The sequence below is a fragment of the Helobdella robusta genome (genome assembly GCF_000326865.2).
Source record: "Helobdella robusta unplaced genomic scaffold HELROscaffold_5, whole genome shotgun sequence".
In the NCBI taxonomy this organism is placed as follows: domain Eukaryota; kingdom Metazoa; phylum Annelida; class Clitellata; order Rhynchobdellida; family Glossiphoniidae; genus Helobdella; species Helobdella robusta.
This window is the reverse complement of record NW_008705254.1, coordinates 3222147-3366325: the sequence shown is the minus strand read 5'-3', so window position 1 is coordinate 3366325 and position 144179 is coordinate 3222147. Positions and strand designations below refer to the sequence as shown.

Here is a 144179-nt window from a genome sequence, read left to right as displayed (position 1 = left end):
TATTATTATCATTATTGTTGTTTTATTATTATCAGTATTTAATTCATTAATTGCCATGATGTTTTGTTGGCTGCTGTGTCAATTATAATTCTCCATCTCTCTTTTTCTTTCCTACTCTCACTTTTCCTTCCTCTCTCTCTCTCTCCTATTCTCTCTCTCTCTCTCACCTGCTCCAGTCCCACGCTTTTCATGCACGTCAACCGCTGAAAAATTGCTCTTGCAATTGAGATGGAGATTTTTTTTTACAAATTATAAATATATTGCTTTTCATTGGTTTGTTCGATACCGAAATAACAACACAAACGTCGCCATTACTTACGTCGCTTTAGCTGTTTTTGCTGCTGCTGCTACTACTTCTACTACTACTACTACAACTACTACTACTACTACTACTACTACTACTACTACTTATACTACTACTACTATTAATGCTACTACTTCAATTACTTTTTCAATTACATTTACAATTACTTTAAAACAACTATAACTGTAATATGTACTTCAACCACTGCACAGCTGCTACTTCAGCCACTACCACAGTTGCTACCAATACTAAAACTACAACTACAATTTTTATAACTACTACTTCAGTAGTTACTTAAAAGAAATACTACAGCTGCGAGTAGTATTACTACTACTTTCGATAGTATTGTACAGACATGACAACTGTAACATCAACAACAAAACATTTTTTCATGGTTTTTATGATATAAAAACGTTAATGAAGATGATGATGAGTTAGGAAATAAAAAATAAATTAATAAAAATAAAAAATCAATTATGAATTGGTTGCAAATAGGGGTAGATAGGGTAAAAAAGATAAGTTTATCTTTGTGAAAATTGCTCGCTTGCATCACGGTAACCACCATAGACAGGGATCACTTCCATTCACGTTATTTGAAAACCAGATGGCGCTCACTTTCTAGTTGAAAAAAACTTTTTCAATTAAACACGTTCAGTTCAGTGTTTTTTTTTTATTTCTATACATTCTATACACACGTCACATGCGAACGGAAATGAAAAAATATGCCAAAATATATAAGACCCTGCTACAAACATTGCAGACATGTTCATTTAAAACCAAATACTAACGATTTTTTTCCTTTGTTGAATTTTCGTATGTTTCGACGCTGTTATAAAAAAAATCAATCGGCTGTTTAATTACGAAAAATTGTAAAAATTGTTTTATTGAATCTAAACCCAAAGTTATTTTATTTGGTTCACCACAATCCAAACAGAAAAAAATATTTAAGACTTATTTATTTTGGTAAAATTCTAAAAAATATTTGTCGACAAAATTTGCTCTCAACTTATTTTTTTCTGCAGTTTCTTTCCTAGTGAATATTATTTGAAATAAAGCAAATTAATGAAATATTAAAATGCAAACCAAAGAAGTTGAACTTGTTTGTGAAAATATTTGAATTGCTAATTGATGTTATGGCACTGAACAATGAACCAATCAGACAATCAATTTAATGACCAATTAATAAACTAATCATTCATTCAAGCACCACTTAGCCAATCAGCCAACTGACCATCAATCAACCAATCAATCAACTAGCCATCAACCAACTGACCATCAATCAATCAACCAACTAACCATCAGCCAACTGACCATCAATCAACCAATCAACCAACTAGCCATCAATCAACTGACCATCAATCAACCAACAAGCCATCAATCAACTGACGATCAATCAATTAACAAAACAGTTCCACAAAGATACAAACTGTCCAAAGTATCAGGAAACGTTTACATTCAAAGTGCCAGGGTGTGAGTACCAGCTACAAACAGTTAAAATTGAGGTGACCGCACTTTTTTTATAAAATTTCTATTAATATTCGTTTTTTTTACATTTTAAAATAAGTTTTCCAATAAAATATAACTTATTCTTTGTTTATTTTGCAGCACCATCATGAAATATGTTGATAGATGAATTTTTTGATGACAGCTTTATTTTTAGCAACATTTTTCCATCGCGTTTTTCACCATTATTTTATAACATTAATTTTTTTGACATTTTCATCATTTTTACGTTGTTTCAATTTTTGCCGCCACCTGCTTTTTTTAATATTCACATACGCTCGTTCCATTTTTCAAAGTTCTGTCATCGCAATCTGCAACATACTTAACAACTTTTGAAATTTTCCTATTGTCAAATCTCATTCTTTAAGACGTAAATTTTTGGATTGAATTATTGCCTTGGGCACAATAATTTAGCTCGTTGCACTAATTCAAGATCGTGTTAAAAACACAACCTTTTCAAATGCGTTTTTTTCTACAGACGTTTATTTTCTGATTATTTACAAATGTTTTTCTACTTATTATATTACTGTGAATTGAAGAACTCATATTTTTTTTTAAGTTGAGTGTTAGCTTTTTTATAACCAACATTGAAGGTCCTGTCTGCAAACATGGCAACAACTTCAGCAGCAGCAGTAGCAGCAGCCACAACGAACGACTCACTCAATGCAACCACAAAAACATTACAGCAAACTCCGTCGACAAAAACACTCGGTGAAGCAGAACTTCGGCTGGGTGACCTCCTCTCTCTCACTCAGCCATTCAAAATCTGGTTGAACTTGCACGAATCCAACTACAAACTGCCAGAGTGTGGCGATATTTTGTTCTCCATGAGTTACCTACCGACAGCTGAGCGACTGACTGTCATCATCATTAAAGCCAGAGATCTTATGTGGCCAGCGGAGATTGTTGTTACTGGTTAGTTGTTTGTTTTTGGCTACTGTTTGCTATTTTTTTTTATGTAACTGTTCCTTTTCAATCTGTGTTTGTTCTTACTGATTAGTTGTCTGTTGCGTTAACTACCGGTATAAAGAATCAAGTTTCCAATAATTTAATAGGAAAATGCAAGTAATATGCGTTGTTGATAATATTTTAAATGGTCTAATCTATACCAACTCCAGAATGTTTCGTGAAAGTTCACCTGATGCAAAACAACAAGAGAGTTCAAAAGAAGAAAACCTCGTGCAAGCGAGACGAACGGCATCCGATCTTCAACGAGTCCATGACCTTCATGGTTCCAGCTACCTCCTTGCAAGTTAGATAATACCGCGTCTGTTTATTGTAATCCGAGATGATCATTTAATTAGTAATTATTACAATTAATGATATAATTACTCATCCCAAGTTAGTTCATACCACATCTATTTAGTATCTTAATATGACAGAGAGGATCATGATCATTTCAATTTAAAATATTTCAATGATTCAATGATAGATAGAATTGAGTTGCAAATATACAAACGCCAAAATTTTAATCAGTCAAAAGTGTGTCAACAAATGTTAATTGTCGGGTGGTTGTAGCAGTACACAGTTGTATTTACGTTGATACTGTGTAAATTCAATAAATTTGAATTTTGTATGTTTGTGTACGTATTGTTGTATGTGTATGTATTGGTGTATGTCTAGTATGTACATGTACATGAAAAAAAACTGCATGTTTCTATGTACCAATTTTTTTATGTACGCATTTTTGTACATGATTGTTCACAAAACAATTTCCATCATCAACAGTTTAAAGGATGTTAAACTTTTTGTCTGTATACATAATAATTTTTATATAGAAATACTATTGCATTGTCTTTAGAACATACTACTTTTTCATTTACTTATATAAAATATATATAAGTATGTAATGATATATACCTACATAGATACATAGGTATCTATTTCTGATCATATTACGTTATGGTTTTTGTTTTTTTTTTTTATTTTTTTTTTTGGAGGTGGCCATACAAGCATTGCTTCAGGTCTCCATTAATAAAATTGTGTTAAATTAAAAAAAAAATTAAATTAAATAAATTAAAACTATATATGTATATGTATGTATGTATGTGTGTATGTATATGTATGCATATATATATATATATATATATATATATATATATATATATATATATATACATGCTTGTCAACAAACATTTTATACATTTCATTTGTATACTTCTTGCTGAGACATTGTGTATGATTAATGTTGCATGCGGGTTGATCGCTTGATGGTCTTTCAATGGTAACGCAAACAAAAAATGTGAATTGATACTGCGCTTGCTTGCCTGTGACCGGAATGTGTACGTGGATGTGTGTGTATGTGTGGATGTGTGTACGTGAATGTGTGTACGTGGATGTGTACGTACCTAGTGTGTATGTGAATATGCGTGCAGTGTTAATTTTTTTGACGTGTAATAATAACAAACTTATGTAGCATGAATCATATGGAAGACATTTTTAAAAAATTTACATATTATTTTAAATATAAGCGAGTGAAATAAAAAAAACCTCAACTAAACGTTAAAATATATACCAGCGCAACATAAACTTCAAAGAAACACTTCGTTGAAGGCTCATTAATAATACAAGCAGACTTTTCTGTTCAACAGTTATTTTTGCTATTAAAATAAAAATGCCTGAAATTTATTTTGAAAAGTAAATCATCTTGTGACAAATTTTTCCTCCTTTGAAAAAGTTTTGAAGGACCAATTGACCAGGATTTACTGTTGCGTTCATGTTGCTTTCTGTGGATGTTGAGGAGGTCAGAGGTCAGTTTTTGATAGAGACAAGGATTGACACAATTTGTTTGTGCGTGGCACGTTTCAGACATTGCAAATACTTCGGGTTTATCAGATTTTCCTTCTTATCATTTATTTGTTATTTTCTAAGTTTTTTGGTGACAAATAAGTTAGTATTTCGAAAATTTTGTTTTATTTTTTCAATTTAAATCTTTTTACACTTCGATGAATACAAACATTTTTATAGGGGGAAATGAAAAAATTTTTTGTTAGCAGTGATACCCGTAAAATATAATGGAAGAAATGAGTAAGTATCTTACGTTAAATCATGTTGCTTCGCCTCCAACGATTGTTCCTAAGTAGCATTTCGCAATGCTTTTTTAGGTAGGCTACGTAAAGCATTAATGCTTGATAACAAATTCAACATGAATTAAAAATTTAAAGTATTTTGGTAATTAGGCTTTGAAAAATAGAAAACAATTACAAGTTTGTTATAATGTTTTTGAGGACAACATTTACTAAAATTTTTATAATTTTTCAAACAAAACGTTCTGATTTGTTTATCAGATTTTTTCTCATATCAGATTTGTATAAATTAAAACAACAATATTGGTTATTCAATTTTTGTTTTCACTAAGCTCAACCCATTCCATTAAAGGTAGATAGAAACACATACTCTATATTTTAAATTTTCATTTCAATTTGCGAACTAGATCTCAAATCAACTTAACGTATCTGTAATGAGTGCATCTTGAAAAGTCGTCTGAGACACGTACGCAAGCAGACAGACAGGCAGGCAGGCAGGCAGACCTAGTACAGCAATGCAGTGTGACAGTGATTAAAAAAATTTATTGTTATTGCTTCTTTGCGAGTGATTTTTATTCTCTTCAAGTGTTTGTTCGTCAAATTGCTTTTTATGCTTCTACATCTTTCAAACAATTCAGTTTTTTTGTCTTCTGAGTATCTGCTCGAAGTTTTGTAATTGTTTGCTCGGCTGGTTATTTTGAACGAATTCTCCTCGTCGTATTGTCAGTGTTAGAAAAGAAATTTGTATTTCAAGTTCTGAATATAAATTAAAACGTCATTTTTATAAATAGAAGTGAACATTTTTTATAAAATTATTCAATACTTTCAAACTAATTGAGGTCCAGACATAAACCAGAAAAAAATAAAATGTTTGTAAAATTTTCAACCAATGTTGTAGCCAGTGATATTTCAAGATGCTTAGGGTTTAACTAAATAAAAAAATTATTTCAGCTATTCATTTGAATTTAAATGCACGTATTGTTAGCGGTTAAAAAACTTTATTTAATCTCGATAAGTTCTAACGCATAACCCAAATGTGGCACGGATGGAACACGTGGGCACTGGAGTAACTATTCCAATTATTTTCATGCATGACCGAATGTTTTGTGGATGTTATTTGTTGCAGCCAGTAAATAATGTGTTTTGTAATATCTACGATGTAATTTGCTCGACAATTGAGATTATTTTCAAGTTCGTTGAAATTATATATGTAATTATATTGTTGTGAAAGAATTTATTTACAGATACCTCATTTAAAATATGGCCAGTATTGAAAAGTAGCTGAATTATTAATTTATAAATATTTGATTGAATTACTGTCTCCATAAAAAAAACCAGTACAAATTTAAAAATTAAAACAAAATAGATTTCAATACAGAGTTTCCAACTAATTCTGAAATAAAAACATGGAAGGGAGAGTTCAGGATTGCTTCCTAGCTTGCGACACTTCTGGAGTTACGAGTTTATTTTTATGGATATACTCGTGAGCACTGTGTTAATTGAGAACCAAATTAAATGGCAGCCTAAAAATGCCAAACGTTATATGTGCGTGAGTGATATAAAAAAAACTTTTTGAGAACTTATAATTTCAAAAATTGTTCTGCTAATATGTATTTGAAAGAAGAGCAAATTATTATTACTATAATTAAAACTTCTTGAAATTTTAATTCTAGTCGCAAGAACCTGAAATCCATAATTTAACATAGCAAACACCGTGTTGGAATAATGATTGTAGCTTGAAATTTTAACATTTCTAGTTGTAAATAAACGTAACATGAATACATTTTACAATTGTGGGTGTTGACTTTATTCAGAACGTAGGTAGACATTTACGCAGTTCTCAATCTAGCTACTTATATTGATGAAAACATCAATACTTGCGAACCTTTACTAGTAACTAAAATGGCAATTCATCAAAACAACGGCGCACATTTTAAAATTATTTTCATAGTCATGACTGTGATGAGGTTTAATTTCTTTTTTTTTATTAGAGTTAGGGCATAAGGCGATAGACGGGTTTGGATGACCGCTTCGTCCCCACCGATCGGCGGAGGCTGCCAAACCGATCTGAATAACCGGTTGATTCAATTCCTATCGATGCAGAGCGAGCAGTTCAAATATTTCGAATTAAGTTAGATTTAGTTCGAAATGTGGTTTGACTATAGTTCGATTACAACCAATTTAGTATTAGGCCATAGTCAACGGCAAATCAACAGTAATTTTATATACATTAAAATAACTTCTGAATTAATTGAATTAAGCTGAATATTGGAATATAATTTCAGCTAATTAGTGATTAAATAGTCCTAAATATTAATTAAATAAAAAATTTAGTGGCCATATATGTGTATATATTTAATTTATTTTTGTCATTTTTGTTGTTTTTTCATTCCCATGAAATTATTTTCTACATCCATTACTTGGTATATGATTTATATGGAGCAAATTTACATTTCTTCATAGATGTAGTTTGTGTCAGCTGCTCTGGTATCAACTCAAATTAATATAAACGGTTTCATAAAAGTCCGCACATTTAACATGAAATGAATGGCCCTAGCACATATATTTTCATAAGCTGTCACAACGTACTAACCACACAAACAGGCAAACAGTCTTAATTAGAAATTATTATACATTTGTGACAACATTCTTTTTTATGAATAATTGTTTTTTCCGGCTATATCAATTTTTGGAAAAATGACAAAAAATATAATGAATGTGACTGTAATCTGACAATAAATGTTCTGCTCTCTTTAATTTTTTTCTAAAATCTCAAATTTCTGATGTTTACCTAAATTGACTGGCAAAATATTGAAGATAATAAAAAATAAAAAAATCATGTAATGTGCTAAAGTTAATTTTTTATTTAACACAAGTTCAAGAATTGCTTAAGTTGAATAGCCATAAATTTTCTTTTAAACACTCCAAGATACAAAAATAATTTATTTATTGAGTTATGCTTATCAGCCTTTGGGAGTTATTAAAAGTAAAAGTCTATAAGTATCTTCTTGAGACATCAAACGTAACCAACTTTTTTCACGAATAATGTAAATGTTTACGATACTTTCAAGCTAGGCCTCCGCTCATTTACCAATAATAAGAATTTCTTTTAAAACTCAACATTTTTTTGTTAGCATTTTATTTCCTTTTTGTTTTTTAAAATTTTTTGATAAACTTGACATTTAGTTTTACAAAATTTTTGGTTTTGTTATAATCATTATTATCATCTAACCTAGCAAATAATTTGTGTTGAAAAGTCTGAACATCCAACCAGCCAAACAATATTTGAAGCTTATGTTTAGCTTCAGAGTTTTGCACACATACAACATTTAACAACGGTTAATGGTGCTATTGATTTTAGGTAAAAAGGCTCTCAGCGAGTGAATTAATTTTCCAAACAAGTTAATAACTGTCTGCCGTCACCGTCAGAAAATTTTAACATAGCATTGTATTTTTAATTGTGATTAAATACCGACATAAACATAGTACACTTTATTAGACACACGCCATCGTATACAAGTTTTATTTTTGTGCCTTTTTAGAGGCGCCCCTTGTCTTTTCTTTTGCTGAAAAATTGTTTTAAACGTTGTTAGAAAAATTTATGGTCAATAGCGGTGACAACTTTAAACAAACTTAAAGTGGGTTTTAAATTTTAGCCAAAAAAAAAACTGCCTACCCCAAGATGAAAAGTGTTGAATGATGAGCCCATAATATTTCTACAACTCTCATTTTATACTTCCTATTGAAATGAAAGTGTTTAGAATGGGTTCTCGAAATTCATAATTTGTTTTATTTTTTCTACACTTAGCAAGAAGAATTTTCATCATTTGCGACTTCTTTACCGATTGAAGACATGAAAGATGAAAACTTAAGAATAAAACGCAGCTGATGCTGTGATATTTGTATTTCTTCATGAAAACTAACGTTATTCAGTTAAAAATATCTTTGAATTATCAAAATTAGATTAAATGATAAAATAATTTCACATTTTAAAAATTAATTGTGAGTATGATGCTTTAAAACTTTGTGATGATGTGGCCAGATATTGGTTCTCTCTAAAAGACTTGGATATAACGCAACCTTATTTTGGCTCATTTCAACTTTTACAGTCGTCTTTATAATGATCTAGGTAAAAAATGACATTAAACTTTTTAAATTTTTGTTGCGAAAGTTTATTTTCACACGAATTATAACTCAAAGGCTTAAGAACATTCATTACAAAATGATATTCACATCTGCAGTAAAATGTCATTATATCATTTTTTCCCCTTCACAAACATACATGCATACATGCTTCACTATTTCAAAACAGAGCAAATAATTTTAATTTATATTCCAACTACGGTGGTCGCTATTTGCACATGCAAGCCCTAACGATACAATAAATAAATATTAGTTTGTATTTTGTTTGTAGGGTTGCACGACTATGAATGCATGTAATAATTATATGTAAATATTAAATATGTATTTGTCTGGCTTCTGTCGACCGCTGCACTAGAATTAATATGCATGATGAGTTTTATGGCATGAATGTGTTTGTTTGCTCGTTCGCATCATACAAATTTGTATCGAATGCGTCTACAACGTAGGAGCTTGTGTTGCATACGTTTGCATTGTATAATCTTGTGTTGTATGAGTTTTAATAATAGAAATTCTTGGAAAATTAAATTTGTTTTCACGAGAAGTTTCTTTCAAAAATTGATTATGGAGTGTTTTTTGCAATGGTATGTGCTGACTAAACACTTTAAGTTTCGAAAACTTCAACAATTCTAACTTTAGTAAAAATTTTCATAAAGAAACTATATCATGATTTGATATAAATAAACCATAATTGCATTTTTTTATACAGAACTATCCAAAAGTATGTAAATAAAAAATTTAGCAAAATGCGAACACAACAATAAAAATTAATGTAAACCAGTTTTTTTTCTCAACAATTTTTAGACAAGATGGAAAATAGTCTATCAAATATTTATTTATTTTACAGTCTGATACTAACCATGCTGATGCTTATTGGTCACACAAAATTTAAAATCAATATTTAAAACAAAAAAAATTAACGTGTTAACGTGTGGCTGCTAAATTTTACAAACTTTTTCTGAACCAAAAAACGGGCGCATTAAATTATTTTTGTATATTTTACAGCTTTTTTAAGTTTCAAGGTAAATGACATTTTTTTCCAATTTACTATTTTGCATGTTTTGATATGTTGTACTGTCCAACAGCATCATGTCAAAGACCCATAGAAATACGTACATCTGGTTTGTTTGCATAATGCATGCAGTTTTTATTGCATTTTTTGACATTTTGCTAGTTATATTTTTGTTTTTAAAAAGAATAAAACATAGATAAATAAACTAGATAAATAAACTTTATGCTATAAATTTGTTTTAATTTTTAATATTTTTAGTTTTATAGTTCATCTGGGGAACGGAAGATCAAACGTCAAATCTACTTAACTTTATTCTATCTTAAGTAAAGATCAGAAGAGTTTTTTTTTAATTTTTCATCTAATCTTGAAACCGTAAGCCACTTGAAATTTTCATGTATTTTAGTTATAAATTAGTATTATAATTTAGTATATAATAATAAACTACTTTAGTTATGAATTAATATCATAAAGTTAGATAATGAAAGCAAGTGGTGCATTAAAATAACTTTTATTGTGGTTATAGCTCATCAGAAAAAATAACAAAATATGTCTAGGTTATTATATAATGGTGGGTTTTTATGTCCTATCCATTTTTAACGAAGCAAATTTACTTTTTTTTATGGCAGGCTAGTTGATTTAATGCAATGTATGTACATTAAAGTACAAAGACATACATTGTCTAAAGTTTGCATACCAGCATTCTACATAAATAACACCATTTTGTGTAGAAGAATCAACAAACAGTGGCGGATCTAAACAAGTTTGACGGGGGCCTAGATTTTAAAAAATGTTTGACAACCGGAAGGGGGAATTTTCAGAAAAAGTTGACACGACTGACCCAAAAAAGTCGATGCATTTTCAGAAAAATTTTGTCGACCGGGAGAGAAGAATTTTCAGAAAATTTTCAAAATAAAATTAACAAAAATTTTCAAAATAAAGTGGCAATTTCAATTTAATCGAAACTTGCTCACCCGGTGGGAGCATTTTCCGCAAATTTATTTCAAAAATTATTCTGTGCTCACGGGGTAAGACAACGTTTTGCTGGTGGTCTTATAATGTCCATTTTCCCTTCAAAACACTATTTTTCACGTTAAAACAACAACTTTTACCATCTTCCAACACAAGTAATGCTCGTAACGGGTGGCCCATCTATATCCACCCCAGCAGACAAGCATAGCATCATTTGAAGTATGCGTACCTATATGTACATGTACAATGACATTTCACGTATGTGTACCTACATATACAATTTTTACATACATAAAGATAGAAGAACAAGCGGCACGTGAGACATGCAGGCTGTCTTTGGTTGATTGTTTGTTGCCGCTCAGACGTGAAGATAATTTCTGCTAGGTGCCATCTCAATAAAACTCATCAGGGTTGAGATTAATTATGAAATATTTCTCACTTCTATTTTTTTTTCAGAAAAGTAGAAGTAGGTGCTTTTGTACTTTTCGGTTTATAAAATTAATTTTTTTATAAATTTATAGTTGTATAATTACATTACACGTGTATGTGAATATTTAAATATAAAAAGAGTTATTTTTTTTTTAAACTTTTGTTCATCTTTAAAGCATGAGGTTTGCTTGACGATGTACGTCAAGGGAAATTATACTTTTGTTTCATGAAAAGTTGCACTTGAAAGATATCTCCTCTGTTTGTTCGAATGGTTTTTGAGGTTTTCTTGTCGTCGAAATTTTCAAAATAAACACAGAATTAATATCTGCAAACAGACGAGCACCTTTCTACGTGTACAAATAAATGCAAAACTATACCAACTCGTGCCTTTGTCGACCAGTGAGAGCTTTAAAATTCAGTGGCAAATCTAATAAAACAATTCGAACAGCGGTGTTAGCTGCATATCTTTAATTTTTTAAATTAACTTTTTGCCACTTTGCATTTGTGTGCTTTGCTTCTAATAAAATACGTAATCTTTTTAGAACTAATTTTAGCGCTGTTTGCAGGCCAACGCAAAATATATTTTTGCTTTATACTTTCTGGCGAAACTTCTTAGTTTATAACAGATTTCAAGATATATGTTTTGACAAAATATTTTTCAAATTATAATTAAGTGAAAAATGCATTATAGTCAAAAAATTAAACATTAAGAAATTAAGAAACGAAAAACATTAAGAAATAAGATTATGTACCAACGGATTCATTCTCATTAAAAACATTTAAAAGCCTCTTACATTGAAATGTTAATTGTTTGTAATGTTGATTAAAGTTTTGAGGTTCATTTCTATGTCATGGAATAACAAACTAAAATAACAATGCTCCCAACTGCTTAGCCAAAAAAGCAAACTTGTATTCAGAACGTTGTGAGGCGACTTAGTTTGACGAATTATCTATGAAAAAAATTTGACATTTTTTACGTTATTAATTTATCTGTATGGCTTTGTGCTTTGTGATTCATAGTGATCGCATTTTTATATACAAATTAAATATCATTACAATATTTGATTATGTTTATAAGTTGTTGAGTCTGTATGAAAATTGAACATTTTTTAAACTTTGATAATGAGTACATTAGTCCATATATTTTTATGTGGTGTTCAAATAATTTTGTTAGCTAAATTATTTTTTAAGCAATAACAACTAGCGCATTCAATTATTGCTTTGAAACATGGAATTATATCTTTATAAAATAATTACAGGGTGTGAAGCTCACCTTTTAATTGGACCACCTTCTTTAGCAAGTCCAGATGTGGTTTTATTAACCGGCTCTTTCATAACATCAGACCTTTTAATATTCGTAATAGCATGTTTCTATCAGAGAAATATTTCTCAAATTTTCATAATATTGAATAAAAATTTTATTCTTTCTATCGCAAGGCACTCCATCATCTTCACAAAATCAATGGGGAAAAATTAATACAGAAACTTCACCGCATTCGTTAACACTGTCATCATTATTTCCCCATCATCTTCGTCGTCGGCGTGTTCATAACCTAACGCTAACTTCAATGAATATCAATCATACCTTTATTATTTTCACCATCCTCATTATTTTTACCATGTCTTCAACATCAATGGCCGCAATCACCACCATCATCATTGTAGTCATTATCATAAGAAACATTTATCATTCTTATCATTCTTATTTTTATCACAATTTCACTGCAGTAACTTTCAAAATAATCTTTTTCTACTGCCTTGTTAGCGCCATTGTTATCTACATCGTCACTCTTATCATACTTACTACTTTCATCATCAGCAGATCCTCATCGTCGTCGTCATCTTTATTCATGTCTTCATAACTTTCATTATCACCGCTGCCCTTTGTTACCATCATTTTCGTCGCCGCCATCGTCTTCGTCATCATCCCCTTTATCATTGTCATCTTTTTCGTCATCATCTTTACCATCAACTCTACTACCATCATCATCTTCGTCGTCATCAACTTCGTTTTTATCGTCATCATCTTTGTCATCATCATCTTCCTTGGCATCATCATCTGTTGTTATGCTTTTCATCATGTTCCATGCATACTGCATAGTGGCTCCATTCCATCATTTGTTCACGATGATGGCAGTCATATCATCATCACCTACATTTTTTGCATCATCAGCATCATCATTTTCTCATAATTTTCATCATTATATCATCATTTTATGTATCATCTTTCTTATTATCTTTGTTAACATTGATTACCACTTAACCATTCATAGATGCCGTATTATCAACGACATTTTCAATAGCACTTATAACTGATGTTAACACAAATAATATTAACTATTATTATCGTAAAGTTTTCAACAATGATATCTTTTATTATTTTGAAAATCTACATCTTCTCATCTTAACCACATTTATCAATGTTACAGCATTGGAACTTATATTTTATTCTCTTGACAAATCTGGTTTTTTCAAAGAACAAATTTCAGTCAGATGACATTTCATTCTGTTCAATGAGGTAAGCGTAGTATGACAGGATTAGCGAGTTGTGTGTGTGTCAAATTTGCTATAAGAACATTCTGGCTTACATGAGATTGCTTCTCTGAGGCATTTCTTGTTGATTTTGTGGTTAAAATTTTCAATTTTATAGTTTTTGATTAATAATTTGAATATTATTCGGTTATTATAGTTCTACTTTGAAAACTTTAAAAAGGAAAATGAAACTATTTAATGTGTAACTAACAAATGGTTAAATTAAAGAAAGAATTATAGAGAAGCGGCTGCCATAAAGTCGCAAAAAGCTAACGTCTGCAAACATGTGGTCGGTAATGAACTACAGCGGTCGATACTACAACTTGTTTTGATGTTTTGGCAAGACAAATTTTTATTTCACGGTTGTTAATTTATGTCTGGGTTACAATCATTTTGGCGTTAACAAAATTTGAAATTTTCAATTTAAAACAATTTAGACGTACCGTGTTTAATGTAAAAAAAAATTAATTGTGAAATTTGCTGCTACTCGTTAAATATAACTTTGCTGAAACGAAGTAATTCATGGGTAAAAAAGCCTGTCAGCACACATTTCAAGACTTATCAGTAAAAGCAGGCGGCAATCTCTTGCATGCATGGGGAAAAAGAATGCAGGGTAGACACATTAGCAAACATGGAAACGTTCGAAAATTCAAGTCGGGAAAACGCTAAGCACCAATCCTCTATCACGCAATATCACGCAACATATGTTATAACTATTGCCGTCTTGCATGTTCAGTTTTTTTTATTATTTTTTAAAAGTTTTAGTTGTTTTTGTATTCATTACAATATGTCAATTTCCTCAAACATGCCTGATATCACGGTATAAATGATATCATGATATCATCTTGATACCAAAAACAAGATTTTGTTGAATACATCTGTATGTTGCACTTCCCACGCTAGGACTCATCCAGTCAGAAGTTCACTCTTTTAATATCACCAACCTAATGAACATTATTTTTAAAATGATGGCTATTTGGAGTAAGTAGAATTTCAAATTTCTCATCCTTATTGTTGTTTATAACAATTGCTCTTTTTTTTTATTTCTAAATAGTTATTTAGGATTGGTGAAAAGGCTTAAATGTCACAGTGTATTGTTATTTGGTTGGTGGGTGACCGGGTTTTTGTTGCTTATAATGTGGAGATAAACTTCTTAGTTCGTGTTTGGATATGCTCTATCAAATTTTTTTTTAATTTTCTTTTTATCATTATTATTATTATCTGTCAGATATTTTTTCAGATATTCCTCAGATATCTCTAAGGTAATTCTTCAAATTTGCCAAATGTTCATTCATCAGAAATACAATATATGAAGTTAATAAGAAAAAAAAATGAATTTGCGAACTGGATAACATTTTTACAAAGTTCTAAAAGTACAATTTTTATTTATACTGATACTGTTAATACAATTTACATTTCATTTTGTCATTTTATTTGTTATTATTATTATTTGTTGTTGTTGTTATTATTATTATTAGTAGTAGTAGTAGTTGTTGTTGTTGTTGTTGTAGTAGTAGTAGTTTTAGTTGTAGTAGTAGTAGTTGTAGTAGTAGTAGTAGTAGTAGAAGTAGTAGTAGAAGTAGTAGTAGTAGTAGTAGAAATAGTAGTAGTAGTAGTAGTAGAAATAGTAGTAGTAGTAGAATATTATTAAAAATAGTCACATTATTATAATGGTTAGCGTGCATTTTTTGTTGCAGTAGTGTTTTTTCAATTATGTTTTTGCTGTTGTTGTTATTGCTGTTGTTGTCGTTGATGATGATGTTGTTGTCGTTGATGATGATGTTGTTGTTGTTGAGATTGTTTTTGCTGCTGTTGTTGTTGTTGATGATGATGTTATTGTCGTTGATGTTGTTTTTGCTGTTGTGGTTGTTGTTGATGATGTTTTTTTGATGTTGATGTTGTTTTTGCTGTTGTTGTTGTTATCGTGTCATTTGTGTGGCCTTGCCTTTGCATTATCTTCTGTTTGTGGACGCATTTTCAGCTGACATTTTATGAGCCAAATATCAAACGTGCACGTTAAAAATCCGAAGCTCGGTGTTGTTTTTTCTGTGTGTGTGTGTGTGAAGTGTGTGCGTACGTGCGTGCGTGTGTGTGTGTGTGTGGTGTGTGTATGTGTGGATATGTGTATGAACATTAAAGCATAATATGAAAATATGTTTTTCATATACTGTGAACATGAGATTATACATAGAGAAGTATACATAAGAGTGTATACATGAAAATGTATTTACAAAAATTTTTTATGAACAAATATGTATTTATGAACATGCCTTTATGAACAAGAGAGAGAGAGATTTTTAAAAGTAGTCTATGTGAACATGTACGAACAAATGCTTTTAGTAATTTTAAAACCATTCCAAAATTTTTAAATGATGAAAAAGCAGGTTTTATTTATTTGAATCATAGAAATTTATTTCCTTCCAATTATTTGTTTCAATTTAAAATCTTTTTTCAACTTTATTCCTATTATTTTTTTTGGAAATATAATTTTTTTTAATTTTCCTCAAAAAATAGAAACTTGCATATTTTTTGCGCACCTACATCTTCATCAGTCTCCTTTATGATAGGATAACGTTTCTTCTCTAACTACCGACTTAACGCATGTTACTTGTTAAACAATGTGAATGTTTCAACACCGACAAATTATTAATTGTAAATATTTGATTAAAAAGAATGAATATAAACTATTGGTAAAGTGAATAGAGATAAGCATGAGAGCAAATGCCAACAAATATGTGACTGATTAATACTATGTAGTGGCTCGCAAAGGCTGCAAGGTATAACGTGAAGCGAATGAGTCGACTTGAGCCAGCGAGTAAACATGTGAATATGATTGCTCGCAGAAAAAAAATGAAAATAAAGGAAAGACTTGATTTCGATCTAGTTCATGGGCTTGCTGTCAAACTTCTGAATGTGAAGCAATCGCATTGAACATGGCTGTGTTAAGTAAAATTTTGATAAAAACATCTAAAAGTTATATACTAGAAGGAAAATAAGCTGATTTGGTCCTTTATCTGAACTGATGAAAAATTTTATACCTACATATTTTTGTCGGCTCATAAGCATAAGAATGTTTATTTGAGGCTAAATTCATTCAAAGGAAGGAGTGTGGTCATGTTATAACTAAATATGAAAAACTGTAGAAATAGACATAATAAAAAATTATGCTGACATGACAAACGACCAGATGTGGATCGTGACGATGTATGGCGCAAAATATAATGAAGTGTGAATGAACGAAAGGAAAGAATTTATTATGACAGTGCAAAGCATGAGTTATAATTTAGGATTAAAACCCATCTGTGTAAATGTAACGTAAACGCAAATGTATGTGCGTTAGCGCCACGTACTGCGACATGCCTAGAGTGCATGTGAATTTCTTGACATCAAACAAACACGTCCCAGCCAGCATCGAAGTGCACAGACGTTACAAGAAGATGGAGGAAATCAGATGCTGCAAATTTAATGACGAGGCTTGCGTAGTACAATTTATTTTCTTTGTTTATGTCTCGGTTGGTATCTTCATTTCTGTTGCAGAAACAGAGATGCAGCAACAGTGTTCCTTACTTCATTTTTGTTTGCGGTTTTTTGAAGTTTATATATGTATATATTAATGTATTTTTAGTGGTTTGTTTGGCTGTTGAATGTCTGTACGTTCCCCAATAAATTCGTCTATATAATCTTTGTTATTTGTTGTTATTGTTCAACACTTTATTTCAGGTTAGTTGTTGATGTTCCGATGGTGGCTTGCTTCTAGGAGGTTATTTAGCTCCTTTGTTTTGTGGTCGAGTTGTCTTGTTGCAAATTTCGTTAACGACAATTTTGTTGGCTCTTCATTTTCGAGATTAAATTTATTTCTGAGAGGCTTGCACGAAATGACTTTGAATAAACTTTTTTTAGCTCGTTCCAATTCTTGTGAAAGAAAATTTTTCGTCTTCTTAGAATTTTTTGTTCAGTCTCAAAAACATTTTCCCATTAAAAACACGTTAAATTTTTTATTTTAAAAAATTTTCTTCAGTTTTTTCGTACACAATTCTGTTTCCCTATTACTTTTCAGATACATCCATCACTGCAGCCTCTCCAATATTTTTAATTTACATTTTTATTTAAAAACTCTTTCCAGACAGTTTGCAGTAACTGAAAATCCATTAATAACTTTATAACATTTAAAGTTTCATTGACACGAAGAACAAAACAAATTTTTTCAATAAAATTTTTTATAATAATATTAAAAAAAATGAAAATATTATTATTGTTATTGTTGTCAGTAGTAGTAGTAATAACATAGCAGTAGCAAAAGTAATAGTATTAATAGTAATATTAGAAGTAGTAGTAGTAGCAGTAGTAGTAATAGTAGTAGTAGTAGTAGTATTAGTAGTAGTAGTAGTAGTAGTAGCAGCAGCAGCAGCAGTAGTAGTAGTAGTAGTAGTAGTAGTAGTAGTAGTAGTAGTAGTAGTAGTAGTAGTAGTAGTATAGAGCATTTTGTAACGAGACAGTTGCATGCTTGCTTCAGTTGAGTCTGATAGAGCATCTATTGATACAAACAAGTTTGTTTTGAGCTTCATTTTGATACAGTCGATGATGGGCCGTTTCTAGGTTCAGTTGGCAGATCATTCCAGTTCCAAAACCGTAGATCTGCTATCTGCTTAACCGTAACCTTGCCTCACGAATCATAATTTTGCAAAATGAATGTTGATAAAAATAATTGATAATAAACGTTTTAATTTTTAAGCATTTGCCGCGTTAGAATTTCAACCTATGAAGAATCCACAACATAAAAGAAAAAGCCCCCAAAAGATTAACAGTATTCTCAAAATTGATCCCAAGCTTACATTTATTTTGTCGCTTTTAAGCCCTATCTGTTTGAATTCCGCAGCCAACCTTATTCGTATAAGTATTTCTTTGCAACTGCAATTCATCAACGACATTAGTTCGTATTATAAATAAATAAATAATCTCTAATAAACATGTAATGGAAATATAACTTTCAAAGCCATTTTTTTTTACAAAACTATTCAAACCGTCTGTCCGTGGTAGAATGATAAATCGTTCTCTAGGGATTGTTTAATGGTTTTTGAAACTGCACCGATATTCACCAGAGGCGATCTTCAAATTTGTTTGCCATCCTGTCTCCAACTTTGGAAGTCTTTTCATGAAAGGCTTTTGAACGCTGTGTTTGTTTATCTTTCGTTCATTTGGTTTTAACTAGCCAATGATAAAAACGTTTTAAAGTTTAATTTTTTTAGCGTTTATTTTAAAAATCGCCGCAACATAGCACATACATTGTTAATTGCTGTGAATTGGAATGATGTTGTAATCATTATATAAGTAATGTTGATCAGACTTAATCATCACAATGGTTTCTTATTTGTTAATTGTTTTCAAGGTTTAACTGAACATCAGCATGGTTTGCCAAAAAAAAATTTAACATTCTTCATGGTTTAGTAACAACTTGCTAAATCTGTTACAATCAAGTGTATCATTCGATTTCACATACAACGAATAATATCCTTTAATCAATTACTCATTTAGTCGTTTTTTGGGCTTTCAATCATTCATCTCTTCATTCATTCATTCATTCATTCATTCATTCATTCATTCATTCATTCATTCATTTATTCATTCATTCATTCATTCATTCATTCATTCATTCATTCATTCATTCATTCATTCATTCATTCATTCATTCATTCATTCATTCATTCATTCATTCATTCATTCATTCATTCATTCATTCATTCATTCATTCATTCATTCATTCATTCATTCATTCATTCATTCATTCATTCATTCATTCATTCATTCATTCATTCATTCATTCATTCATTCATTCATTCATTCATTCATTTATTCATTCATTCATTCATTTAGTCCCTCCAGTTGAGGGTGTCTGTGATAGCCAACTTGTCTCCGGGGGCATCTGTGGGACCCACACACCCCGGTTCGACGTACCAGGTTGGTCACGTGACCGTCGGTTCAAAGGCCAGTGGGACGGAACTCGTGCACTGGAATCAAACGCTCAACTCGCTGCGGAAGCAAACCTCGATGTGGCACCGTCTCAAGAAATGAGAAACTGATGAAGATGATCAGGATTGTAAAATGATGATGGGTAAATGATGATGGAAGTGGAATGATGATGATGAAATTCGAGTTCATTGATGAAAGTTTGATCTTGGAAGTATAGACGAGTCAAGAGAACAAAGTGATGACGGTGAATGATATTCAATGCATTATATAACGAAGAAGTCGTTATGATAATAATTATGACGTGCGTAAGAAAGACCGTTGTTATGAAATTGTGATGATGATATTTTCGATTCGATTTTTCTTTCTTTCATTCAATTTTATATATTCCTGTGTTTGATTAGATGCAACTTCATGATAAATTGTTTCAACGAAAGCTAGTGAATACTCTTTAGAAGATTTCTGAAGATTTAACGTATAACATTAAGCCTTTAAAGATATTATATAATCGGTGAGTCTAAATGACAAGTTCAATATTTATGAGTGAACCCAATTCTAACAACACAGGAATGTTATTGTTCAACCAAATCTAAAAACTTGAAATAAAGTATTAAAACATTGAATTAAAATCATACCGTGACATGGCTAGGTAGAATTTCCTGTTAAAAATTTCATAATTAAGATGGATTTCAAAATGGCATTAGTCGGTTTGTTATTAATTTTAAATGTTTTGCACTTTAAGATCACAGAAATATTCATCGGAACTTAATTTAAAGATCTGGCTCGATGTCTTTTAATCCTATATTTTGTATTTATTTTCTGAACGTATATTTCAATTCTAGACATTTTTCAATTCCTTCATTTGTTCTCATTGCTGAGCTTTAAATTTTTCCACAATTCGATATTTATATAATTTTCAAATATTTAATAAAATATCGACATGGCATACGGAGAATATTTTTTTATGATTTTTTCTAAACGTTATTCATTTTCCTTGCGGTTGTCACTGCTCTTGAATGTAAACGGTCAAATTACATCCATGGAAAAATGTGCACGTGCGTATTGAATGGGAAGCATTTTATGGACAACTTTCAGGAGCACCAAGATTTGGCAAACACCATGCAACTATTACACATTTTATTTTCATATTTTATGCATAATATTATAATAATTATTATTATTATTTATGTCCAATTATTTAATCTCCCTAAATTTATTTCGAATTATTTCAATCGTCTCGTTTATCTTCTGTCTTGTTCTTGTTCTTCCGACTGTCCTTCTTACCCCTGTTCCCCACTATGTAATATTGATTGTGTTAAACTGCTGCTAATCAGATTAAAAAATAATGTCAAATACACATAAACCTTGGGTCGGTTTCATCTTTATTGTATGTTTTCAGATTTAAAAGTGAACAAGCAATATTAAACATAAGTTGACGTCGAATGTTGATAATAAGTCGATTGAATTGAATCTCACTAATTTACGTTTCTGATTCTCGACTTCTGTCTTGTTCTTGTTCTTCCGGCTGTCAACTGGTTACTAACTATACCAAACAATTAATCTTAAACTACATCATTGTTCCTTTCTTTCGTGTGTGTGTGTGTGTGTGTGTGTGTGTGTGTGTGTGTGTGTGTGTGTGTGTGTGTGTGTGTGTGTGTGTGTGTGCATTCATTCCATAACCATGGTCAAGCGTCTATCTACGGTCACGGTTTGTAATCGACCACCGGTAGCAATTATGAAATTTCAAGACAGTTGATATTTTTGATGGTCAAAAATATTACCAAAACACTTTATAACGTATAATTGTCATATTTTTTGAGTTTTGTATAACAATGTTAAATAAATGAAGAGTTAAAAAAAAATTTTTATTATTTTTTTTTAAATAATTAAAATTACATATTAGATTATGTATATGTGTATACAAGCATACAGACATACATTATAATATATATATATATATATATATATATATATATATATATATATATATATATATATATATATATATATATATATATATATATATATATACAACGCATATAAAACATATATAGATAACATGAACATTTATATACATAGAGACACGAAATAAAAGGCATTTTACATACAGTATGAGGTAGTATTGGAACAGTTTGCAAGCTAAAATTAAATCGAACTTAATGATATTAAAATTTTATTATCAAACTGATGGAGAGATATTTAAAATGATAATAATCAAGAATTATTTTTTAATTTAATAAGGGGAATAACGTGACAAGAAAATATAAACTATTAACATAAATGTGTACGTAGAAACATATGTATTTATTAACATACGCACGTAATATATATGCGTGTGTGTGTGCGTTTGTGGTGTGTGTGTTTGTGGTGTGTGTGTTTGTGGTGTGTGTGTTTGTAGTGTGTGTGTGTATAAAAAAATAACCTCTGAGAATATAATGTACAGTATAAATCGTACAAACGATGTACACAAGTATCAAAAACACGACGTACACGGAGGTGATAGAGGTAGATGATGAGGTAGATCATTCATTCATCCATTCATTCATTCATTCGTTCATTTATTCATTCATTCATTCATTCGTTCATTCACCAATTCATTCTTATATGCTTAACTTATATGTTCAACCATTTGTTTCATCTTTCTTCTATAATTCTTTTGCCATATTTTACCTCAAATCTCATTTGTTCATCGACAAAATATTTTCTCCACAATTTATTAGTTCATCCATTCATTCAATTACTCATTCATTCGTTCGTTTGTTCGTTCAATCATTCATTCATCTTTTTAATTATTCATTCAACCATATATAAACATGGATGTAATTACTATTAGTTCAAAAAATGCTGTTTCACGTGATATTGTCCTAAATTGAAAAGCTGTCATCATCTTCGTTTTAAAAAACTTGTTATCCATATTTTAAATTTCAAAAAAGTATAAAAAAATACATAATATTATTATAATCAATGATACAATGTTACCAATGTACGTACATAACGGGCTGTAAAAATAACACAAATGTAAATACATACTATGTTGATTTAAATTAGAAAAAATTCATCTTGATAATTATTGAAAATAAGCGCAATTTCCTAATAACGCATGTAAGAACACACGAGAGCTCTTTAGGACACTTGTTGTTGCAGTTTTGTATATGGAAACATTTACTACATTTTACTGACAATGATTTTGTATGTCTAAATGTGTGTGTATGTGTTTGTGTGAGTGTGATGTGCTTTAGGAGTTATATAAATAATTGATAATTATTTATTTTTATAACTGTGCTAGAAACTGTGCTAGTAGTTAATGTGTGAACTTTATTTATTAGTTTTTTCATTTGGTTAAAATAGTTAAAAAATAATTGGCACACATACACGTGTTGTGCTTCCATGTTGCCATGCATACTATTTTAAAATCAGATTTAGGGAAAATTAAAGCTAGAGGCACGAAGAACAATAAAGAGAAAGGCAAAAAATGAAGGAGATGTAGAAAGAGGATGAGAAAAGAGAGAGAGAGAGAAAGAAAGAGAGAAAGAGAGGAAAGAGAGAGAGAGAGTTGGAGAAAGAAAGAGAAAAGAAAAAGAAGAAATCATATGTAAGATGACAGGGATTGTTATGCGTAAATTCTTTCAGTACGTCAAGATACCTTTAAAAAGAGTGATTAATAAATTGAGAAATTCATTGTTAATGTTGGTTGGTCAGAAGTTGCAATGAGTACAGACGGACAGAAGTATGAGTGACACGGATTTGTGACGTCATTGTGACATCATTTTGACATACGTCAACGAAAGTGATGTCGTTGCAAGAGTAAACATGTCTGAATGATAAAATAAATACACTATTATACACAGGATTACCAACATTTACATTAAAATTACATGAATTAATAATATGAATGATAAGAACGTTTTATTGCAAAATGGTACGATTGATGTGTTACATTTTAAACGTTATTCATCATATGAAGCCTGAAAACTCAACGAATTGTCAAAAAAATTGATGTCGTATCCAGTTAAATTGAATAAATTAGAATTAAATTAAGGAAGTGCATTTACTTTCAAAATATATTACAACAGCAACAATAACAATAATAATGATAACAAATGTATGTAATATTACAATAATATTTGACCTCGTGTTGTACGCACTGATAACTGATTTTGTTAATTAAGGGAAATGTTTATGTTAAAAAAAATTCTTGACACTGAACAAGAAGCAGCACAAACACACATGTGGACATGTTTAAGCGAAACATTACAAATAATGAATGACTCGCTATGAAAAGACTCACGGATTAAATTTATGTAAAAGATGCAAAAACCAGAAAAATTATACATGACTGAGAACACTTAGAAATTCGTCCATCAATCATTCTTCAATTTGTTTGCACCAGCACAAAATCTTGTACACACACAACTGTCATTATTAAAATTAGTTAGTGTCATTTTTTTATGTTCATTTTTATGGCGCTAAACCGGATTAACTCAAACAGATAAGGTTCAGTATAAAGTATAAAGATATCTAATAGTAACTTACAGACACGGCCAGCCTGTTGAAAACGTGATTAATTTTGTAACGATATTGTAATGTTGCTATTCTATGATATTGCAGTGATGATATGTTTATGCGACCATTCAAAATATTTCAACATTTTTGGGCTTATTCTACCATTTTTTTCGTATTCAGTGTTTCAATTTTGTTAAGCCGGTTTACAATTACACACTAATTACGTCACATAATGACGAATTTATCTGTGTTTGAGCAAATTAGTTGATCCACAAACACAATCGCAAAATTTGTAGTAACACATTCAAATCCAAATATTTTGTGCTGGCCAAAAAAAAGTGACAACTTGCCTGTGCTAACAAACAAATTAATACAGCTCTTACAAAAATGTAATAAAAACAATTAAATTTAATATCATTAAAATGACCACCACTCCCAGAGATATTATAAATGGTTGTAAATAAACTAAAACAAAAAAAATAAACATAACAGTTTTACAAAATGAACTCTTGGAAATATGCTTCTTAGTGCATAAATATTTAAAACGTATAAAAAAATGAACGTACGTTCAATACTACAGTTTTGTATGTAATTTTTAGGCACATGAATCATAATAACAGAGAACTCAAATGATCAATGACGTATTAATCCTTCCACCAATGACTTTTCAATTACACTCAATTCTGCATCAATGAGTTGGTGGTGAGAGAAAGTATGATAACATTAACAATAACACGACAGTCAGAGCAAATTTTCCATTCTTTTCAAACTAAACACTTTCTCCTATCACCAAAAAATTTTCGCTGTTTTTTAGTAGAATATTTTATGATCAACATTGTCGTTTAACTAAATTTACAAAACCTCGCAGTCCTATCAGTGTTCTGTTCGCCCACCACCTCCACTACTACTTCCATTAGATTCTTCGGCTTGATGTGAATGGGGTTTGTCCGGGCTGGCCACCGTTACTAAGCAGCCCTCTGTGCCCTTTCGGTTGGGGCAGTCGGCAACTAAATGGTTGTCCGACTTGCAGAGGTGACATCGTTTCGGCATTGGACCTTTGGGACATTTGGCTGCTACGTGGTTAGAAAAGTCGCCGCAGTTGTAACATCTGCATGGGGGGAGGATATTATTTTAGTGCCAGTTGTATAAGTAAGAAACAGTTTGGCAACTCAAAATTAAAAAAAAACCTTAATTTTTTATATTTTTTTTTGGAGACCGGTCTTCTTTCACTTCCTTTGCAGTCGGTTCCTTCGGGTCCACATACAAAAGTTGCTTCCAGTCCTTTATCCGTTTCCTTGCACTCAAATTCAACCTCTTCATCATCTGCAAGACTTCGAAAGCCTGGCATCTGTATGACTGTCTGCGTTTCGTATTGGTCGTGTGTGTGGGTGTGTGTATGTGTTAGTGGTGTGTGTGTGTGGTTTGTGTGTGTGTGTGTGTGTGTGTGGTGGGTGTGGTTTTTGCCACGAAACAAGGGCGTGTGCGTTTTGTGATTTGAAATGAAAAACAATTAAACTGAACAACTTTAAATAACAACTGCAAATGCAAAACCCATGAAAAATTTACAGATTTCTTTTTCTGGATTGCAAAAACTATGAAATCTAAAATTTCAATTTGTAAAATAGTAGCAAAATAGATAATGACACTGAGTGAGTGAGACTTGTGATGTAATTGCTTTATTCTTTAGTACATTTTTCTTCAAAAATTTAAGATATCTATCAACAGATTAAAATTCAAAAATTTTGTAAGCAATCTGTCGGTTTATTTAAACTCAATTGCTCAAAACGTATCAACTGCAAAATCCTCTCTCAATAACTCGCAAGTTTCAATATTATAGTTAAGGCAAAAAAAATTAGTGAAAATTTTTGAGATTAAAATCCTTATAAAAATTAATAACATCTTTCGACTCTTAGTTATGTAATTACTTACTATGACCTGACCATACATTAAAAGTAATAAGAAAAAATGATGTTGAATTTTCAAATAATCTCTAATAAAATTAGAATTATTTGAAACAGCAAGAGAGCTAGCTACCTGGTGGAGAAAAACATCTGGAGTGCCATCATCTGGGGTGATGAAGCCGTATCCCTTGACGACGTTGAACCACTTGCATCGACCACTTTTCCTTTCTGGTTTGGCTGGAGGTTGTTAAATAAAATAATGCTGAAAACATAGCCTTCTTAGTTGATCACAAGGTAATTTTTATTTTTATTTCCTATAAACAGTTCTTTCAATAAAAAATTATTTTCAAAACTTTGTTAGAACATGACGTTGTTAATTGACAAACAAAAAATTAAAAAAAATTAAGATTTCTGCAAATAACAGAAGAAACAAATGATTATCGACAAGAACATTAAAAAAGTTCTGTGCCCTGACACGTGAACTAGAAATAAACAAAATTTTAAACTGAATCAGCTTAACTTATATTGAACTACAAATACATTGTTTATCTATATTTCCGTTCACAATTTCAAAATAAGATAGACGAGCAGGTTTGATTATATTATATTATCTTACAGCAATAGCAAGGCAGAGATTTTTTACTATCATAATTTCAGTCAGGGAGTTCAAGTAAAATTTCAATTACGTTAACATACAATGCCAGCAACAAAAACGCGGCCACAAACTCAGAGCAGGGAAAGTGAATGATTCATTGCAAGATTGCTTGTCAGTTGTAACTTAAAGAGTCAATGTTTTGACAGCGTCACATTCATGTTTACAAATTTTTCAAAGTGAAGAAAAAACAAAGGTGCATGTTTTTAAAGATGTTCACTGAACATCTGAACATCATTGTTCAGGGAATAAATATTTATTTCTACTACATCGAAAACAACAACAACCATTTGAAACCTTGCTATTTTCAAGTTTGTGCTTTTTTAAAAAAAAATTTATGGAAATATGAATAAGTTTTCTGCATTATATAATCACAACTTAATTTTTCAGGTTTCGTTTTTGAAAATAAATAATTCAAAATTATAAAAAAAAATGTAAGTATATCCCACGCAACAAGTAGACAATGGAAAGACTGAAACATTTGAAATTAATTTTTAACTAATAACATCAATTTATTTGGGAACAAATCACAATCGTCATTCAATTAAATTGAAATCACAAACAAATGTTGGCCCGAAAAGTACGCAACTGCCTGCAGTAGGGCACGGACCTTTGGCGTTCGTTGACGTTTCTAACGTCATATATAACGCAATTAATTTGCAATTTTGAAATATTTTGTTGAAATTAGCTGCGACTTTATGTTTAAATAAAAAGAAAAATTTAAATTTGATTTTAAATTTGTTTAAAACTAAAAAAAAATAAAATAGAAAAGCTACGAACAAACATGAATAATAAATAACATAACACACATACAAATAACAAGTGAACGTCTCAAGCTCACACGCTCACACATACACTTAAAACACAGAATATATTGTATAAATATATTGTATACACACACATACACGCACACACACACGCATATATATATATATATATATATATATATATATATATCGAATAAATTATATTATTTAATTGCAGAAATAGCACGCACAGCACACATAGACACAGTATAGACAGACACCGGCACAACAAACACATGCTTACAACTCCAGCATATAGGGAGCAGCTACAGTGTGTATGGTCAGCTGGATAGCAGCACACCACACAAGCGGAATAAACCTGCTTTGTTAGTCCTAGCAAACACGCGCACACACACGCAGGCACACACACAGACACACACACACAAGCACACACAGGCATCATCACCACCAACGATAACGGCAACAGTGCAACTATTTTAATGCAATGTCCAAACGCAGATTCATCTATTTAAATGCGGATATATGCATACGTGAATAGCGTAGCACTCGAATGCATTCATTTGAATGTGCATAGAAAAATTTTAAGGTGCCATAAGATGTTGGAATATTTTTGGACAATATTATAAATGGAAGCAATGGTAAATTTGTTTCCACCACTGAAATGGGTGGTGCTAATATCATTCCAACAGTTATAAAGTGAATTATTGTAAAATGAACAATAACCCTTGCTACGTTGACCGCTGAAAAATTCACACATTTATTCATTTATTTGAAATCTTTGTATACGCGGATGAGATCAGTAAAAATTTTAAATTTAAAAACTTTGTGCTTCAAAATCTACAATTCAAAATAATTTCATAAAGTTAAAACATTTATGGGATTACTAATTTCCTATTATAAAAATCAATTGCCTTTTCGATATATATTTGAACATGGTATTCCTAAAGCGTTACGTTACATCGCAATAACACCTAATCGCACGGATCTGAATACTAACAACATTGCATGCAAATGTCACGTTTGTGTGAAGCATGAACTCAACACTATTTAATGTATGTTTAAAAAAGCATTTGAAACAGTTTAGGTTTGTTAAACTAATCCAGATAATATAAACACAAACGAATTCATTGCCCAGCAGAGCCACTCGATGACGGTTTACCCGAGACTTGCAACTAAAGTTTTCAATTATTTATTACAATTCATTTTTAATCCTCTTTTTGGTATATCCCAGAAGAATTGATAACAAACACGCCTTGTGTTATAAATACACTGGAATCAACGCATTCACACACACACACACACACACACACACACACACTGCACGTGCAATAGACAGAGACCACGTTTTGCGTTAGTCGTAAATTCCTAGCAACTAGTTAGCTGGTCGTATTGGATAGTGGGGACATCTTATAAGTCCCAATTTTTAACATTTTCCAACAAGTTCATTTATCTATCATCTCAACTTACAATCTTACAATAATGAAAATATTAAAAGTGTGTGTTGAAGTTATATTCAGAAAAAAATTGGACAAAAAAGTTGAAACAAATGGTCTTAGTGTGTAAAGAGGCTTCCAAAAATTGGTAGTGAAATTTTGTGACATTTACAAGACACCAGAATTTATAAAAAAAAATCCTAAATAAATTCAAATAAAAGAAATATTTTGTAACATTGCAAAAAAATCGCTTTAACTCGTTTGACAGCAGTTTTGTTCCATTATAAAGAAAAACATTCCGGGCGGGAAAATATTTTTAAACAAAAAGTTCAACACAGCCAATCAAAAAAGTCTAGATGTAAAAATCTTTGAGGTTTGATATATCATAATAAAACATACTAAATGATAAATAATTGCAATGTTGATTGAAAAAAGTATTGATAAGAAGAGATTAAGAAAAACACCAAACATAGATACTTTCACAACCCAGTGTGATGTAAATCTAAATATTTGTACCTGAATATTTTTTTCGATTTTAAACAGTTTCAATTTCCCTTAATTTCGAGAAACTGATTATAACAGTTTCTTCAAAAAAAAACAATAAGTTTTCTTACTAACTGAATATCTTGGCAGCACATTTGATCACCTGTGAATGATTTTTTGGAACTAAAGCACGTATCTCCCCATCCATCTCTGGTGACTTTTCAAGAGTTTTGTATTTTTGAAAAATCTGTCGTTTTTTATTTTATTTCAGGAAGTTAAATGTTTGCTCTAAAGATAAAATTTGATGCTTTCATTTTTGTTAAAGTTCTTTTACATTCATTATTTTTGTTTTAAAGTCTTATATAAATTTGATTTTATGTAGAATTATACCTTGATGACTTTTACTTAAATTTTCTGAACAGTGTTTTATTTTTTGAAATTATATTTTCCTGTTTGTCAAACATTGGCAAAGGCGTTAGATATTCAAAATAAAATTGTTGAATTACATATAACCAGAGGGAAGAAAAACAATAGCTCCAGCAGGGTAGGTAGGTGCCGTGATCAATCATCATCGAAACGATCAAACTTCAGTCCTCATTTCAAATCACAACGTTCAGTGCGGGAAAACATTTTTCATGAACTGATACTTACTATAAACGAATCATATTTTCAAATCTAAATCTGTTCTAGTGGCGTTTCAGTCGATTTCTTCAACAAAATAACTTCCACTTGAAATTCCATGTTTCTTGCTCTAAACTTTATTTAGTCAATAAAACCCGCTGTTTTAGTATGAACGCAATCTGCTAAACACGGTTAGAAGCCCGTCGTTTTATTGTTCGTCAATTTTCTTCGTTTATTTTCAAGGACTTTGTTTGGTGAGAACAAATACTTTCACACTTTTTGTAGACTTTTTTATCTCTATCAATCTTCATTCTTTAAATCCTTTTGAAACTTTTCAGCGTTTTATATCTTTTTGTTTTATATTTAAACAATTTTTCCCATTTAGAAATACGCTGCCCCGCAAAACACATTCACGCACCGTTGGTACCATTTACTCATTTCTATCTTATTCGATTTCTCAAGTCATAATTTGATAATAATTACCGAGAGCTTAAAATTTACAAGTTTTCAGTAATGTTGTAAATGTTTTTCAAAATAAGCAAATGATTTGTATAAAAAAATTTTTGGCATTCTTCAAGTCAATTTTCACAGATACTTTCATACCAATATCCACCTAACCATAAGAAAAAATGAGTAACTCAAGTACTATAAATCTTGACCTGAAAAAGCTAACAGGCATAAACTAAGCACAAGCACAAATTAAACACATGCACACTCACACACACAAACGCACAAGCTAGCGCGCGCACACACATACACACAAACATACGCTAGCATGTTACTTAGCAAGAAATGCCCACATAACAAATGAACGTTTGCCCGTGTGCATGTTTATCTGAAGAATAGTGGACCTTGGTGCAGAACAGTCAGGTTTCTATAACTCGCTCGCAATACATGCTGCATACATAATACACACACGCATACACTCCGCATACATAATACACATATACACTCTGAATAAATTCACACATACATACATTCCGTATACACTTGTTTACATATAAAACACACTCATCATACATAGTACACACACTGCATGGATTCGCACACACGCACACGTGTTTTTTTACATTTAAATAATTCAAATAAAGGCTTGCGTTTACAAATGCGCGTGTGCGTGCAACTTCTCACAAATGTAGGTTCCAATAATTTGGAATGAAAAAAGGGCAAATTACTAAAAAAACATGTAAAAAGTGAAATGGTAAATTCTAAACCAAAAGTATTATGTTAGAGGATTGTATAGATATGAACGATCCCTTCAAGAATATTATCATTTAGGCAATGCTATAACGATCATAATGAACCACATAACGCAAAGCAAACTTCAGCAAATTCACTTGGCTCTAATTAACGAGCCTCATTCATTCATAGCAATTAGCATGCACATGTGCCTGCAGTGACTAACACTAACCACTTGTTACATTTTCATATATTTTTGGTAATGTCGTTTGGATTTTCTATATGCGCATAGTTAATAAAATATGGTTTATTCATCAATATTCGAACTCGTTTGTAAAATTAGCATTAGACGATTATAATGCATGAATATGAATGTTTGTTACCATTATGCCAATATTATGATGAGAATATCGCATCCATGCGTTTAGATTCACATTAGTAATTAGTTTTGTTTTTAGTCAATTTGTTTTTATTTATATAGCTTGTGTGACCAAAAACTAAAAAAAACAAGAGGATGTTAAAAAATTTTATTAGGAAACTAATTCGACAAAAATTAAAAACAAAACATTTTGTCGGCAATTTTAAAATTTTAAATAATAAAAGATTCATTACCTTTACGTTTTAAGTATGAATTGAAAATGAACCAGATGTCATAAAAGATAAAAACTAACAAAAAGCTCTGTTTTAATTGGAAAAAAAATTAAGTGATAACAAAGTTCGCTTACCCCCAGCCATATTAATAGATTTATTGATTCTGCTTTTTGATTTCGGACCGTTATTTTATGTCACATAACTTGAATGAAAAGTAGTTGAAAAAATCTTAGATGTCGAAATTACAACACCATTACAATTTCGATCAAATATTCTAATCAATCCTAAATGTATTATTATCTACCCTTTTCTATAAATTTTAAATTTATGAGTTTTCTTACTTAATATTTTGATTTGTTTACTAAACTGATTAATAATCTGTTCTAACCAAATGCGTTCGTAAAATTCAAAATTTTGATTTAAAATTCAACAAAATACTGAAAATCGATTAGAACAACGTCAATTGCCAAATATCATCAACATTTAACGCCAGAATGAATTTTTTTAAAAGTTGGTAATTCCATTTCCGAACCCTTAACCTCTCACATATATAGATTAATAAACAAACAAAACGTAAACAAATACAACATATAAACGCTTTATATTAATGCGGATATGTGTGGTGATCATAGCAAGTATTTAAAGATTTATACATGTTTGTACGTATGGCATTCATACACACATATATGACAAACGAACACACATTATAATATGATGGGTTACATACAATATGTGTGCAATAGATGTGTTTGTAGTTGAGTTGCCGTTGCATATTCATTAGATGTACAAGTGTGTTTTGTTCAATTAGTTATTGGTTTGCTTGTACACCTTGTTTCGCAACTTTTTATTTGCATCAATAACTTCGCACAAAAATGCAAAACGCCATTGCACCCCTTTTGTTTAAGGTGCTGCAAGTTTTACTCCGTCAAATTGAAATTGCTCTGAATGAGTTTATTTATTTAAAATAGACAAAAAACAAGTGCTGGCACGTTCACCGTCGGTATGCATACAAGAGTGCAAATTTGTTTGTGAATGTGCATACAAATTGTATGAAAACTGTGGAGCATGGCGATGACGAGAGAGTATACATGTTTCCTAAAGCTTTCGAGAAGGTACAACACTTGCTAATGCGTTCAAGCTTTTTCATAAAAATAGCTTGTCATGAAACTTCAATATATATTATTATAATATATTTTCAAAGGTTTGGTAAAAATAGATGGTCGCGATAACCTCTCTTTTAAGAAAACCAAATTTCAGTCATCTGAGTTTAATTCTCGTTTCGCCAATTGATGTCCGTCCATGCTGTGCCATCCAGCGGTACTGATGCTTTTCGATGGAGGAGGAGTTTTGAACGGTATGTACTCCTGTGAAATATTTATAACGTTCTAACTATCAACCTTAGTTTTGAAGTGATCCATAATTGACATGTTTCTTGGAAAATATGCAAATAGAATAAAATCTATGTTTAACATTCTCCACGCTCTACCTAAATGATCATTCCATGCGCTTTCCATTTAATTTGGTCATTGTTCGTTCATTCGCCGGGTTTAAATTTTATTTATAATGATTTCATGATAATATGATAACATGATAATTTTGCACCAAATAAAAATGAACTGGAAAAAGACAAACTCTGGATGTAAAACAGTGGAGTCGAAACGGACTTAATTCGCATTGTTTTGCTCGAAATACAGAATTTGTTTTAATTAATTAATTAATTAAATATTTTTACATTTTTGTTGTAACTTGCTGATTGTTGCAAATAACCAACAAATTGTTTTTTATAACTTCACCATTTAAACAAATTTAATTACTTAATAATTTGGCTCCTCGTATTGTTTCTCATGATTGAAGTTGCTGGCTAACTCAAAAAGATATTGATATTTATAATATTTTCATAATATTCCTCTTGTAATATTTACAAGGAGTATTTTGTGTAATTCCTACTGTAATAAATATTGAATTACTTTGTTACCAAGTTTGAAATTTGCTAAGTTACTTACTCTTGGTTATGTAATTTAGTCTTCAATATTTCAAATTAGGATCAATTAGATTTGGAACAATTTTTCACAATCTAGTAACAAAATTTCTAAATGTAGGTTTTCGAAAGTTAATCGGAAATTGTTTTTATAACTTCTTTTCTCAATTGAAGTGCATTACGAGCGGTCACTGAATACAAGCAATTTTCAGAGAATAATTGATTCAATAAATTGCATTACTCAAGCTATCTACGCATTTCTAGATTACCTACCAAAAACATTTTAGCTAGCGATCTAGGCAATGTTTGTTTACATTGATAATATACTGCGTTCTATTTAACGTTGTACTGTGCATGTGCAATGCGAGCGCCGTTCGAAGCTGGTTTTCAATTTCATGAACTTTTATTTTTGTTTTGATACTGCTTGATTTATAGACCGGGTTAATAATAAAGAATCGAAACAACTCGCATTATAAGTTACGGTTATGCATGGAAACATGCATCATGAAACATGAGATCCCATGCTCGCAAAGATTACTGACCTTACAGTATCTGATTTATAACACAAAACTTATCAGCCGGATTTAATTTTCATTTTTATAGCAGCTAAAATTTTTGAAAAGTTTGTTTCGGATTTATTTGTTTATTTACACGCTCTGATTTATTTACGCCGTTAAAATATTTTAAAATCACTTTTGAACATTAAGAAGGGGAAGAGAGTTTTTTTTTACGAGTTCGTATGATTGAGTAGCTGGTTTCAGAGTTTGGCAAGGCGTGTGAGATACTGCGTGATAACTACGCCGTAAGCTCAAAATCAATGTAAGTTTAATCTCTTTCCACCAAATTATTTTATTTCAATCAGTTTAAATTTTGTTAATTACAATTAAATTTGATTACAACTAGATTTTGATGGATTTTGCTTCATATAATTGGTGGTACATAGGAAATACAGTATAAACTTCAACAAATTTGTGGTTTATTTTTATTTACATTGAATTATTTATCGAATGATTTGAACACTTCATGAGTGATTTTTAGAAAAAATTAATCGGTTAACGATTGTACATCCATATTTTTCATATAAATTCTAAATAATCATTTTTTGTGTGATACCAGATTAACAATTAAGTAGTTTTGAAGTGAAACCACAAAGACATTTCTATTTGTTTAAACAGCACGTAACAATATATAAAAAATGTTCCAGTAAAACGTCACTAAGTGTCGCATTGAGACATCAGAATGTTGACAATGTTCATTGAACGTACGATTCGACGAATTCTTTTAATTGAATGCCTCGCTGTAATAATTAATGCTTATGATTTAGATATAAAGCTGAAAATAATAATCAAACATAAAGTTGTAAAAGTGATGGTAGCAGTAAGAATAATAATAACAACATAACAAAGACTAGAAATTATAGATAAATAGGTATGAAATAATATTCACGTACATAATCACACGCTCGTATCTAGTATATATGTATACTACATGTTTGCATGTGTGTGTGTGTGTGTGTGGTGTGTGTGCGCGCGTGTGTTTGAATAACGAAATATATATTATAAACAATGTTATTATGATATATGTTATTGTAGTATAACAGATGATACGCGCTCAGACGGTAGTATGAAGCACTACGTACGTGCATTTGAATAGCAGACGACTTAATTATAAAAGGTGCATGAATAGTGGTGGTTAACACGCAATCGATCAAAGACGATGGGTCCGTAATGATTTCTCAGTTCCCAATGCATAATTAACATGTGGACAAAGACGTCAGGCAGATATTATTTTTATTATCTATCTACTTTGTTCTTTTCTATTCTAGCTTATCGCGGCCGGCTCTCAAAATATTTTTAAGAGTTTGAATAAATTAGCGGAAGCGTGTCATGTGACTATGTAATGGTTTCTTCAGTAACTTGTAGAAATATGTATAAAATTTATTGAATTTTTCCTTTCGATTTGTGAATTCAACAATTCTCCACGAAACAAGAAAATAATTCACTACACAATAATCGCGTCCATTAAGTAAGAATCAGTTGGAGAAATAAAAAGCTCGAGTATTTGTGACAAAAAGCAGCTAAGATAAATCAATTAAGTTGCACAACGCAGAATAAAAATCTTTTTTACATTTAATAATATATGCATGCACTGCACAACACACACACATTTAAATAAAGAAAGGAAAAAAGAGAGAGAGAGAGAGAGAGAGAGAGAGAGACAGAAACATTGGCGCCATTTATAAGTGTGAGAGGGAAGAAGATAAAAATTCTGTTCGTCAACATTTTAAAAAAACTCCGCCGTGATTTCAAAGAAAAAAAATTAGATGACCCTTTTGTAGAAAATGGAAAAGTTCAAAATTTATGCGAGAAATAAAAATTTAAGAATCCCTTTTGTTCATCTATACATTCAATAAAAAATGAATAAAAAATTGCTATTTAAGTCCATATGCGGCCCTCCAAAGATAAAATATTTTTCAATGCGGCCCTCACAGCAAAAGGTTTGCCCACTCATGATGAAATATATAAATTTAAATGCCCTGTTGTCGACTGTGCGCGTCAATAACATTCGTATATTGGTGTTACGACCACTTCACTATCAAGACGTCTCACAATGCGTAGCGTACACAAAGAGGAGCCGTCAAATCTCACGAATAACTCCAATAATCCGCCAAATTTTTGACAACAACACAAAAATATTTTTTCAAAACACCAACACAATACATCTAAAAATTGCTGAAGGTGTTCTATTAGATATCAATAAATCCCAAATAAACATACAACAAAGAATGTTAACAGCATTACAAACTCGACGCCTTAATACTAACTCCAATAACAATGACGAACAAATGAATGAAGACAACAAAGATGAAGAATACGACACCAACTAACTAATAAATTTTGGTAAAAAATTTTGCTTTGTTTAAAGAAACTATATGAACCAAACCTGCACTGAAGATGATTTATGAAAAATGGAAATAAGGCTTTATCTGCATTATGAATTCGGATAACAAGAGTTTCATTAAATTTTTATGATGAACTTGAATAATTCTATTTTTAAACAAATGGAACAATTTCTAGAAATTTCTAGTAAGAAAAATTGAAAAGACAAATATTAAATTGATTAATGCCAACAATTCGGCAGAATTCATACAAAACTGTATAAAATATGGTCTCCTTCCAACTTATATTTATATATTATATATTTTTACAATATTATGGTCTAATTTACAGAATTATGGTCTATTACCAACTTATATTATATATATATATATATATATTTTACTCAAGTATATACTTATTTTGATATAGCATACCATAACTATATAAAAGATATAATTTCAGATATAAATATGTATGAATGAGGTAGTATTCTTCAATTGTAAATATTTTATGAATGAATGTGTATGCGAAGATAAAAAGTATAAATGAATGGTGGCTATGAAGTGACGATGACTATGAGGATGACGTGACGGTGACTATGATGATGACAGTGAAACAATTGACGTTGATGACAGTTCTCATGTTGAGTGAGATTATGATGTTACAATTATGATGATGACAATGACGATGCTGACGATGCTGACGATGATGATCATTATGCACATGACTTAGTGATTGATGTCAACGCAATGATAGTTCAACAGAATTTTTGTAATATCAATAGGGGCATTTGATGTGATAAGAAGAAAAATTAATTTTAAATGATGATGCTAATGATAATGAAAATAAAATGATCAAGAATAAATAGCAGATAATAAAAACGTCGATATCGCAATTAAAAGTATCATTATCTGCTCTAAATAAATATTTCTCCAATTATGACTGGTCTTCTATTTGGTTAATTTTTAGAATAGTCACCATATATTATCACCATTTCAATAGGGTTGAAACTAACTAACCAACTAACCTTGCTGTTCAGAACATGGTTCACCACATTGGTTTGAATATGGAGTCTAGGAGATATGTAGTTGGAGTTTTCATTGACTATAAAAAAGCTTTCACCCCAATAAATCATTAGATCTGGTTGAATAAGCCGGACTCATGACATTGTTGAGTCTTTTCATGTTACATTAATACTTTATTATGCTTTGATTTTCCTATACTTAATTTACTGTCTACATCTCTGGGGCTATAGCCCTCTAAGTCACTTAAATCCTTTAATTAAATGTCAAAATTGTTACATTGGAGTACTTTATAATTTAAGAAAATTTGATCATATAAGTTATTATTTCAGTTTATCTAAAATTATTTCAGTTGCTAAGCTTTATAATTTTTATTTATCTCGCTTTTTTCTTTCATAAATTATGTATTCAAAATGTGTTTCCAAATGCTTCGTCTATCTCAGATACTTATAGATATAATGAGAAGTTCAATTTTAGACATCGTTGCGAATTTGATTTTCCATTAACGAAAGCCAGTGTTTGTCGCAATAGTATCTTGCTTGCAGGCATGCTTCGTATATGGAATCCACTGCTTTTGCGAGCAAGACCTTGCACCATTTATAAACGTTTTGCGTCTTTGATTATTTCATTGAACAGTTAAATACATTAATGTCACTATTCTATGTCATTAATAATTCTACATCGTTAATCTAATACATTAATGTTACTATTCTGTTTACAGAATCATTTATTTGATGTTCAATTTTGTTTTTCTAATTGTTTTTGTATAATTCTTCGTATGTCTGTGGTGGTGGCCATACAAGCTTATGTTAAGCTTCTGGTCCCCTGGCTCTACCTGAATAAATTGAATAAATAAATAAAATTAAAGTGATATAACGAGCACAGATGATTATAAAAATAATGCGCTAATTAGCGTTTATTGCGTGACATGATGAGGTGATGATGACGATGGTGACGATGATGTTAATGAAGATGGCGATGATGATACTATGATAGTGGTAGTTCTGTAAAGATGATGGTAATGATGATATTATGATGATGATGTTATGATGATGATGTTGATCATGACACTGTAAAATCTGAAGGATGGCTTGTACTATGTGCAGTTGACTTCGACTGTTTTGGATTGAGTGAGTTATATTTACATTAGAACAAACATTATGTCATTTACAATATCATTACATTACAAATGTTGATGTTACTCACATTGTCATTACATCACATTGTAATAATTACATTAAAATAATCATTTACTCACTTATCATTACATCAAATTGTCACTGCTACTGTACTCACATTGCCAAACAATTCGGTGATGACGAATTTTTTGACTGTAACAATGGGCAAGCAGCTTGTTTAACGCTGGTTTGCGTACAACGTAATTTTTAACATTAACGTTGAATATGTACACAATGAAGCAATAAAATCCCAATAACAAAATAGATCATAAAACTAATATAATAATAGTTGGATAATAATTAAAAAATAATAATTAGATAATGTATTAATATAAGATAATAAAAATGATATGATACGATACGATATGATATGATATAATATGATACAATACGATTCGATACGATACAATTCGATTCGATACGATACGTTATGATATGACATGACATGATATGATATGGTACGATACGATACGATACGATACGATACGATATGACGATGAAAGAAATAACACATATGATGATCTGATTGTGTTAATAGAAGTGTAGCAGAGATGATAAAATGACATTAGTGTAAGAGATAATACAAGCTGATGATAAAAATGATATCAATAATGATGATACAGATGATAGTATGATATATCGCTATCGCTGACACCAAGAAAACTGTGATAAACATGGTATGTTGAAAGATACAGATGATGATGATATCGTGGATGAAAAGAATGAAACGGATGATATATGACCATGATAAAATGGCAGTAATGATGATATGACAATGAATGATGGTGATACGGATGATAAAAATTATGACGACAATGATGAGAAGAATGATGTTGACGCCAGTTGTGATATATTTGCTCGTTAGAGTCGTATTCATAAAACATGCTCCTACTCTCTCTCTCTCTTTCTCCCTCTCTCTTTCTCTCTCTCTCTCTCTCTCTCTCTCTTTCTCTAATATGCTACTAACTTTGCAGATTCAGATTTGTGAATGAACGTGTGTTGAGTTTACAAGGTCTTACAAAGAAACAACAACATTGCTATCTTGTGAGTAATGAATGAATGAATCAATAATGAATGAATGAATGAATGAATGAATGAATGAATGAATGAATGAATGAATGAATGAATGAATGAATGAATGAATGAATGAATGAATGAATGAATGAATGAATGAATGAATGAATGAATGAATGAATGAATGAATGAATGAATGAATGAATGAATGAATGAATGAATGATTGAATGAATGAATGAATGGATCTATCGATCGATCAATCAATCAATCAATCAATCAATCAATCAATCAATCAATCGATCGAAATATCGATCGACCGATTGATCGATCGATCGATCAATCAATCAATCAATCAATCAATCAATCAATCGACCGATCGATCGATCGATCGATCAATCAATCAATCAATCAATCAACCAACCAACCAATCAAGCAAAAAATCAAGCAATCAATGAATAAATGAATGAGCAAATGATTAATTGTACAAACGAAAAAATGAATGAATGAATGAATGTATAAACGATTGATTGGATAAAAATATTAAACAAATTAACTAATATATCAATTAATAATGAATAAATGAACATACAAACGATCGAATAATCATGTGATTGACTTTAGCACGACATTAATTGGAATTTATGTCGACCAATGCTTCAAATGAGTGCTTGGTAGATTAAATAAATGAACCATTGCAATTTCTATCAAAATTATATAAAAAAAATAGACACATTCATCTCACTAGAGAACTCAAGTCATAAAAACGGATGTTATGGGATTTCATCAGAAGAGTTGAACTCTAGCACTTGAATTTTAAGTTGATGGAGGAACATTTGCGTCACTTTAAAAGCAATCACTCGTAACCTACTCATTCATCTTGTAACGTACCGTTTTTGGTTTCACTGGATCTGGAGGTTTCGACTTCAGAGACGCAACTTTAGCTGTGTGCATAGATACTTCTTTTCAAGACATTTTTTAATTACTGCAAGTTGTGAGATGCCCAAATTTGTTTAACAACTAAACAACTAACCTGTGACCCGTTTTAAATTTTTATAACTGTAATGGAAATGTTATTCCTAAAACGAAAAGAATTTAACGTTAGAAGCTCCAGGTCACAGTGATTGCTTGTAATGTAACAGGGACTGTATGATCGGACAATTAGAGCAGACTAGAATTTTACTGTGGTTAGTTAAAATTGCTGTTAGTTAAAGCTGTTGTTTCAATAAATTTCACAAAAATACTTTTACAAAGACATCCAACAGCCAGCAACCATTTAAAAAAGCGAGTGCTTCTACTTTAAAGATATTAAAAGAGAAAAACAATAAACAAATGGAAAGAAACAAATTGAAAAAATACTGAAAATATAAACAAACAATATAAAGAAAACAAAACGAAACAAAAAGACTATTGTTGCAAAAAATAAAAACATCGACCAAAGTATGATTAGGCCGACATAATGAATGTTTGTAAGCTAGAAAGCTAGGTGGATGAATGTGTGATTCAAAAAGTAGGTTAGCATGAGGAATGAATTATGTGAAACCGTCTTCTTCATTAACGCACATAGGCTGAAATTTTATGAAATGATTTTTTTTGGTTGTGGAATGATTTTATAACGCATGTGGTTTATAACTTATCATTTTGTGGTTCGTGGCTCGCTACGACGACCAAATTTTTGATACACTGTAAACATGAAAGGCTCTAAATTTTCAATGTCGCTATTGATCAGTTATACTTAACCACAACCCTCCAAGATTACTTGTTATCAAATTTTTCAATTATTATCATCAACATGTTTATTAATGTTTGGTAGAAATATATTATCACGGTGAAGCGAGATACTCAAGTTAAAAATATAATGATAATGCTATAAAATTACAAAACATTTGGGGGCAAGAGATTGATTAAACAAATAATACAGCAGATGAAATTTGTGTTCTGCTGATATGTGAGTGTTTGTGTGTAAATGTGTGCGTGCGTGCGTGTGTGTGTGTGTGCGCGCGCGCTAGCATGTGTTTGTGTTTAGGTGTACGTGCTTCTGTGTTTGGCTGAGATAAGTTGAGATAGTGCAATGTTAGTGATGCGTTTAAAGGGTAGGTACGTGCGTAATGCATTCAAAGAATGTTTTATTGCATGTGTATATTTAATGATGTCTACTTTAATTCGGCGCAGCTACATAAATATGAAATCCTAATGAAACAAAAATCCCATTCTAATTTTATCATCGACAACAACATCATCATCATCATCACCATCAACAACAACAACATCATCATAGTCATCGTCGTCATCATCACCATCGCTTGAATTAACAAAAACTATTGGGTGTGTGTTTCTGTATTGTGTCCTTGATTTTTCTCACCTTGTTTTTCCATCATCGTATTCCTCATCTTCCTCTTCCTCCTCATTTACATCATCGTCGTCGTCGTCATCATCGTCGTCGTCAGCGTCAGCACTATCAATACTACCAACATCATCCTTATCATCATCTTCATCATCATCATTAACATTATCTCAACTTATCTCAAGCATACAAGATACAACTCAATACGAAATGTACATATCAATTAAACTCGTACTTCATCCATTCATAATTTTCGCAGATTTTATGAATAAGCTTCTCTATTGCGGCTGCCTATTGTTTTGTTTTGTTCGTCAAGCCGCTAGATACACATGAACATACGGAATTCATGCCTGTGCTTCTTCACAATGTATGTTATATGTTGTATTTTAATATCTTTATATTCAATTTGGATTGTTTTATTGTGTTAATGTATGCGCGTGCGTGGGTTGCATTGTGTTACTTGAGATAGATTTACATTAATATGTAAGTACTTGAGAGAAAAAAAAATAAGTACAATTTATAACTCATGTTGGTGGAAAAAAAATTTGAAAGTGTAACAGCGGAAAGACAATTTTTAGTGAAATAATTTTCTCTAAACAACTAAATTTATTGAGAATCATTTGGTAATTACACAAACGCGTCTGTTTGTATGACACCACCACGTGTGTTTTTCTAGTCGATATGTGTTTGTTTACACGTGTGATCAATTTTTAAATTCTGTAAAACTTTATTTTTTGTCACCAAACTTCAAAAGTAGCTCCTGCTAATTCAATGATTTGTTCAAACAGTTTGGGCGGGGTTTTGGTCTGACGGTGACAGATGAATGTTTCAACCCATATTTATCTATAGAGTATATATTCTCTATATATTTATGTTTCAACCTGCTCTAAAATTGAAAACAACCTGTCACTAATAAATCACGCTAAAAGTCGTCGTCGTCGTCATGTAATTTTAACGAAACGTCGCTAAATTTAAAAAAAACTTTTAGTTCGTATTGAAAAAATATCCAGAATTTTCCTGTCTGAATGATTTTCACGTTTATTTCACATTTATCCATATCCAGAAAACTAGTTGGAAGAAAAAGTCATCAGTTTGGTGGTTTGATTAATAGCGAATGATCAAGCTGAACAGTTAAAATTAGGGCAATCGATTTATTTATATTTGACGTGCATCTAACTCCGATGTTAAACTTCCCAATTTTTATTAAGCGATCGGCGTTTTTGCCGTTATTAGCATATTATTATAATTGAATATTCTTATAAGAACCATTTGATTAAACTTCGGACCAAAAATTTTAGTATGCGCAATTTTGAACGGTTATCTGCTAAGCCAGAAAATTGTAACCGATTTTTGACCTTTTTTTTACGTCATTAGGGAAGAATTCATGCATACATCAAGTTTTATGAACTAAATTACTTTTTGAATGTCATTTATATGTGGTGTCTTTAAAATTAAATTGTTAAAGTATTTCCTAAAAAAATGTTAAAACAAATACACAAATACAGTGTGTGATAATTATTATTCATACGCACGCATACACGCACGCACACATATATACGCGCGCAATTCATTCATAATATTCGTGCTTTGAAAAGTTTGACGTTAAGAAATGAAAGGAAAGGAGTTTGGGTGGTAAGAGCGCGCAAACAGGATCTATTTATAAACATATTACGATGAAGATCGTATGAGAGTACGTTAAAAACAAGAGCTATTTTTAGATTGCTCTACATTCGGAAATCTTTACGCAAACGTGTGTAAGCACGAGCTTGTACGCATACACGTACACACACACGCACACACACACGCATTCGCACACAAATATATAACGTACAAGTTACCCACACAAACATAAGTAACATAGTCTTGTAGATTGTAGACTCATGTACGTGTATATATATATATATATATATATTTATAAATATATATATATACATATATGCATATGTATATGTGTATATGCATATATATATGCATATGCATATATATATGTGCTTGTATAGTTAGTAACAATGTTGTTTTGATTGACAGATCTAGGTCAAGTTGTTATCATTTCGCTTGTTTGTTGTTGTTGTTGTTGTTTGATGTAAATTTTTTTCAATGTTGATGTTTTATGAAAATTTTTATGATAACAATTAGCAGAAACTTTACAATAATAAAATTAATAAAAATTCACTAATAATATCTAATTAACACCAAATAGTTTTGATTTGTTAACTTTCGTTTCTTTGATTGTTACATTTGGATGATTATCTCTACAAATTGGTGTCTTAAAAGTTGGCTGCTGAGCGTTTAGTCGGCAGGCACAAAGGACAATTTGGGTATGCAACCATGCAACCACGGATTGGTGCGATAATAATTCACTGTTAGTAATGTCACACTGGTACGTTGTCAGAGGCGTCATTTGGGGGGAGGCAGGGGGGAAATTGCCCCCCCCCCAAGAAAAATTATAAAATATTAAAATTATAAATTATAAAAGTGTTAATTTTAAATTCTTTGTAAAAAGGATATATATAGGATATTTTATCATTGTATCAATACTTACAAATTGTACACTGAACGACAAGTATGAAATATTTAACAAAAAACCGTTGACGACTAAACTGAAATTTGTTTCTCAAAATTTTTAGAGGGATCGAAATTTTCAAATTTATTTGTCTACTCACGCAATTAACAACTTTTGTTATCGGCTTTGCACTCTAGGCTTTTTGGCTTTATAAATTGTTTGCAGTGCCTTCCTTCATCAAGTAAAGTTAGAATGGCTCGTTGAAACTAGTTGAAGCACTTAACAAAGAGTGGCTTATCGTTTATTTCATTGAACATTCAGAAAAAGGACTTAGGCCATAAATTTAAATAATATGCAGTTTCAAACAAATCAATAAAAAACAAAAGAAAAAAATTTTCTGATTCAACTCTCGAATGAACGTGGGGCTGCCACAAATAATCCGGACACTCGCTTGAACAGAATCGCGTTCAACAACAACAAAACATTCAAAAAAACATATTGAATAATATTTAACTGCAGTTTTGAGATTTGAATAAAAACTTTCTCTTTTTTTCCAGTGGTTTTGAAAAATTTCAACGAAAGATTTTTTTCAAGACCCAATCAGGTTTTGCTTTTTTTTGTCAAAGGCTGAAAGTGGTTACCGCTATCACAGGACTCCAACTTTACACGGAGATGGAAAAATTTTTTCCAAAATTTTCCGTTCAGTTGGATGATTTGGTCATAAATAAACGTGGGTTAGGGTTAGGGTTAGACATTATCAAATGTCTTTTTGAAAATAATGACCGTGGTGGTACGCAACAGACATAGTACAATATTTTATTGTTAGTAAAAAAAAACAAGAATAACAACGAACTTCATAAAAATAACATCAACGATTACTATAACAATTACAAAAAAAAGGAGTAACGCTTTAATATTCAATCGATGATTAACAGAAAATAACATTGTAAAATTTGCACATGCAGTCTTATGATATAACTTCAACATTAAGAATGCAACAGAAAACGAACAATCACCTTGCTAAAATATAAATTATCTCAGTACCTCTGCCTGCCTAGATACCACGTTTCACGATTGTAAAGTCAGATATTTAGGTATAAAGCTTGGGAAGATTTCGTCCGATCATTCGTATATTTCTAAAATGTTTGCTCTTTAACATTCGAATGATAATAATGTCAACTGTCTTGAATAAATAAATGTTTATGTATTTATGCGTGATTAGCATTTCGTATTTTATATACATACACTAATATGCTATTTGTAATATGGCTAAAAAATTCGCAATCAAAATGTATCAAATTTTTTTTATGATACATATAGATTTAAAATAATTCAAAACATTCTTTCGCATTTGTATTTTTTGATGTTGTATGGCAATTGGTTAGATCGGTGGAACGATAGCTGCGAGATTTGTAAATGCATCACAATTTATGTCTACGATGTTTCAAGCTGTTTACTTGTTAAATCAAACGAATGATGTCGAATCCAGATGTCCACTATGAAGCAATGTTCGTTTTCGAGAAGAAATTTATCATGGTGATGCGAGATTGCAACTAATTTTAAATCAATCAACGAGAAATAATAAAATGTAAACTTCACTAAATTCGCAAGACCAGAGACGAAAATGAGGTTGGAGTCAATACATGTTTAATTACAATGACTTTATTCTACAAATCGAATTAGTAAAAAAGTTAACGGTTCTTAACAGAAAGCAATTATCTTCTATATAATGACAGGATTTTTATACTGTTTTTAATCATTAAATATTAAAAAAAATTGTTAACTACGATTTAAATAATTTAAAAATGAACTTACTAAACTTTTTAAATGAATTTTCAAGTAATGTTGAATTAAAAACATGTCTCAATGATACACATTGTTAAAACCTCTTAATGATACCTTGTATCTATATATCAATAAAAAACAACATTAGATCGACAAGCAAACCCCCCCACCCACAAACACACACACACACATACATACACATACCACACGCAGGCACACACAACACATGCATATGTATTTTATTTATATGTGAAAAAGTGATACTAATCAATGACATTCTAGTTAGATGAATGTTATAGATTGCTATTTTAGGGAATGCCATGTTACCAGTTTGAATGAGGTTATCATAAGATATATTGATATCATGATATACGTATCATGATAAACGTATTATTGTATATGAACATTATAGGTATGTGGATATTTTAGATACATATGTACATGCGCATATATCTAGATTTGTAGAATAAGGCTTTGTAATGTTTCGAAATTTAAATTTTATTTAAAACATCTAGTTATAACTTTTACCGTGATTAAATTAATAAAGAAAATTAATAATAAAATATAAATAAAAATGGATAATTTGTGTAAAGGTATTATTTATTTACACTATAACAACCAGATGTTTATGTGTTTTTGTTCTTTTGTTCATTTACTTGGAATGTTAAAATAATCCAAATTTGTTAAATTAAACTTTAGGTCAGGAATAACTCCGGTTAAACTATTTTTTAAAAGGTTTAAAACTCGTCTAATACATAATAAGGTGAAACTATAGTTTAATTCTTCAAGATCATGCGTAGGGATCAACAATGGACCGAGCCAGTCAAATTTTAAGTTAGGGTCAAATGATTCCACAACGATTCGTCAAAAAAATTAAATGATTTTCTTTTCTTTCAAAGTCTGGTATTTTAGACGGTTTATTTTATGTTATTATTGTCATGACGATTTTTCATTAATAATACGCTCTCGAGAAATTAAAAATAATGTGAATAATTAAATAATTATATATACTCATATAAATATATATAATCATATAATTCATATTTATGACCTAATAGTTATATATTCGCATACACCCGTTGACAAACACATGTGTGCTAACACACTCATCTGTCGGATAATAATTTCTCAAGAAATCGTCATAACACATCAAAAATATTCTCTATATTCAGCAAAAAAAACCAAATGGTCTTTTGTGTTAATAACTCTTTTATTGGAAAAATATATCGATTCAAAAATAGTGGATGAAAAAACTGCTAGAGATGGCGTAGAACAAGAGTAAACTGCCAGTTTGTTTCCCGCCAAACGCCAGGTTCGCGTGCTTCTTAGCTGACTTTCCGTCTGAAATTTGAAATTTTTGTGTTTATTTTAATGTAATCTTAATTTTTATAAACACTTTAATTTATTTATTCGTAATTTTTAATAATTTCAACAAACAAATGTAAGAAAATGTCAGAAAGTTGACAAAATAGAAAATACTACAATACCAACGCCGAGTACATTTTAAATCATAACAAGGCACAAAAAAACAACACATTTTTGATTTATGAATGTTTCTGTCAAACAAGTTTGATCAAACAATTTTGGATAGATATGTATATAAATACATTTTAAAAAATAAATGGTCTTCGAACTAAAGAATTTATTTTATTAAGTTTATTTTTTGATAAAATCCAGCATTAAAAAAAACGAGAAAAAAGCCACAAAATTTCATTTGTTATGGAAATGCAGACATCAAAGGAACGGCACGAACGCAACCGCCCGACCTCCCATCATGCAGCACACGCGTTCAACTGAGTCGTGATTGACTCGCAGATGAATGACGTCATCAAGGATATCACGTGATCAGTGCATGACGCATGAAACGTCAATAACAAACACGTAACCAGAAGCAATTTCATTTGCCGTATCAGCTGAAACACTAACAACAGCAATCGGTGACAGCATCAACAACAACAACAACATTAACAACAACAAAAACAGCATACCGTGTTTGCAACAATAGGTAACAACAACATCAACAACAACAACAGTAGCAAAAACGACGAAAATATTACCAAACGCTTCTCCAATAGGTACCTCAACGATCACAAACAGCCTGTTCAAGGTACGGCACGGCCCGGCATATTTCAGCACTGGCAGTACGCAGCATATGGAATAACAAACAGAAAATTTTCAATTACCTTAGTGCAGACGTGCCAGGCAAGCATATTGATTTGACCAGGAGCGAAACAAAATGAAAACACAAAATGACCACCGAAAGACTACTTTGCTGCAGCCAATAGCAAACATCTGCACGCGTAAAAGAAGACCACTATCAAAAGTGAATAACAAACATGCATTGGTCACAGAACACAACAAGAATATATTTCAAACAGAACAAATTCATACAAGAAATCTACGAACGCATTGGTAGAAGAAATACTCATTTCCCAAACTGAGTTGTTCAGATAAATTAGACCGCCTATCAAGTAATTGAATATGCAAATTAGCATGCATGCAGTAAAATGACCAATGAAAAAAATACCGAGAGACCAAAAATCTGAAAATAAAATGCAGAGATATGAAGAGACGCACGCGCAAATAAACTGAAACATAATAAATGCGTTATCTACAAGGCGTACTAGATGAAAAATCATCCATCCGATCCGACCATTAGATTGCTGACCACAAAACTTGGGACATGATTTTTCGCGAATAGCGGACAAAAGTATATCAACACTCGAGCGTTACGGATGCAGAAATGGCATGACAAGAAAAAAGCTCATCAAACATTTCTACGACGTTAACATGACGTTATCAATGATAATTATAATGAAGTTAACAATATGCAATAACTTTTTTATTATTTACAAATTGACAAAAATGTGAATGAATAGACAAAAAATAATATGATCAGATATGAAAATTGGTTAGTAGAACGAAAAAAAAATTTTGCTCTGGGTGCTCTGGGCTTTATATAGGTCATGATAATGACATTTAGATGTTTGAATCGTTAAATTAATTTTTCTGACGAAATATAACGTGACAACATTCTCAAAATGTAAATTGTAAGAAACCAATACTAAATAAATGCCATAGCTTGATTTTAAAGTTGTTGATTGAAACCGCTGAAACAATTTCATTGCTCAGCTCCTTCCAGGCGTTACAACCCTGCTACTGTTAGGTTAATTTGCCATCATTTTAATTCGAAGAAGTTAACAACATCAATTTTTCTCAATTTCAAAACAGCTTTAGAAATAAATCATAAAAAGTATTTTACGTTATTTTTTGTAGTGAAAAAATCAAGAAAAAATATGGCTGATGAGGAAAACTTCAGAAAATTTCTCATCCAAAACCAATTAAAACGATTTTCTTCGAACTTTATGAGATTTTTTTGATGGCAATTAAAAATTTATTCGTCTAAAAAGAATCCTTTAAAAGACGCATATAAAAATTTTTAATTCTGAAATTCCACATCAAATAGCTGACATTCAAGACGGCAAATTAAAACTCGGTTTTTTTAAATCTGAAGAAAATTTTATTTGAAGTTATGATCAAATAAAAATTATTTCAAAATTTAAGTGTATTTTCCACGATAAGTTGAATAATTGTTTTTTTTAAAGCAGTATTTGCGTAACAGTTTTGTGAAAATTAGTGTTGCCTATGTTGCAGAAACTGCCATCATGCTCGCTATCCCTTCTTGAAGATCTTGAAAAAAAGTTTTAAAAACTGTTTTAAACTCAAGCTGCCGACTATTTTGCTGTTATATTCACAATTTATATTTTTTTTTGTAATTACAAAATGTGTGTAACAATTCAATTTTTTCAAATTAACTTTTGAGGTAAATTTTCTAGCAATAAAAATTTTGTACTAAAGAATGTTTTGTGTTCTCATCAAACATGACAGATTTCAAATAACTGTATAGATCTATTCTTTTCAATTAAGCAAAACATATCAGAGGAAGTTACATCATTAAAATCCTCTCATGTTTCGCGGAAACATTTAAAATCTTCTCATGTTTCTCATCACCCGTTTAAAGATTCAATATCATCATAATTGATAATATTTTCATCGTTACCTTTATTGTTGTGATCGTTTTAATCATCACCGACAATTACATGTTTCATCCTCACCATCATCTTCATCATTTTTATCATCATCATCATCATCACCATCATCATCATCATTATCATCATCACAATCATCATCTTCTTCTTCACTTTCATCATCACATTCACAATCGTCACCATCACACCAACGCCATCATCATCGCGGTCGTCATCTCTTTCATCTCCACCTCCACCACCAGCTGGAAATGAAGTTGTAATTGAATATGTCAGGAGTCGGCGGAGCACAACGCCTGGCGACGAAATATTAAGAGCGCAACAAAAAATACGGCAACAACAACAACAACAAAGACATCAACAACATTATCAACAACACCACCATCACCACAACAACAAAAACAACGGCAAAAACAACAACATTAGCATACATCATCAAAACACAGCAACAACACGACATGCATCATAAAAACACTACAACGACAACAACAGCAACAACACGATGCCGCATCACGTCATATCTTATCATAAATCATCAAAACTGAATTTTTGACCGTGTTCAAACTTGATATGGATTTTTTTTATTTTATTCACATATAATTCAATGCAAATTTCACTGCTACATGTTTAATAGAGTTGTTAAGATGTCAGTACTTTAAATATTAATCTTGAAATAAATATTTGCAAGCGCATGGACGGAAGCTGTCTGTCAAGAGTTGAAAGTTAATTAAAAGATACTTTTTTTTGAATTTTTAGAAAAAAAAATCTTACAACATTAAAAAAAATTTAAATAACTGATATTTAAGTGTTTAAGTGTTTTGATGAAATAATTTAAATATATTTGAAACTTGTTTGATAAGTTTTAATAAGACAGAAAAGCAGGCACAATAAAATGAGGTTATGTATCCATAGCACACGCACCGTCTCAAGGTACCGTAAAGTGCAAGTTTTATTTTAAATTAAAACGACAAATTAGATTCTGAAAACTACAAAAAATAACGACCATTTTATAACAAACAGACGCATTAACAGTCAGTAAGGAACAACTCAACTTCTCACACCCTGACAACACAACATGGCAATAAAGAATTCATGAAAACATCGCAAAATTCTACTTGACAGCATTTAAAACCTATAAAAAAATATAAAGCAATATATAAAAATATAGAGCAATGTATAAAAATATAGAGCAATACATAAAATTATTAAGTCGGCATTCATAAAAATGTCATCAACTTAATGAGATTGGCCATGCCAGTCATAAACATTAAACATCCAACACCACTGACACTATTGTTGAAATTTCAATTTTATTACTGCAACGTAACTGGATGCGCCCAATATATAAAAACATCTCAAAAACAAATTTTCATGAAACTATCTTTCTATTTAATTTTGTGCTTTAAAATTTAAATTTTCCTCGGCTCTGTTATTCCCATCAGTAAAAATTTGAGTAAAAAGACGATATGAGGATTTTTGATATTTTTTGATGGTATACTAAGACCACTCGTTAAGGTAATTTTTTTGTTGAATAATAGATGAAATGGATTCTTCTCTTGACAAATGTGTTATATAATGTTGTTATATATACGGTAGTTATATGTGATAAAATGTTCAATTTGCAATTTTTTACTGCATCAAATTTTGAAAATATTTATTTACACTTTCTATTTATTTATATTTTATCTGAACAAAACACGGACGACTGTTCCTTGCCGAAATAACTTTAGTTATAAATTATAGTTGAAATGTTGTTTTAAATGGCGATGTAAAAAGAAACTTTAGAAAAACCGAAAAACAATGACCAAATATTTTCTCAAATACATACACATTTACAAACGCATACAAAACTGTGCACAACACAAGTGACGCACACCACAGCTAACAAAAATATTATATCATTATTGAATAAAGCCCCAGGGACCAGTAGGAAGTATAGTTGGAAACAGATCTGTAATGATGAAAGTGATAAAACAACGCGTACATATTCGCTACTGCTGAAATTGAAAAAAGCAAAAGAATTACCGTCTGAATAATTGTTTTGATGAGGTGAAAATATCGTAAAATTTTTTACAACAATTATAAAAATTATTTGAACTGTTTTTGTTAAACAAGCCGTGAAAATAGCTAATCATTTTATAACTGATTCATAAAGTTGGATGAAAAATTAAAATTCACCGGTTAAAATTTGAAAATTTTCAACGTGGCTCTTAATTACAGAGTACGAAATAAAAACAAATGGAAGCAAATCGTGTGTAAAAAAAATCATTAAACGACAAAGTATCAACGAAGCCTAAACGATGAACCTTTGTGAAGCTGCAGCGAACATTACCAGAATATAAATTTTGATCAACCCATTCAAAACATTTTACTGAAACGATTTTGCAAAAAGTACCGCGCAACTGAACGGATTAATTAATCAACCTAATTTTTTAAGAAAAATCACAACAAAAACAACTGCTATACAACTTAATTTTAATAAACTAGAACACGGAAAACCCAGCAGGACCAAACACTAAAAATAACTACTGACATTGCAAACCATAAAAAAAATGTGAAAAAAAAACTCCACATAAATCATTCAACAATGAATCTATCACACAAAACAAAACTCCCGTGCAAGAAAAAAAATTCTTAAAAGAGAAAAAACTGTAGAAGACAGCAACTGGACTAACCACCTTCAATTTTTTTGAACTCGTACGTGGCGAGGAAACCTGTTGAGTCGAATCTATCGTTTGATTTGAATGTCACACGGAAGAAGTTGTTGTCAGAGATGATCACGCGCCGATTCTCTGGCAATTTGTGGCACAATCTTCAGTGAAGACAAAATTATAAATTATAAAAACTTCATTGATTTACTGAATTTTTTTACAATTTTATTTTATTTTGCATTTTTTAAACAATCTTAGTAATAAGCTAGTAAGCTTTGGTTGATTAAAACCTGTGCTCATATCTTTTATCTTAAGTAATGTTATAAATGCATGATTGAATGGAATGCTATCTAAAAATATGGTTTTATGTTTGTAGATAGGAGCACCTGAGAAAAATTTTTTATGTCATCCAATCAAATCTTTAAGGACTGTTTAAAACACATCGAGACGGATCAAAATTTATATTCCACTCGACAAATGTCATATTAGACAAAAACTCAAAAAATTTAATCACTTGTGGATTTAAATAAAAAATTTTCCTGTTAAATAAAATCTGTCGTTATGTAATTTTTCACGTTCGTCATCAACCACGTTATCACATCATAAATGACGTCACACCACCATCATCGAGACAATATCATCATTATCAATATCAACACTATCGTTAGCATTATCACCGTCTTCTTCTCCTTCTTTTTCTTTTTCTTCATCTTCTTCTTTTTCTTTTACTCTTGAGTAAAAAACTAACTATTTGTAGGAGTAATTTTTTTTCTTTCATTCGGTGAAGTTTTTTTTAGAATTTTATATGCTTTATTCATGAAATCATGACGATAATATCAACAGCCGTACAACGCTGAAAGTTTGAGTTTAACTTCAGAATATTTTATACTTCAGCCTCGTGACAATCGTCAACTTTTTAAGCAATTCTTACTTATTATTATTTAACTTTATGCGTTTAAAATATGAGTTATATAGCAATGTTTTTTTAATAATTTCTTTTTAATAAAATATATATGACAAGTGACAACATTCAAATGTTTGACAAGCTCTCAATCTTTCTACATGTAACTGGGAACTGAAAATATTCTGCTGTCTGAAGTTACTGCTAACGTTGAAATGTTCACTTTTTAACCTCTTTATAAAAAAAATTTAAAATCTGAGAAACCATTTTCAAAGTAGAAAAACAATTTTCAAATATTAAAAATAGTTTCTACATGAATATAAAAAAATCTAAAACATTTGATAACATTTTATAAAATTTTGAAAAATTGAAAATTTTGTATTTTTTGTGTTTTCCAATGCAAATTGCCTTGAGAATAACAATTCAATGTTGTTACTTCGGCCTAATGCTCATGCGAATGTGAACCTCTACGATGTTTTCAGGCTGTTTCTTTTTGCAATTTTTTACAATTTTCAAAAAGTAGAAAAAAATTATATAAATTTTTTCCCAAAACAGCTAGGTAGATTTTTACACATTTTTTAAAAATATTATCAACAAATTAATAAATGAATAAATATAATTTTTTTCAAATTTATTTATTTATTTTATATGAAAATAAAAAAAATTTAAATAATATTATCCAATGGAGTAGCTAATCAGCATTCAACTGTTAAAAAATTATTCATGCAGTATCCATCAATCATCTCGTGTGTTTCAACCTTTCACTCATGGATCATTCATTCCAGAACCAAACTAGCAGCAAGTCATACGAACTGTTTTGCAGTCCACCAGCCATCCAACCAACCAGCCAGCCATCTAGCCAGCCAACCAGCCAGCCAGCCAACCAACCATCCATCGATTCAACCAGCCAACAAACCAGCCAACCAACCAGCCAACCAACCAGCCAACCAACCAGCCAGCCAACCAACCAACCAACCAACCAACCAACCAATCAATCAATCAATCAATCAATCAATTGGTCGGTCGGTCGGTCAGTCATTCAATCAATCAATATCTCAACAAATCAATCAAATAAGCCGGACCCACCTACTCATCTTCCTATCCATCAGTTGAACGTTGAAGTTTGAAAGTTCAACATAATCACTCTGGGTTTTTTCGTTGCAACTGTCACAAAATAAGAAATTATTTCATTTGAAATCAATTCCTAAATTATCATATATTATTACAATTATTTTCAGTAATATTACAAAAAGTTTAACTTTTCGGTTAAATATTTGACTATTCTTTAAGACCTTTTTTTCTGAATGATTCGTTTAAGTCTTATGACTGAGTGACCCCACACGCACTTCATTCAATTTTTTTATATTGAAGTATTTTTAAACTTGAGCTCAGCATAATGCGAATTATATCTTATTTGATATATATACTTCATTGAACATGTAATCTCGATCAGACGTTATTTTTATTGTACAATCTCCGCATTTTCAATCTCAACTTATTTACTATTAAACTAACAACTTATTTATCTTATTAACTAAAAGCTTACCGTACGAAAATTCGAATATGTGAACTCAAATGATAGGCCATCAAGATAGTGTACAAACGTTTGAGTAAAATGAACTGACTTCTGGTCTATCTATGTGTTGAATGTTGATGGTATGTGTTCAAGTTCAATGAGATGAAACAATTGTATAAATTTAGTAAAAGTTCATTCATTGCATCTGTTAGGTTATGTCAACGTGATTATTCCTTTGTCGCTAATTATTGAAGAAACTTGAGAAGTATTAAACAAAAGTTAAATTTGGATGTTAAAAACACAAAAAATCAATCAGTAAAGCAATGCACAGTATGATAAATCAAAGTGAAACTTAAATATAAATATTAATATAACCTTTAAATTGCTATTCTCAATAGCTCAATTGTTATTCAGTCATTATTTAATTATGCCATGCCGTGCTGATGCTTTGGTGTTATACTTCAATTGATGATAACATTTATAAAAACAACTATTGAGCGTGAAACTAACAACAAAAATATGAAATAGAAAGGTGGAAGAAAGAGTAGAAGATGTAATTGACACGTAGACCATACGTCATTAGTGCCTTGGTAATGCTGGAAGCAGGCGTGTGATTGATGTACGCACGTGAATGATTCTCATCGATTGATTGCAAATTATTTTTTAGGCCTTTTGCTCATCATGTCTTTTGACTCTCAAAGAATTTATTTATTTTTTTTTAGCATCGGTAACATAAAGAAATGTGAAACGAAATATTATACAATTATCTCTTCATAAATATTCATGAGCACATAGCTAAAACTTTTGAAAAGGCTTCAGATAACAACTGATTGAAAATTATATAAACGGCTGAAAATAAATAAATCATTATATAAATAAATGATTTAATAGCTCATAAAATGATTTGAAGCTTTTTTTGAATAAAATTAATAATTTTTTTCACATTAATCGTTGCACTATTATATAATTGCTTGAATTTATTAAAAAATAACCAGCAATTCACCGCGAATTATATTTCCTTCCAAAAACTGGAAACCACGTAACAACAACTACAACAACAACACAACAACAACAACAACAACAAACAATCAGAGTGCATACATGAACTGACAACATGTTGCCAACCTACAAACGCGCTAATAAAATATTTCAACATGATGACAACGTCGCGGGCAGCAACATCATTGAAATTGAACTATACATGCTATATTTGCTACTTTGGTGAAAGGTCTGTAAAAAGTCTTTCTTGCTTACTGTCACTAATTTTTATAATTATTGATAGGTAAATAAATTTTAATGTAACTTTATATGAAGGAAATGTTTAGCAGTTGTTATTAACTTATAGGCCAGAGGTGACATGAATGTAGTTATTGTAATTGTAATTGTAATACTTATTATTAAATCAATGTCTAAGAAATGTTTCAAAAAACTTTTTTTCTCCATGAGTATTTTAAAAAGTATATATGTTTTTACTTATAAAAAAAGTCGTTCCTTTCTTAATAAAGCTCTCCAACCGGAATGAAAGATAAAGATGAAGCTGACGTTTGTCTGTTGACATAAGGAATAAAAATACTGAAGTTATTTATTCCAGATAACTTTTTAATTTTTTTTTGTATAGCAACTAGTTTTTATTTGCATCGATAAAAATAATGTTCCCAAAAAAAAGCTATAAAATCGAATTTCTACATTTGTCTGCTAATATGCTAAAATATAAACGTAAAAAAATTGTGTTTAAGATATTCAGTACATTTTCAGAAAATAAAAAAATAAACAAAACTAAGAAATAAAACTAAACAAGTTTTTTTTCATAAGTATATTTCAAATTATGTGCGGATTTGGAGGAAGTTCAGAAAAACGCATCTATCAGTGCAAAGACGGACAGCAGACGCATGTTGGTTATTAGTGCGCGGGATATCAATTTCTGTAATTCCCTAAGTTATTAGCAATATGACGTGGATAACACCGTCACCATGGTGAGCGCGATGACGACGATAACTAAGATAAATATAGTAATACTGATGGCCCTGATGTAAAATTATGCTAGAGTTATATTGCTCTGGTGAAAAATTTATTGTGTCGATTACAAGTTTTATTTGTTTTACGTGGTGTATGATAAGTTGATGGCTGAAGGAATTCAAATGTTATAAATGGTCAAGTGCATACATTTATTTATTTAGCATGCCGCGTTAATAACTGAAGTTTGCCAAAGGAGCAATTATTATTTTAGGTTATTCATTATTGCGAATTAAGTATCATTCACTTCATTATTTCTTGCAAATGCTTCCTTTTAAGAGTGCATTTGAAACTGGGTAGGGCAGTACCAAATTTGAGCAACTAAAAAAGTCTGGTCGGTTCATAATTGTTTTAGCCTATGCTAATTACGAAAAAATAAAAATTACCTACTACGGCAATGACATTATATAAATGGGTTAATAAGTAAGAAAGGTTGATTTTATTGCAAAGGCAAAAATTTGTATTAATCAATCTGAGAAAATTTCCTAAAAAAATTTAGGACTTTCTTCCGAAAAGTAAAATCCAGAATAATTGTTATTAATGGAGGAAATGAACATTGCGTACCCAACTAATATTCATTGCGTTCAGTTTTTTTTATGATTCCAGATTTCAATCTCAAGTAATTGAAAATAATTTGAAACGTTTGTTTCTATTAAAAAATGTTGCTTAATCATTTAAACAAATTCTATCAATAAATCATTATTATAATTCATTAATCTTATTTGATGTTCAGTTGTTCACACAACTAATGCAAAATAAAAATCAGTCAGTTTTTTAGGAAAAATCAAAGATAGAACAAACGAATCAGAGGAAATAATTGCATGTTTATATTAAGCAATGCCCATCTGCCAAACGCGCCTGGATGAATGATGGCTCTGAGGACATTTGCAAGGAAGAAGGAAGGAAGGAAGAAAGGAAGGAAGGAAAGAAGGAAAGAAGGAACGCATGGCATGCTGTCTCTGCTGTAGCGAATCACATACATCATGCATTGCCTTCTCTATTCATGTAATCCCGTTGCCAACATGCAGATTCATAATTTCGGCTTGCAGAACAAATAAATAAAAATATTATTAAATCTGTCCATTCATCTCAAAATGAATGCATACGTTTGAAGAGCATGTTTGCGGTTATAATGAATCAGCGAGGTCTAGGCATTTTCGTATTTATTGCATTTTTGGAATGCTTCAAGAAGATTTCGAAGGATTAGAAAAGATTAGATATTATAACGTTTAAAGATTTGTTAAAATGTAGGAACGAAAGAATGTAGAAACTAAGGAATGATGAAAAAATGATGGAATGAAAAAACAAAAAACAAAAAGCATGGTTTTGTTTGCGACAGATTGCATGCATTGTTTGAAACGTTGAACATTTTCTACAGAGCATTTTGTTCAGCTTAGCATTAATCCACTATATATCCTTCAAATGGAGTTTGATTTTTTTTGAGAGAAAATTTTTAAAAAATTTGAAATTTTTTCTCCTCTGAAAAATATTTGCTAAAACTTTCAGTTGTACTTTTTATATTGATGACACAGTGTGTAAACATTGGTAGCAATGATTTGCAAACAAGGTATCATTGAAATAGGCAGGCCGATTTTTGTTTGGAATCAGTTGCTCCCGACTGAACATGACAGACTCTTATTAAACTTAAGAGTAGCAAGGGAGCGTAACAAATGTTAACGTGTCCATCAATTGAAAATTTCTGCTATTTAAATTTTTGTTCCACCCATTAACCCAGTTGACTAAATTTTTTGGATGAGCGTGTTGAATTGAATTATGTGAAAACCGGCAAACATTACTGCAAAGAAATGTTTTTATAATTCATAAAGTAAAAACTTAAATTTTAAAATTTTGAATTTCATTAAAATAATAATCTACAGCGCTTTTTTTTTATAAATACAGCATTATAGTTTTTTAATTAAACTCATTGTTGATAGTTTTGACTTATTATAATAATCTTTTTAGTGAAAATAAATCAGAAAATAAAAATTTCAAACAACTGAAACTTCTGAAGATTCATGTTAAAGTACGTTATTTCGCTATGGCTATGTTGTAAAGTCTTCTTGAACCCTAGCTTATTTTATAAGAAACATTTTAACTCAGTTTAGTTACAAACAATACCAGCCTACAGAAAAACTAACAAAAAATGTCCTTGGGTAAATAAGGACGTTCAAAAAGCCAGGAGAACAAAAAGTAGAACATGGAAAAGATTGCAGAATATACGCAAAAATGATCAAATCTTATTGGGAACAAAGTGTGGGAGTCAGCTTGAGAAAGCAAGATAAAAATTTGTGAAAAAGAGGAACTTGGCAAAGAAAATAAACAAGAAGACGATAAAGGGTTACGAGGTAAAGCTGAATAAAAACATAAAAAAGACAGTAAAAGCTTTTACTGTTAACATGTCCATCAATTGAATAACAAAAAAGAAACACAAAGGTTGGACCACTAAAGGACAACCAAAGCAATACTGAAAAAGTAGACAGTGTGAACTCCGTAGATATAATCTATTTGGATTTGAAAAGCTATCATTGTATCATAATTTGTAGTGGAAAGAGTTAGACTCTGCTTACAAACGTTTCATATAGAACAGAAAAAATTAACTAGATGCTATTCTCAATAAACAAAAAAATTTACTTTCTTTAAAAATTCCAAACAAATTTTAAATATTTTTATTTTATTCATAATCATTATATATAACTAGCGAACGCTTACTAAACATTCATTAAAACACTACGTACCAAATGTCTTTCCTAGAACTCAGAAATTGTTCTTTAAAAGGACAACAGCTGAAACACAAGTGTGGTTTGTATGATAGTGATTTTTTTGTAATATATATTAAACTTACTCATGTTTGCCGTTAAACTTGAGTCAACCAACAACATTCATGTGTTAAGCATTGTATCACAAAAACAGCCAAGGATTAAAATAAGAATTTTGTAATAGTTGCAATAACCTCTACTAAGCCATACTGAACAAATTCATTCATATTTCAAGACATCCATCTATGAAAATTGTGCGAAATAATTGATAAGAGGCATTGAAATTTTATATCAGCAAAATTACAGAAAAAATGCTTAAGTGTTTCATTAAATTCATTTCTTCAACTTCAGCATTTCTATAAAAATCCTTCATTCAATTTGGTGACGTTAAAATAATTCAACTCAAACTGCTTTTCAAAATTAATCACTTATTTTCAAATTAACTAAACGAATTCTGGTAAGTTTTGATAGGTTTCCTTGAATGGATACAAAAAATGTAATTACTAAAATTGAAAAAACTATTTGCTAAAAAATATTCGGCATTTGCGAGTTTCCGTAAATAGAAAAAAACGCGAAATGTTATTAAAATTTCGACAATGAAAATGTCCTAGGTCTTATGATTGATGACGGCCGTAAAATTATCTCGGTGGTGGCCAGCAAAAAAAAATTGGAAAAAACAGTTTTGACGAAACAAATTCAATGAGGCAGGCACCTATGCCGCATACACGACATTTCCATCTACGTCATTAATATCAACAACGCCATCTACAATCTGCAAGTTTTACATCAATGACGCCATCAATCATTGATACCAAAGACATTAAACAACACTGTCATCGTCATCTATCATAACAAGGTGCGTCAAGAACAGGAAAAAGTTTACCATTCAAAACACTCCTTAATTTTATTTCAACGTCTACCTCGTGCAACACCATTGAGCAATAACATGAAAAACCAATTTATAACTATTTGAAAATAAATTTTATTCTTTGAAAAGAAATTTCAGATTAGCTAAATAAATTTATTAGAACATTAAACTGAAAAATAGAATCCAATAAAGTATGTACGACAAAAAATCATAGATTTTGTTTTATTTTCTAATAATTCTGCAAGATGTACAGACAAATAAATGTTGATTACATTTTGATAAAAATTTATTTACTTGAGATATAACTTTTAACGCGCAAAATGCATTAACATGATTCATTTTCTTTACAGCTTCTAGTTAAATATTTATAACAAAAACATTTTTCAACTACCCCATTAAAGCTGGTCGTTTAACTTCATCATTCAACGAAATTAATGAAATTGTTTATTTTTGTTGAGAAAGTTCATATTTATTTTCTATAAAACATTTTAATATTTATATTTGAGTTTTCTACTGTTCTAAATTTTGCACTGATGTTTTAAAATGTAAACTCACAAACAAATCAAAAATCAAAAAATAAATTAAAAAAAAATGTTGTTTCCTCAAAAAAATAACACAAAATGCATGTCAAGATTAAAATAAAATCACCGAACAGAAAGAGAAAACATTAAAGAACTTACTCATTTTGGACGCCTTCTACGTCAAAAGTTTCGAAGGTGATCTGGATGACTTCGTGCTGTCTGCCATAGAAAAGGAAGTGGCATTCGGTTATGTGCGGATAGAGGCCTGGGTAGTTCGGAGAGGTGAAGTTGCCCGTGGCGCTGATGTCGCTGTGGTAGGAAAAGGAGCAACCTGCGTGTGGCAGTGGTGGTAGGGCAAGGTTGCAGTGATGGTGGCGATTGCTGTTATGATATTTCGATGTAAAGTAAAATATATAATTGATGAAAATAAAATCAGTTGTTATATTTTATGGCTATCCTAACTCTTTATCTAATTTATTATCATCGCATCATTATTCATTATCGTTACCAACATTATCGTCGTTGTCATCCTCATCACCACTAGGCTGCTACCACCAATCATTAATAACAGTAGCAAAAACAGATTAAAAGTACAAAATTTGCATCGTCGCTTCACAAGCGACATTAATAACATTAGTTTTATTAATGTCATTTGTCATTCATCACCAATCATCATTCACTGTCGTCCTAAACGAACGCAAACATGAACTAACTTAGGTCTCTCTCTTGTATTCCGTAGTGAATACCGTAATCTGAAATTTGTCAATTTAATTTTTTTTAATTATTTACTAACAACATTTAAAATTTGTCAATTTAATTTTTTTTTAATTATTTACTAACAACATTTAAAATTTAAATGACATTAAAATAATTATCTGAATAAATTAATAAATTTGAAATAATTTTCCCGTGAATCTAGTGTATAGTGAATAATGTATGTCAACGGTTATTTCTGTTGTTCTCTAGAATGCGCTGAATCCCTAAAGAGCAGTACAGAAAATATTTACAGAGTTGAATATCCACTTATGCCTCAGATGATACTGTTTTTTGCATGTGTGTTTGTATATGTAAATATATATATATATATATATATATATTTATATGCATGTGTGTGTATGTGTGTGTGTCTAACATAATAAAGGACGGCGCGATGGTCTAGTGGTTTAGGTTGCATAATCTTGTTATGCAGTGACCAAGTTCGAATACAACAAAACGATCTTTGCGTATCACATGCAGTGTGATGAATGAACATTGGAAGAGCGTAATTAACCTTTGACCTTTAACTAAATAAGAATATAAATTTAATCCCAACCATATGATACACTTTTCACGTTTAGACAATGCAACCTGAAAGACCCTTACAACCTGCATACAATCATTTAAATTTTATGGTTGAACATACATGCATGGTTCACGATGCTGTTCTCTAGTGCAATAAATTTTGAACGAAGTCGGCGGACACACACGCATGCAAATGAAAGTTGCTGGGGCTGATAGGTGACATTTATATCGCATTCAACTGCGAACAGTTGCATGAATGAATTCTGCCAATACATTCAAACACTTCAATGTATAACTTATAAATATCTACTTAACGGTGCCGATTGTATAAACCGCAAAAAGTGAAAATTATGATGTAATGGTTAGAGGCGTCAGGTTTTAATTTGAGGTGAGATAGTTAGAGATACACAAAAAATTCTCGCTTGTCACATCCGCTGAATCACGGCAGTTCAAATACGCTATCTGTGTTGTTTCTATGCATTTCAATGTAGAATAAGCATTTCAAAATTTAATGGAATGATTTCGTATAACAGTTAGTTAATAATGTAAATTTTTTTATACTGGCTACAAAAAAATAACAAGAGCCGTGCAATCAGATGGTATCATAATCATAAACTATGGAATTGTTTGTTGCTATAACAAATGTAAGAAGGCGGTCTTTAACAGCCATAAAGTTATAACAAAATGGACTCACAAATGCATATATTACTCTTAACCAATTGTGTTCAATAAAAAGTCGAATAATAATAAAAAATGTATATTGATCTGAAACAGCTTGGCGTGAGGGACTAAAGCCGAAAATAAATTTGAAAATTTTTTCACAATTATGAATCGCAAACAGAATTATTCATTAATTATAAATTTATTAATAAAAAGTTTGATATTGTTTTAAGAAGTTAATTTTAGATTTCAAAAATGGTTAGCATTTGAATCGATTAAGAATTCGAAATTATTGATCATAAACTTATTATCATTAACACTGTAACAAGCAAATTATAGACGCACATTTTCTTCAACATTCCTCTGCTTCAGGATTCATAACGTAAATATAATAAACTTGTACGCAAACGAATTGATTTACAGCCGACTGCTCTGTTTGCTGACCGTTCTAGAACACATATGATGTTTCAACATTCTAAAATGAATGTTAACTACAAACTACAAATTAACTACTCATTAGCTACAAATTTTTAAACTACATATGTGAATATTAAAAGAGGTTCCCCGTTGATGTTCATCTGATATTTCCACTTATACTGAGTATAATAGATACATCTTTCGCGGTGTATGTGTTTACTATTAAGCTTAATTAAAAATTGTTACAAAAACTGCACAGCACATATAGAGTATTTATTCCTTCTTTTTCGTTTCTTGTGTTATGTCTATGCGTATTTCACGGAGGACTGCCAGATGATTCTCAGAACAAATGTAAATTGGACGTGTATCTTGGTTGCATTTCTTTAGCATACGCTCTGTTTTCATTTTGCAGTATTGCTTGGTAATGTCGTCTCCATTGTTTGAATTGATTACTCCAGTGACGACCGTAAAAGTTTGTAGCATGTCAGTCAAGTGTCCTCTTCGTTTTAGTAACAATTTCCTTCCTATCGCATTCACGTGCAACTTTAGTATTTTTCAAATATAAATTTTTAGAACAGAAACCTATCAAAAGTTTTGTTGTTTTAACAGTACAAAACGGAAAGTATTGAAAATGGACAATTATCATTCCCAACTTTTAACTCATGTATCTATCAAACTTAGTATACATTGTGCGGGATACCATTGTAACTTTCAACATTCCTTAAAGATTCAAACATCGTTATTCAGTTGATAGGGAAAGGTTGAAGCAGTCAGCACATTGTTTTCCAATGAACCAAAACTACATGAAATGATTACAAAAACAAAATTTTAATTCTACTGAAACATCTATGAGAGCAAAATGATGCAAAATAATAAACCAAGAACAAACGTTTTTATAAATTTTGTTTTTTAAGCCATTAGACACAGAGGCATTTGCTTGAAAACGTTACACAAGTTAACAGCTGTCCAACACTGAATCTCCAAAAGAAAAAAATCTAAATGTTAATTAAATTGAAAGTTATAAAAAATGTTTCATAAAACCTTCCATAAATCTCGGAAAAAATTGAATTTCAAAACAATCTAGCCATGAATAATGTGAATGATTGGAAAAATAACTCGATAAGCGATCATCAAGGAAATAAGTAATTTTATAAATGAGTTATGAAAATTTTTCCATATTTTTAATATTTATAATTACAGATTATTATAAATTAAAAGTTATTGAAATTTTTTACAGCTCATTTCAATTCCTTCTAGAAATGATATAAACTGTTCTCAAAACATCTGCAATGAACAATATACATTATAATTCGCTAAATTTTTTGTTTATGTGATGTTCAAACAATCAATTTTCCACACAAATAATTTCATTGTTACTTTTAAAGAGTCAACTTAATATATTTTTTTCAAATCCAATGATTTATTTTTTATTGGTTAACTACGAGATAAAATAATGCATGTAATTGTGTCTCTATGTGTGTGTGTGTGTTTGTGTGTGTGTTTTTGTGTGTGTATTTTGTTTTTTGCGTGTAATAGAGTGTGTTGCCTTCTTTTGTGAATTTTCCAATTGACAATCCGTACCGAAAAATTAAATTTTCGTTCCGGTTGTCAATTGTTCAGAGACCGTACAAACACGTAGAAATACACACGTTCGTGTTTGTATTTTGTAACGTCAACAGTTTTCTGGAGTATTTTTCCCAGAAAAAAATTTTGCAAAATGGCAAGTTGAGTTTAAAATTTGAATTAGGAATATTCTTATCCTCCCTTTCAAAATGACAAAATAATTTAGAAGTAACATCAGTAGGCTTCATGCACCTAATATGAAATGGCTAGTCTAACTACCATTACACACAAAGACACACACATACATACACTCACACACACGCACATAGACACACACACAACTCACACACACATGTATGTATAACTATTAAAAAGCGAATTAAGATCAAACCGTATGGCTGTCTGTGATGTGGATAGGTATGGAATGAATAGCTTATAAAACCAAACTTATATTTTCCGATGCTAATTCCTGCATTTTTTTATGTTGTTTGCCGTCTGTTTTGAAATATTGTTTTTTTTACAAAAAATGCGTTGGAGCGTTTTTTTGGATGAAAAATTGCAAAAATTAAGTTAAGCATCATGTTGAAATGGAAAAATTAAACTACGAGAGAGAACAAATAAATAAAATGATGTTTTCACATATAAAACTCTACAATAAACTTTTAAATTTTTATTTTTCACACTTACAAAATGAAAAAAATTAAAAAATTTAATCTCATTAACATAATTTACTCAGTATAAATAAAAATTGCTACGAACACAAGCAAAATCAAAACATGTGAAATCTCGTGCGGGAATGAAATAAAAATAATAGCAGACAGACTTCAAAAGTTGGATAAAAATGTACTTAAAAACAAATGCCAAAAATTTTTTTCTATATGTCATCTAGTGCTTCTGCGGGTAATTTTTACGTGATAAAATGCTTTCTAAAAAAATTGTATTACACATTAGCTAGATAATAATTAGTAATACTTAGTTTTTTTTACAAACAGTGAGGGTGACGGTGATGTGGTTAATGTTGTAGATAATGAGACGTATTATAATCTTACATTCGCCGTCTACATTGCATGTAAGAGGAGCGACATCAGGTACATAATAAATTAACACAAAAATTTTTACTATGAGTAGAAAAATCATGAATACTTTTATTGAAAATGCAGCAGTTACCACATTTTTCAAATAAAACCCATCAAGTTGAAAAAAAAACAATTAATTGCATAAACTGCTGACTTGTAACAAAAGCGTAGGTAGCTTTGAACCCTCTGGAGTTGATAAGTTCGTTCGATTCTCTAGGCCTCGTTGTGAATACGACCTCCAGCCTGTTGTTGCTGCTCATGAAGGCCTTCGTCGAGTTTTTCCTACCGCAGTAAGTCTTCATAACTTCACTGCTGTGGTCGATGAAAGAATGGATAGTTACGATGTCTGTCTCCTCGCATCTGTTGTCAAAGTTAACGTTTATTTGTTTGTTTGTGTGTCTGTGTGTGTGTGTTAGCATGTGTGTGTCTGTATGTTTTTGTGTGTCTGTGTGTGTGTCTGTATGCGTCTGCGTGTATGAGTCTGTGTGTTTGTGTATGTGCCTGTATGTTTGTGTGTCTCCAAGGCCGCTCACTTCTTTTTGGTCAGAGTCAATATATTTTTATTTTAACTCTTACAACGACGATTCAAAACCTCATAGAAAGTTCTGCAAACATTTCATTTTATTATATTAATAAATCAATCGTGTACAATGTCTGGCGAGTATGAAAGCATCTCACATTAATTAACTTTCATTAATTGCCTTATTTCAATGCTTGCAAGTAACAAGAGGTTTTTTTTATTCTTGCGCATTAAACAAAGGCAGCACGCACATTATTTCATACATTTTCAGTGGCATCTGCATACAAATTGATGATTACAACGTCATAAGCATCAACAGTAGCAGCACAGACAAATGAGCCAACAGAAACACGGATATACGCAATTTAAGATTTATTTATCATGTATGAAATAAAAATCTTTTAAAATAAAAATTCTTAAAAATGTTTAAATTTACACAGGGGGAGCAAAATCTTCACGAAGGGGGGGGGGCAAAATTTTCACGGGATGGTTCAAAATGTTCACGTGTGGGGCCAAAATTTTTAAGGGGGGGGGGCAATATTTGTAGTAGTGTGGCTTAGGTCGGTGTGGTTTACGAACCTTTTTTGCTCATCACATTCAATTATTAGTCGATCGATTTTTAAACATCAAACGGTCCTCTTGCAGACTTTTATTAAAAAACTGCTCAAAACGGAGAGGGGAGGGAAAGATTCGCTACTGAACGCACGCCTTTGAATCAGAAAATAAATACAAACACTGATGCAAAACCTTTTATATAGCAACTCAATTCAATATTCTAGCACGTTAAGAATTTATTATCATTCTAAAAGATATTCATTCATAAACAATTCAAATAGGTCAGACAACATATGCAATAGGCCGGTTAAATCGGAGATCCGTCCTGGGTCTTAGATATATATGCTCTATCTAACCAACCTAACTCAAATTTGTTGTATCATAGTTGAGGGTCGTGTTTTAAATGACCGGTCAGAACAAATTTGGTTGTTATCGTTATATTTTTTAAAAAATTGCTACAACCGATAATTGTCTGCAAATAAAAAAAGACCCAAACATAATACTGTGGACATTATGTTGATGTGATTTGTTTACACTTTATTGGTTAATGTGATTCAGCCTGAAGGAAACAGAGAAATCGTACAATATCTCACCAACGTTCACATGTTCTTTTTTGCTTGGGATGTTATTCTAAAAATTGTTAAATAGCTTCATGTTCTTTTTTGTTTGTTGCTCTTTGATACTTTGATAGTTTGTCTGTGTGAGTGTTTCTTCTCGACTGTCTTGTTTTACCATACTTATTTTCTAACAAAATTACTTTTTGAATTGGCAGTAAATAACAAAGCACAATAAAGTTTGAGTTTCAGGAAACTTTCAAGTTACATGTTGTATTAAACTTGTTCGAGATAATTTTTTATACTTGTTGTTCTCATTGTCCGGTTTGTTTATATCGCTCTAACAAAATTATAAATAACAAGTTATATTTTTCATTTCTGTTGAAATTTTTACTAACAAACTCACAACAGACAAAGATACAATTACAAAAACTGAACGAAAATATGCAGAAAAAAATCTAATCGGCTGAGCTGAGACAGCAAGCAGCAACAGTATTCATGACATTAATTTATTAGCGTGGTGATAACGGTAACGATTGTTATTAAAACATTCCTTTATATTTTTTTCGCTCTTGCCAATTGCATGTAGCTTGTTTATTGTTAGAGGCATTAACGTGATGTCACACCTAATGATGCTCTACAATGCCACGGGCTTCTGTAGTTTTTCCACTCTCACGTTATTATTTCTTTATACTTTTGTGTCTGGGATATTTTTTTTCTACTGTTTTTGTCAGTTGTTTATTTTTTCAAATTTTTAACTTTTACGCATTTACTCATTCACTTACTCAAATTTTTTAAATTTAATTTTGACAAAAATTTTTTTTTTTCATTTGAAAATCTTTTTTGCCAAAAAGTTGTTTATCGTATTGAGAACTACATGCAAAAGCCACGATTTCTTCATGGTCATAATCGTGAGTATTCAAACAAGAACTTATGTAAAACAGAAGTGTGATGAAACAAATGCTGTTGACATATTTCAATTATTACAAGAAGGCTAATCTGTATCTGTAATTGTATCCTAGGATGTGTGAATAACTTCAGAAGCACCAGCTCCACTCGAGAATTTTAAAACAAATGATGTTTCAAACGTTTTTTGAAAACATGTCGGCTCGTGAAAGTGAATTTTTTTCAATCTACAGGTCGTGACTTTCAGATTTTTGCAGATGAAACGGAAAACCTTTTTTTCCCAAAGCGAGACTAATTACAGTTAAGAAGCACAAAAATCACCATTACCGGAGGTTATCTAACAAGCAATTTCAACCCATTAGTTTTAACTCAAAAATTGACAAAATTATGTGGAGGAAAGCCAAAATAAGATTTGAAACTTATTTAATAAGAACCCTTTCTTCATCGGAAATAATTTATCACAACGCTACAGCGTAAACAAGAAAATAATAGAAATGAATTCATGAAAAAATAAAAACAACCTATTTCTGAAATTTCAAATAATTGAGATAAATTGAATTTCCAAATGCACATATCCACTTAAATATTGAAAAAAAGATGATATACATAAACGAGAAATTTTCAAAATTATCTAAAGAACTAAGTGATATCTAATTACATTAATAGAATAATATTAATCTTTTATAAACACGTACACACACATTACTTGCATATGCAATGCAGTAATAGAGTGAACTTACAAACTTAGCCTTCACAAGCTTCTAAAACAAGTATAAGCTAATTTTTAAAAATTTAAAATAAAATATTTCAGAGATAGTAAATTTATAAGTTTTATTTTAAAAAACTCTTGTTCAGTTACCGCATTTAAGATTGATTTGAACATTCGCTTTACAACCATTGATCAAATGTATATGCTCTAATTTGAAATGCAATCTCCATGCAAACTACCCCAATCATCAGACAGTCGACAGTCAACCACTGCTGAGGTACAAATATGGTTATACAAAGACTTTGTGCTGATTGCTAACTTAGCTGCAGTCCGGCCCTGAAAATAAATAAATGACATTTCATGATGAAAATATTTTTTAATTTAATTTTAACGACGGAAACTGTGTAATACTGTAAAATTAATTTTATCAAATGATAGAAACATTAACGAACAATGGTCATGTATTGCTTTTTTGTTTTTACTGAAAAACTACCTAAAAACTTTTAAAACATCACAAAATCCTGCACTAAAATTACTATAAATTAAAATAAAATTATTTTGTTATTTATCATTTTTGTAATATTTATTTGTTCGTATTTATATTCTCATCTACTCCATTGTAAATATTTCATTACGTCTTAACGCATTACGCTAAATTTGATAGAAAAGTTTAAAAAAATGAACTATTTTGGATTATTTATGTATTATTCACTTGTTTCACTGTAAACAATAAAAAAATAAAACATTTTTCACATTTTTTCCAAAAATATAAACTCCGCGGCAACACGCGATAGAATCATCAGCATACAAATGGTATTACCAAAAAAGACGCATCCACGTACGTAGGTCACCGGAAAAATATTTATTTTGAAATATTAAGTAAAGCAATTTCGTTACCGAGATAGCTAATGTGATATGAATGTCATTTGCTACGCAACTTGCTCATAACGATCACGTGTGGAGCTGGTTCAAACGCAAGATGATTAATATTGAAAAATATTGTACATTCAGCGTTTAACTAAGCATAACGTACTGTGCAAATGTGCATTGCATTGTTGTGAGACCACAGCATTTGTGAAGGATGAAGAAATGCATTAATGAAAGCATTGTATGTTCTTTTATGCCCTTTTATGCTCTTACATGTTTTGTATGTTTTTGTATGTTTTTGTTTGTTTTGTCTGTTTTATGTTTTAGTAAGTTTAGTATTTTTTGTATGTTCAGTCTGAGTGTTTCTTAATCAACGTTCGTGGCGCTAGAAAAAATTTCGTACCGTTCATTGTTTATGTTATATTTTTATTAAAAAATTTTTTGCCAGCGAATTCAATGATACAGAATGATTTTCCCTCACGACAAAAACTCAGATTTATTAGTGTATAAATTTTGTCAGATTTTGTGTGTTTGGTTCATTGGCTCAGTTTTTATTTGTGTGTGCGTCAATTTTAAAGTTTGCAGAAGAATGGGTGGAGTCACAACATCAATGTCCAACTTCGATCAAACGTCAACCACCTTCAGTTTTGTTCTCCAGCAGCAGATAGATGAACAATGCAGCTTTGAAATTATCGGCGATATCGTCTCGGAATGTCACGTACCGAAATTCTAAAGAAATTCTTTCGCACGCCATCAGGCTCTGTAATTGAAGAGGAACAAGACAGACAACTGCCAACCGACAACCAAGCACGATGCATATTGCTGCTGTATGTTGTTTCGTGTTCCTTGTATGTTGCATGTTTCATAGTTTAGGTTGTGTGTTGTTTGTTGTGTGTCGCATGCTGTTTGTTGCATGCTACTTGTCGCATGTTCCTTATTGTATGTTGTTTGTTGCATGTTGTTTGGCAAATATTATTTGTTGTATGTTGCTGCCCGGCGTTGAGCGTACTTTCAACAACCCACAAACGTTTATGATGTTGCGGATGTTGTTTGACTCTATGTTTGTGATATTTAATAAAAATCCAACAAGGATACGACAACGATTTTAAAAAATTTTACATGGACATAAACAATGATATACAAAGTTTACAACATTTATTCATTTAAAATCAGACTGACGGGCATTTACAAGGTATGCGGTGAATGGCCGAGCAAGCAAGAGGAGACAACAAGCTCGTGGTTTCTGAAGATTCCCAGCGTGATGTGTGTGGACCCCATGAGGCCGTTCGTTGGAGTCATAATTTATGGTTTAATTAATTTTTTAATTATTGTCATTTTTTAATGTAGTTTTTAGTATCTCTTATTTTAAATTGAAAAATGAATCTGCATTAAAGTTGCTTATAAATTTGTTTATGTAATATTCAGCTACTCTAACATTAAAATGGCCAAAGCCAAACTGAAGCTTTTGGACAAACATTGGGCTATAAAACAGTCAACAAATCGTTGCTGAAATAAACAAAAAACACTAAAAACTTTAAAATGAAACTAATGTTCGTTCTTACAAATTCACCTTCTTTGAACTCATTATTTTTCGCCAAGTCGCACATATTTTTTGCTACCCTTTATAAAAACTTGAAAACGAAATTGCAATTCATGACTTTAAAAGTTTTATAAAATTTTTAAATTATCAATATAATATTCATTTGGTAATTATAATAGACAACAAAAAACTATTATTTAAATATAACAAACGATTTTCTAGGCTTGTGCAATGTTTGCATGATAATGCAAATTTTTTGAAGGGAAACGTTTAGAAAAGTTGTTTAAATTTGATTAGTTATCTTGTTTAGCTTGACTAATTCTCATAATTAGAAGTTAATCGTTTAATCAAACCAATTTCATTTCGTTAAAATTTTATTTCATTTAAATTAAAACAATATATATTCAGTTCCATCTAAGCTTCAAGTATATCAACAAACAATCATTCATTTCAATATCAGTTGGGCTGTCGGCCTCTGAATGTTCATTCAATAAAAAAAGATTTTATATCTTGAATACATTTACAAAATGATGAAAATTACAAAGCAGAAAACTACAGGCTAAATAATAAAAAAAAACTTACAACTCGTTTTCCGCTGGCATTTTGTCATCGCTAGGATGGAGGTCAATTTCAGTGAATGTCAGTTGAATTCGCTGGCGACTTTCACCTTCGATGACGTAGTGACACATGGTTGGAGTGGAGGGATAGCTGTTCGGGTAGCCGGGCGATGTGATTTCATGAGGCTCTGGATGCGAGCTAGTGATGTGCTGGTCGCAAGTCGACTGCTGCAGGTTGTGGATGGGGCTCTGGTAGTTACTAGGCAGGTCGTCATCCTCATCGAACCGCGATGCCAATGATAACGACGATGACGAGTATGATGACGACGATGATGACGATAGTGATGATGACGATTGATGAGGTCGGTAACTTTGGTAGCCGGATAGAGCTGGATTAGTTAGGATGATTGTGCTTTGTAAATGAACGAATGCGAGGCTTTGGCCAATGAGGACGATGATGTTGATGAGGATTTTGATGAAGAAGAGGAAGATGATGTGAAGAAGGAGAAATTTGGTGAAAATGACGACGATGATGATGATGATGATAATGAAGTGATTGATTTATAATGATAACAATGATGTTAATAAATTTATACATCTTGAGTTGCGTAACTATCAGTCATTCATTTTATTGAAAATGTCTTGAAAGTTTGAAGATTGCCAGCCTCAAAAAATATTGCACAAAATCATTTTTTCAGGTTCATAGTTTGAGATACAAATTATAACTTCACAGTTGTATAATAGCCCCATAGTTGATTTCATACATAAATTTATAGTTAAACTTAGCAAAATCTATCAACATAGACCGTCTGGCAAATTAGTTCAGTTATTTCAGTCTGTTGAATTTTTATTTCTGGTGTTGCTATTCAGCGGCAACTTGGTTCGAATACTGTCTGACCGAGACTCAATGTGTCACACAACATGCGCGTATTATTCGTTGCTTTGCGCGTGCGTACAAGAGGTATATGTGTGTCGTGTGGTGTGTGTCGTGTGGTGTGTGTCGTGTGTGTCGTGTGTCGTGTGGTGTGTGTCGTGTGTCTTGTGGTGTGCATGTTGCAGCCGTTGTGGCTAGGAAGATTAACGATAAATAACAATCGTTATGTAGGCAGTTTCTGATGTCATAATTGTATAATAAAAAATACAATTACTCGAAACTTTAATAAAATTATTTCAAGCAATCAATGTTGCGCAATTGAGTGGCAGGAGGTGGTAAACACAAAAACGAACAGAATTGAAACAATCAAAATACGCCTAACAATTTTCTTATTTTAGACAGCATCATCTAAAAATAAAACAGCTGAAACATCTCACGTGCCACACCACCATCGCTCGTATTGTATAATCATTATTTCAATTATTATCACTTGCTATGTCGTTGACCGCAGCATTTATGAGCTACATCCTAGGCAGCAATGACAACATAAACAACAGCCACCCCTTAACATCATAAACAGCAACACCGTATACAACAACGTCATGAACAACAACAACAACAAACGCATGTGTGAAAATAAGGAACACCAACAATAGCAGAAGCAGTTGCAACAGCCACAGCAGCCGCAAGCAGAACATCATAAACAGCCGCATCATAAACTATGCAATGCCTCCCATTAGAAGACAGCATAAATAACACGACCAACGGCAGTGCAGACTTTGCCGCGAGGTGTGTTTTCAACGTTTCTCTTACTAACATGAATATTATCCACCACAAGTTCATCAACGTGAACAACTTAATCAGCAGAAAGATAGATAAAATTAAAACGTTTTTAGATACACTAGATACATTCGTAGATACTATAATAGATACAAATACAGCAACTGATACGAAATAAAATTATTTAGAAAAATTTTTAACACCAGATTTAAAAAAAACATTAATGACAACTACAACAAAACATTACCAACAGTCAATAGCATTAGTACTAACAAACCAGCAACATCGATAACTACATCTCGAACAGTTCAAACGATGAAAAATACGTGGACAACAAATTTAACAAAATCTCAACATTGAAAACAACAACAACGACAACATAAACAACAACAACAAAAACAACAGCAGAGCCACAAAACGAATCTATATAACATTGATACTAACAAGATGTCAAAAATCCAGTTAAACTGTATTCAAAATTCAAGAAAAGTGTGATTAACGGAACCAACTGCATACCAATAAGTATAGACAACCGTGCAGCTATCAATAAAAACCCAACTATTTACATATAAGTTAATTTGTTAATTTATACAAGTTAATTTGTATACAAATTTTTAGGATTTTAGAAATATTTTCAAATTGAGTTAGATGAACGAATGTTAATAGAGATGAAACTTTAAAATTCAAACCGTAGCTAGCAAAAACATTCAAATTCCAGCAAATTCAAACAACTCTTCAGTGGTTCATTATTAAATTTAGTAACAAATAAAAACCATCAACATTAACAAGTAACAGTAACCAGTAACAGATGATGGTAAAAAATAAGTACACTAATTCAGCACTAATTTAAAATAAATTATCATAATAAATATACAGAGTAGAAATTAGTTTGCAACTGGTTTGTTAAACCCCAACCAGCCAGACAACATCACTGTGATGGAAGCATAACAGTTCTCGTGAAATGGCAACAGACGGATGTAACGCAGCTTACGTCTCATCAAAGCGTAGCGATGACTGGCTTGGTAATGCGTGCAATACATGTCTATATTAGATCCGCAAACATGTCCATACAAACATATCCATACTACAAACATATCCATACAAACATATCCATACAAACATATCCATACAAACATATCCATACAAACATATCCATACAAACATATCCATACAAACATATCCATACAAACATATCCATACAAACTTATCCATACAAACTTATCCATACAAACTTATCCATACAAACTTATCCATACAAACTTATCCATACAAACTTATCCATACAAACATATCCATACAAACTTATCCATACAAACATCTCCATCTAGGTATACCAAACAAATATACCCATCTAGACATATCTAAACAAATATACCCATCCACACATCTTCATATATCCATATTCAAACATATTAATCCCTACATACATATTTTGGCTAATTTCACATGCTAAGACGCTACACTGGCTTGTATTTGAATGTATGCGCAGAGAAAGGAATACGTTAGTACTAGGAGATGCATTTATAAGCCTAAATAAACACGATTAAATTATAAATTTTTAATGGCGCCTACGCAGATGTTAAAGCGTGTATACTTGTATACCTCATAAAAGCATTGAGAGTTTATTTCAAAATTCTTACCACTAATTGCTAACTTATAGTACGAAATCTTTCTTCATGTATGAATTATGTATATATTTACCTTTGGCGGCAACATGGTGTAGTGGTTAAGTTTCCTGGTTCTGCTGCTGCATCGACTGCGTTCGAATGTAAGAAAGTCCCGTACAACAAATGCGATAAGTTTAGATAAGTGAAATGATAACATGTTGAAACCAGCAAATGAATGACTAACTAATGATAACAATCCTTGATAATGATGTTTGAAGATGGAAATTGGGGATGATGATGATGAAGAAGATGATGAAGATGATGATGATACTGGATGATGATGACCGGTTTCCATAGATTCTTCTTTGGACATAATATATTTTTTTTGACCCCACGAAAGATGCTGGCAAAAAGTGATGAATGTCAGGTCTTTAATGACGACGACGATGACGTCATTGGTGATGATGATGGTGATGGTGGTGGTCTATTATAGGAGGGAAGGGTGATGATGACTCTAACGAAGATGGCGATAATAATGACGTTGATGAAGACGATGATGATGACGAAGATGATGACGATGACACTTATGGTGAAGACGATGACGATGATGCTAAAGACGTTGAAGATATGTGTAAGGAAGATGATGAGGATGATGAAATGGGCAATGATTTAATGAGTATATAAAATTAACTGAAGATACGTATTAAGAAGGTACGTATTAAGGAGATACGTATTAAGGAGATACGTATTAAGGAGATACGTATTAAGGAGATACGTATTAAGGAGATACGTATTAAGGAGATATCAACTAACTTTTCAACAAAACTTACAATATAAATAGCAAAGTTGAAAATTGAGTGAAAATTCTAAAAATGATGGGTATAATGAATGATTGAAGTTTGGATAACATTCAAAATGATCAGGGATAATGCCGATTGTCATGATGATAAGAATAATGATGACGAAAAAGGTGATAATGATGAATAGAATAGTGGCTATGAAAATGATGATGACGACAATGATGATGATAATAATGATAATTTAGTTGATTTACGATTATGATGATGATGATAATGATGATGATGATGATGATAAAAAAAGAGATTGTACAATAATGATGACAGACCGTGTCAGAGTATAAAAATGTTAACGGTCCTTGTAAATAAAAGATGAGAATCCTGCTGCTGATGATGATGATAATGAGAAGAGGGATGAAGAAAAGAATGATGATGATGACGATGGGAATGATTTGTAACAATATTAATTTAAATAATTAAATAGAATGGTTTGGTGATAAGGGCATGATTATGTGATGATTACAATGATTTTCACGTTTCTGTTTAATGATGAAGTAAGCAAAGAAAGACTGATGATGATAAGTTCAGTGCATTTTTGATTATAAATGAGAATTAAAATGATTAAACTCTGTAGTGTTGTTAATAATGATGGTAGATGGTTAAAAAATTATCGCTGAGATGCAACTTCTATGAATGATTTCTATGATGAAGATAAAAGTATAATCCTTAGTAGAAATAATCAAACAAAACAGCTTGTATACATTTTATATTGCAAAGTATTATAAGCTTGTAAGGTATTTTAAGGTATTTTATTATTCATACAGTAGGTCTCATTAAATTTGATTAGGCACGAACAAATAACCTTAGCATTAATACAAAGCCATTTTTTTTAGTTTTTGTTCTTTTGTCTGAAATTATTATCTGGTCTATTGCTGTTTGTAATTTTGAAAAAGTTTTTATCTGTAATCAACATCAAGATTGAAATTTTTTTGGTAAAAAAGTGATGATGACTTTTACTAAAAAAAAAAAAAAAAAAAAAAAAACAAAATTAAACGTTACTTCGTTCGCTGGTTTGCATGTTTTATGTAATAAAATCTTCATAGATTTTGCTTTTATTATAATAAAAAATTTTCCAAAATAATTTTATTTAAAGTAAATTTGAATACATTAGTATTGTTTAATTGAAAAATTTCTTTATCATGAACTCTATAATTTTACTGACGATCTTTCTTAACTCAATTTCTATAATAATTTGTACAACTAGTTTATTATTAACATTCATTAAATTCCAATCCCCACCAACGTAATAACATACAACGACATCACCAGCTAACTCCATTTACGTTATAACCACCATTAATTTAATCAGACTTGCAATCATCGTCACTAGTGTGATAGTTAATTTTGTAGACATCACAATCCATATTTCAGCAGCGTTTTAATTCACAAAGACGCCACCATGTGGTTTGACCTCTTCACCAACATCACCATCTCATTTTCATAACCACCACCATCAACATCAGCATCACCATCCTAGCCTCATTATCACCAACATCAATATAGTTTGCTCCAAGGACAAACTTCTCAGCAACATTATTCACGCCGGCACGCACATAAATCAAAGAATTATTTATAGAGGTGTAAATTACTGCATGTAAATAAGTAACGACGTGGATGAAACAGCAATGTACGTTTTGTGTGTGTGTGTGTGCGTGCGTGTGTGTGTGAGTGAGTGTGCGTGTGTGCGCGCGCGTGTGTGTGCGTCTACTATGTAGCAGTGAACAGCAAAAATGTCTTTGGTTGGTTGGTTGATTGATGGTTATTTATGATAATGAAGAAACGTCATTAATAATGTTAAATGCTTTAAATGTTTGCAAAAACATTTGACTTTTGAAATAAAAAAGTTGTTTCAAAATGAAAAGTTTGAAATTCAGAAAATAATTTTGACTAAATTGCACAATTCATTTCATTTATAAAAACTTAAAAAATAAATTAATGCTATGGTTGTAAGGAAATTTAAATCAACATTTCACAACGCAAAAAAGCAGTTATACTAAAACGAATGTCAAATACTGAAATATAAACATATTATGAATCGATAATATTAAAAAACTGACAACAAATAGCCGAAAAAACAAGCTAAAATAAAACAAAACATGGCTGGCCTCAAATGAAAATGGATGACTAGTAAACAAATGCGACAAATAAATGAATGAGTAATTGACGTGGGGGATTGGATAACAAGCAGACATCTCGGCATGCTGCTGCAATAACCTATCTTATTGTATTTCCTTGAATTTTTGTCATCATTCTTATCCTCTAATCGTTTTTGTGTTGCTGTGACCTTCATCTGTGATGGATCTAAGTGGCTGACCTTTCCAGTTGTGAGCAGCGTTTTTACTAAAATTCAGTAAAACTCATTTTTTGGATAGGAAAACACCGTTTTGAAGAACAAAATCAAATAAAAATTGGTTTGATAAGCAAGATAGAAACATTTGGTAAATATTTTGGCTCTCCGTCTAATTTCAAAATTTTAACTTTTTTAAAATTGCGGCCCCTTGCCAACCGTTGCCCAAATCCGCCACTGACCTTCATCATTATCTTCATCAAAAGATTCATCACATTTATGTTACTTTCTTTCCGGTTAGAACTTCCGACATCATCACCGTAACTAACGACACCATTAACAATAGCACCGTCACATTAATATCATCCTTTCTTATTTACTTTTTTGAAAAAAGAGTAATTTATAATAGATCAAACATGTAACCACCTATTCATGTACAACATATGTATGTCTGTGTATGAATGTATGTTTGTATGTATGTATGTATGTGTGCCAGTATATATGCCTGTTTAAGTATCTGTGTGTGTCTGTATAAGTAGTATCATTAGTGGAAAGCACGTTTCACTAACTTGCCTCTTTAACCGTTGTGAAAAAAATTGAGTGATTTTTTAATGAAATTATCCTGAACAAAATACAAATTTAAGCGTACATGTTTGTAATTGTTGCAGTTGAAAATATGATATTATTATTATCAGTAATAGTAGTTGAAGTATAAGTAGCAGTAGTAGTAGCAGTAGGTGCGGCAAAGTTAATTAAGATATGTAGTAGGTTGCCTGAAGAATCTTCGAGAGCCAGTAACAGAAGCGAATGAAAAATTTGAGAAGTTTCTTTCGCAGATGCGATCTTGTTTTATTTAATTATAATATATACATTTCCACTTTTAAAGTTGCTTTATTTTGAGTTTTTTAAGACCCGAGTTGGAATTATGTGTATTTAGCTTCCAATTTAATTTTCAAACATCTTAAAAACAGTATTTTTTAAAATGAAGACTTTTTCATTTTAAATTTTAAAAAGTTCAACAGCCGACTTTTAATTATAATTCAAAGCATTTTTTATTTTACAAACTTTTTAGGTATAATAATTCAATTATTTGGGAAAAACTTAATTTAGAAATTTAACCCCAAACCAGAATAATAAAAAGTTTTTTCAATCTTCAAAACTGTCATAGTTGCACAGTTTATACTCATTCTCATCCATCAGTCAGCTGATCCACATGATTACATCTAACTCTTCATCAATTAGTTGAGTCTTCCATTCATTTGGATACTCAGTTAAATTTTCTAGTGTTCAGACATCTGTCTGATGATATACTCATACATATGTTCATTTCGTTCGTTCAATTGCTTTTTCTATATCGTTTGTTTTAAACCAGCTTGATCATTCCATTATTTGCTCATTTTCATTTCAACATTCATTCACTTGGTTTGTTTGTTTTTAATTTATATATGTTTGTCTGAAAGATTATTTAAAAATTGTTTTCCAAATCGATCACCGTTAATTTAATTTATTTGATACATTCATGCCACTGTTTGTTCATTAGTTTCAGAGTTCAAAATATCTCCACATTGTTTATTCATTTACGTATTTCTGATAAAGACGTTTGACTGGCTGGTTGCTGTGTATATTTTCATTTAATTTGTTTGTTTTTTAATTTATTCGATATCATTGTCTGTTAAATTTTTCCAAATTTCTGTTATCTAATGATCGTTCCAATTTCAAATGTCAGAAATTCTTCAATTTCTAAGTGTCTCTTTGATGTTAATCTCTTCTGAAACTGACAGAACCTAAGGAACACCAGTCTTTAATATGTTGAAAGATAAATTGCAAAAAAAAAACTGAAACGAAACCGTCATTACGATGACGTCATGACATTTTCATTGAACAAAAACGTGTTTGTGGTTCTTTCACGTTCTCTTACTCTGTTACTTTAAAGATCTTTCAGTCGTGATTTGAGAAATTGCAAATAATTTTACTGTTTTAATACAAATTGATTTGTAGAGTTCTTATATTTCAATGTAATTTGTAAATCTGTTCTTGTAATAAATTTTTCTGTAAAAATAATGTTGAATGTGATAAACACCATTTCAACATTTAATTGTTGTTTTCGATTCTTGAAATCATGATGTATCCTAAGCATAATATCAACAACCCATAAATAAAAATTTTTAACATAAATAATATAACCTTCTATTGTGTATCATGTCTTCCTGCTACTTTGCATTGGTTTGAATTGATTATACTTCTCAGTGAACAAAAATGTATTAAATTTTACATTCTTTCCTTTCTAACCAATAATATGAGTTCATCTCTTTAATTTTAAGGTTTTAGCTCGGTTACCTTTTATCTGATTATTTTAAACTTAACTTTACCCATTCAATATGATACAATCGATAATAAAAAATATAATACGAACCAACAGCTTTGAACGCTCGGCTGAAATTTATCTCCTCACCAAATTGTTCTTCGATTTCGCACCAGTCAAACATCAGAGTGCTTGCAAATAAAAATTTGATTTTAATGCCAGGCCGATGCATATAAATTCTCTCCCTTGTCGAAATAGGCAATCATGCGTAATATGATTAAGCTGTCTGTCCGCTATCGCGCTAAATCGAAGTTACACTTCAAATAGAACGAATGCCTGATGTATTGTGACAAATCATTTAAAGTATTGTTTAAGAGATGTTTTAATATATGTTGTTTTCAGTAGTAAATAAGAAAATCAAAGCTTAAATGTTTTAGAAAAAGCAAAATTTCTTAGTGTTAAATAAAAGAACAATTCTTGAAAATTTTTTCCAAATAACATCTTACGGGAACGACATTTTTAAATTTAAGTTTTCAAACTCTTCTAGCTAATCTAGTTATTTTGATGTGTGTCACGATCAATGATAAAAATGTTCTATGAGTTTTTGATGCTGGAAGTTTGTCTGAAATTTTGAATAATTTTTTCTAAATAAAAACTCTTTACTGCTATCAACAAACAGTCTGTGTCGTGAAAACGCAACAACTGCTGCTGAAGTTCTCAAGAAATACTGCCTTTCTGCAATTATATCAAACAAGCACTAGAATGGTTTTAATAAGAAAAATTATTCTTTGTTATAAGATTTTTTTAAAGAGTTTAGATGAAACAATGTTTTTCTATATAACTTTTTTGAATTTTATAAAAAAACAATATGAAAAAAATCATTTGATCAGAATACAAATTGTATGAAATGTTTTATTTTTATGCAATTAACAACTACAAATGATTGTTAATTAATCAAATGAAAAACATTTAAAAAAATAACATTGAAGTTTTATATCACTGAAAAATTTTAAAGAATTGGATATAATATAAAAATGAGAAAATAGCTAAAGGAACAACGAAACTGTTGAGACGTGTCTGGAAGAAGAAGATAAATAACAAACTGCCAGCAGCTGATGATTTATATCGTGATTGAACAGGTTGTAATGTAACGATTTATAACCCTTTTTCTCCTGCGGCTTTCATAAGATGCCTAACAATGTGGAATGGTTTTGCCATGTCGAGGTTTGAAACATTTCCTACCAGAAAGACGTCATGCGCAGTTGTTATAATCAGTGATGTCTTTTCATCTAGATAATATTAATGGAGTGCAAGCAGATTAAAAACGAAAAATATTTCAAAATCATATTTCGTGGACACCAAAAAGAAGTGAAACATCATTTGAGCCCTATTTCTACAAAAAGTGTTAATAAAAATAATAAAAATATTTATTGAAAGCCTTCAGAAATATCAATGAACAATTTCACAACATTAAAAACGCAATGAAAAACTTTGCTGAAAACATGTTTCAAGAATGTTTTTTTAGTCGCGAGCATGTGTTCTATTGAAATTCACAACTCCTTCGCGACCGTGCTTATTTTCCACCGCAACAGTTGAATCTGCGGCATGCGAACGGATTTGAATACTGATTAAATAACTTCGAATCAGAATGGGGTGAATTTTGTTTCCATCAATGAAATGAAAATAAAAGAAAAATATATTTCTTGCTGCTGCTCCAAACGCTGAATAGCAATGAATTTTGAACATCTGAGTTGTCATGCGGATATGAATTGTCCCACATACATGTATGTATATGCACTGAACAGAAACACGCAAAGACACATGCACACTCAAATACACACACATGCAAACACACACACACATAAACATTCAAAGGAAAAAACACACGCATACTTACAGATACCCACACGCACTAACACGCACGCACTAACAAAGTTACACACGCACACACACACGCACACGAACGAAGAAACACGAATACGCACACGCACACACACAAACAAACAAACACGAAAGAAGAAACACACACGCACAAACACACACACACACACACGCCCACTCAAAAAGGCACGCACGGACTTCGAAGGCAACTCGATCAATAAGAAGAGACTGCAGCTATTGATTGCACGACCACAGCTCTCATATTAATCTACTGCTATTTTTTTATATCCAATTGAATTCAGCTGATGTGTTATTTATTTAACATATTATAATTTAACTTCAACGAAAGACGTCAAACTTTTAAATTTTATTTTTTTTTCTCATTTTTTTCTCAACACGTAATTCCTTGAAATGAAAAACTTAATAATTATTAAAAATCTCAAAATTAAAATAAAACCCAAAAAAATTTTGACTTGCAATGTTTAAAATATTTCTCAATTACTTAGAAAGTTTTTTTAATTTATTATCCTAAGAAGAGTAACAATACTTTGAAATAATTAAAATCTTGAGACGGCCAGCCATAAATATGATTCCCATGTTAATCACCGACGTTTAGAATGCAGGCACGTACGGATGAATAAGAAATGCTGACTTTCCTAATTGCTAGTCATGAAATGATGTCCATGCGATCGAAATTTCTTGTCTGTCTGGTCGTCTGTCTTACTGCCTACTTGTCAATCTTTCTGTCTGATTGCGGTATGTCTGTATATTGTTATGTTGTTCGCTCTTCACCATTCTACGACGGTTACCGAACGAACAACATAGTTTGTTCTTGGGGAAATTCTTTCTGTTTCTGTAAACTCGCTCGCTCAACGTTAAATAACTCGATATTGTTCGTGTACATAAAAAAAATGAGAGATGACTTTAACTAGCGACTTACGTGTGCTGAGTGTTTAAAATGTTATAAAGTTTAATAATCGAAATCGAACGAGAAACGAATCACCCATTATTGTAATTATTATTTTTTTATATTTGATTGCAACTAAATATATTTTATTGAAGTAAAATAACAAAAACTTAGAACTGAGAATTTAAATATAAAATAAAAAAAGTAACGCAAATAATAATGTGTGAAAGTTTATATAAGTAGTCTTCTTGTTCAAGAGCTATAAGCGTGTTAAAAAATAACTCTAACTTAACTCCCTTTAACTTATGTGCTCGCCTATTATACTAGGAGACCTAGTATAACCAGTTGTCTAACTCCATCTAACCAGTCAGTCCCTATTGTATGTCACCTAAATTATATTATACAAAGTATTATATTCTCTGATTAATTATACGTTATATAATCTTATATTAAGCTGCTCTATGTCTGTTGATTTACCGTTTCATCGTGAACTACTTTTTAAACTTACCTATCATTATAATTGATTACTTACTTGAACATATATCTATATACAACCTATATTTACTTATAACTTCTAACATTAATTAACATTTACATAATAATATTTGTTAGACTGTCTATTCGTCTGTCTATCTGTTCATCATACAGTATGTTTGTATGGCTGTCTGTTTGACTGACTGTTTGACTGTCTGTTTGACTGTCTGTCTGTCTGTCTGATCCTGAATTATCATTGTTTTATTTTAGAATAGTTGTCGTCAGTTTTAAAAATGGTAGTTATATTTTGTTGGGATTAATCTTGATGGGATTTGATGTTTGCTGTGGATGTTGAAAAACGTTAGTGAAATGTTTGTTGTTGGACGTTCAACTGTGTTCTTTTTTGCAGAACCTTCCAATCAAATTTAGATTTAAATAATTTTAATTTTTTAGTTTAAAGTTTTTAAATTGAAAATTTTTAAAAAATATTCGAATACCATCAGCTAAAAAATATTTAACGACAACTCACAGTTTCAAAATATTCAATCAAAATCGTACAATGGGAAATCTCACAAGGAAATTGTTTCATTTCCACACACACACAATACTTCAAATCCTTTTTAAAACTAGATTGTATTTTTGCAGACTCAAAAAATTTTATTTAAAAATCATATTTGTTTTTCATATAAACGAACGAACGCACAAACAAATAAAATAAAAATAACGAAGAAGGAAATTAAAAAAATAGAAATAACGAAAAAAGAAAGTAACAACAAAAACCTGATAAGAAGTATTTGCAAATGCACAGACTTTGATTGACTTGACTGGCCAACTTTAACATAAACTAAAAATATCGACAAACATACCTCCGAAATCAACCACTTCTACAATATTTCATATAAAGCATTAACATCATATAATCATTTCCAAAATTAAAAAATCCCAACAAAATCAAATTGAAAACATAAAATATTTCAAATCCCACAACGTAAAATATCTCAATGGCTAGAGAAACAACAGCACTGACAAAACTTAAATCAACCACAAAACAATATTAACAGATACATAAGCAGCAACGTACCAGACAACAAAGGCGCATAATGACGTCGTTAAGAAAAAAATCAAAGAGCTCCTAACTCTCTCCACAATGAAAGATCTTCTGCCTGTCTTCTGCAGTAAACTTAAAAAACTTTCAAACGAAATCCAATGTTATTCTCAAAGAAGTTTAAAATGACATTCGGAAAAAAACATCTCAAAATTTCTATACATTATTTTGATAATAGCATTCTAAGATGAAATTTCCCATTTAATAATATATAGAGAGTATTTATCAAACATTTTTCAGTCTGAAGCTGGAAAATTCATCTGAAAAAAATTTTCATTTTTGTTTCATTTTCACAAGCGTTATTGTGCATTAGGTTATGAAACTTCATTCATTAATAATAACGTATGAAAAGATTTTTGAGAAACGAGCTTTTTTCCCAGAGAATATCACCTGTCATTTCCTTGATTAACTTCACTTATAATCATGAATTTAATGACGACCAAGTAGATGTTACAAAGATTACATCATTATTTCTAAATTTGCGAATACAAATGTAATAACAATGATGATGTCATAGATGATCATGACTTCGTTTTGTTTCATTTTCACACGCGTTATGTATATTATGACGTCACTGTTATCAAATAGTGACATTGATGATAAAAAAATAATGAAGATAATTTTGAAGATTTTAAATACGATCACAATAGCATCATCCACAATGGCTACATCATCCAAATAAGATTGTCAACGACAATCTAAACGACGACGATGATGATGATGATGACGGCGATGCTGATGACGATGATGATTACATCCATAATGATATAACGGTCAAGGAACTTTCATTAGATCAGCCAATAGTTTTGACCATTTTCTAAATGATTTTTCATCAAAATTTTAAAATGTTTCGGTGAGTTTTTAAAAATTGTTGATTTTCTGTGAAGAACGCATGGGTTTGTGTAGTTGTTTTTTTTACCGTATTTTACGTTATTCAATGTTTCTGTATGTTTTAGCCTATAACTAATGAAAAGATTAGATGAAGTTGTAAATAGGTCTTCTTAAAAGTATCAATATCTGTCAAATAATAGCGTCAATATTTTGTTACAATTCATCAAATCTACACGAATAAAAACCTAACCCTGTCGTAAGATGTTATTTGTTTAATGGAATCATTGTTTAATTCGAATGTTAGGGTCGGAATAATTCTTGAAAAAAATGCCTGTTGCATCAGTTTTCATGTGAAAAACATTGAATAGTAATTAAATAGTTTATCAACCAATTAAATAACTCGTTAATAACTTAATTATGTGAAATAAAAGTGTTTTTTACAAGAAACTAGGACGACTGAGATTATGTATAAATTTAATTTAAAAAAACAAAATAAAACATAAAATACGAAGTGTTTTAGAAGACAACAGTATGAAAAATTAATATTTCTTTGGTACCAATAACGTAAACTCAAAAAACAGAGTCGGTCCGTTTTTGGACCGGTGAGACAGTTTCCATTAAGAAAGCAATAACGTGCATTGATGGGCATCCAGGAAAAACTTTGGAGATTTTTCTTTAATGGCTCCAATAACTCAAGCTCTTTTTTTTAAACGACTTTAAGTATTGATAAAAAAAAGAAACTATTATTATGTAGACTTGAGTTCGTCTACAGAATAATTCAAAAAAGATTATTTTTCAACATTTATTTGAGTAAAATTTGTTTATAGAAAGTTAAGCGCCTTCGAGATGTAGTGTTAGTAAGCTCGTTGATGTCAATTTAAATCTTATTTTTAAAAAATAATATAGATGATCGATTTATTAGAAGAAATTTGAAAAGTTATGGCTTGTGAAATTCTAGATACTAAAATTTGAACTTAAGTAACTGCAAGAGAACAAACCTGCTACTGCAAATAAAATGAAACAGCTTCAAGCAACAACTATTATTTATTATTTACAATCTAATGTGAATTTTTTTCATTTACGATTTTATCATTAGTGCAATAATCGAAACAGAATTATTGGCGTATGAGCTGAAATTCAAGAAAAAAAATTGTTGAAACAAACATTTTATACGCAACAACGCAAGATAAAAGCCAATTGAAAAGAAAATTCTCGCGTTTTTTTGCTGTACATCTGATCTGATACCGCTGATTTACGCTGAAAAAACTTCGTCTCAAATTTTTTCTGTCTGATTTGGTCCTGCTCAATAACATCATCTCGAGGCTTCGAGGCTTTGCCAGATCGATAAAACATTTTATATAACTTTTAACTTTGTAATTCACATCATCCTAGTGAATGTTATATTTTTATTGGTAGACCTATTTTGAAATGAATTTTATCGAAGAAGATTCGTAAGAGCCTCTGTTAAGTTTTCGTTATGTGTCTACGTTGCTTTTTGTTTAAAAGATGATGATTCAATTGCTCTGGAAAACAAAACGCTGATGCCGTTAGCATCATTCGAATTTCTTTTGAAGAAATCAGTTTGTTTATTAGAACGTTGCAAAAAGAGTGAGCTAACAACCTCTTTAAAATTAAATATTCACTATTGCGTATAAACATCCAAAAATAAATCCCAGTAGTTGCTCATGTTCACCCAATTAATAAATGTTGACACAATCAACAAAAAGCCAGCATCGCAAATAAAATGAATATAAGCATGAATGCAAGTAGGTAACGAGCAGAGAAAAAAACAGACAGAAAGATCAATTAAACTTGAAAACGTGTTTTAGCCTAAGAGGGCGTTGTTGTTTTGGAGAATAATTGAAAAAACTTGCGTGTTTAACGGGATGAGCCGCTTAGGAAGATGAACACGAGTTTGAAAATTGAAAGCATTTCAGAAGGGGGCAGGTGTTTGCTGCAAAGGGTGTTGACTTGCTGCAGAGGAAAAATAGTTTAAACACGCACACGAAATTTTATTTTTAGGAAATTTGGACGATAATTTTCAACACGGTAGTGAAGTTTACAATTTTGGTTATATTTGAAAATGCAATCAATTTTAAACATTCATTTGTTCCACGATTAATTCGGGAATTTTAAAATACATTTCATTCGATAGAGAGTGATGATATAGAGAAGTTTTGAGGAAACCTCTTGGCTACTGTTTCATTGGTTGAATGCATAAATTTCGAGTAACAATTTTATTATTTTAACGAAACGGTTTAAATATTTAAGAAACTCTTAAAGTTTAAACGGTTTTTACGTAATAATCTCATAAGAACTAAAAAATTGGATGTCTTAACAAGTTTAATTTCAATAAAATTGTTCTTAAAATGTTATGTAACTCATTTTTAACTTTCAAAACAGCATGCAACGATGTAATTCACTGAACAAACTGATCAATTCGAATATTATTAAGATGGGCGTTTTATTAATATTATTAAGGTAAGCGTACAATAGGTCATACATACAAAAATTAAAAACCCAACTGCTAGATCGAAAAACTGTTTCGGCGAATCAATAACATGAAAAAGTAATGAATTCGCAACTAACGTGATATGATTGGATGATTCTTTAACACATGACCATCGTCTGATGACGTAACAACTGACGAGTCTCCATGATGTTTCACTGAAATTTTACGTTAATATGACATGCTGAAACAAATTTTCAAGTATCATAAGATAATTAATCATATTGAGAAATAAAATTTTGGGAAACATTGATTTAAAAAACTGTGATAGAGATGAGACGTCGCTACGAAATGAACAAGCGAACCATCGTTTAGAAATTAAATTTCCATCAAACTTGCTGCTTGCTAGTTTAACATTTCATTTTCTTACACACTGACGTTCACGAGTGATAATGGTTTTGAACTATGATAAGAAAAAAGTCAACATGCTTGAAAATATACTAACATTTTTCAAATACATTATTCAACTCATTTCGTCGAGTTGAGAAAAATGTTCTGCCATCTTACGAACTATTTGAACGCTTTTGCGCATCGCTGGTGATAATTTTGTTTGAAAAATGCAAATATCTGAATGTTCAGACATGTAAAAGACATTTGAGTGGATAAAGTAATAAAAATAGACTCACACGTACGTGATCCCTCAGTAATCTTTCAAAACCATGCATGTCAGAAATGAATTAAAACATGACAAACTTAATGCCAATCTTTTTGTAACTAAAAACTCAAAATTGTTCATCTGGTTACAGTTTCTGAAACAAGCTTTTTGATAATATTTTTTATGCGATTTGCACAAAAACACGTTATCAATAATTATTTTCAATGTTCATGTATTACTCTGTTTATTGTTATAACATATCTTACCATCATTGGTGTATTTGAAACATTTCATGTCATTATCATCATCGTCTCCATTACAACATGATTGGTGGGGCAATAGTGTAATAGTTAAAAGATGCTGGTACTGATTGTGTAGTGACTATGTTCGAATGTGTGTTGAATGATACTTCTCGAAACCATTGAAAAAGAAAAATGTAAAAAATTGTAAGAGAATTGTAATGGTGATAACGGTAAGAATGTAAAAATGAAATTGACGATGACTGTGAATATGGGAACGATATACGAATAATGTGATGAGGATGATGATGAAGATGATGAGGATGATGATGAAGATGATGAGGATGATGATGAAGATGATGAGGATGATGATGAAGATGCTGAACGATACGATAGATGAAACTGATGATAAATTTTGTTTTGAGCTCAACGAGGCGTTAAGCATCATAATCCGATTTTTCCAATTAGTTAAAAATTAAATGACGCCACGATCAATGTTTTCCAGATTGAGGTCAATACATTGATCATCATAGCAACCATCGTCATCATCATCATCATCAGCCATCATCAACAACATCATCATCATCGTCATCAACAACATCAACAGCACCATCGTTATCATTATCATCATCATCGTCATCGTCATCACAACAATATCATCATCATTAGTACTATCCTAATCATCATTAACATCATCATCGTCCTCATCGTCGTCATAATAGTACCTTCATCATTGTGATTTCTATTTCATTATTGCATATGTATTTGTACGCTGAGTGTGGTTGGCATGGCAGCTAACAAATCCGACCATTGCAAACCACAATACTATTATTAATAATTAACTTATTATTAATAAAAAACCTTCCAAGACATCTGGCAAAAGAGTTTGCGCAGTTTTGAAACATCCTATAAAAAATTTTTTATCTCATTAACATTAATATGCCTAAAAATAACTTTGCAATTCTCTGATCACAAACATTTTTGTGATCCATCTATAAATAATTTATTTATTCAACTGAAAGTTTATTTTTTCATCTTTCCGGCGTTCTATTTATTGCTCAATCCGCTAAATGCTTCGGAGCAATGCTCCTCTGGTCTGTTGATTTATTGGACAACTTTCTTGAAAATTCTCAAAACAACATTTGAGTGCGTCTAATCGAACGTTCGTAAATAATGACTCTTTAGTCAAATAATATTCAGTAACTATTTACTTAACGTGAATCTAAATGAAATAATCAAAGGTTATAAGCGGCTTTAAACATTTGAGTTTTTAGTAAAATAGTTTCACAACTATTTTGATGTCATCTTAATATTTAATCTTAATTTGATAGTTTTCAAACACTTTCAATGTTTTTTTTTATAATTCCAGCATACTAAATTTTATAATTTTTCGCGTCTTTCAGAATCTCATCGATCATGCATGTGAAATTCACGAGGCCTGCTCTCCATTGCATTACGCGCATCATACATCATGCTATCAAGCATTTTTTTTTTTGTAGCTACACCAGAGGACAAGATAATTAGTCCCAGTCTTGAGATATTTTCTAAAAATAACCTACAAGACAATCTTCAAATAATCATATTTTCGTGAATTTCATTTTTGTGATTTTATGTCATGTTTTGAAACAAATAGCTCGTTCATCAATTTTGTTAGTTTTATTATCGCCACAAACAATTAATTCAGAAAATATAAACCAGTTCAGTTCACTGAACTTTGGAAGAGTGTAATTGACCTTTATTGACCTCTATTGCAGTTACAGTGAAAATCCCCTACCAGTAAATGGGAAATTTTTTGTAAAAATAACAAAAACATTGAATGATTAACTGAGTTGTAGCAAATCTTTAAAATGTAGGTATTGATGTATTTTCAAAATGATTAAAATTCCGACACGTTGTCAAAACGTAAAAGTCAAAAACTACTGTTACTGCTTTTTGACAGTTGTTTTATTTAATCATTCAATTTGAATGTTTCGACTGGTTAAGCGATGTCATATAAACATTTTAAAATGTTTTGCTTTGTCTTAAAACTGATTGAAAATAAAGTTTAGCGTCAGCTAAAAAAATCGTGATTAAAATTTTTAGTAATTTTCTAAGATCAAAAAATTAAAATCAACAGCTATAAAACTAAATTTAATGCAGCTACAAGACATCGGTTGACATTTCTGAAATTGTCTCATACGTAGGCTGATATATATGTAAGGAAATATATATGAAACCTCCACTAATTAATTTTTTAATAATTTCTAAATTCTCTGATTTTGTTATCAACATATAAATTTTATTGTGTCAGATCATAAGAGCTGTGCCTGCTCGCTAACTTAAAGTAGAAGATATATATATCTTTATTTTTTAGCATTAATTTCAGCAGGAGCTGTCTGTATTTAAATAATATATAGCTCACCTTGTTTATGCATTAACGTGCGAGCGTTTTAGCATGTCTTTAGAATAAATTCTTCCTTTTTCTATCGCCTACATATCCATGCATTGTCATAAATTTCATTATTTTTGGATTTGGTAATTCAGAAATAGCATGTATCCGTTCTTCCACTGTTTATAAGTTCTTGGTACAGTTTGAAGCACCTTATAACAACATCCTTTAATATATGTTTTAACATCTATAATATTTTCAACAACGTATAAATAAATAAATAATGTCTGTGTGGTCTATAAAGCATGTTATGTCATAAAAAGCAAAGGAATGCCAGCTGATAAATAAGCAGAACATGTTGGATAACACTTGCAAGAAGTAACACTAAATCTAAATAAGTGACGCTAAATAATGTTATTCTCCACATATTTTTTCTTCTTTGATTTTTCTTGTGGAAGTTTTGTTTGTGTTGAAACAATGAATTACTTTATTTATTTTTTTCAAAACTCGAGTAAAATAATTATGAATGTAACGTTGAACATGCGATTTATAAAAAAAAATTAAGAAAGAAAACACTAATATAAAAATTACTATTGAAACAAAATAATTTGAAATATAATACGAAGAGGAGACAGAAAACAAAGATCGAATTGTTTGCAATTCAAAAACAAACCAAATGTAATGTCGTTGTGTCTTTTCACTCCACTGCTGCTGCTGATGTTATTGTGCAACGTTGCATCGTAGCTACCAACGTTACTGTTCATCCTGTTGCTTTCAGCACCAGCGATTACATCCCATTTTTTGTGCGTATTAGTGTTTTTGTTCGTGTAATTGTCGGTAATTTTGCTGGTGATAATATTATTGTTGAGGATGAGTTCGTTGCGATTTTTTTCGTTGTTTCGGTGGAGGTGGTTGTTCTTCGATGAATCATCTGCCGGGCTAACTCTTGAAATGTTTGTTGGCACTAACGACTGGTGAACTAAGTATGAAGATGATGAAGACGATTGTGAAGATGATGATGACGAAGAAGATGAAGGTGGTAACAACGTTGGTGATATGAAGCGGTAGGAAGCGGCAAATCCTTGGAATTGTTTGCGGAAGTCTGATATAAACTCTACGGCCATCTTACTCCCTGAAGAAGTTACTTCGTGGAAGTGGCTGCTGTTGCAGAATTGAGTTATCACAGGTGATGCTGGTTCAAAACCATCTTTTATGATTATTCGGTCGGGGTTGTTTTCGCAACTGGAAAATTATTTATATATTAAAACATATTATAAAAAATATTCTTTTATTAATTTCAACATTTTTGCAGCGTAAAACGTCAGCACTAGTGTATTGCAATTTGATGTTTAGATCACATTTTTTAGTTTCAAAACGGAAAATAAATGCTAAAAATTTGTATAATCATAGTTATTTATATAGTTAATTTTTCAATTTTAACTGCTTCAAAACAGAGTATTCACTCCACTTCTAATGAGGTCTGCCTATTTGAATTTATCTCAAGTTTGTAGTTTCTACTTATAAAATATAAGTGGTTTTCAACATTAAAACTATCAATGAGTTTAGCGAATAGAAAAATGAATATAAAAAAAAAATACAATTGAAACATGTGGAGGAATCGTTTGTAACATAAACTTGTTTATCTTAATGGTTCACTTGTTTCGATCCACAAATATGTTTACCAATGAATCATATTTTTTCTAGGTTTATAGAGATTTGAGTTACCACCAATACTGCAAAATAAGTGTCTACAAATGTTCAATAATGAATGCTATTGACAGAAATAAATTTGTTTACAGAATCGTCGTTAGGTTTGGCAGATCTTATAGAAAGCAATCAAGCAATACAAACATTTAATTCACAGAACGATGCTCAGCCAGCAAGGCAAGCAGATGCTGACACGATCATGATTGATTGATTCCTCTTTTATTATTCCGTCGCATTTCAACAACTATTATCATAAAAAAGTAAACCTAATTCAAAACTATCAAAAATAACTTTACGGGTATTTAGAGTCGCATAAGAAAGTCAGTACAATAACATTTAAGTACCTCACATACTATTGCTACGACTTCATCCAAATTTGATCTGTTTCATGTTATAAACCAAGATTGACTTCAACGCACGCACTGTTAGATTTCTACCTGATATAACGTAGTTTTTAAAAAGAATTCAGTTGTTTTAAAGCCACAAAGCCAAGTTAAGTTATGATTTGCTATGAACCCATGTTTGAAAAACCAAGTTTATAAAAATTTAAAAAGCGCGGTGAGTCCCTAACATAAGGTGTCTATGAGTATTAGCTATATATCTGGCTGTACACACAAACATTTGAAACATCACAATATTTATTGCCATCTGCAGTTTTTTTGAGGAATTAGAAGAATTGCTCTTTCTCTTGATGCGACTGACGTGTTGAAAGTAATTAAGCTCTATGATGTGAAATAGTTGTTGTTTTTTAGAAGGTTAACTTTTATATGTGTTTTTAACAATTAAATGAATTAGCATGCACGAGTTTGCACATGCTCCCAAATAAAATAGAACGAAATGATCTTTTGAAAGATGTATATAAATTTGTGTTCTCAGAGATTTGTTGTTTTGAAAAAAAAATTCTTATCTCCTGACAACAATCGTTAGAAAATAAGTTTCGTGTTCATTGATGTTTTGTTTTTAAAAACAATTGAGAGGCTTTATAATATAATAAAATGATGTTTTTAAACGTTTGAAAACAATTGTGAAATTGTTTAAGAAACAGAAATAAAAGAATCATCTGATTATACAAATTCTTCAGAACGTTAAAACAGTTATTTTGAATGTCAATGAAAATAAAAAAAAACATTTTATTTTTCATTGTCTGTAACGTTCAATAAATCAGTTCAATGCCTGAAATGACCGCCAGCTAAATTGTTGATGTTGAGCTTAGCGGAAAAAATTTACAAGTACCATCGTTCCGGCAAATTTATGTCTTCTACTTAAAACTACTAATCCTGAGGAGAAAAAACTGGGTGAACATTTTAAAGAAGTTTTACTGTTTCTTATTCAAATTTGCGTGTACCTTCACAATTGCACTACACACGCACTGACGTTGGTTACGTTGAAATTTCAAAAAGAGAAACAAGGTCATTGCGTCGTAAATTTATCAGAGACAATTTCAAGTCTGTTTGAAATAACTTTTTTTTTAGAAAATTCGAAGGAAATCGTTTTGGTAAATGTTGAAAATAAAATTAATTTATGACAAAATTAAAATCTATAACATACGATAAATGCATTTAAAATCTTTCAATTTATTTTTCGACAGGTGATAGAAAAATCTTTTTCAATTATTTGATAACTAGTGTTGTTCTGCCGACGCTGAGTTAAAAATCATGTCATTGGTTTCAGTTATCAGCTTATATTATGCAATTAAACTCTTTTCATAAAAAATACCTAAAAACTATTCTTCCTAAATGTATTTGATTAATGTAGCATATTGTTTTACAGAAAACCGTTGAAACATAATACACTTGCTTACATCATATAGTTTTTTCTAACGTTGTTTACATACAAAACATTTCAATATCGTTTAAAAATTTTGTCGTGCTTGTACTATTCCTTATTTGCCATATTGTTACTGCGGTGCAAAAAGATTTTAATGAAACAAAAACATGAAAAACTAAAAGAGCCAAACTAGTTAGATGAAAAACAAAGACAGGATAAAATGTAATCCTTTCAAATTGTCAATGCTTGTTAAAATTAGGCTCCGTTTAAATTAACGTGTCTGCGTCAAATGATTCACGGAATAAAAACTACACATACATCTACCTGAACAACATTTTTATACATGGGTAGAGCACCAACCAATTATTTGTGGATCTGTGTTTGTTTGTTTGTTTGTTTGATTCTTTGTGCGTGATTGTATGTGTGTATGTGTGCCTATGTGGGTGTGGCATGTGTATGTATTGTAAGATCTGTATGTTGTTTAATAGTTTTATTTTTTGACAGGCATCGTCCATTTTTTAACGACGTTTAAATACTGTGCTTTCATATCATCGGCTTGATTCCAGTCACAAATTAATAGGAATTTAATGCGTGTATTGCCAAATATGACGCATGTTATAGCATGAGAGTAATGTAGTTTTAGCTACAATCATCTAATAATAGTGAAATAACAAAACAGAATGGCTTAAAGTTGTGAAGAATTTGTTTTTTGAATTTTTAATTTGTTTCCATTTGAAAAAAATCCATGTTTCTACATATCTCACCAATTCACTACCATGACAGACTAATATATTATTAATTAGAAATAAAATAATTACATCGCCAGATGGCATTAAGGGATACTTCCGCGCTGGCGTCTGACCGTGTGATGTTATTCTTTCTTCAATTTTGAATTTGAACAATAGGGCGGAGTATAATTACGTAAGAAGGAAGGCTGCAGAATTTAAATCAAACCACGAAGAGTTTGAGAGTTTGATAGGTTCGCATCATTACAATCATCCTTATCATCATTTAACTTTATCTTCGCCAAAATCATTTTCGTATTCATCATTGCTGACAAATTTCATTTCATTTCATCAAAATGCTGACCAATTAGCAAATTTTTTAAAATTCTCAGTTTTTATAAGATTACCATTGAATTCAAAATATCAAAAAAATGTTTCTCGTACTCATTACGTTTGTACAGGGAAATGTTTCATCAACTACCATAACTTGAGAGTATTAAACACACCAAACTAAATTTCAGCTGTAACTGTTCCATCTCGTCGACTGGTCATTTAAAGAATAGTATAAAATTAAAAAAAGCCATAACAAAAAAATTGAATTTTGTTGATATTCTACATTTTATATATTATAAATTAACATATTCTTTAACAATGTTTTATATTATAATCAAGATACAAAATTAACTGTGTCTTTTGTTCATATTTTTTTCTAAAATAAAACTTGAAAAAATTTCTGTCATTCGAAATGAAAAAATTGTTCACGATACATCGTTGAGAGTAGAAAGAGAAAGCTGTATGAATAATGTCCTCATACGATGACCAGACGATGCGCAACTCAGTTATTCATATCGTAGCATTAGAAAACATCCATGCTTTGAAATTTGGAATCTCGGGAGATTATCAGTTATCATGTCAGGGCCATTTATTATGCTCCTCAAACAACAACTCCTACATGTATAACGTTAAATACAACCTGAATGAAATAGCAAAATTGAACCAAAAACAAGAAAAACAATAACAAAAGACTTTCCAAAAGGGTTTAGACTGATATTCCAATTTCAAATTTAAAAACTTTTTCGTTGTTTGAAAAGATATCCAATCAAAATATTAACAACATTTTTTATGAACAAGTATTTTTAAAATATTTCAAAAAATAGATAACGTAGTCTGCAGAGCTAGTTCAAAAATGACAATAACTTGAGCACCCATTCTAACAACATCAACAACTAAAACAAAACAACATCAAAACTTACAACACCAACAACAGGCATAACAACACCGTCATCATAAATAACTTTAAAAACAACAGAAATAGTCTAAACCTCACACACCTACAACAACAAAAACAACCACACCTACAGCAACAACGACGACGACAACAACTCCTACAACTCCAGCAGCAACAACAACAACACAGTAAGCTGACGACAGTACGATATTAACCTTGTTAACGATATTATTATTATTATATAATAACGTTATATATCGTTATTATTATTATTATAATATATTAACGATATTAACAACAACTCCTACAACCCAAGCAGCAACAACAACAACACAGTAAGCTGACGACAGTACGATATTAACCTTGTTAAATTTGAAACATAAAAATCAAAGACCTACAGAGAGTCGACAGATCCATCACAGATTGAAAAAACTCACAAAAATAAATTTGCTTCCAAGTATATTTCTTCTTTTTCTCCTACAAAAATACTTTTTGTTGTATTTTCTCAAATATGTCTATATCATTCTATATATTAAAGACTGTCTTGTTGCGCTTGTATGAGTAATCTTGGTGATATCGCGTTTTAGAATATAAAAACTTTTTAATTATCCTTATGTACGAATTATCAGATAATGATATGTGTGGCTAAATTGACAAATTTTCGTGTGTTTAACTTTTCATGTGTCTACATGCATGCGTCTACATGTGTAGACTGATGACTGCAAATATGGAAGAGGATGTGTTTGTTGTTAGATTGTGTGAGCATTCTTCAACTTAGTTTCGCTTTTAGTTTTTTTTCCATTTGCCTATACAATCACCTGGTAGTTTTGCACATTTCAATGATTTTCATAATTTATGATAGGAGATAATTTTAAATTCAGACAGGTGCATAAAACCAAGGCAACAGTTTTATTATTTAAATGTTTCAATCTAAAAATTTATTAATTGAGACATTTTGGAAAATTGATTTAAGAGAGATAAATTATTTTTAAATTAAATTAATATAAAAATTTAATAATTTAATATAAAATTATGTTAACACAAATCAAATATGATAAAAAACTTCAAATACTTTTTATGCGACACGTATGATCCTGATCCAGATTAAATAAAAAAACAATTAAAAATTGTTGAAACGTCAAATGAATGAGTCATTCCTTTTTAGCAGATATTGCTTCTCACACAAAACTTTATTTGCTAAGTAGGAAATTCGGCGATCAAAAAAAACTACCAATGCGATTTATTATTTTATTGATGTGCAGTGCATATCAATTACTTCAAAATCACTGAATCACTACAATAATCCCCACAATAGGTTAAACATTACGTTACGTACCGTACATACACAGATCACAATATACTGTCAATGATGTCATCACTTTCATCCCCATCAAACTTTTTTCAAATCATCCCCAACATCAGCTTACAGACTGTTCTGTTTAAACTGGTTATATAAAAGGTGAAAAATGTGAATTTATTTTTTAACGAAACTCCAGTAAACAAAATAATATATTTTAGAAAAAATTTAATTACTCATCTGAAGAGTTGCCGATTTATTACCATGCGTAGATAAAAAGTTAGTTAAAACTTCAAAAACAGATTAAGAAATCCATTAATTTGAAGTCTTCCTAATTGACGCAAATAAATTAAACCAATGAAGAGAAGCGTTTTTAGTTAACGTTTAAGATTTTTCAATTTACAGCATGAAATGTCAAACGCTGGTAAATAACTAACAAGAAACGGTTGGACAAATATGAAAAAAAATTCCTTGTGTCCTTTCGTTAAGACGAAATTAAAAAAAAATTCAACCAGAAAGTAAAACTTTAACCTGGTTTCATAAACACATTTAAAAATTGAAAAAATACAGGAAGAAGGTATAATAGGGTTAGTTAATGCGCGACTGCTCATGCATAAACTGTACGTCGATCCATCACATTCTCGCTTCATACATCGTCCGATCCATCAACCAAGCAATTGAGAGTCCAACACTTTAAAACAGCCTGCCCTCTCAACATTTTAACATCCATCTATCTAATATCCTTTTAACATTTTGTAGGAGCCATCCATTCAGAAAGCAGATGTTTCATTCGAGGGAAATTTATCTACCTACATAGCATGGTGGTAGGTTGTATTGTCCCTTTTAATTTCAATATGAAAAAAAACTCACCGGATTATTTATTTTTTATTCATACTTAATTGTTTAGTTTAATAATGAATACGCTTTACTAACAAATGAATTGCTCTTATCAATTTTATTTGGAAACTTTTCTTATAAGTTTCTGTCACTCAGTACAAGCATGAGTGCGTTGGTTCGAGTTATTGAATTGGTGTAAATTGTAAATTTATGATACGGATTCATTGCTATAAGTTAGTTGTTGCTGATGGGATGGGGGGCTGTATGTATAAATTGTATATATATTTAAATAATTTTTAAATCTTTTAAATTTTTCAAAAATGTTAGTTTAGATGATAAATAACTAAATATAACAATACGACAAAATCATTTTGTTTGATTTAAAAAGTAATTTCTGAAAATTTTTCGAAGAAAAAAATTCGTAATGTTTGTATGCATCACAAACAAGGATGTGAATATCCAAGAGATGTAATTGAAAATAATTTTTACTTGTCAAAACTCACCTAAAATTTTCACAAAATTTGCTCCTGCGAAGCTCAAAAATGGCAAGATAGTTTTGTGTTTGAAAAATTGTAATATTATCCAGAAAGCATTTGAAATATTCACAAATGATCAATGCTAATAACTTTGAAACAAATGTAGGCTATTCATCCATTCATAGTGCCTCTGAAAAGGCTTCAATATTTTTTAGTATTTCAAGTTTTTTGTCTGTATGAGTAAAAATTGAAAAAATAAAATTGAAAAAATGCCGAAATATAAAGCCAGAATGTTTCAAAACTTTAAATTCTTCATGTCGTTGTTAAAAATTTCGCTGCTCGTAAAGTAGAAAACATGACTCTTTCAAACGGGCGATAAATTACGTAGACCTGCAGCTGATGCATGTTGACAAATTATTGTTACGCTACTTTTTCCCATCTTTTGTTGTTTTTTCGTTTTTAATACCTTTTTAAATTTGTTGCAAAATTTTATTCTTTATTATTTTTAATCTTTCTAGCTTTATCATCATCCTTATCATAATCATCATCATCATCATCATTACCACTGTCGTCACCATCATTATCTCTATCATCATCATCATCATCATCATTATTATTATTATTATCATTATCATTGTCAACTAGCATCACCACTTATATCACCACTCATATCATCATCATCACCATCATCATTATCATCATCATTTTCATTTGATTGCTAGATTATCACAAACTATAAAATTCTAATTGTCATAATTGCCAAAAAAGTTAAGGTCATTACAACAGGAATTAGCCGTATCATAGTTTGAGATTTAAATTATCAGCATCATCATCCTAGCCATCGTATCATAGTTTGAGATTTAAAATATCAGCATCATCATTCTAGCCATCATCAGCAACGTCGAAGTCGTCTTCATCATCGTCATCATTTAAATTCCTCAATAGTTTCTTAGATGCCCATTAGAGCAGATGAAAGAATGATTACCTAACAAGCAGTCAATCAAGCAGACAGACTGTATAGATAAAAAGAAAGAGACAGAGACAAGAAAACACAGAAATAACAAAAACAGGCATAGACAGACACAATCAAATACATACAAACACGGAGACGAAAATACTATAAAACTAACAAGCAAACAAACAAAATATGTAGACGAACAAGCAGAATTTCATGACATAATAATGTTTAAGTCATGTCCCCTTAGCCGTTACATAATAGTAAATTTGTTATATTTTGTATCTCTTACATTTTTAACTCTAGCATTCAGTTTATAAAGTTTTAATATCTTGATCGCCATAAAAATTTCGATTCATCTTATTTGATCATACTTTTTGCTTACAAACATTCAAAGAACAATATGCATTTAGCAGCATTGATCTGTCTTTAATATGAAAAATTTTTAATAACGGCACCTTGAACGATTCGTCTTCAACTTACCAACTCCATTGGTAACTACTAGCAACTGTTGTAAAACTCTTAAATCGCTCACACATTTTTTTATTTTCATATACTCATCGTATGATTTAATTCTTTATCTTCAATTAATTTTATTTATTTAGAATGAATGTAAGTGTATGTATGATGACGAGCCAATCAATAATCCGATAATTAGGTTCGCTTGCAGCCAGCCATGTATGGTCGGCCAACCGGTCATTGAACGATTCCAGTTCCGTAATCATTTGTTTATATTTTCAAATCAATACACGAAGGATAAAGTTGAACTTGTTATATTGAACTTTATTTTGCAAAATTCTTCTACTGTGTTTTTGTTACCAACGTTTACACATATACACACCACACAAACACACACACACACACCACACACACACCACACACACACACCAAAAGCACACAGACACATAATTTATTCATTTATAAAGCCCCGTAAATCTATGGACACAAGTTGCATCGAATTAAAAATTATTAACAATGTCTTATGAAAAGTTGAAACGGACAACAGGCAACATATATACACAAATTATAAATTATGTCCATAATTTAATACTGGGTTTTCTTAAATTTGTATGCAAGCAAGCTCGTCATCTTTCAATTGATCTTTATCAAAGTAGATAATGGCCGATGAATTTCAGTGAAGTCAGCACACAAGCAACGTTGCGAAATCAGAAATAAAATATTAGTAGTTCAATTAAGGAAAAAATTCTTCTAAAAATTAAATATGCTATAAGTAGTTATTTAATAGTTAAATAGTTATTTTTAAGCTGGATTATTTCATTTTGTATCTGAAGCACAAAAATTTAATTAAATAATTTAATTTGTTCATTCCATTTAAACATGTTCATTCTTTTTTTATATATACACAACATTTCAATAGCTATTATTTTTCAAAACAAATACACGAGCTTGTAAAAAATTTTCAACAAATTTTGTTTATTAAATTTAAATAATTAACTTTGCTTTGGCGATACGAAAAGTTTTACATAATTTTCATCTAATAATTTCAATTATAGATACATCTATTGTTTAATGTTCTTAGTATTTATTTCCAAAACTCAAAATGTTTGTGAGAATGAAAGTTCAGCAGCTGTGAAGGAGTTCACACACGCACTGGGACCTACATTGTTTAAAACCTTGACACAAACCACAGAAAATACGTTATACGGAATGGTTATAGGAATAATTTTGTTTATACACCATAAGTGCGTGCCAGTGAATAACATTGTGGAAGATAGTAGGAACAAAAATATGACTAAGTTCATATATACATACATATGTGGGTATGCCCATACATACATAAATACATACATACATATATACATACATGCATGCATACATACATACATACATATAAACAAATCAAAGTATTAATCCATTTGTTACTTGATGTTTGACGGTTCAGTGTCACTCATCATGTTTTGGTTTTAACATACATACATACATACATACATACATACATACATACATAATATACATACATACAAACAAACAAACATACATACATACATACATACATACATACATACATACACACATACATATGTATGTTTGTATTACAAACAAACATACATATATAATCATACATAAATACATTCGTACGTTGAATATAACTTAATGCTGCGGCACATTTCATTGCCCAGTCAAACATTTGCCGACCAAATGCATTATTCACAAAGTATTAATGCTTCGAGTTCTGCCGGCTTGATGGTAAGTTGTTGGTTATGATGGTGACTACCATTGTGATGATGGTGACCACCATGGTGATGATGATGACCACCATTATGATGATGATGACCACCATTATGATGATGATGACCACCATTATGATGATGATAATAAAGAAAGTGACGACGATGATTATTATTGGAAAGATGATTAGAAAAACGATGATGACACTGACGATTAGTGTGATAACAATGATAATAATGACGAGAATGATAATAATGTAATTAATAGTAATTAGATTTAATGTTAACCATGACCATTTTATAATCATAATTTCCATGTTTTGTTGAAAATATTTGTACTGATGATCAGTGGCCGATCTAGAAAACTCTGATGGGTGGGCAAAATTTTGAAAATGCCTTAAATTTTGTCGGGAGAGCCAAGAAACTTAAACAGTTTCGAAAATTCATGGTAGTGTGGCAACAATTCGACTGACGACCCTTTTTTAATCACAACATTTTTTGACAGAATTTATACATAAAATGCTGCTTTATCTGCAAAAAACCTGAGTTTTACTGACGTGGCCCCAGATCTGCCACCGATGGCAATAATAAAAGTCATAATATGCGACTGAGGCGCATTATCATTATTACAACAAACACACGGTGCATAAATACACGTGGATCAACGCATCACACTTTTGCATGTGCTAGGCGGGGATTTTTTTGCATTTGAACCCGGACACTGCATCAACGATGCCAGGCACCTCAGCCATTACACCATCGCGCCGAATGAAAAGATATTTCCGGTGGCACGTGAGTGTGATGTGGTGGTTGACGTGCCTGGAAATGCTTTTGCAGTGTGTTGTCGGATGCATGAATCCATGCTTATTTAAAAGCACTGTGGGGTTGTTGTTGTAGTGGATTCATGTAAAAATTATTTGAAAAAGGATTGATAGAATATGTTGAAAATATCTGTAAGGATGATTAAAATTAAGGTTGATGACTGAAATTTTAAAACACTGATGATGATAACGACATTTCGTACATGTCAGAGATTCAAAATGATAACATTAATGACTGAAGAAAATAATGATTACTAAACTTTAGAGACCCAGAAGTCGTTAATGATGGGGGTGATAGCCTTTGTATGGACGATAATAATCGTTAAGCGAATGGCAATGTTAATGAAATCATAATATTTGCATATCTGGCACATCTATACAAAATATTTTATTTAATTTCAATTTGAAATTTGTATTTGAAAATTTTTAATATTATTATCTAAATATTTATGCTCTTTCATCTGTCTTTCAATTTTATGTAATGTACGATGTGTAATATTGTCAAAAGTGTCAATTAATTTCAATGAAAACAACATTATAAAAATAGTGGAATATATTAAATCGAATCGTATCAAATCGTATCTTATCCAAGATTTGCAGGGCGTTTTTGTGGGCAGCAAACTTTCTTGACTCCGAGTTGCTGAACAAGTGGTCTTTAAGATGCTTCTTTTCGCACTCCTCACTAATCTTAATGTTTGACGGATAGGTCTTTCCGAATTCTTGCAAAAGAAACTGAAATCCAACATACACACAATGTATAGTACCAAATACCAAAACTAAATACTGAATTAAATCAAATAGAGAAGCACATACAGACACATATTTATAAACACACGCGCACATATACACACACATATATAAACACACACGCACACCTATACACACACATGCACAGTTCACACACACACGCATATGATATATAGACACACAACTTCTTGTAACATGCAAATTAATTTCTCTCACGTCCTTACCTTTTATCAACGTCGATCGACTTTGATAAAATTGATAAAACAAACATGCTAATACACTATATATATATATATATATATATATATATATATATATCTGTATGTATGTGTATTTGGGTGTGTGTTTGTATGTGTTTGTTTGCGTGTTTGTGTGTGTGTGTGTGTGGTGTGTGTGGGTGTGTGTGTGTGTCTGGGTGGATGGGTCTACTTTATTTATTCATATACACACCTACGATGTTTATAAAATAATTTATATTTTCAACCAAATTTTGCAGCTTGAAAATCTATGAATGAAATTCAAACAAAAAACAGTTTTCCACCATTTTTTTCTAGTCAAAAAACGAAAATTAAAAGAAATTTTCCTTTCCCCACGATCTAAAAATATTCAATTTTCTGTCAGAATTAAAATTTGAAGGTGTTCTGTTTTTATTACGTAACAAATAATTAAATGAATAATATTAAAAAAGTTGTCTTCACGATTCTATAATTTATTGAATTTTTTTTATTCTTTTTCTTCTTGATTAAATTTTGTTACCTTTCAAAGCAGTAGCTTATAAATGAAATTAACTGCATTCCTTAAACTGCACACCTACCTTATCATTAACACAGTTAAAAATGTTGATAAGGTAAACTGTAGTCATCTGAAATTATCATCGTCTTGGTCAACTGATATTATCTAATACATACCAAAATATCCATTTTTGTAAATAATTTGGTTTTAATTAGGTATAATAAATAAAATTCAGTACAGTAAGTAGATGTGTTATTTAATCTATAAATTGTGTTATAAAATATATTTTATTTGCTGTTATTTTTTTGTTTTTATATGGTTCCAAACAAAATACGGTCTCACGTTTTTTTGAAAGATGCTAAAACTACTAACATGCAAGTCGTAAATGGATTGCATTCAAGACTGGACATTTGTATGGTAAACGCAGAGAAGTATCAACGTCATTGGAAAACTGAAGAGTGTTTCAACTCTTCATAAATGCGATCTACCATGCCACATTTTTCATTTCAAATGTCATTGAATTAATGACAAAATTTTTGTAACTCAAATTTATATTACGTACTATATGACTTAACAAAAAATGGCATATAATACTTTTTATTTGGTTATGTTATAGATTAGGTTTAGGGTTGTGTTATAGTGCATTTGTTGTAGGTCATTAGAGAATAAGCAGAACTTTGAACGCTGCTTTTGAAGTGACTTGTTAATAGTGGTTCAGGAATTTCAGGGTTTAAAGTCTGTTTGCGCGTTCCTGTTTGAATTTATGGATCTGCCCGTTCGTTAGGCTCTCAGATTTAATTGAATTTTTTAAATTATTCTTATCGATAATATTATTTGTGAAATTTAATGTTAATTTTGCAAACATGCTTAAAAGGTATTTTCAGTATTATTGTTTTTTTGTTTATAAAAATATCATTATTTGGCTTCGGTTATGTTTTTAGTTTCCACAAAAGTTAAAGATATCAGTTGAAGTAAATAGTTATTCATGTTTAGTTTCAGTTTTTCGTTACTATAGATGGTTTTAAAATAAAAAAGTTGCGCCTTTATGTTTGTGTGCAATAATTTTTTTAAAACCTGGGTATTATGAGTCTGGAGTAATACAATGTTGGCAAAAGAACGGTTCACTCAAATGTCCACCAAAGATATGAACTGTATAAGTTGTTGTTCTCCAAGTGTTGTGATATAATTTTTGTTGTTGTTTCTTTCAACGCACTGCAAGAGTAACTCTGCCGTTGGATAACTTTTATTTTATTGCATACGTTACTGTGGTTCATCTGAGTATGAAGTCTGCTGTACATGATACATTCCCACGTTGGCGCGTGCAACGGTTTTATTATTTTAATTATAGTAGTCTCAATCACATTTCTTGTCTAGGGGGGAATTTGTGTTTTTATAAAACTTTGTTTTGCTGAACCATATATTTGTTTGGGTTCATTAAATTTCAGTTGTTTCTAAAAAAAAAGTAAAAAATAGAATTTGAATTTGACATTCTGAATCTGATGTTTAACAATTTTTCATTATTCAGCCTAAAGCGTATCCTGGATCCAACAAATTTTATTTGCTGGCTAGTTAAAGATTAGTTTGTTAATGCTGAGCGAAGTTGAAATGAAGTAGATGAATTCAATTTTTTTATTTTCGAGTTAATGACTTTTTCATTTTTTTTCAAAAATTCTTAAACAAAGTAGAAAATTGCGATTGCTTTTTTGAGAACATTGCCACGTAGAGTGGTCTTTAATTGTTTGAAAACTCAATTGAAAAACTTTCTGAAGAACTTAATTTTTTCAATGTGCTAAGTGCTTCACACACAACTATATAAATATACACGATCAGAGAATTTAAATAGATATAACATATACTTATGTATTAAATAGAAACGTTTAGAAAGTGTAGCCAGGGCGTGTTTTGAAGATAAAGACTTCTACCAAAAATATTTTGTTGAAGTTTTTTTTAAATTTCAAACCTTTTTCGAAAACTTCTAAAATTTTCATTTCATAATGTAATTTAATGCAAGCAAATTAATAAGGTGGATGAACTGAAAAAGAGTTATTCACCATTTGCAAGGCTTTCAAGTCGGTCAAAGGAAAAAAGTTCAGCTCGCTTTTAAAGAGTAAATTTTGTTGGTGATGTATTAAATAGCAAAATAACGAAATGAAAATAATCATAGAATTTATTTGTAATTCATCATTCCAACAAAATGTTTTCCAGATAGGCTCCTAAGTCCTACACTTGGTTACTAATAACAAAAGCTCAAATTTTCATTTCAAAATGTACACTGCATAAAAATCAAATGGACAAATAGGTGGTTAAATAAACAACAAACAAATCAATAATTTGAAACTAAATGAAAACTTCTTATATTGCCTTTTCAATGGGCCATCATTAAACTCTTGTTTAATGTTTAGTCTCTAGTAACGAGGGGTGATATGGAATAAACGAACAATTCGTAATGGCTTTTGACGTGTGAAACAATGAAGCAACGCTCTTTTTGTATAATGATAATTGTATATGACTGCAGCCTGTGTTGTTGGGTTACATTAAAATGGTGAATGTTGTTTTGAGCGTATAAAAGCTATAAAAAGCGCCGTAAAATTCTAATTTTGTTTTTGACGGAAACTGTGTTAACGACCAATAAACGAAAGTTGTTGCACTTAAAGCACATGTGGATGAATATGTTTATACATTTGAAATGCATTAAATTATCATAATTTAACCATATATTGAATTAGTTACACAGAAATTTGACATTTTAAAAGAGAGTCTGTTATGACATAACTTGTCAAATTAATCCTTCATATAATGGCCATTCCTCTGTTATGCATTCGATATGCCACAAAAACAACAACAAATACATTAAACCAGGTATGTGTGCGTATGATAGCTGATCATTTTTATTCAAAACAAACCTCAAAAGCGTTGGCATATTCTGCTGAATTGCTTTAGACAAATTATTCTGTTTATTTCTTTTCTGATAAAACAATGAAAACAAAATTAATCATTTCATACACGCAAGTTCAGAGTTGATTGATAACATGCGATATTCAATTATCTCCATGAAGGCTTTTCATCGGTTTTCTGTGAAGCTCTCGTAAGCTGCCTGCGCTAAGAAGAAATTATTCTACTTCTACACGTGCTATCAGTCCATCAGTACAAAATAATCTTTACAAAGTTTTTGTAATATGCTTAAATCAAAATGATTATCAGTCATTTTACCATTTCTGGAAATATTTCAGTTAAATAAAAAAGTGCGCTAAAGATATTTCGGAAAAGTTGGCAAACATTTTATAAACCGAGCCATAGTTTTAAATAATCAAATATTCTAGCATGAATTGATGCGTAGTGAAAATTATGTGTAGAGAGAAGTTAACATACCCATAAACTTATAACTTATAACTCAGCGGCTCTTTTTTTGTCAAACGCTATGCAAATACAAATTGTTTTCCTCTTTCCAAAACTGGGTATCTGCGGCAGTGCAAGCAACAAATTAATTTGACACAATGTTTTTTAAACGTAAGACAACTGTGTTTTTTAAATGAAGAAAATACTTTTTACATGTTAATATTTTAATACTGCTTGAAGTTACTTATAAATAAAAGCAATCGACAAAAAATAATTACCATTTATTCTTCGGCAGCTACCCATCTCCTGCTTAGAAATTCATAAATATGGACATAGAGATTTTAATAATACAGAACGAACCTGCACAAATATTTATGCATGTATTAGACTAAACAATACCAAACCAAAATAAGAAGAAACGCAAAAATTCTTTAAAAACACATTTTCTAAAATAAACTAGCAAGACAACTCAGTGCATAGTGCTCATGAAACACGTGACCAAAAGCATGTCAATCATAAAAATCAGGCAACATTATTGAGTATGTTAAAAATTTGAAAATGACATTCAGAGAAGAACGACATCAATCATGGCAACTCTATTACAATCAGCTTGTACTAGCACGGCCTGCGTATCAATTTTTGTGGGGCACGTTCCTTCGCATATTTCAGTCTATCTTGTAAGCAAGGTTTCCTTATCTTGTACACATCAAAATGTTTAACGATGTTTTACAAGATTTTATAGTTTATAGAACAATGCTTCATATAGTTTCACGTAATTTACATCATCATCTTCGTTCAAATTGATTTTAAACCACTTTTACATTAAAGAGAAGTGTTTTTTATTCGTTTTACAATCATTTTACTTAAAATTAAACAAATAACGGCTAATTTTTATGGTTTGTCCTTAATTATATTTTATACTGAAAAATAAAATGTTTTCTATTGTCAAACACGTGCACTTTAAATAAAATTTCTGAAACTTGATCAGGATAAATTTTTTGATGTACAATGAATCAAAAAGCGTTGAAAACATCATTTTTTAATAAAATAATTGTTGAAGATTAAAAGTTACGGCGATAAATTACAAAAAAAGAACAAAAAAAAAACAGAACACCAACCTCCCTTCGATGTATTCAAGTTGAATGTTTTCAAAAATCAAGGCAACCTGTCGGTAGGTTGAAAAAAAATCAAATTTTCAAATTAAAAAAAACACACAGCAACTCATGAAAATTTGAAAAGTACCACTGAAGACTCAATCAGTGTCGGATCTAGCGAGCCGGGTTGGAGCCTGTGGCCAGCTTAATTCCGGCCACACTGACAAACATTTCGTTAATTGCCTAGTCCTCAGTCAAGCTTTCCAATATCAACATTTTAAAAATTTGGTCTAGATCCGTCACTGAACTCAACGCTCATCAATCACAAAAATCTTATCCTCAACAAAAGATTCAAACTGAATTCATCGAACCGCATAAAAAAATAACAACAGTAAGACAAAAACTACAGAAAAGCTGGCTGACAATGAACAAAGAACAACAACAAGAGCATAAACCCCAATAAGACATCAGAAACAAGAAGGAAAGCACTAAAGAATGCTTAACAAACATCGGCCTAACATCCGCTACACACGTGAATATTAAAGCTAACATAATTGTATCTGAGATTTATTAGTTGCTAACATAGAACGCGCACATGAATATATAAATAAACAAGACACAATCGCGCGAAACAACAAAAAATAAAGAACGTGACACAGACGTAAAAGGCATAAACATCTAAAAATTAATGCACGTATGCATGTAGACATAAAATAATAAGTGTGCTTGCATATTCGGAGCATGCAGGCGTGCCAGCCAGCCTGAGTTACATGAGTAATTTTTAACTTGTATCTCGTACATCTAATGTGCAGTACGTACGTAAGAATATCTTCCATACAATTGTTTCTATATTTTAAGCTAGACAAACGCTTATTGTGTTGTCGCATGTATCATGATTCGCATGCATCTCGTGAAAAAGTAAGTCACGTGAACAAATTAGCCGAGAAAATAACTTTAATTTTAATTTCATAATTCGGAAAAAATTAACTGTTTGAAATTTTTTAGTTTCAAGTTTAACTTTTAGCTAGACCAAAGCTACGGTTGGAGATCTCGAATTATAATTTTGCAATTTATTTGAGTGCAAATCATTCTGTTAATATGCATGGCTAAACAATTATTTGAACGTTTATTTGATTAAATATAATATAATGTCATTTTGAGTGTCGTATGCAAAAGTCTTTCGATCAATACCCCAGGTTTTTAAATTAAAACATGTCACAATCTTTATACACGTGTATGCATTAAGACAAGTACATAGTACAATAGTAAACTTAGTTCAACCGTTATAATAGTTTCTGCAATATTATTTTCCTGAATTTCAATAAAGATTGCCTATCAGTGTTAAATGGCAGTAAAACTGCATAAGAAGAAGAAGAAGAATTCAAATGATCATTCTTAATATGATACTTAAATGAATTGCGATAACTGACTAAGACTTTTAAATGCATTATAAATTTATCAGGAACCAACCTTTTCGTATGGTTTGGCATGAAAATAATATTTACAATTGGAGTTCGGTGGGTAGTTTTGGGGATACTTGGGGCTGAAGAACTGACCTCTTGACCTTCGTTCGCTGCTGAAGTCGTATGTACAACTGCTGCCCCACTGCAACGAGCTGCCAGTAGTCGTGAACTGACCTGTTTTTTTTATTTGTTTTACATCACGTTATTTTATGAACTCATTTACTGTAGGAAGATTGGTGTTAGTCAGCTAAAATGTTCTTTTTCGGCAGGTAACGCAAATTATAAGATCTAATTTGTGTGACAATAATGACTATTTGCACCTAAATGAATTTGAAATCAAATGACTTTCACAACCGCCATTACCAAGAGGTTCTAATTAAAAAAAACATTTTAGCATTTTTAAATTGTCATTGCTAACATAACGTCAACCATAAAAACGCATTCAAACCGGATGGCAACTAACTCTTATCAAGGAATCTAAAAGTGCCTTTGAAGCCAGTGTTGTTCATCTGGAGGTTGTCACTGCGGAACTCCAAGATGAGGAATGCTGACGACGAGTAGTGACGAGCACCAACCACACTCATGTTGCCGCAACGTTCGTACGACCACACGTCGCGTTCGTTTATGTGAGGCTGCTTCAAGTCGAGGAAGAATCGCAGAAAGTCGCTGCATTTGCTGCATGTGTCGGAAAATTTGAGGAAAATGTGGTTAATGTAAACGACAGTAAAGCTGGACGTGCTCATGTGGACGATGATACGATAATGTTAATGAAATGATGACGTTGATTTAATTATTTTAAAAATAATAAAACAAATCACTGCCCTAAAACTTTGTCAGCATGAAAACATTTTTAGCATCCATACAACAAAAAGTTTAAACAACTTGCATACAATTTTAAATTGTATGTATTTGTATGTAACAAAAATTGTATGTATTTGTATGTAACAAAAATTGTATGTATTCCATGAACGATTGAAGAAACAAACCTGCCATGGATAGGAAACTGTACATCAACCTCGTGGAAGTTCAACTCGACGATGTCATCTTTGTAGCCAATGAAGGTGTAGAGGATGCAGTTGATGAAGGAGGGGTAAGAGTTGGGGTGGTTGGGTGAGTTGAAGAACCCTTTCTGCTGGGTAGACGTCTTTCGCATCGTCACACATTCACAGGCTGGTGGTTGGGATAAAATTTCCATAAAGCAATTAAATACCCACTAACGGTAAAAATGGTAATTAAACATGAGCAAAATTATAATTAATAATTAAATAAACATTAAATAATTAAATATTCCCATTTAATAAATTAGGATAAGTAATTATATCAAAAAACTAATATTTAAATAAAATGTGAACAAATATTAATTCACAATTATTTTTAAAATATGATAATAACGTAATTATAACTAAAAAACTTTTTATTTTCAGTCAAGAGTTTACACTGGAAAAGTTATATATTGATTATTAATGATGACCTGAGTTATAATGTTTCCAGCTAATTCTTCCATGATGACGGTAGTGTGTATGAATGTGTGTGTGTGTGTGTATGAATGTGTGTGTGTGTGTGTGTGTGTGTGTGTGTGTGTGTGTGTGTGTGGGTGTGTGTGTGTGTGAATGTGTGTGTCTCAGTCAGTCAGTCAGCATATGGTTATGACGCAATGATACGATGGTGATAATGACAATTTTAAAAATGATGAAGATGATAATGTTGATTGTTGATCTTAGAAGTAATTCTTGAGATAATGATGAGAATGATTATCATCCAGATAAAAAAAAGCTATGAAGATGACACTATGCGGTGGATTGGACGATGATAAGGATATTGAATTGATTCTAAAGAGAGAAGCTGATGGTGTAATAGTAACGTGTCATGCACTGATATTGCAGTCAGTGGATTCGATTTCGAACAGCGGACTGCAAACATGCAATATGTGTAATGCATTTTTTCACATGTATTCATTTATGATATATGTCTGTTGTTGATGCTTCCAAAAAAATGATCAAAAAGAAGAATGAAATAAAATAATTTAATAGATAAATAAAAATAAACAAAAATAATAATTCAGAAGATGATGAAAGTAAAAATAATGGTTGGAATGATGATCGATAGAAAGGTTAACCATCATTGATAAATGATGTATTTAATTGACATATGGGGCTAAAGTTTAAAAAAACTGAAAGATATTTTAATGTTGAATAATGATGACGAATGGAAGGAGTGGATAAATAATTAAATTATAAACTGGAAAGAGCCATCAACTCAGCGGGTACGCGCGCTGGTTCCCCATTACTTTACTGATTTTTGAGAGGTATGTGTGTACGTATATGTTTGTGTGCATGTGTGTGCGTGCGTGTGTGTTTGTGTGTGTGTGTGTTTGTGTTTGTGTGTGTGTAATCATCGAACGTACATATGTTCTTTTATTAGCTTTGATAAACATGGCAACGATGTTGAAACGACGTTTTGATAACATTTGTAGTAGCAATGATGAAAAATAATAACAATTATTATATTAACAATAGTATTAGTTAATATGGGCCTCACATAAAGGAAACCCAATCCAAATTTCGACCTGTCGGCTAGCAACTGCAATCATGAAGGAGGTTTAATTCATGGTCTCCTAAATAATATCCTACTATTATTTAGGAGTCTATGATTAATTAAATCAGTTAAAGTTTCAATGCCGTATAATTATTAGACAGAGTTGTGTAAAATAAAACTAATCACAGTTTTATTTCTTTTCAGTTAGTCGCTCCTACCTTCAATTTCAATATCCATTTTGGCGTAAAAAATCCGTTTATTCCATTTTTTAATTCTTTTTTTTAAATATCAAAATAGTAAAAAAATTTTCGAATTGCTAGTTGCATTTTTATTTATTCAACTGACTTTCGTTTTTTTTTAAATTTGAAACTTAGAGACAAATGAGTTTGTTTTAGTGACTGACCGCAGAATAAATAGACTTCTAGGGTTCTTACAACTTAAATGAATACAATTCATTCTTTTTACTTAAAATGACATTTCATCTATCTTCTATTTTTCACTAAAGAAAAAATGTTTTTTTTCAAATTTCCATCTACCATCTACTACACTGTAATATTTAATCCGATGTTATAAAACAATTTCCGCTGATAAATTTTATAAAACAACCTCCTTGAAAATTATCAAAAGTAACATTAGAATGGTCAGGACGTCACTATAGCTATGAACGTTGTTAGCCGCTAATTAACGTTAATATATGATTGAAAGAACTGTGGCCGCGTAATTTATTGATATTATAGAATATAACTGCAATTGTTTAGCAATGGTTTTGATTAAAAAAAGGACAAAGATAAATAAAACAAAGATAAATAAAATAATAATAAATGAAACAAAGGTAAATAAATAAAAAGAAAAATAGATAAACTTCAGGACGGTGAATGACGACCTCACTAACTTCATTTATGCCGACAAGCCTCAGTGGCAGAGCTCAAATACGAATGAATAAATGAGTGAACGAATGAAAGTATCAAATAAAATTTCGAATAAAATTTGTAACAGTACTTGCCCTTAACGCTTAATTGATTCTGGGAGTTTCTAAGAAAGGAGAATAAATAGGAATAAAGAGAAATAGAAAGAGAGCGAAAATGAGAGAGAAAGAGAGAGAGAGAGAGAAGATGTGGTACAGTTTGACAACAATTAAGCCGTTAAACTGAGTTCGACTTAATTACTGTTTGTTTGTTGATAGATGAAACTCAGGGCTGTATCGTTGGCATTTAATGATTTATATATTTACCTCATCTGTATTCCATTTATTTCGTGTTTTGGTTTGTTTATTATTTTATTTTTTAAATTCAGAACGCATTTTGTAGAGCAAAGTTAACTCTGATCGACATTCAAGTAGACATTGTAACTGAATATTTTTTTTATTTTAGCCGCAATGAATTATGCAATTGAATGTGATTTGTTCCTTTAAAGTTAAACTTTATTATATTAAAATCAAAGCATGCAAACAACCGACAAATGTATTATACAAAAACCTTTTTTGAAAAACTTTTTTGAAAAACATTTCAAAAGTTGCAAGAAACTTTTGTAGAAAATCTATTGAAAAACTTGTTGATGCAAAATCTTGTTTGACATGCAAACTCTATCTAGCATTGCACGATCTGTGTACTTGACAAAAAAATCATTCGACAACACGAGTAGGTCATCTCTGAAACACACCTAAAAAAAATTTAGCTAATTTATTTTATGGAAGTATACAACAAAGTTTGTATTCAAAATTTAACATTGATGTATAACAGCTTCAAAATCTGCCTAATATATTCATTGAAGGAGTACGTAATGAAAAGCCAAAAAAGTTTATTGTCAGACTTCAAAAGGCTATTCATTAAATTTTTACATCAAAAAACAACAGAAGACCCCTGTGCCAGGAAATTTTTTATTCTTCAAAATAATTATCTTAAAAGAAAACAGCAGCGAATACTGTTTTTCATTTTACTTCCTGCTTATTATATTTGTTCATTTGAAGTTTATTCTCAAAAGTTAACAATAGTTTCAAATTTTTTTGCGACAGTTAAGCAGCATATTATTTTTTCCAAAATCATCGCTCAGTTCAAAAGAAATTTAAATTAAAAACAATTTCATATTTTTTGCAAAACTTTATTTATTTTTACGCTTTGCTAAGTTTGAAATTTAAAATTCAACAACAAAACTTAATTTGATGAACCTATTATTTTCGATCGGTGGAGTTTTTTAACACTTTGAATAATTCAGAAAGAGTCTAATATAGGAAGCATTCGAGATAGATGTTGTTCATCACACTGAACAACATGTTCAGTGTGATGAAACCAGCAACCATCTCCACCGACAACAATAACAATTGAGATAGATTGCCACTTGGTTACTTTAATCGCTTTGGATGGGATGATAATATTGAATACACCGGGCACCAATTTTTCAAGTAGAAGATGAACCCTCCAAGGTCAAAGTTGAAAGTCCATTAAAACTTTAATTACTTGCAGCTCGCAAACTTCATGTACGTACTTAACTGCAACGAAACTGCGACATGAAAATTTTAAAAGAAATTTCGTATCAAATTGGTTTAGTTGAACTTTAAGGTCCTCTATCATAATAACATTACCGAACATTACCTACTGCACAACATGGGACCTTCGAATATTCAAAAACATCAACTGTTCCTAATAAAAATTATTAATTAATAACAATGAAATGAAAGTGAATTGTTTTAGATCAAATAATTTCAAAACTATTGCCTAAAATTGATATAATTATTTTCATCAAAACTTTTGAAATTAATCTTACAATAAAATGTGGCATAATTTTTCTCGGACATATGTAAATAAATAATAAAGTAAAAATATTAAAACTGGAACGACATTTCAGATGCGTATTTTTTCTTTCAACTTTCAGTTTTCTACTTTCGAGAAACTTTTTAATTTGAAAACTTATCGTCGCACGTGTTTAGTAAAATCTTCCATACCTACCCTCAGACTTACTTATTTGCTTACAACAAAATATTTAACGAACGTTGCCACAAATTAGGTTGTGGTGTGGTAAGTGATCGTAACTTAAATCTGCCTTCATCTGTGTTTATGTATGCTCATTTTATTGATATACACATGTGTAAATTAAATATACTTTTATGAAGATTGTAGATGCAAAAAACTTCAATAAAATGTCTATAATAATATCATCCCATATTTAAGTCGGATAAACTATTTATGAAACTTCTGGATTGAATTCATTTGAACAATTTTGATAAGCAAGCACCGACACATACACCAATAAACAATTAACTGACAAATTTGAATACGAACGCACACGTACCAACACGCACTAACACAAACTACTAACTTAATGTCCATATTTTAATATAGCTGCATTACTAACATAAATCACATCACGCATTACTAACATAAATTACATTACACACACACACACACATGTGTATGTGTGTGATGTGATTTATAACATCACACACATACACACACAACACACATACACACGCACACATAGCATCACAGTAATCCAAGTTTGATGATGTAGCTTTGCAGATGTTTCCTAAACAATCTCCACCAGTCCACATTACCTATGAAAAGTTTTCTAGTGCCGTCTATTTCGCTTGCTTTCAACTTGATGCCAATGTTACAACATTTATTATGTTTTGTTTATAAAATTTTGGATTTTAGTTCATTTTGAAGTTTCGTCTTGTCATTAGTTCATTTTACATTTTGTTTTAATTATTTAGGGTAGCATTTCTTCCTTTTCTTCATCATAAATTTTTCTCAAAAGATTTACAATTCTATTCATTGTAAATAACTGTATTAATTATTAAATGACTGACGTGTTAGTTTTTCACATTTTTTGGTATTAATATCGTAACAAAATGAATTAAAGCAACAATCACGTTTTAAAAGTCATTATCATCCATTACATATCTCGATGTTTTTGGTAAAAAAAAGAATAAATCAAATACTGGCATATCAAACCCATTTAGATGATAGATCAATGATATATGCGTTTGGGAGAAAAGTAAATAAAAATAATTAAAATTGATGTTTCCAGCTTAACGATTATTTTTAAAAAAAATTCTGTCGTATTTTTTAAAATAATTGCTGGTAGTTACACCTCCAATCTCTCTATAACTTTTTTGAAAAAAATAAATTATTTTAGATATTGCGAGAATGACACAAAAAAGTAGAGCGTTTATTGATACGCGCACTCTCCAACATACAAAAGTCATCACAAACAGCCCCAATCATTAAAACACTGACTCATAACTATATCATTCCAGTACTTTTTTTCAACTTAAAACAAATTTTTAAATATGCGACTGATGTTAAACAAAATGTGAAACATTACCATCAAAACTAATATAGAGCCATTCAGCACGTGAAAGAATACATCCCGCTAAACAGAAATATTTTTACATTTCAAAACCAATTACATGCAACGCAACATTGGAGAAAGAAAAACAGGCACAGGTGTGTTTGGAATTTTGTGAAAAAATTTCATTGAAATGTTTTCGTGTTGTTTTCTTCACGGCTAGAAAAAAAATTTAATGTGATTGACAAAAAATATTATTGGTATATAAATAAAAATGATTAATTTATAAATGTAGGCTTTTAATATAATTTATTTTGTCAGTGCTGTATGTGTAATTTTTCAATTGTGGTTGGAAAAAACCCAATGAAGCCATTCAGGATGGAACTTATTCCACAGCAGCACAAAAAAAATTAAAAAAAAATCATCTTCAACAGAAGGAAACATCATTGATATCATTTTAACACCACCCCAAACCACACTCTGAATCAAAATTCTCATGGCATATAGTGGTTGATCCAGGAGTGATGCGGCAATGCATACCATCGCCAGACCATGAAGAGAGACCTTTTTAAAAATTCTGTAAAACATTTCAAATCAAAATTCAGTTTTTTCAAATTAAAATTTGAACAGTGATGAATTAAATGGAAACTAATGAGAGGGAGGAATTGAAAAAAAAGTCATCAACATCAGAATTTTTGAAATCATCTACCAACGTAAACTTTTGGATCCACCGCTTTTAACATATATAACATCGTCTGAAATATACTAATATTATCTCCATCACTTTTTTCTTCACCATCGCTACCAATATCACAACCTCATCATCGTTGTCATTATCTTCCTCCTCATCACTATCATCATCAGATCCATCTTTCATACTTTCCCTTTCATGCGATGGAACAGCTCATAAATCTGTAAATTTTATCACCAGCTTATGACCGAGCCATAACAATATATTGCCATCATTCGTATGTTCTGTCTGCATTGTTCTCTTCATTTGGATGGGTACTGTGTCGTTGTGCTTCAATTATTATTACTGCTAAGGCTGTTTGGTGTATTTTTTGTTTGTTTGTCTGTCTGTCTGTCTGTCTGTTTCTCTGTGTGTATCTGTCCGTACGTCTGTCTGTGTCTTTATGTGTCTGTTCGTATGTCTGTATGTTTGTGTGTTAGCTTGTTTGTTTTTGTTGACATGTGTTTCAATTGATTGGTTTAGTGTTGTGTGGAATTTTCTTTGTTGATCTCCGTTTCTGTTATTGTTAATGGTGTGTGATGCTGTTTGATTGTGCTGTTTGAATTACGTTAAGTTGACTGAGGTGGCATGCAGATGAGGTTTAAATTTTTTTTTATTTGTAATTTTTTTCTAGTTTAAAACTACGTTAATCAACGTTTGCTCGAAGTTATGCTGCTCAAACAATTTATCAAAAGTTTTCTCAGATTAGTTGTTTAATTTTTCAAAGATGTCGCCTCAACTCGCACCAATCTTCTTCTCGAGTTGCCTAGAAAGAAACATAACGTGGCATTATACGATCGCAAAAATTAGCCATTAGTAGCATAAATGTAGTTCATATAATTTGGAAGAAGCATGTAGTTTGTATGTAACTTGTATGTAACTTGTACGTAACTTGTATGTAACTTGTATGTAACTTATACGTAACTTGTACGTAATATGTAACTTGTATGTAACTTGTACGTAACTTATACGTAACTTGTATGTAACTTGTATGTAACTTGTATGTAACTTGTACGTAACTTGTATGTAACTTGTATGTAACTTATACGTAACTTGTACGTAATATGTAACTTGTATGTAACTTGTACGTAACTTATACGTAACTTGTACGTAACTTGTATGTAACTTGTATGTAACATTGTACGTCGACGTAACTGGATGAGAATAGCAACGTTTTTGATGTTGTCACATATTGGTGTGCTTTTCAGAATGTTCGTGCATGTACGGTTTTTCAAGTCTGTTTATTACTGTTTGCAACAGAAGCAGCAGGAGAACTCAACATGACAGGCAACAAAATTAAGTGGAACGTTGGTAGCAATCACAGACCTGATCATCTACTTATTAAGCGAATTATTGGCGTCGGTATTTGCATGTTTTTTATTTCAATCATTATTAACAGCAGCCTTGTTTGTCATTTTTTTGCACAATTTTCAACAATTCATTTTTGATTTTGTTTTTTGTAAATTTTTTTGTTATAGGATATTTTTGTAAATATCCAACAGTAAAAAAATGTTGTTTTTTTATATAAATGTATCTTCTTTGCACTGTCAGCGTTTTTTTCATCATCCAACTCATCAAAATCATCATCTTTACTATCACTATCTTGATCACCATCGCCATCTTAACCATCATCTCCATCACCACCTTAATCATCATAATTTCGATTGTAAACTGTTTGTCATCTGTATGTCTTCCTCTTCATCGTCATCATCATTGCTGACGTCATTATCATCGCTGACGTCATCATCATCGCTGACGTCATCATCATCACTGACGTCATCATCGTCGCTTACGTCATCATCATCAACATTCCCCACTTGGTATACGTCATAATCAATCAACATTTTCAATTGCATTTATGTTTTCCAGAACAACAATTACAGTTGTAATCCTTCGGCTACATGATACTGCCAACAACAATAACATTAACAACAACAACAATAATAAACAACGATAAATTACAACATTAAATAACAATAACAAACAACAACAACTAATTAATAACAATATTAATAATTAAAATGATAATAATAATAACAATAACAATAATGAAAATAGAAACAATAACAAAATAATAATAATAACAATAATAAGCAACGATAAATACAACAACGACAATAAAGCGAACCAAACTAAACAACATCGTTTTTGTAAAATCGTTCATAAAAAAATTTATAAGATAAAAGAACATCCGCGAATGATGAATAAATACTGAATATGAAGAAATAATGATGAAGGTGGTGATGTTGAAGGTGACGATGATGATGATGTTAATGGTGACGACGACTATGAGGATGATAATAATTAGGACTGTGATTGATGATGAAGGTGATGACGATGATGATGACGACGATGATGACGACGATTAAGGTATAGAGAATTCCGAGTAATAATGCTATAACATGGTCAAACTTTTAGAGGTATGGATGTGGTCAAGTCAAGCCTGTTTTGCTGGGTAATTAAGTTACTCCCCTAAAAGTTTAAATTTCAAACGAATCTCACATGAAGAGGAGCATTTCAAAATAGTTTCATTGATCATAGTTTTGTTTGTTTCAGAATAACATTTTGACATAAAAGAAAAAATAGAAAGAAACAAAGAAAAAAAAGATAAACTTTAAAATTATAGGTCGTATAACACAGGATGAAGCTGCTTGAAGATTTATTCAATCTCATAATTCTTCTTTTCAAAATATTTTTCATCTCACTGTGAACATGCATCTGCGTGAAAACATCACGCCACCAGTTGTAACTAATTTCAATAATAATTTATTCAACAATTTAAAAATTATTTTTGTTTGCTCTCCGTCTGTTTTGCTGACATTGAAATGTTGCCGATGATTTGGAACTGAATCAGTTTACCGAATTTTTAAACAATTAATAACAAATTAAAGTATTACTAGGAATAGTAAAATATCGTTACTATTAAAATTCCAAATGAAACAAGTTAACATGTCGATGAATTTTAACATTCCTTCAATCGATATTCCTGAATTTCAAAGTGTTGTAGAAAACAGGGTGAACTGCTCAACTTTTCAAACAAAAAACCAAAAATAGAAAAAAAGAAAATAAGAAAGAGTGAAATAAAGAAAGAAAGAGAAAAAAAGAAAGTCACTGCCATATGGAAACAACTTGAGCCTGAAAATAGTTTTTTTAAAAAATTCACGCAGTTTTTTTTTAATTTTTATAAAAGTGTATTGTTTGAAAAATTGGATTGAAATAAGCATTGAAAGAAAATAATTGTTTTCAAGCAAGTTTCTAATCGATCATTCCTCGTTTGTTTGTCCTTTGCAGGCCTAATGGAATCGTTTAATTCTACAGAATTTGTTAAGTAAAAATTTTCTAGTTTAAAAAATAATCGGACTGTAGACGAGCATGTTGTAGAATTCGGATGTTAATGTTAGTTTTGAAAACGCAATTTTGTCAATAGCAAAAATCTGTTGAAAATTAATAACATCACATGAATTTTTAGTTACTCGTGAGAAGAGGTAAACAAATGATTTTATGATGAGCTAGGTGGTTCGCTATTTGATGTCGTTTGTAGGCCATCTGACGTCATATGTCACGTGACGGCAGGTCGTACATCATCCTACGTCACTGATGCACATGTACTTCGTTGGTCGTATATCATTTGTTGCAAGTATGCCGACAGTAGGCATTTCTTTGTATGGAGACGCGTGTTTGTATTGCGCTGTTCGAGCTGTGAGAAAAATGGCCTAAAGACGTGCTATTTTCCAAATAAAAATTTACATTAATTATTGATCCGAAGCCATTTATATTGACGCTTACTTAACTTCAACAGAACGTCGTTAAGTTTATTTTTCAGACGAGAAATAGCAGCAAAGTTGTATATAGACAAAACATTGACGTATTTTCAGCTTAGATTACTTTAAACTAAAATTTATTGTCAGCCGTACAAGCTTACATGAGAAAAAACACTAAAAATGAACAAACTTGGGTTAGCAGCGAAACCAACTGGAATGTTCGAGAGGCAAAAAAGCATCATAAGACATTTGAGGATGAGAATGGCGGTGAGGTGGCTTGATGAGAGAATCGGGACGTACGCACAATCACAGACATCATCTTCATCCTTTTCTCTTTCATCATCATCGTTACCGTTACAAATATCGATAGTGTCATTTTTTCTATCATGTTCGTAGAAATTTTTCTCAGCTGTCAGTTGGCAGCAATCGGTGCGTTGTGTCGTTGTGGGGTACAAATTTTCATCAACTGCTTTCATCGGCGTTGTTACTCTTGTTGTTATTGCGTGCGAGGTGGTTTCAGCTTTAGTAGTTGATGTTGTTGCTGGATTTATTGCACTTTTTGTGGATTCTATTACTGCCGTGGATGTTATTTTAGCAGCTAATATGGGTTCTATTGTTGATATATCAACTGTTGTTGTTGCTGTTGTTAACGCGGCTGATGTTGTCGGTGTTGATGTTGCCGCAGTTGTTGATGTGATTTTTGCTGTTGTTAATGTTACAGATGTTTTTGTTGTTGTTGTTGTTGTTGTCATTGTTGAAGTTGTCATTAATGTTGTTAATGTGTTCCTCGTTTTCGCTGTTGTCGTTGATAGCATATTCAACGTTCTTTTGCTTGCACTAGAAGGTTTCATCTTCAAACAAACACAAAATTTGTTGTTATTCAAAAAGCTTAAAATATAATAATCTGATAAACAATTTTTAAAATACTACATTTTTAGAAAAAAGCAGAAAATAGTTATACTCATTTATGAGATTGTTTTAAAATAATTCGTTATAACCCAATAAAATAACATGATTTAAACAACATTGTCACTGTTATTGATATAATAATTTATTGTCGTTCTTCTAACTATTGGCATTAACAGAAAATGTTTTTATTTTCCAACACGAATCGAGCAAACCTCTTTCAAAGTTTTAATATTTCAAGAGGAATTTAAAGATCAATTAAATTAAATGATCATAATTACTCAGTTATTATTATGATACTTAAAATAATTTTTCAGTTAATAATCTTCGGCGTGGCCACAATGATTACATCCTCAAACGATCCTCCTCAGGCAATCTCTCAATTTTTTCCCGTCACGTTTGACAAGCCTTACAATACCCATGTTAACGCTCTTAAAAACCTTCCACTCGTCAAATTATCAACATTTTTTATTTTCAATTTCTCACGAAGTGAAAAATTTTTCTAAAAAATTTATTTACTATTATTTTTTACTGGCATTTATATAACGCTGTGCGAAATGAATTCTTCATTATGCGTTCAATTCTTCATTAACTGCCAAGTGATGTGTACGAAGTGTGCTAGATTATTATCTAATATTTAAAAACATTTCATTTAACTTTATTTTCATTTCATTTTACCAATATCCAAAAATGAGTTTTTTACTTAAAATTTATTTTATAGGTTTCAAACCCAAAAATCTTAACATGTTATAACGTTTCAAACTAGTGGCTATATTGAATTTATAATTTCATCTATCACAAGGAAGTTTGATATTTCAGAACTTGGTGAGCTACCCTAACTCAAAATATTGCAACAGGTTTTAGAATGGATATAATAAAAACTTGGAGAAGTGGGAATTACCCAGTAGAAGTAACTTACTCAGTCAAGCAAGAAAACATGCCGTTAAAACTATTTTGATGATATAATGTTACACAGAGTTCTCTTTGAATTAGATTTTTAAAAATCTCGGATATGCTGTTCACTGATGAAAAATAATCACTTGCATTTTAACAAGTCTTATGCTTTTCGTGTAAATAAACAAAATCTTTTAAATGAGTTATTATGCTGACTGAAGTGCTAAAATGTCACTAGAAATCATTCTTAGATGAGATTTATCTTAATCAAGCGATTGAAATGATTAAACTTACATTAATGATGTCAGTCTAAATTTCAAAGCTACTTTGAAAATTTATTCAATTCTGAAATAAGGACTAAATTTTTTAAGTAGAACTAGCTTGACAGATTGACACATAAAAAATGCCGTCAAAATAAATAATTAAACTGAAAGGAAGATTTACAAAATAACGACTCAGATGCCAGATTTAAAAACTCATCATTAACAACCAGTCCTACAAAAATTTTTTTTCAAACATTTTTATCTGAAACAGTTTCAAATCTATCAAAATCATAAAATGTTTTATTCACAATTGTTGAAAATATCATTTTTATCACATATACATTAGTTCGTTCTTCAATGGAACAATGCGATCACGAGACCCAGCTGCTAAACCCAGATGTGTTCCGCTGTTCAAGTCATTTGAAGGATGAGCCAAGTTAGTTTACACATGCACGCACATGTTAATAATGTTTGTATAAGAGAATCACTAATATTTTTAACATAATATCATGTTTATTAATCAAATTTTTTTTTAATTTTTAAAAATCTCTTGGGTAAGATTTAGTTAGAACTAACTAAAATTAACTGCCTTAATATTTATACATGCTTTGTTTTTATATTACGAATTCAAAATTAAAAAAAAAACATTTTTCAAAATGTGTATGTCCTCAAACTAAAGTGTGAACAATGATATTTTTGAAACGTTCCCAAACATTTTTCAGATAAATAACAATAACGTTATTAAAACTTCCGAAAAAATAAACATCATTTAAGCAAGAGTTCAAAGAGTCAAATATTTTCCTTACTCCAGCCGGAGGACATTTTTTCAATTTTTTGTTTATCAAGTGAAATTATTCAGCTCTAGGGTTCACTTTTTTTATGATAATTTGTATTTTTATGACAACTTTGATCTTAGAAAAATTATAATGTTACACTGAGTTACTTTTTTAAAATCATTGAAATGAGAGTTTGAATAGAATAGAATATTTAGAAAATGCTTGCTTTGATTTGAATTCATGACCTTTCGCATTTTGACATTGACTATAAAGTATTAAAACATTTGAAAAAACATTGTTCAAACTTAATAATTATGAACGATAATAATTAAAGTAACCATTTTAATGTATTTAACATCGTTAATGGAAAATTTCAAATCGGTAAAAATAAAAAATTAATTAAGTTTTTATTTTGATTAAAAATAAAAAGGCCTATTTGAAAAATGTTTGATTTATTACATGAAAAAATTAAGCAAAACGCCATTTCAACTTTCACCACAGATGTCGGCTTTTCCTGTTTAATTTAATCGTGATTAATTAGTTTCATAAGAAAGAGCTAGCAAACATCTTTAAAAGAACTCAATCTCATCAAATATGCAAACAAGGATGAACTATGTTTGAATGTTCTTCTCATTATGATGAACATGTCACATGCTGCTTATGTTTGTTCAACCTTTTCTAAGTATATTCACACGTACGTACACACACGCGTACCGGTATACACACATTCGTACATTCACACATAATTATACATCTTTCCCTAGGTGTACAATGTACATATACACATGTAAACACGTACATATATTCACACACACATGAATTCATTGCATAAGTACAATAACACCTACACATTTATTTAAAATTATATGTACTCACGCACGCATATACTCACACATACATCAATTTACACGTACATACATAAGCCCACACATACATACATCCACACATACATACATACATACACGCATGCATACATACGTTAACACACACACACGCAAGCATGTATTTATGGACACATTGTACGTTTTCTTTCACGTTGAAACAAAAACGTGTATAATTTTTTAATAATGCATAAGTACGGTTGCGAAAATGAAACTCATGGCTTTTGGAGAAAAATTCAACATAAGTATTTATAAAATTGATTTTAAATATTTAAAACACAAAATCTTCTGATGGCATTGATAAATAATAAATAACAATGGTATGCAGACTGACATCAGTGGTTATACAAATTTAACATGTGTTCATCAAGTTCTGTAATCGTCTTGAAAACTATAAGTATGCTGTGTTTTATCGTCTAGCTGCAACTTTTAAAAGATTTCTTTTAAAAATTTTGTCGTGATGAAATGGTTCAACCAATCAATTTTTAAATAGAAAATATAGATATAATGCTCATTGTTTATTATTTGTTATATATTGATCATTAAAGAAAATTAACATACCGCTTATACATAATCTGCATTTTATTCTTGCTGGCTATTCGTCACTTTAATTTTTAATTCTTGTTGCAAACAAAAACCTACTATTGATAACTTAATCATTTTTTGTTTGCACCATGTAGAAACATTTCCAAATGATATACGAATGCATGTATGTGTGTATGTATGTGTGTACGTACGTATGCGTGTTTGTATTTGTATGTATGTGTAGTTACCCGTACGGGTGCCTATACAAGACATCTAATACACAAAATCAGAACGAATTATCTTTCGTGACTTTCACTGTTTAAATATCTTGAAAAATTTAATGTTGATACTCCACTGTTTGCAATATCAATAATAACCGTACGTCCAACATGGAACGGGGGTTTTGCAAGTTGAGACCACTGCGCAAGAATAATACGTCGCCATAATCACAAAGCTCATAAATTGATTTTTTAATTGTCAATGTTCAAATTTTTATAGACTGCTGAGATAAGTTTTTACAACTGTGAAAAAAAAAATAAATGAAGCTGGAACAATCGCAAGCAATGTAGAACATCAGTGTACGCAGTACGCATACATATGTAATCGCATCCCAACAACCAGACAATGAGCTCACATGAACACATACAAACAACGCACGTACACAGACCCACATACAACATACTAATATATATATATATATATATATATATATATATATATACAGGGCGAAAACACATATGCAGGTACGAAATAAAGTTCGCGATCACATAAAACATAAAGCAGATGAGCTATTCACATCGCACGCCATACGCACACGTACTAACATACAGCAAACATCAAAACATTTATAAACACACTAACGAACTTCTAAACAAATGGACAAAAACTAAAAATGAAATATACAAATACACAAAGACTCAAGCTCATTCAAGGAATAACATCATGAAATGAAGATTTCATTGGCGATCAAGACATTTAATATCATTTGATCGGTTATGTTATGTTCATTTTATATGTATTAATTCTACTCTTTATTGCAAGTTTGATCAAGTGTGCATTTTTTTCATATCTTAGTTGCTTAGTTGTTGATGGGACTAACTCAACCAACAGTTTTTCAAGTTTCCTTGAGGTTTGAGTTTGTGTGAATGTATGTTTGTGTATTAGTGTGTTTATATGTGTTTGTTTTAAAAATTTAACTTTAACCTCATATGTACTTTTTTTTATAAATTTAATTGATTTTTCTTTATTTCTAGAATGAATTTAATGGTATTATAATCGTAAAGTTAATGCTAGCAAGAAAATGAAATCTGAATGATTTCATGTGAGGCTGTGTGATAAGTTTGTAATTTAAATAATCAATTTCCCACTTTTGTATGAGCGGTTTTTATTTGTCATAAGCAGAAAGTATTATGACAAACAACCTTTTTACGTAGTTGAAACTTTTTTCAAGAAGAGTTTTTAAAATAATTTTTCATATGAATTTGATTCAAAAAAGATTAGAATTATATTAACATGACTGCAAAAGGATACATACTTCAGATACATATGAATATTTCGTTGTAGCAGAAATTAAGTTGAACGAGCATCGATCCCAAAGTACAAACTCAGACATGAGAACCGTATACATGTTCACAAAAAATGTACATCTATTACAACAAATTTTCAAAGGCATTCAAAACCTAACGAACTTTAAAGAGCTTGCTAGTGAGTATTTAAAGAGAAGTAACGCAATTTTGTGTGACGTGTGTGACATTGGTTACAAATGTGACTAGCTGCCGCTTGTGGTGGCTGGGGGTCGGTGGCCGGTGGTCAGTGGCTGGTGAGAGTTGGTGAAGGTTCAACAGTTTGCTGATACAAATTTGCTCTGGCTTATTGATTAAAAAAAGCGAAAGTTCGGAAAAAGAGCCAGTATAACATTTAGGTTATTTTAAAACGTCAATCTATCAGATAATGGCATAAGACTAGGAAGATAGAAAAACAAAATAATTATAAAAATACTAATATAACTATCAATGAAAATGTAATTTAATTATGAAAAGTGATTTAATTATTAATGAAAATATTTATTTAATTTTTCAAATTGAATAAAGAATTGTTTTGAAAATGCGATTATTGCTCGAATTTCAATTTTAAAATTGAAGAAATAGCGTTGAATAAAATTATCTTGGTTTTAATTTTATTCCATTTTTTAACAACATTTTTTAACAGCAGCTAACAAAATTTGTCATGATTAACGCACAAATTTTGTTTTTTTAAACTTTCTAATAAAAAACCATTTTAGATGAAATTCCAATCAACCAAATAATCTTTCCACTTGTTTTTACGCTGATGTCAACTGTTCATAATTAGAAAAATAATGAAAAAATTTTAAAATTACTTTTAAATTCTCTATAATAGTTAAAACTTTCAAACTGGATGAAAACAAAAATCTATTTAAAAAAATTATTTACATTTCAATTTGCTGAATCTGAATTTCAGGCTATGGATCTCATAAACGTACATATATAATACAAATGTAATTAAAAATGTAAATATTTTTGTGTCGTCATTATCATTCTGTTATTTTAAAAAATCATGTTTTCAAGGTAACGTCTGATGAACTATTTGTTCAACTTACAGCAGCAAAGGAAATTAAGAGAGCGCTTCTGAAGTAAACTCATAAGAAGCGATATGCAAATTCATCAATACAATACTATACAATACAAGGTATCTAGTTGAAGCAACACATAAACTATAGATAAATCCTAAATATTTATCATTATAACTGTCTCTATAATTAACATTGCCATCTTAATTTTCAGAGTTAATAGCGACCAACAGAGTTTTTCTCTCTCTCTGCTGCATGCCAACAAAAACCAAACCCTAACGACAAACATCGCAGAAACAGTGCGTGACTAAAATCTCTATAAAAGTAATTTAATTCCTTGAAAACATTCGCCACGATTGTTTCAAACGTAAAAAAAGAAACAAGAGAACTTAAGAATGCCGGGCTGCCTCGTGTTAATAAAACCCTGTCATCCTATATACGTATATATAACATACCAACGTTAAATTGAAGTGTAAATGTTCCTACTGCAGTTAGAAATATCACAATGGTTTTTTAAAATATAAATTTAGCTATATATTCACCATTATTTTTAGAAAGAAATAAATTAATAGAAAATAATGCATCATTTGTCCTGGCATTTTTATGCTAAAATCAACATCACTTTTAAATAATTAACACTTTTAACAAATTAGAAATCATCATCAATGGATGCACTCATCCAAACATTGTCGACCTACCATAACTAACAAAAAAATATTTTGTACATATTTCGCAGTACACACGTGCATACAGTAATATGCAGATATATGTGTTTGTGTGTTTGTATGTATGTGTGTGTGTGTGTGTGTGTGTGTGTGGTGTGTATGTGTGAGTAATGTGTATGTGGTGTGTGTGTGGTGTGTGTGTGTGTAGTTAAACTCATCATCACACATTCACACCAACAAGCATTAGCATTCACATATTAGCAAGCGAATAGATATATTGAGATTCGATAACGTACATGCGTTCTGCGGTAGACAACAGACAAGAGAATGTTTGTGTGTTTACGTTTCGGTGAATTGATGATCAGATGTATTTGCATCATTATTGGCTCCTCGATGTTTGCATCACGGTCAACATCGTTATTAACAACATTGTAAACATCATTAAGATCATCAGTTTCCCTGCCAATGTGGCTATAATAGCAATCATCGCTTCACCATCCTTATCTTCATTGTAGACGTCATTAAATCTTCATCATCTTTATTGTTGACTGTTACAAACAAACGAACGAAACGAAATGAAACGAAACATGTACTCATATCATCATAACATCAGTCAGGTCTTCTTCATATCATTTTCGCTGCCAACAGTGAAAAACATTCTTCTATTTAGTGCTTGTATCATCAGCATAGTTAATTGACAGACAAAACTTTGGTCTCCAGCAAGACTATCACCATCATCAACCAAACCTTCGATTTCGTTATATACGGTAGAACTGGTTAATCCGACCAAAGAGTAATTTGGTCAGAGTGGTCCAATTAACCGGTTTTTATTGTATAAGGCATTAGAGTATCGCTGTTATTATCAATGTAAAAATTGCCATATTTTCACATTTTATCTGCCACATCATTCTCAACATAATTTTTTATAGTTTATCGTTTCAATATTTTCATAAATTGAATTCTTTTTGACAACAATCAAACAGGAGTAAGTTTCCATGAATTTTTAATGTCCTTTCAGTTTTTCCAATTCGCAGTAATTGGAGTGCCTGTCCGCCGGTGGTCATCGACGTTGTGCTTCGGATTAAAAAAATGATGGTTCCAGGAATAATTTTATTCGGGAAGTTTTATTTTTTGTGATAAAGATTTTCAAAAACGTCACAAATCGTCCTTGAGTAGTGCGGCAAACGTCAGCGTGAATAACATAATTAATCCCGCTAAAAATTACAAAATTATATTTTATAATAATAGTATTAAAAACAATAAGGTCCAAGAGGGGGTTTGATGACCCTTGACAAATCTTTTTGTTAGTTTAATGATTTTTCGGTCAAAATTGTTGCCAGCTCTTAAAAGCAGCAATGTTTTGTAAAGTTTAATAAAAAATATACAAGCTCCTACGTCAACTTTCTTTCTAATATATCTTAAGCCCCCCAAAAAAATCTGTCAACGAGAGTGACGAGTGTTGATGGCGAAAGCAAGAAAGACAACAACAACAACACTGACAATAATTAGAACAACCTATGCATATATGCCAATTGCATATACATGTAAGTTACGTGCGTACGTATGTGTGTATGTCTGTATGTATACACGTATAGTATACGTATGAAAGTAAATAGGTTGGTACGTACGTGTGTGCGATTGGAATGTTGCAAGTGTTGAAAAATTTATGGGCCCTCATAAAATAACTGTTCGCTTCGATACTTCCAACCCTACCGCCTGCTGAGTAACTGAGGCACGAAGAAATGAGATGCACAGGCAACGTAATTAACTTTCATCTCATCAACATTACGAGCAGCATTTTTTCCCATCAACTCTCAAACTATGGCGTGATAACGATTATCGCTAATGAATTTGATAAGGCGCCTGTTAAATGTTCTAAATGGTGCATCAAATTTAATTCATCAATACATATTTTTCAATTAATTTTGTAACTTTTAAATTTGTTCTAACTTTTATTTTTCTCTCTCTTTATAATTTTCATAATCAGTTTTTATATTTTTCAAGATAAAATGACAGCTTAATTTATTTGATATTTATTTTTTAATAACTTAAGATGTTGCAGACCTTAATCAGCAGGCTAAGTGTAGATTAATCAAGTGTCTCTTGAGTCTGAATGTAAAAACATGCAAATGTTTGACTCGTTATTTTGAAACATGATACATTATTTTCTTTTTTCTTGCGCAGTTTTTAGACTGTTGCTGTAGATTTCAAAAGTATAATTGAGACAATTTTAATCGTTAGCTACATCACTAACATTTCTTATTTTATTTTATTTTAAAATTAATCTCATCTTAAATATTTATTCAAATTTGTATCAAAAAAATTTTTGATAGCGTGCAAGCAATTTTACTAGAACAACAAACATCTCTTATATCAAATATTCAATCAAATTTAAATTGCAAATTTTTTACTCAGCCTACCTTTGACGTAGGTCAAAGCACGTTCAATGTGAAACAACGTTGCAAAAGACGTGACGCACCTTTCGTGCAAACACCAATTTTCTCTCTCTCTCTCTCTTCCTCTCTCTCTCTCTTTTCCTCTCTCTCTCTCTCTTTTTCCTCTCTCTCTCTCTCTCTCTTTCTTTCTTTCTCTCTCTCTTCTTTCTCTCTTTTTCCTTTTATACAAACTAAATCTCTCTTTTTCTCTCCTCTCTCTTTCTCTTACAAAACTAATATAAAGAGTCATCAAATTCAATAAATCATTTACCCGATTGCTATTATTATCATCACTTTCATCACCATCATGATCATGGTATTTAGTATTGAAATCGTTATAGGGTATTAATAACAATAATAATGATGATGATGATAATAATAATGATAATAATAGAAATTGTGCGTGTTTTTAAACTGAATAACAATACCATGTGCTATGTGGATAAACGAACGGCTTATATAATCCGTACGTAGACCATAAATTCAGAATTTAGATCAATAACAAAATGCTTGAGCTGTAGAAAAAACTTTAATTTCATGATGATGAACGACTATCGTCCAGTGAAGAAGATGCCAGCAACAATGTCTCACAGATTAAAGTTGCACTGGCCAACCAGTCAGCCAGCCAGCCAGCCACACAACTGATACATTTGATTCTCGCATTTCTTTTGACGACGTTTCCAAGCATTTTTATTGTCGGTCAGATATTTAAAGATTTCTTTTATTCATACAAAGAGACACAGTTATACGTGTATTATAGTATTCTATTTCGTTCTACCTTGACAATTCATAAAACCAAATATAGAACTCAACTTTGTTAAGTTTAAAGGGTTTTGGAATAAAAAAAAATGAAAATAGTTTGTTGTTTGGATGAAAACTGAAAAAATTTAAAAACTTGAAAAACTTGAAAAACATTGAAAACAAAAAGCTCATATTATGTCATATTTAATGAGTTATAAATTATTATTATGTCCTAATTCAGTCAATCTTACTTGAATAATTATAATTCAACTTAATTTACTTTAATATTTATTAATGAACTGTATACGAGTTTGAAAACCGCGAAATAGCTTTACAACAAACATTTAACAACAATTAATTATCAAATAAAAAAATATTTTTTTCTTCAATTCCTGAAGCGCAGGACGTTGTCACAGATTTTGATTAATACCACTGTCCAACTGGCAACATTAAAAATTCTTTAAAACCCAGTAAACAATTAATTATATTTTCCAAGTTCTCCTAACTATGGCGTTGAACTTGACATAAAGGCCAGACAGTCAGTAGGCACTCGCTCATATACAAACATTTATTAACAGTTATACTGTAATCCGCGCTCAGAAACAAAGAACGCATGGCTTTCGTTGGCTGACGCACAATATGTCTCCACGAGTGGAAGATTTTTATTGGGGGCGGCAATTAATCAAATTTTTCATTGCTTTCTAGAGTGCGTCCTTTAAATAAATGTTCAGAAAACTAATCTTACGACCTGTCGCCCGCAAAAAATTATTTCTCATTTCGACGATTGGTGATGATTCAGTATATCTCGAAATAAACATAAGTGCCAGAATTTAAAGTGCACAATTAGATAGATGGCATTTGAAAAATGCACAATTTACGCTGCATGAATGCATTTTCTGGACTAATATGATTATAAAATGTCTTCTTTTTCAAAATTAGTTTCATTGTAAAAAAACTTAGTCCGTATAATTAAATTTTTTCAATAGAGTTTTTAATTTATTATTCTTCAAAACGCAATTTATAAAAGTAAAGAATGAAACTTAACGTAAAAAATTTCAGACGCATGGAGATGAATATTGAGATGCAACATAAAAGGAATCATTAAAGTAATTAGATGGTTTAATGGTGTGGAAAGCCTATCGTTAGATAACAATGAATCTTTCTCTCTCTATATATATCATGTACTTGATGTATATCTACTAATATATCCATACGTATATAATATAGTATATAATTTTATATATACATGTTTACAATGTTATATGAGTGAAGGTTAATTTGTATACATTTTAAATTTGATTATACCTGAAGCTGGTGGTGGAAATTTTGAAATTTGAAATGAATACCTGATACAGTGAAATTTTGTTGCACAAAAAAATTAACATTAAATCCACCGGTACACAAATTTTTGTATTACTTACGAACCACGATTTTATGAACCTGTTTGTTGATTTCTTGTTTGTTTAGGACTCCTGAAATTGATTTTTTCAATTTCGACAATATTAGAAGTCAATAACATTTTTTAAAAATTAGCCTCCAACAACAAATTTTTGACTATGTCACAGAATGTTTTACATAAAAAATCAGACAAATAATTGTTCTGCATTCATTTTTATACCATTTTTTGCTCCCCACCTGACAAAATTGTTTGGATACGCCCGTGCATTAGAGCTAAATGTGATTGCGTTAATTTCTACGCAAAAAGTTATAAATATCAAAGCATGAGAAATTGCACAAATGGTTGACTGGCTGCTTGATGAAAAGTTTTCTATCTGGCGAGCAAGACCAGATCCATGTATCTCTCAGCCGGCTTGGGAACGTGTCAGCCGTCATTCATTCGTGTGAGTAAGTCTATGGAAAATGTGTCTTTGGGGAAGATTTAAAAATTTGTAATTATGTCTGTTTATGAAAGTTTTTGGGATACTTTTTTTCTGTAAAATGTAAAATATTTGTTCAAATTTTTTAAAATATTGAAGTCAAAACATTTAGATTAGTCATTTATTAAGCTGTGAAACATGCTTTAAAAAAATTGTGATCCATAACTAAAAAAAATAAATTATCTATGATGATTTCTAACAAATATTCATTTATTTAACATGTTATTACTTTTTAGTTGCGTGTTCAAATGTTTAATCCAGGTTAGGATTGGGGTTAGGTTTGATTCTAGCAAAAGCTTTTATGTCAAAAAGTTTCAACAAAAAAACGTTATATCATTTTTGAGTTCATCTCGAAACTGTAATTGTTTTATTTGCTATGAAGTGAGCAGATTGACTGACAAGCAATTACGAATTATCAGTTTTTTAAGATGAAAGAGTAAGTTTTCTTATCAAAATTTTCTAATTTGTTTCATTTTAATTCACGTTAAATTTTTCGCAAATTTTCAGATCAAATAAATTCAATTTTATTTCATTTATGTCATGTCTACTTGTTTGATTTCCATTTAAATTACCGTTGCAGACACAGAGAGTTGCACATTTTTTTTAAAATATTGATTACACGCATTTTTAGGAAAAAATTTTCATTTGAGAACTCACTTGCAGGATGAAAACACCGGTTTATTTAAGTAACTACGAAGTTAATATTCAGTATGGTGAGTGAAGTTGGGAATAAATTAAATGCCATACAAGCGAACGTATTAAAGGTCTAATGAGGAAACATAGGAGACCATCAATTACGGGCTCATTGGCATGCAGTGTCAATCTAAATTGTAGTCTATATTTTGCCTCCCCGTTTTACATTTTTCTCGATTTACAATAATTTACTCAAATTTTTATTATTATTTTTCAAATAAATTCACTATTTTCAAGTTTTTTTTTGTAAAAATAGTTACTAATTTTCAAATTTCTCATGTTGAAAATGTTTTTCTTTCATGGAATAAAAACATGTGTTGTATGTTCACATAATTTGAAAAATTATAAAAGATAATTGTTTGAGTTAGTTAAATTATTTCCAGGGAAAATATTAACATGAAATTATACCCCATATCATTTGCATTTTAAATATCTCGGAGTTCTATAATTGATGTCCAATTATTTTAGAAAGCAACGAGCACACCGCAATGTTAGGCCTCAAATTTTATTTCAGTGAAGTTGACACATGCCAATATGAAACAATTTTTTCTACAATTTTTACCCCTTAAACATTAAAACTTATTCTTCCTAACTCTTTCGCAGATAACTGATGAGAATATTATTTTTATTATAAAACGCGTAAAATTTGTTTTATCGATAAACTTATGATCGCTTCTTGAAAAAAAAGAATAAATTAGGAAATCCGCGATTCATTTGTCCTTAGGAAGTTTGTTATATTTACGTTCTTCTTCCTCAACGACTCGTTAAATTTAAGACGTTCTCTTCAGAATGTTGTTGTCATTATCGTGCGCTCCTGTTAGCCGTGCTATTTATTATTATTGTTGGTTAATTGCTAATGAGGTGTGAGCCACTCATTAACGTCTGCTTAACATTGCGGATTTTTTATGTCTCTCATTGTCTAATACGGAGATCAGGATTATCGTTAGCGCATAGGTTTAGTTTCTTCCGGATTATTCGGGAATGTATTTGAATGTGAATTGCAGGCCAACAAAAAAGCATGTGTGTTAGTTATTGCATAGCACAACAACCTCTAGAATGACCCGATGTAGTAGTACTGCTGTAGTTCTCTCTTACTTTATTAACATACCACTGACCCGTCTGTGAATCTTCTCAATGTTAATTACGTTGCATTCTTTTTCTTTTTTTGCTTATTTTTTCTAAATATTAAAATAAATTTTTTGTATTAATAGTTAACTTTCAACAAAACGTTCTCAAATGTTAATGAAACGATGTTGTGAGTCCGGTATATCACCAGGTTATGTTATTATATTATAAATTTTCGTTTTTTTATAATAAAAAAAAACATTGCAAATTTAAGAAGCTAATGCAATTCAATTATTATTTAATTCAATTAAACATTTATTGAATTATTTTTTAAATTGATTAATTCGTAATTTAATTATTTATTAATTTAAACGTTATTGAATTACTAAACTAAAATAATAACTGATTTAATTTATTAGACAAATGAAAACTGCGCCTTTTCTGTATTGGAACAGCAAATAAAATGTTTCAATTTTCTTTTTTTTTCTTGATTTGACATCCCACAAACAATCTAGGACTTTTTTTTTGCAACATTCATCGTTATATTGTTTCGTGCGTACCTCAAGTAAAAAAATAGACCAGCCATCTCATGCCAGAATTGAATGACATCGTAATTATCGTGATTAGTTTAGCGAATTATCTTTTGTTTTTCATGTTTTCACATTATTTATTTCAATGCATACATCATTATTAACCTTTTATAAGCATTCCTTAAATATTGTTGTTAATGTGGTAATAATTTAAAAAAAATCAAAATGACAAACACAGTGGAGGTTTCTTTAAAAACCTCAAAAATTGGTCTTATCTTAACACAAGCACATCAAGTCATTGTTTAAAATTTCAAATATTTAAAATATCAAAATAGTTTACTCACAAATAAGTAATAAATTAAAATGATCGTAAAATCTGTTTGAAGTTGAATTGACGTTTCGAGTGTTCATCTCATCTGAGGGCAAGTGAGCAGTCAGTCGCTTGTTTAAAATAATGATTTATGATTTTGAGTTTCGTATCGAGAGAGCAGTGCATGCATGCGATGTATTTTGGCGAATATGCGATAACTTTTGGAAGATTGATCATTTCAGAACAGCGGAATAACTTAATGATTAGTATTGGAAATGCTGTACGATCTATCAGATGCTATCGAACGAACGCAAAAGTTTCGTCGTTCGTGTGTGTGTTACCTTTGCAGGTATATTTTAAATTTTATAGTTACTTTGAATAATTAATTGCTCAAATGTTGATAATGAGAATTTATACTTGAGAAGACGATATGTTAAAGCATTAATTTTATCTTACTTTCGATATTGGTGACTTGAAAAGCAGCAAGTGAGTGAAGCATGCAGCGAGTGAAGCATGCTGTCGTTGCCCATCGTTGTTGCTCTCTAAATGTCCTCCCTCCCATCCCACTTTCATTTCTTCCAAGTGTTCTCAAAGTTCGCACTGACATTATCATTCGTCACAGGTTTGATTGTTATTGATATTACTGGGTGTGTTGTAGTTGTCGTTGTTATCATTAATTACGTTATTAACCCTATTCTCAGTTTTTGCCATAATATGCATAAAATCATGTTCACAGGCAGTTGTTTCTTCGGTAAATTTAGTTAAAATTATTGTTATTTATACTCAGCCTAGTGAAAATAGAATGCAAGAAAACATAAGCAGACAATCATACATCAGCGAACAAACATACATCAACAAACAAACAGACATCAACAAACAAACACATATTAACAAACAAACATCAACAAAAAAACAAACAAACATCAACAAACAAATAAAAAGCCAACAAGCGAGCAGCTATAAACAAAAAATACAAATGAATGAGTGATGGCATAGATTCACTCACACTTTTCTACTACGTACCATTCTCCTCATCTCATTGCCCAACAATCGTGCACGTGTATGTGTACACACACACTCACTCACACACACACACACATACATACATACACACACGCACATACACACACACACATACACACACACATACACACAATCAATGCAACGTGAATGGACACTTTCAGAAAGACAAACATGTATTATAAGTGTGCATGTGGACAAATTCTTATAAAAAAATCACACAAAAGCAAAGTGGCTTTCTCAATCCCATTGAGAGTTTCTTCAAACTGATCACATTTACATGGCCTAATAAAGCTTCATCCTGTCTACAGAAATAGCAGTACTTAATCAACTTATTATTAAGTCTGCTACTCGAGCTTTTAATTTAAAATTAAAAAAAAAACAAAAAACGCTATGGAGGGATTTTAAATTAATTAAATTAGTGCACTTTAAAAAACAATATAAACAGAAAAAACCTCTTTTCTAAAAATAAAATGTAAACATTCGTCTTAAAACTGTGATGCTTATATTTGCGTATGTTATTAAACGAACCTGTTAGCACTGCAATCCAGTGCAACTAAACGCTTATGGTTTAATTTAAGAATCTTCTTAAAAAATCTTTCTTCTTCCATGATGTTAAATAAATTTAATTAATGTTTATTAGATGGTTTTGAGAATATTTTCAATTAAATAATCATCTACAAAACAACGGGGATGAAGAATTTAACGAGGTGTTGGCACATAATTTCTATGAACTGTAGATTGCATATACATACAATGAAAATACTTTTTCTTCAAATTGTCTGCAATGTTAGAAAAACTTCGAATGTCTTATTTGAAAAACGAAACTATTGTTGACATCAAAGTAAGTTTTTTAAAACTCAAAAGTCAATGTCATTGATCATCATCCGCGAATATTTTTGTCTCACTGTGTAACAACAATCAAACTTCATTCATTAAACTTCTGTTTTAATGGCAAAATTTTAACACACACTATGTTAATAAAAATTGATAATTTTCTTCTCACTGTGACAACAAAATAGCTACTTGATCAAGCAAAAAACGTTATCACGATCATTGGACAAAATCTGTGAAACCAATATTTATATGAATTTCGATAGAATTTACACTATTCTAAGTATCAAAAAACATTCTCATTACTTTTTTCATCTACCATTCAGTTTGGAAGTAAACGAAAAATAGTTTTTTTCCCAGTTGTATTTCCTACAATTTTTGATTATTTCAACTTTTCCTGTTCTTTATAGCACCCTGTGTGCGCTGCCGCTAAGAAAAAATTTCATTAAATTTTCAATTTATAGATTATCTAAGATAAACAAAAATGTGAATTCAATTACCAGCGGGTTAAAGGACTGCGCAGAATTACATTACGTACAAGTATTAAAACGTCATTGTTTGCTCGAGATGTCAGTGGAAGGACTAATATTTACATTGCAAAAATTGCAATTAATTGCATTAAACGTGATCAATATAAAAATTGAGAACATGCGCGAATGATATTGTTGAAGGTTGCCTTATAAAATTAATATCAATTCATGATTAAAAAATTTTCTAGTCATGTTTCCGTGGTTAGAAAAGTATGAGAAAATAGATGCTCAATAAATGAGTGATGACGGTGATGGTGAGGATGATGATGATTGTGAATACAATGATGATTGTCACGATGATGTAAGGACTATGATTGCAGTGATTCTGATTAAAAATTTGATCATTCTTTTTGAAACCATCCTTTCATCAACTGCGCTGTTTCATTCAAGTTCACATTTCAATAGCCTAACTACTTAACTACTTACATAACATGATTATGTGGGCGTGTCAGCATGTTTGCTTGTGCGGCTAATTTTTATGAGCGGCAGAAAGTTTGATTATGGATGCATAGGTATGTTGATTGCGCAAATATGAACTGCATTCAAGCGCCTGAGTGTTTACACACGTCAACAAAAAATGAAAAAAACCCATCCTCTACCAGCTAGAATATTGACTCACTTTTCTCTGTATCTCTTTTATATCATCCACTCAAGCTTTATTTGACGCTCCTTGAAAGTTTTTTGACGTGTGTGTGTTTATTTAAGAGAAATATTTGCTTTATTGTGGTGCGCAGTGTTCGTCGTTTTTATTTGTTGCCCATCTGCTCAACTAAAATGCCAATGAAATTTATTTATTTAATTGACTGATACCAATTATTAATATTATTTTGTTAAACTTTTTTCATGAATGAATCTTGTTGAATGTATGCGTACATAAGATAATTGGATGTAGAAAAATTGTATTTTGAGTAAATAATAATGATAATAAATTAATTAAGTTTTATTGTAACTATCAACAGCAACAACAATAATAATAATAATAAAAAGACCCAGTATTAACACTGCAAATTTTTTATTTCTAAAATAATCTCTTAAAAATCCGTGACGTTAAAAACATTCGAAAAATGATAGATGAGGAAATGCAAAATATAAACTCCTATAGGAAAGGACGGCAGATGTTTAAAAAGATGTGGAATATTTTTGAATCGAGAGAAATATATACATCAATTTTATTTAAAAATAAACAAAAATATTTCAACAACAAAATAAAACCTGTGATAAATTGTAACTTTTAAATAATTTATTAAATTCAGTTTGACTTCAAAAACGGTATTGAATATCAACAATAGAAGGGAGAAAAAAAGGTTATCACGAAAAAGCACACCAACTCAACCCACCTAAGTCAAAAGCAGAAAATTGAAATAACCACATCAATCTTGTGTACTGTCAGGCCAGCAAGAAAATAATTAAACGTCAACATGACAAATTTAATCAAACAAATGAAAGAACTCAACAAGATAATATTATAATAATCAGCACACTGAAATATTTTAAAAATTCTTAATTATACAAACCACAAAAACAACTTCTGCAATTGCTAGTGAAGTAAGTATACAACCAGTGTTAACATTTTTATGACGTATAGGTCCTTCGATTACTGTTACAGTTACAACAAAAAGTCAAATAACTCAACAACTACTAGCAATACTAGCGGCGATCTACTACCACTACGGATACTACCACAATTCATACTACAATCATTATTACTGCTACTGTACCAGTATTACTACTACCATAAATAATGGGAGTGACGACAAATTTCATTTCAATTTAGGAGGCGTCAATCTTTTGAATTGAAAGATGATCAATTTATCTCAGACGACCTCGTGATGTCATCCGTAAAAAAAAAATTTCGCGGGAAACTTTAAAATTTTGTCAGCATGCGAACAAAACGAAATTATTCCACGCAGAATTTACGACTCTGATGTTTTGTTTAAAAATTTAATAAAGTAAAGCCGCGACTTAACTCATCTGTTTGCCGGCTAATGTTTTTGCATGAGTTACTAACACACAACAACAACATTTTTTTATTATTTGCATAAATATTCTGTTGTTGGTTTACTACCATATATTATTTATTAATCAATATAACTGCCCAAAATGGTTTTTGTTATACTAAAACAATTAAAAGTAAATTTATTGGCTATGATGAGCAACAGGACAATTGGAGAAAACACTAAATAAATTAATTCATTAAAATCATCGCAGGAATGATGTTTTAAAACTTTGCAAGTATCAAGTTTTTCCTTGAAATTTACAGTGGCAGTTTGAAAATTGAAACAAGCGAGTCTTTCTTGTCTCTGCATCTTATGCAGTGGAGAATTAAATGTCAAGTGGACCTGCCAGGAATGTGGACAACGTTGTACTAATGTCCGTTAAGGCTGGTCGCCTCATCTGTTCCTCTCTCTCTCAGTCGGTGTGTTCGTCTGTCTGTTCATTTGCTCGTCTGTTTGTTTTTTCGTCTATTTGTTTGTTTGTTTGTTTGTCTATCCGTCTGTTTGATCGTTTGCTTATACGCTCGTCTTTTTGTTACAACATTTTGAATCCCCAACCAAAATTTATTTTTTTCTTATTTTTCATTTGCCAAAGACATCTTCGAATAAAATAAACAAAAAAAACAATTAGTGAATAAACGTAAAATGAATAGCAAACATTGGAAGGTTTTATTTGTGTGAATCGATCGATTGCACATGTTGAAGCATTTTGTTAAACTTTATTGTATGATGGCTGTAACAATATTTGTTCACTGGTGCTGTGTTTGTTTAATAGAACGAGCATCGGAGCCTGCAAACATTTCCTTGAGGTTGCTGTCTTTTTGTATCTCTCATTATTTTAAAATAAGATTCCTTTGTTGTAAGATTTAATAATATTTATTCAATACGTTTGGAGCAATATTTTGTATCAACACAATAAAATGATTTTGAGCAAATTTATTAAAAACGCAATACTTTTGAGTGCAATATTGGCTTGGCACGCACGAGATGCTGGTTCGAAACACTCTTTGTTCGAAATCAGTGTTTTGTGGAGTAATTTTGTTACATACAATTACTTATTTTACTATTTATTTGCTGAACAATTTGTTGAGGAAAAAATTTTTTACATAACGATATTTATTTTATAACATTTCATTGGCAATTGTTGCTATGCAAGACTCATCATG

The 144179-nt window shown here is 30.7% G+C and overlaps 5 protein-coding genes across 5 annotated transcripts; 1 reads left to right on the top strand and 4 right to left on the bottom strand.

Moving 5' to 3' along the window:
* Positions 1 to 2415: 2415 nt before the first annotated feature.
* On the top strand, positions 2416 to 19984 carry Syt46 (synaptotagmin 46; the record flags this gene model as incomplete). Its single annotated transcript, XM_009026891.1, has 3 exons — positions 2416 to 2722; positions 2926 to 3059; positions 19796 to 19984. 3 exons carry the CDS (start codon positions 2416 to 2418, stop codon positions 19982 to 19984), a joined length of 630 nt encoding a protein of 209 aa, XP_009025139.1.
* A 5271-nt stretch (positions 19985 to 25255) lies between these two features.
* Positions 25256 to 27576, bottom strand: HELRODRAFT_163427 (hypothetical protein; the record flags this gene model as incomplete). The annotated part of the gene is made up of 4 exons (XM_009027294.1): positions 25256 to 25490; positions 25570 to 25742; positions 26417 to 26520; positions 27546 to 27576. 4 exons carry the CDS (start codon positions 27574 to 27576, stop codon positions 25256 to 25258), a joined length of 543 nt encoding a protein of 180 aa, XP_009025542.1.
* Positions 27577 to 47941: 20365 nt separating this feature from the next.
* On the bottom strand, positions 47942 to 55895 carry HELRODRAFT_163426 (hypothetical protein; the record flags this gene model as incomplete). The annotated part of the gene is made up of 5 exons (XM_009027293.1): positions 47942 to 48051; positions 50948 to 51052; positions 53432 to 53568; positions 55395 to 55472; positions 55855 to 55895. 5 exons carry the CDS (start codon positions 55893 to 55895, stop codon positions 47942 to 47944), a joined length of 471 nt encoding a protein of 156 aa, XP_009025541.1.
* Positions 55896 to 62137: 6242 nt separating this feature from the next.
* Positions 62138 to 112307, bottom strand: HELRODRAFT_68144 (hypothetical protein; the record flags this gene model as incomplete). The annotated part of the gene is made up of 7 exons (XM_009026944.1): positions 62138 to 62313; positions 62696 to 62734; positions 67134 to 67339; positions 73213 to 73434; positions 93848 to 94045; positions 110733 to 110785; positions 112185 to 112307. Coding segments are annotated over 7 exons (1017 nt in total), but the record flags the coding sequence as incomplete, so codon positions are not given.
* An 11323-nt stretch (positions 112308 to 123630) lies between these two features.
* Positions 123631 to 124815, bottom strand: HELRODRAFT_163421 (hypothetical protein; the record flags this gene model as incomplete). Its single annotated transcript, XM_009027292.1, has 3 exons — positions 123631 to 124061; positions 124117 to 124324; positions 124753 to 124815. 3 exons carry the CDS (start codon positions 124813 to 124815, stop codon positions 123631 to 123633), a joined length of 702 nt encoding a protein of 233 aa, XP_009025540.1.
* Between the last annotated feature and the right edge of the window lie 19364 nt (positions 124816 to 144179).